At 44.8% G+C, this 144179-nt stretch overlaps 5 protein-coding genes and 1 non-coding gene across 6 annotated transcripts; 3 read left to right on the forward strand and 3 right to left on the reverse strand.

Moving 5' to 3' along the window:
* The first annotated feature begins 42476 nt into the window (after positions 1-42476).
* Positions 42477-46285, forward strand: LOC132386867 (zinc finger protein 239-like). Its single transcript, XM_059959222.1, has 2 exons — positions 42477-42529; positions 45150-46285. The coding sequence occupies exon 2, from the start codon at positions 45554-45556 to the stop codon at positions 46127-46129; it is 576 nt and encodes a 191-aa protein (XP_059815205.1). The 5' UTR covers positions 42477-42529; positions 45150-45553; the 3' UTR covers positions 46130-46285.
* A 16481-nt stretch (positions 46286-62766) lies between these two features.
* On the reverse strand, positions 62767-106265 carry LOC132386861 (oocyte zinc finger protein XlCOF6-like). The gene is made up of 2 exons (XM_059959204.1): positions 105402-106265; positions 62767-65184 (listed from the first exon to the last, which is right to left on the reverse strand). The coding sequence occupies exons 1-2, from the start codon at positions 106254-106256 to the stop codon at positions 63640-63642; spliced, it is 2400 nt and encodes a 799-aa protein (XP_059815187.1). The 5' UTR covers positions 106257-106265; the 3' UTR covers positions 62767-63639.
* On the forward strand, positions 86214-97791 carry LOC132386860 (gastrula zinc finger protein XlCGF26.1-like). Its single transcript, XM_059959203.1, has 2 exons — positions 86214-86260; positions 90940-97791. The coding sequence occupies exon 2, from the start codon at positions 91332-91334 to the stop codon at positions 92718-92720; it is 1389 nt and encodes a 462-aa protein (XP_059815186.1). The 5' UTR covers positions 86214-86260; positions 90940-91331; the 3' UTR covers positions 92721-97791.
* Positions 106261-112984, reverse strand: LOC132386855 (zinc finger protein 41-like). The gene is made up of 2 exons (XM_059959201.1): positions 112950-112984; positions 106261-106597 (listed from the first exon to the last, which is right to left on the reverse strand). Exons 1-2 carry the CDS (start codon positions 112967-112969, stop codon positions 106261-106263), a joined length of 357 nt encoding a protein of 118 aa, XP_059815184.1. The 5' UTR covers positions 112970-112984.
* A 6762-nt stretch (positions 112985-119746) lies between these two features.
* On the forward strand, positions 119747-119908 carry LOC132386872 (U1 spliceosomal RNA). The gene has a single exon (XR_009509695.1). It is a non-coding gene; the product is annotated as a U1 spliceosomal RNA (small nuclear RNA).
* A 7916-nt stretch (positions 119909-127824) lies between these two features.
* On the reverse strand, positions 127825-141750 carry LOC132386859 (zinc finger protein 585A-like). Its single transcript, XM_059959202.1, has 3 exons — positions 141603-141750; positions 138137-138303; positions 127825-130835 (listed from the first exon to the last, which is right to left on the reverse strand). Exon 3 carries the CDS (start codon positions 130438-130440, stop codon positions 128713-128715), a length of 1728 nt encoding a protein of 575 aa, XP_059815185.1. The 5' UTR covers positions 130441-130835; positions 138137-138303; positions 141603-141750; the 3' UTR covers positions 127825-128712.
* Positions 141751-144179: the final 2429 nt, after the last annotated feature.

Genomic DNA, 144179 nt, shown 5'->3' on the forward strand with positions numbered 1-144179 from the left:
GTGCCACTATTTCGTCCTTAATAATGGACTCAAGCATCTTCCCCACGACTGACGTTAGGCTAACAGGGCGATAGTTCTCCGTTTTCTCCTTCCCTCCCTTCTTGAAAAGTGGGACAACATTAGCCACTCTCCAATCTTCAGGAACTGATCCTGAATCTAAGGAACATTGAAAAATGATCACCAATGCATCCGCAATTTCCTGAGCCACCTCTTTTAGAACCCTCGGATGCAGACCATCTGGACCCGGGGATTTATTAGCCTTCAGTCCTACCAGTCTACTCATCACAGTTTCTTTCCTAATGTCAATCTGTCTCAATTCCTCTGATATCTTGTGACCCTGGCCGATCCATACATCTGGGAGATTGCTTGTGACCTCCCTGGTGAAGACAGATCTAAAGTACGCATTAAATTCAGTTGCCATTTCCCGGTTTCCCATAACAATTTCTCGCAATTCATTCTTCAAGGGGCCAACATTGTTCTTAACTATTTTCTTTCTCTTCACATAGCTAAAAAAGCTTTTGCTGTCCCCTTTTATATTCCTGGCTAGACTGAGCTCATACCTGATTTTTTCTCTTCGTATTGCTTTTTTAGTTAAGATCTGCTGTTCCTTAAAACTTTCCCAATCATCTGTATTCCCACTCATCTTAGCCCTGTCATACTTCTTTTTCTTTAATGCTACACAATGTCTGACTTTCTTTGTCAACCACTGTGGCCCCTTCCCACTCTTTGAACCCTTCTTTCTCATTGGAAGGAACTACAATTGCATCTTTTGTACTATGCCCAAGAATATCTGCCACTGCTGATCCACTGTTTTTCCTGCCAGGGCATCCGCCCATTTAAATTTGGCCAGCTGTTCCCTCATGGCTCCGTAGTCTCCTTTATTTAATTGCAACACTGACACCTCTGATCTGCCCCTATCCCTCTCAAATTGTAGATAAAAACTTATCATGTCATGATCACTACTTGCTAATGGCTCCTTTACTTCAAGATCACTTATCAATTCCTGTCCATTACACATCACCAAGTCCAAAATAGCCTCGTTCCTGGTTGGCTCAAGCACAAGCTGTTCCAAAAATACATCCCTTAGGCACTCCACAAACTCCCTATCCTGGGGTCCAGCACCTACCTGATTCTCCCAGTTCACCTGCATGTTGAAATCTCCCAGAACGACTTTACCTTTAGCTCATGCCAATGTTAACTCCCTAATCAACTTGTACCCAATATCCACGCTACTGTTTGCGGGCCTGTACACAACACCCATTAGGGTCTTTTTACCCTTACTGTTCCTCAGCTCAATCCACACAGACTCTACTTCCCCTGTTCCCAAGTCACCTCTTGCTAAGGACTGAATCTCATTCCTCACCAACAGGGCCACCCCACCCCCTCTTCCCATATTTCTGTCTCTACGATAGCACGTATACCCTGGTACACTCAATTCCCAGGCCTGATCCCCTTGCAGCCATGTCTCCGTTATCCCAACAATATCGTAGTTCCCCATTTTCATCTGAGCTTCAAGCTCATCTGTCTTATTTCTGACACTACGCGCATTCAAGTATAGAATTCTTAGCCCATTCCTCCTCTCTTTGCTTAAAACACTGTCTACTGTACCACACCCAGCTCCTTGAACTTCCATCGGGCAAATTGCACCCTGAGTTTTGATGACCTTCTCAAGATCACCCAAACCTTCTACACATTTAACCACATGCACCTTCTGCCCAACTCTCTGGATCTGGATCCCTGCCCCCTGCACATCTAGTTTAAACACCCCCCCCCCCGAGCAGCACTGGCAAATACTCCTGCAAGAATGTTAGTACCCCTCCGGTTCAGATGTAGACCATCCCTTCGAAACAGATCCCAATGTCCCTGGAACAAAGACCAATTATCCAAAAACCTGAACCCTTCCTTCCTGCACCATGCTCTCAGGCTCGGATTAATGTGCATAATCATTCTATTCTTCGCCTCACTCGCACGTGGCACAGGTAGCAGTCCCGAGATTGTCACCCTGGAGGTCCTGCCTTTCAGCTTCACTCCTAACTCCCTGAACTCTCTAAGCAGGACCCCCTCACTCACCTTACCTGCATCATTGGTCCCTACATGGACCACTACATCTGGGTTCATGTCCTCATTCTCAAGAATAGCCTGCACCCAATCTGAGATGTCCTGGACCCTGGCACCAGGGAGGCAACATACCATCCGAGACTCCCGATCTGCCCCACAAAATCTCCTATCAGCCCCCCTAACAATAGAGTCCCCTAAAACTATCGCTCTCTTCTCTTCCGTCCTCCCCTTTCTAGTTGAGGGTTCAACCTCTATGCCAGAGGCAGGACCACTACAACTCATTCCTGGTAGGTCATCCCCATCAACCGTATCCAGTACGGTATACTTATTGTTAATGGGAATGGCCGCAGGGGTGCTCTGCTCTCTCTGCCTGCTCCCCCTGCCTCTCTGGACCGTCACCCATCTGCCTACTTCTTGGTTTTTTGGTGTGACTACCCCCTGATAACTCCTATCTATCTCTGCCTCTGCCTCCCGAATTATCCGTAGTTCATCCAGCTCCTGCTCCAACTCCCTACCTCGGGCTGATAGGAGCTGCAGCTGGACGCACCTTTTGCAGGTGTGGTCATCAGGGACAACTGTGTTGACCCTGACCTCCCACATACTGCATACGGAGCACACCACTGTTCTGACTGTCTCCCCCATACCTGAACTGAATTAATAGAATAAGTCTAAAAAGCACCTGGCGACCTTACCTTCTTCCCCTCAGCGAGCAATCACACAAGCTTACCGAAGTCCCCTTACGCCGAAGCCCACTTAGACAAAGCCCAGGACTCTGCTTCCACGGACTCCGCTGCCCGCTCTGACAAGAAGTCCTGCCTTTTAAAGTGCGCGCTCGACGCTGACGTCACTCGCGCCTGCGCAGTTCCCCCTCCTCCACAGGTATTGACCAGGTCGGCTTAAATCCTACCTACACGGTCGAATTCTCTGATGTTCTGGGGAACATCCTGTCAGGATCCCGATATTTATCCACTTTTATATTCCTTAAAAGCGCCAGTACTTCCTTAATTGTCATAGTTTCCATAACTACCCGACTTGTTTTCATTACCTTATACAATTCAATATCCTTCTCCTTAGTGAATACCGAAGAGAATAAAATGTTCAAAATCTCCCCCATCTCTTTCAGCTCCACCCATAGCTGTCCACTCTGATTCTCTAAGGGAATCTGATTCTAAGGTCCACTCTGATTCTAGTGAGGGACCAATTTTATCCCTCACTATCCTTTTGCTATTAATATAACTGTAGAAAGACTTCGGATTTGTTTTCACCTTACTTGCCAAAGAAACATCTTCTTTTAGCTTTTCTAATTTATTTCTTAAGATTATTCTTACATTCATTATATTCCTCGAGCGCCTCATGTATTCCATGTTGCCGAAATTTATTGTAGATGTCTCACTTTTTCCTAACCAAGTTTTCAATATCCCTTGAAAACCATGGCCCTCCCAAACTTTTAACCATTCCTTTCAATCTAAAAGGGACATAAAGATTCTGTACTCTCAAAATTGCACATTCAAATAACCTCCATTTCTTTATTACATCCTTCCCATAAAACAAAGTGTCCCAATCCACTCCTTTTAAATCCTTACGCATCTCCTCAAAGGTAGCCTTTCTCCAATCAAAAATCTCAACCCTGGGTCCAGTCCTATCCTCCATAATTATATTGAAAATAATGGCTTTGTGATCACTGGACCCGAAGTGTTCCCCAAATCATACCTCCGTCACCTGACCTATTTCATTCCCTAACAGAAGATCCAACACTGCCCCTTCTCTAGTCGTTACCTGTATGTATTGCTGCAGAGAATTATCCTGTGCACATTTTACAAACGCCAAACCATCCATCCCTGTTACAGTATGGACCACCCAGTCTATGTGTGGAAAATTAAAATCTCCCACATCGCAACCTCGCGCTTATTACAGTTATCTGCTATTGACTTGCAAATTTGCTCCTCTAATTCTCGCACCCCATTAGGTGGTCTATAAAGCACCCGTATAGGTGTTACCACTCATTTCCCATTCCCCAATTCCACCCAAATAGCCTCCCTAGACGAGCCATCCAATCTATCCTGCCAGAACACTGCTGTAATATTTTCTCTGACAAGCAATGCAACACCTCCCCCTCTTGCCCCCCGATTGTATCACACCTGAAGCAACGAAATCCAGGAATATTTAGTTGCCAATCACAACCCTCCTGCAACCATGTTTCATTAATAGCTACATCATATTTCCAGTTATCAATCCATGCTCTAAGCTCATCCACCATCCTTACAATGCTACTAGCATCAAAGTAAATGCATTTAAGAAATACTCCACCTCTTCTACTCTGTTTATCTCTAACAGTACAAAGAACTTTACTGTCTTCTAACGTCGGTTGAAACACTCTGCTTCCCCTCCTCCCTCGTATCTAGTTGAAATCCAGAGGAGCCTCTTTAGCAAACCTTCCTGCAAGAATAATTGTCCATCTCCAGCTCAGATGTAAACCGTCCCGCCTGAACAGGTCCCACGTTCCCCGGAAAACTGCTCAATTGTCTATAAATCTGAAGCCTTCCCTCCAGCTCCATGTCTTCATCCACGTGTTGACCTGCGCTATCCTACTATTTCTAAACCCAGCTGCACGTGGCACTGGTAGCAATCCTGAGATTGCGATCCTGGAGGTCCTGTCCTTTAACTTGGCACCCAGCTCCCTAAACTCATCTTTCAGGACCTCCTCACTCTTCCTACCTACATGGACCACGACATCCGGTTGCTCACCCTCCCTCTTGAGAATACTGGGAACTCGATCAGAGATTTCGTGGACCCTGGCACCAGGGAGGCAACAGACCATTCGGGATTCTTTATCTCTTCCACAGAATCTCCTATCTGTCCGCCTAACTATCGAATCCCCTATCACTACTGCTCTCCTCTTTTCCCTCCTTCCCTTCTGAGCTGAGGGTCCAGTCTCGGTGCCAGAGTCGCAACCACTGCAACTTGTCCCTGGTAGGTCATCCCTACCAACAGTATCCAAAACGGTATACTTATTGTTGATGCGAATGGCCACAGGGATGCTTTGCTCTTCCTGTCTATTCCCCTTCCCTCTCCTGACAGTCACCCAGCTAACTGTCTCCTGACTCCTAGGCGTAACTATCTCTCTGAAACTCCTGTCTATTTCTGCCTCTGCCTCCCGAATGATCCGAAGTTCATCCAGGTCCTGCTCCAGTTCGCTAACACGGTTTGTCAGGAACTGCAGCTGGACGCACCTTTTGCTGGTCTAGTCATCAGGGACAACAGTGTTCGCCCTGACTTCCCACATACTGCAAACGGAGCACTCAACTGCTCTACACCTACTCTTAAACTAATTAGATTATTTAAATAGCTTATCCGGCCTTACCTCACCTGGAGTGAAGCTCGTACTCAGTCTCTGCTCGCTTTTTAAATTCCCTGCTGGTCTCAGAGGCCGACATTCACGCGATTGCGCAGTCGTGCCCCGTTCAACCTCGCCTCTGTCTGTTTCTCGCGGATACCTGAATGAGCCAAAGCCGTTCCACTCTGCTTTAGTCCACTCCGACGATTAACGCTACGACGATGGCCGTTGTATATGGCAGTCTTTCTTTTAAACCTTTGGCGCGCTACGTCAGGCGCCGGCGCAGTCTAACCTCTTTGGTCTGATCAGTTAAAATAAAGTTTCTCTCGAAGTTTCTTTTAACTCTTCCCTCTCCGCTTCTTGCTTCGATTTAAATGACCGTTGAAATCTCCCTCTCCTTTTTAAACCTTTGGCGCTCTACGTTACGTGCTTGCGCAATCTATCCAATCTACGTCCGGTTTCACCTATATACGCTGCCACACCGAGATCAACTATGGGTCCCTCTGGTGCCCCTTCCACCCGCTTTTTTCCCCTTTCTTCCATGGCCTTCTGTCTCTTACACTTATCAACCTCCTAGCTCTTTGCTCATCCCTCCCCATGCAAGTTTCACCTATCGCCGGGCGTTTCTCCATCCCCTCCCTCCTCCGCCCTTCACCTTTGAAACTTACTTCTCAGCGTTTGTTCTCCAGTCCCACCGAATGCTCTCGACCCGAAACGTTGACTGTACTTTCTCCATAGGTGCTGCCTTGTCTGCTGAGTTTCTCCAGCATTTTCTATGTGTTAGCCGATAATTTCAATTATTTTGCCTTCATCTCTTCTTTATGCCGCCTGCATTTTGTGTGTGTTTTTTTTTGTTGTCTTTTATTAGATTTTAAAAGCTTCCCAATCAACTAACTTCCCATTCAATTTTGCTACATTATACCGCGTTTCATTTTCTTTTATGCAGTCCCCTGCTACCTCCTAAGGGTTTTAGACCATAGACCATAAACTATAAGACAAAGAAGCAGAACTCGGCCATTCGACCCATCAAGTCTGCTCCGCCATTTTATCATGAACTGATCCAATCTCCCATTTAGTCCCATTCCCCCACCTTCTCACCTTAACCTTTGATGCCCTGACTACTCAGACACATATCAATCTCTCCCTTAAACACACCCAATGACCTGACCTCCACTGCCGCCCGTGGCAACAGATTCCACAGATTCACCACCCTCTGGCTAATTTTATTTCGCATCTCCGTTCTGAATCGGCACCCTGCAATCCTCAAGTCATGTCTTCTCTTACTAGACTCCCCCACCATGGGAAACAACTTTGCCACATCCACTTTGTCCATGCCTTTCGACATTCGAAATGATTCTAAGTGGTCCCCACTCATTCTTCTAAACTCCAAGGAGTACAGTCCAAGAGCGGTCAAACGTTCCTCATAGGTTAACCCGCTCATTCCCGGAATCATTCCAGTGAATCTTTCTGAACCCTCTCCAACGTCAGCACATCCTTTCTTAAATGAGGAGCCCAAAACTGCACACAGTATTCCAAGTGACGTCTTACCAGTGCCTTATAGAACCTCAACATCACATCCCTGCTCCTATACTCTATTCCTCTAGAAATGAATGCCAACGTTGCATTCGCCTTTTTCACCACCGACTCAACCTGGAGGTTAACCTTAAGGGTATCCTGCACGAGGACTCCCAGGTCCCGTTCCATCTCAGAACTTTGAATTCTCTCCCCATTTAAATAATAGTCTGCCCGTTTATTTCTACCAAAGTGCATAACTGTACGCTTTCCAACATTGTAATTCATTTGCCACTTCTTTGCCCATTCCCCCAATCTATCCAAGCCTCTCTGCAGACTCTCTGTTTCCTCAGCACTACCGGACCCTCCACCTATCTTGGTATCATCAGCAAACTTAGCCAAAAAGCTATCTATTACATAATCCAAATTGTTGATATACAACGTAAAAAGAAGCGGCCCCAACACGGACCCCTGTTGAACATCACTGGTAACCAGAATGGGATCCCTTTATTCCCACTCTCAGTTTGCTGCCAATCAAACAACGCTCTATCACGTATGTAACTTTCCCGTAATTCCATGGGCTCTTACCTTGTTTAGCAGCCTCATTTGCGGCACCTTGTCAATGGCCTTCTGAAAACCCAAATACAGAACATCCACTACATCTCCCTTGTCTAACCTACTTGTAATTTCCTCAAAAATTTGCACTAGGTTTGTCAGACAGGATTTTCTTTTAAGGAAACCATGCTGAGATCTGCCTATCTTGTCATATGTCTCCAGGTACTCCGTAACCTCGTCCTTGACAATCGACTCCAACAACTTCCCAACCACCGATGTCACATTTCACAGTGAACTCAAACATGTTATGATCACTGCCTCGTAAAGGTTCCTTTATTTCCACCTCTCTGATAACCTCTGATTCATTACAGAATACCCAATCTAGTATTTCCGATCCCCGAGTGAGCTCAACAACAAGCTGTTCTAAAAAGCCATCTCGGAGACATTCTACAAGTTATCTCCCTTGAGATCCAGTGCCGACCTGATTTTCCCAAAACACTCTATTGATAAAATCTCTTACAATTATCATAACACTGATATCATGATCTGATCTCACAGTGTATCAGGACTTAGTCAGGGGTTTGTGGGGTCTCACAGGCTCAGTACCGTACCATGTGAGTGTGGGGTCTCACAGTGTTTCAGGACCCTGTCAGTACGTGTGGAATATCACAATGTGTCAGGACCCTGTCAGGGGTGTGTTGGTCTCAGTGTGTCAGGACACTGTCAGGTGTGTGTGCGGATTCACAGTCTGCCAGGGTCCTGTCAGGGGTGTGTGGGGTCTCACAGTCTGTCAGGGGTGCGTGAGGATTCACTGTCTGTCAGGGTCCTGTCATGAGTGTTTGGGGTCTCACAGTCTGTCAGGGTCCTGTTAGGGGTGTGTGGGGTCTCACAGGCTCAGGACTGTGCCTCACAGCGTGTCAGGACCCTATCAGGATTGTATAGGGTCTTAAAGAGTGTGATGACACTGTCCTGGTTCTGTGAGATCTCACAGTGTGTCAGGACCCTGTCAGGTAGTGTGGGGCCAGACAGTGTTTCATGAACCCAGCAGGAGTGTGTAGGGTCTCACAGGTAGTGTGTTAGGACCCTAACATGGGGTCTTCCAGTGTGACTGGACCCTTTCGGGGTGTGTGGGTTCTCACAATGTGTCTGGACCCTGTGAGGGGTGTGTGGGATCTCAGAATATGTCAGGATCCTGTCAGAGGTATGTGGAGTCTCACAGTGTGTCGGGACCTTGTCAGCTATGTGTGGGGTTTCCATTTAATGTGTTCGGTTGTGATAGCGAGCGTAGGAAAAATATTGATTGTTGACTTATTTACTTTAGAGAATGTGACAGTGGTAGAAATGATGTTCTTCAATAGTCAGGAAGAGTACCTGTTACACCTTCAAAAATGGGTGTGGGAATTTCACTGTCATGTCTGCTTCCTCGTCGAACTACATGAGGAATAGTGACGAACAAGCTTGTAGCGATTTAACAATTCCATGGTGCTGGGAAACTGAGGGGTTTCATTGACCGCATGTGGACTGGAACAGCATAAACAGAGGTGACAGAGACGCGAGTATTTTGTAACCTTCCTGATTGGTCCATCTCTGGTCCCATATTTAAATTATCATCTTTGGGATTTGTTATTTTAAATGAGAGAGACTGAGCCAGGGCTCTGGCTGAGATTCCCTATATTTCTGTTAAGAACTTCGAATAATCAGATAAAACATGGGCTGATGCAATATTAGTAAGTTTTGTGATATTTGTCTATCCTACACTCTCTCCAGTGTTAAATGTGCAGTTGAGTGATCCAACTCAGTCTGAGATGACGGAGCCTTACAATCTCTTGAGCCCATGCACTGCCCCGGCCTCCGTTTTCACAGACATGATGGGCTTATGGATGTAGTGAGCTTCCCATCCAGACGGTCACAATTTAACTAATTGCAATATTACTTATAGATATTTTCAGTCCTCTGCACCTTCCTTGCCGCGATCCTACAACCCTTGGTTTCCCTGTCCTAATTCCCATCCCTCACTCTTCCACAGTGTCCATCACACAACAGCGGCAGACAGGAATATCAGCTTCTGTGGACTGAGCTGAGGAATATGTTCCCCCAGTCTCACCCTCTTTAACACTGTAGCAGTGTTTGCACTAGGGAGTGTAGATGTGAACACAGAGGGGTTCATCTGCTGCTTTGTGGTTGAACAGACCAGTTGGGATGTCACCTGCTTTTCTAATTAAAGTGACGCTATTATTACTATTCTGTGACTGGAACTTCAGTGGACGCCCAACTCTGAGAAAAGATGATCTGCGGGAACTGGGGGAGTTTGGAAAATGGTTCAGGATGAGTCTGTTCAGAAGGGGCAGTGGCTGGCAAGGGAAGGTTTTCACTATTTGCATTTCCATTCTCCAGATCGCCCCTTCTCCACTCAGACGCCGGTGGGGATCTGTAGTTGCAGGCCCCAGAGCGGTGTGACCACTTTCCTCAAACTCGCCAGCTCTCTGCCTCTTTCCACAAAATGTCCTTTGAAAACTCTCCCTCTCGCAAACATGTCTCTCTGTGTCTCACTGTGTTCTCTGTCACAGTGCCAATGTTTACATTGCCAGACCCACGTGGCTCAACAACTGAACCGCCCGACGCAAATTACAACCATTGGTGGACACATAGGCCAAGTTTCAATTTTATGAGCTCTGCTTCAGCCTCATCTGGGTCATTGCATACCGTTCCGATCGCTGCACTACCAGATGTCATACGGGGAGCGTTGAAACTGGACCCAAATGCAAGACGCAGACACTGAAGCACTAGGAACAGGGCGGGGCAAAACTAAAGGACGGGAAAGGTCGCAGACAGGGCTGGAGTAACAGGACTGGGACGAGGGACTGGAAACTATGAGCCTGGGGTGGACTCCGAGCTCAAGACTGGACACGAACCCATGACCTGGGCCTTGACTCGGGCTCGAACCGCCAAACCAGGTGAAGTCATGACAAGGCTTGGGTTCTAGGGGTTGAAGAGTTTTTGGAGACTTGGAGACTTGGGTTCCTGTATTTCATGAAGACGTGGAGATCTTGGAGGCTTGGGTATCTCGAGGCTAGAGTCTTGGGCTCTTGTAGCTCGGGCTGGAGGCTAGCCGAGGTTTTGGGCTCTTGGGGACTAGGTGAAGGGGTGACGAGGCTAGGGTACTTGGAGCTCACCTCCTGGCCGGATCGCTGGACCGTTGGGCACGACGCGACACTCCTGAGCAGGACGCGTAATATAATCCGACGGTGGCAAGGAACAGGAAAGGACAGAACCTACCGCAGGGTAACTGCAACTGGTCTGGCTTACCCGACGGAGGAAAAGTACAGGAAAGGACAGAACCAACCGCAGGATAACGGCAATCGGCCTTGCTTACACGACGGAGGGGAGGGACAGGAAAAGAGCTCGGTCTGGGGTGGCTCCATGACTCGAGGTGGCCGGTAACCCCGGCGGACTACGGAACCCCCAAATCCATAACTCAGAATGTACAATCCTTCAACCAATGGGTTGCGCCAAGCGGAGACCGACAAGACTGACAAGACGAACCCCCAACCACACTCAATCCCAGGGCCAATTATATTCCCAGCCAACACGATGAGCATCAGGTGCAAATGCTTGAGTCCAACCGAAACAAGGGGCAGTAGGAGGACCCAGAGTCTGGGCTACGCGGACCTGACCGTGAACCGGAATGCGGACTTCGAATCGGACCATGACACCAGAGCGATGTTGAGGCTTTGGAGAGGGAGTAGAAGAGGTTTACCAAGATGTTGCATGGTTCAAAGGTCATGCGCTATCATGAGAGGCTGGTTAAAATTAGTTTGTTTTCTCTGGTCACCGGAGACCGAGGGGAACTCTTACACAGGTTAACAACATTATGAGAGGCAGAAATAGAGTGGACAGAGAGAATCAGTCTCTTGGGTTTAAAATGTATATTACTCGAGGGCTTGCAATGAAGGAGAGAGGGGATTCAATTAAGGGGTAGATTCTTTTTTTTTGAGTCACAGTCGTTGATCCCTGGAATGCACTGCCTGGTAAGGTGGTGGAGACAAATTTTTAGAGTCTTCTAAGAGACGTTTGGACAGTCACATGGATGTAAGGAAGATGGAGGCAGATGGACATGCTGCAGGAAGGGGAGATTAGAGTTTGGGTCTGTTTGATTTATTTCATAGCTATTTCGGCACATAATTATTTGCTTATTCCTGTGTTATACTCTTCAATATTCAATGCACGTTCACTTACCTTTCAGCTCACTGAGAACCTTTTGTAAAAATTTAGCGGGAAATGGTTGGTGGGAAGAATCACAACCTGTTTGAATTTAAACAAATTGAGGAAATCATTTTTGTAAAATGTTAAAGTGTGCTGTGTTGCAATCCAAATTTAAATTAATATCTGATATTATCTCACCATACATCTGTATTTCCTTCAGTATTTTGTCCAACTTTGGGACACCAATCCGCATTTTCACAAAGGTTTCCCACATCACCCTCCGGGCGCGGGAGCCTTTCTCCATCACCAGGCTCAGTAGGAGTTTAGAATTGTCCGCCCGCTCTCCCTTACCAGCGAGATCAGAGATTTTCTGTGAAGAGTAACAGTGAACATATTGGGGACTGACAGATTCACTCAGAGAATGAGAAGTAAATGATGTGCTCTGTAACGGGATCACACTGAGCAGTCACCCGGACGGGTGCTGATCCTGTCTGGACATGGACTGTACATTCTGAGTGCAGAGCACACGGAGGGACAGTCACCGTGAACCTGGTCCACCAGTCAATGAGATCCTGGCTGGTCTGTGACCGCTTCTTGGCCACGGCTACAAAAGCATAAATAATTCCTCTCCCGATCTGACCGTGTAAAACAGAATCAGAAAATAACCATCACAGATGAAGAAAGAAGTCAGGAGTGTTTTTGTATCAGCGTGAACAGTCACAGAGAAGTTGCAGAAAAGATGATATGATTCATCCCCTCAGTCCGCCAGTGTCCAACATGACAGCGGATTACCGGCTGACACCTGATGCCTTTCCTTTGCCTTTTCCAGTGGAGGTTTATTCAGTGATTACACATTACAACATGGCAGTATTCCCCGATCCCCACTGTTTGCAGTTACAGATTGTAACACAATCATCTCCACCCGGAACAGAACATACTCGAGCTCCTGTGGCATCCAGTAATAACGCCCCGGTTCTCAGTGAATCCTGCAGTCACACTGCACAGTCTTCCCGAAATAAAAGTTTCTAATATATTTCATTTAAACTCCTTTACTGCAACCTCATACAATTATTACCTCCTCCTGTCGCTCTGTGGGGGTATTTACTACTCTTTCAGTCATTACTTCTGATTCACAGTTTTAAGAATTATATACATTTATTTGTGATTTTATTTATGTTTTATTATCCGATGAGTCAGAGTTCCGACGCCCATCAGTCCGGTGATGTGTGAAAATTCCAACCCATTCTCCCTCCCACTCACCCGATGTTCCTCTCCACTGAACTGATTCTCGGCCGTTAACGCCAGGCTCACTCCATGCACCCCTCCTTCCATCGCCTGCTCCAGCCTGTCCCGGTAGAAGTCCGTCAACTGCAACATCTGGGAATAATTCCAGTTTGCCAGGAGCTCGGTGATCGCTGAGCTCGGAACTGTGAAGGAAAATAAGGAGCATTAAAGAAATTACTCACCCCATATTGGGTAGCAACTTTCTCTCTGGAACCTAAAGAACAGCAAACATGGTCCAATATATATATATATATATATATAGGGACGGGTGGGGTGTGCAATACGGGCTTAGGCGGCACCGGGGTCTAGGAGAGGGTATAGAACCATATGAGAAAGGCTGCCCTTTCATGTCCCTGTGAATATACTTCTCTGTTTCGAAAGGACTCTGCTTATTGCTGAGAATATAGTAACTCATCACCATCACTCTCCTGGTACTGCCCATCACCACCGCTTTGCTCTGGGTTACTGTCAGCCTGCCTGGTCAACCCCTTCCACAGCAAATCTCTGGGATTTCTCACAAAATGCTGGAGGTGCTCAGCGTGTCAGGCAGCATCTACGGAGGAGAATAAACAATCAACATTTTGGGCCAAGGCCCTATATCGGACTGAAAATGAGGGGACGGAAATTCCAGCTTTTGCCACAGTATTTTCTATTCCTTGTGATCCTGATCCGAAACATCAATTGTTTATTCCTATAAATCAATGTAGCCTGACCTGCTGGGTTCTGCCAGTATTTTGCGTCTCTTTTTGTTGCGCAAAACTTTCAGCATCTGCAGAATGTCTTGTCTTCTGGAGTAACTCGCTATTTTAATGTGCATCACAATCTGTTAGAGGAGCAGGAGCAGACGGTAACTGTCCTCCTTCCACGTGTGACTGTGTTTCCCCCAGAGATGTCAACTCTCTCTCTCATCCCTCGGCTCAGTCCTCTCACAAATATTTCGTGAATTGCTGATATTGAATTAAACCTAGACACAAAGTCTAGGCAATATTTATAATTTAAAATATTTCGCCAACATACACGTGTCCTTACCCGATGCTGATGTCACTGGAGCGCTTCCCCTGTCTGCTTCTTTAGCCATTTTGAGGACAGGTGTGATCAGCTTTTGCTGCTCTGTAACAAAAGAAAAACACAAAACAGGATGGTCAAACATTAATTGGGGCGTAAAGGAGAACACTGTATGGTTTTTTAAAACGTAGGCAAACACTACCAAACACCTTCGTCCTGTCCACTGAAGACATGACGTGGTTGGATCCACCTGCGCCCATCCACTCACAGACACACAATGTCCATTTCCACTCTCTCCATGGATTGTACACTGTGCCAGGATTCTCCAGGGTATCTATTCGCTGTATTGCAGGAAATTGCCTTTTAGGAACCAATCTTATGTCCTGGACCGGGAGCGATGTGTCAATGGAATGGCAAGCCAGGTTGAGCAGACAGTGCCCAGTGATTTGGTCCTCCTACCACTGGTGGTGTTATGGTCAGTAATGGACAACAGTTACAGCAGTGTTCGTTGAAACATTTCTTTTGACCAATTGGATATTTATTCCTCTCGTCACTGAATATACAGATTTCTCAATCACACCTGATTCTCACCGTCTCCTTTCACTTTACTACCGCCTGGCATTGACACCTATGGCAAAAATAAAGTTTGAGTCTGTGCAGAAACACTCTGCATTCTGAACAATGCACTCTCAACCGTGGCATCGTAACATTTTGTCCAGAACCACTACACTTTCTCCAGCAGGATTTTAAGATCATTATTATCACCTAAACCCCGGTCAAGATTTCTTTGAACATTTGAACATTTACCTTGCTATTACTTTGCACTTTTTTAAACTCGCCATACATACAAATCAGCAAGTTGGCAAAACTCCTTTAACAAAAATAAAACGAAACTGCTGGAATTACTCAACAAGACAGATAGTATGTTAACATTTCAGGTGGAAAAACCTGTATCAAAGCTGATCCCTTGTATTGGAGTTATGTAAATGTTCTCCATCTGCATTGTATTCTGTGTTGCGTAATAATGACTTTTTTGCGTTTCTCAATCTTTTCCACAACACTCAGTGCCCTGCTATTCACTAAACCAGTGCCACCGTGGCCTGACTCTCCAAATGCACCATCTCTCATTTGTTCAAGTTGAAAACCATTCACCATTTTTCAGACCATTTTCATAACTAACCAAGATGTCTTTGAAATTCATTGAAACCTGTTGCACTATCAACCAGACACCCAAATTTATTATCAGACTTTCTAACCGTGCCATGTACATTCATATACAAACCAATGACATGATTAATGAATTACAGAGTTCTCGACACTGACCCGCACATCCCACTCGTCACTGGCCTCCATTCGCTAAAACCATCTTCAGTCATGACCCTCTGCATCCTGTAATTGAAGCTGGAGTGAATGCACCTCGCTAGCTCCCCGTGATTACCATGTGACCTAACCTTCCATATCAGCTGCCATGCAGGTTCTTATAACAAACTTCCCGACAGTTCAGATGAACAACATCACTGCCCTATTTCATCTATCCTCACAGTTAGCTCTTCAATAATCTCCAGAATACTTGTCAGATATGATATCCTTTTATGTGGTGCAGACGACAATTTTCCCACAACCAATGTCTAACCGCCCGAGACTTCAGCTTCACTGCACACTGAGGAAATTCCAATCCAGCTGTGAAATTACCAACTTGTACTAAATCCCGCATACTGCCAGTTCCATATCTTCAGAGTCACCAGCCCAATATTATCATCCATAATCAGACGCTCTGATGCCGGCGATTTGCTGTGGTGTGCCAGACATTTCTGATTCACAGACGAAGGTGGAACTGGAACTTAATGACCCTTTGCCGGGGCCAGGTCTCAGGCTGGTTCCCCGGTCTGTAGATCGTGAGAGGATACACTTCAGCATATATCCAGCAACTAAACTGAGCAGATTTGTTCATAATGTCATTGCCGTATGGGATCTTGCCCCGCACAGCTGTCTGCCACGTTTCTGTTCAGTGTAGCAGGAACAAATTGTAAACTGCTGGGTACTCAGTTTATCAGGTTACATCTGTGAAAGGAGAAACGGTGGAAGATCAAATATCTAAACAGGGACTGTTCAAGATGCTATCGATCTGCTCGGCTTTTCTAGTATTTTTGTCTTCTTACTTTAAATTTCCTGCAACTGCAGTTTTATTCACTCTCTTCATTTTAATGTACAGATGGTAAATGATTACAAAATATCAGAAACACGTTAAAATGTAAATGCTACCCACTCCAACCAATTTGTTAGTTCTGTTCATTCTGAGCCTGGTGTAATACATTCCATACAGTCACTGTTCACAGCACCCTTTCCTCCCAATATCATTCCGTTACATTTGCTCCCGAGGCCACTGTGTCTAGCCTGAGAAGCGGTGACAACAAAGCGACAAAAATGTGCAACTCCTCTTGCTGCAGCTCTGACGGACTGTTATCCTGGAAACGGAGGAAATGGCTCAACAAATTTAACCGATAAAGGAAATAACAAACTCAACACCAAATGCTATGAATTTCACTATGACAAGGATTAACAGTGCAGCCACTTTGTAACGAGGAAATTAAAAGTGTAGTAGCTGTTTCTTTTTTTCCCTGCCACTTGCTGTATTGAATTAAACCTCTGGTATTTCTAGTTATCAAAAAATAAACACACAGACACACACACACACACACACACACACACACACACACACACACACACACACACACACACACACATACACACACACACACACACACACACACACACACACGCAATCCTGGAAAAGGGGCAAAACAAAACTTCACAATGAAGACAAAGTTTCGAAGAAAGATTGCTGAAATATATCATTGCGGCAATGGGATACAGACTGGACGGAGGTTGAACAAGATGGGCAGGAGATGACCAGATGGAACCCCATGGGAGAAGGAATGAAATTCACTTTCTGATGGCCGTCCTGTAATACACAGGTACTGACTTTATAGTACACACTATTAGATAGCAGATTCCAATAAAACAAAACCTGAATAAACAATAAGAAATTTGGTATATGTCCTGTTCCACTCTGCACGCTTTATCAAAGCTCCGCAGAAAGTCTCCCACCCCGATAATTCACATCTTCATACGGCTACTGCTCTTCCTTTAACTGAATGAAATAGCGGAGAACTGTGGACACAGCTGAGTACATCATAGAAACCAACATCCCCTCCATGGACTCTGACTACACTTCCCACTGCCTCAGTAAATCAAACAACATAATGAAAGATCTAAACAACCATGAACATTCTCGGTTCTCATCACCACCCCTACCCCATCGTGTCAAAGATAATATAAAGCAGAAACATACCATCAGGCTCAAGGCCAGTTTCCGTTCTGCTGTTAGAAGCAAACTGAATATTCCCCAGTGTAATGAGATGGATCCTGACCTCACAGTCTAGCAAGATGTGACCTTGTATCACATATCAACCTGCTTCGCACTTTCTCTGAAACCAGAATTATTTGCTACACTCTGTCATTCTTTTAGATTATATCAACTGTATGTACTGTTGCAATGTATTGATCTGTGTGGATGGTACTGAAGACAGGATCTTCACTGTACCTCTGTAGATGTATAAAAACTGATTCCCCATTTGAATCGTGTGGGAATATTCGACAGCCCGGGTTGCTCCTTTGGAAATTCCGGAGGGAGTGTACACATTTCCGAGAAACCCAGATAAATGAAAAAGACGTAATTCTCGCATTAATAGGGTAATATATCAGGAAACATTAGCTGCATGTCGGCAAGTTGTAGCAATGGAAAGAAGATGGAAATAAACTTTCCAGTCCCCCGAGAGGACGTGAGAGATCTGGATCTCACTGTCCTGTCTGAACGGGGAAAGATGAAACTTCTCATTCACGTGGAGCAGTCTCCCGGGGGTGCGATTACTCTGTTTAACCCTCTCTGTCTGCAAGAACACAACGGGCCGAACGGCCGCTTCCAGTGTGATGGAAATATTTAAAACAATTATCGACCCCAGGCATCAATCCAGGTGAAGTTTGGATCCGGTACCGGGCCGGGTGATGGAGGTAAAGTTATCCAGGTACATCTTAATGGATGGGTTCAGTCTCGGCATCACCACCTCATCCCGCTCCCGGGACCAGAACACCAGGGGCTGAGCGGCGACTCATCTCAGTCTGTTCGGTGTGAAGGTCCCACAACCCGGACCCACCCGGACAGGTTGTGTCCAGGAAGGGGTCGAGGCCGCCAGTTCGAGGATGTTAACGGGACTCTCTGAACAATAGCAAGTCTTCTCCCTCGGGATCAGCCTCAATACTCACCGGTGGGAAATTGTCGGTGGCGTTCACCCCTAGTGACCGGCGTCAATATTCACTGATGCGACCTTGACCAATTTGTCCGACCCCTGGCTCCCCGCCGACGAACTGCTTCAACGCAGAAAGGAAATAAAACCACCGCCCATCCGGGGACTGTGAGAGCGGGGGCGGGGCGTCGGAAGCGAAATCCCGCAGATGCTGCAGACCTACGTTTGAAATGCCAGCGAGAAACTGGATCACGTGACGGGAGAAGGTTCTCCCATTTGAACCGGTGTCACACGGTGCCCTACCTACCTGCCACATTTTACACGTTATTTCACATTTACACCCGCTTGATATTTCCCACAGTCCCTTCGCCGTCCCCTTAGCTCCACCTTCCGGGTCTCAGAGTTACGGGTTTGGTTACCATCCGGTCCCATACACAATTCAGATTCAAAACGGAATTGTGTTAATTTCATTCAAATCACTTCTATATTTACAAACACAAATTTCTATTAACATTCCTACTGTACGTCACAGGACAGGAGAACAGAAACATCAAATGAGGAACAACAGGAAGTGACCATTCAGCCCCTCAAATCATCAACAAGATGGCGGCTGTCCCATCTCAGCCAAATGTTCCTGCACGATCATCATTTCCTCGATCCTTTCAGTCTCCACACATCTTCCTGCCTCTGTTTTATGCGAAATCGATCAACGACCTTCATCGTCCTCCCGAATCAATCTGGTGAATCTCTGAAAGAAATACTCTCTAACCTCTTTGTTGATCCTCTATGGAATTAGTATCTATCTTCTGAAGCCCCGTGTTGCCAAAACCGCTCAACTCCCAGCCCTGTCACTATTTCCACTTTCACACCTCCCCCTCACCTGGATCCACCTCTCACTCCCCAGCTCTTGCCCCATCCCCACCCCTCACCTCTTTTCTCTGACTATTTCCCGTCCACTCTCAGTCTAGAGGGAGGGTCTCGGCCCGAAATGTTGACCGTCCATTTCCCTCCACAGATGCTGCCCGACCCTCTGAGTTCCTCCGGCAGTTTGTTCTTTGGTCTGTATAACCCGTGTTAGTATGGGGAGCGGGATTTTACACCATATTCTAGGTACAATCTCAACAAAGCCGAAATAATTGCTACGGTAATTACCAGACTTAAACAGTAGAAAGCTTGCAAACGCCGGAAATCCAAAGCAACTCACACAGAATGCTGGAGGAATTCAGCACAACAAGCAGTATCTATGGAAAAGAGGAAACTGTCCACATTTTGGACCACGAGCAATTTTCATTACTGAGGAGGAGGGGTAGTGATCTGAATGAAAAGGTCGGGATGGAGAAAGAGGGGATGTGGAAGGTGATTGGTGAAGTCAAGTGATGAGCAGGTTAAGGGCTGGAGATGAAAGAATCTGAGAGTTGTCAGCAGGGGAAAGGGAAGGAGGAACCCGGGGAAATTACAGGCTGGTGAGGAGAAATGAAAGTTCTGTGGGGAATAGAGAAGTGGGGGGGGGGTGGATTTGTTTACAGGAAAGAACATCCAATATTCATACAATCAGGTTGGTGGGTACCCAGATGGAATATAAGTTGTTGCTCCTCCACCCTGAGGGCGGTCTCATTTTGGCACAAGAGGAGGTCATAAATCGAGACGTTAGAATGGGAATCACAATTAAAATTTTTGGCCACTGGGAAGTCTGCCTTGTGGCAGATAATGCAGAGATGCACGACAAAACGGTCTCCCAATTTATGGTGGATTTCAAGAATGTCAATGACGCCGCATCGGGAGCACACGACAAAATAGATGACCCCAGCAGATTCGCAGGTGAAGTTCTCCTGGAAGGACTGTTTTGTTTCTGAATGGAGTTGAGGGAGCAGGTGTACGGGTAGTTGTAGCACTTAGGCCACTTGCAGGGAGAAGTGGCTGGAGGGAGATAAGTGAGGAGGGATGAATGAACAATGGAGTTGCGGAGGAAGTGATCCCTGTTGAAAGAAGAGGTGGGTGGGCGCGGAAGATAAAAATATCTTTAGTCGTAAGATCTCTTTGGAGATGGCGGAAATTGCAGAGGCTAAAGGGGTGGTAGGTAAGGACAAGAGGGACTCTATCATTATTACGGTGGTAGGAAGATGGGGTGAGCACGGTGTACGGTAAATATGAGTGAGGACAGCATCAATAGTGGGGGGAGGACAGCCACATCCTGGGAACAGATGCAGCGGAAGCAATGAAACTGAGAAAAGGGTAGAGCATTTTACAAGTGATAGGTCGGGAAGAGGTATGGTCGAGCTTATCATGCAAATCAGTAATTTTATTAAAAGATGTTGGTTCACAACCTGGCTCCAGAGATGGAGAGATCAGGAAAGGGGACGGACGTGTCAGAGATGGATCAGCTTACACCAAATAGATCTTGGCAGGCTAGTGTAGACACTGCAGGAGCCCTGACAGACACGGATGTTGCTGGCATTTAAGAAACTGAGTTACAGGGGTAGATTGAAAATGTTAGAAATTGACTCCGTGACACAAGGGATTATGATGCTAGCAGACGTACCAAAAATTTTATGCCATAAACCCCTACCATTAACCGTGGCTTCTGTGGATCCCAGACTGCGAACCCCTGCCAGACGTATACAAACTATGATGTAGAGATATACAAACAAGGGTGAATGAATTTAGGCTTTTGCCACTCAGGTTGGGTGGGGTCATGGGTTTCAGGTAAAAAGTGAAATATTTTCGGGGAATCTGAGGAGGAACTACTTCACTCAGCTGGCACGAATGCGGATGCAAGTTCAATTGCAACATTTAAGAGAATTTTGTTTGGGTACCTGGTTGAGAGAGGTATTGAGGGCTATGATCTGGGTGCACGTGGATGGGTCTAGGCAGAGAATGGCACAGACTGGATGGGCTGACAGCCCTGTTTCGGTGCTGTAAGAGAATGAATTTAAATTGAACGTCCGACAGAAGTCCATTTCCCAAGAGAATTAAATAATTGTAACGTAATATTCTAAACAACCTGCAAATACAAGAAACACTCAAGAGACAAAGAGTATCTGCGGGGAGAGAGAAAAAAACAATTTTAATGCTTCAACTCCAACAATCTGTGTCGGAATGGCTTCAAACATTTCCTGATTTGATTTCAGGTCTCCAACAACTTGACTGTTTCTTTAATTTCCAGTTGCTCATTGAGTGAGTGGGATTTTCCAAACACAGTGAGGATACTGACACCGAGGGAGATAACCAACGATGCAATCACTGAACAGCTCATTCCAAGTACTCACTAGGTCTGTGTATTGAGATCACCTCGCAGGTCTCTCCGATCTCTCTGCTCTTTTGTATCTGTATACTTCGGCTTTGAATTTCCCAACCCTGGAGAAAAAACCCTTGGCATATTTGGATGGGCATCAAGGGCATTACAGACTAAGGAAAACTAGCTTTGTCTGTACCATTGACGTCCCCCTCCCTGACGCTCTAAACAGCGTTTCGAGGCACGCAACACGAGCAAGTCACGGAAGCTACCCCCTCCGAGGAGAGCAGCTACACATTTTAACAACAGCAGATAACCAGATAACAATCACAGCACGGAAACAGGCCCTCTCGGCCCTCCTAGTCCGTGCCGAACTCTTAATCTCACCTAGTCCCACCTACCCGCACTCAGCCCATAACCCTCCACTCCTTTCCTGTCCGTATACCTATCCAATTTTACTTTAAATGACAATACCGAACCTGCCTCTACCACTTCTACTGGAAGCTCGTTCCACACAGCTGCCACTCTCTGAGTAAAGAAATTCCCCCTCGTGTTACCTTTAAACATGCTCCCTAACGCTCAACTCATGCCTTCTTGTTTGAATCTCCCCTACTATCAATGTAAAAAACCCATCCTCGTCAACTCTATCTATCCCCCTCATAATTTAAATACCTCTATCAAGTCCCCCCTCAACCTTCTATGCTCCAAAGAATAAAGATGTAACTTGTTCAACATTTCCTTGTAACTTAGGTGCTGAAACCCCGGTAACATTCTTGTAAATCTTCCTGTACTCTGTCTATTTGTTGACATCTTTAAGATAATTCGGTGAACAGAACTGTACACAGTACTCCAAATTGGGCCTCACCTCTATTTTGTTGAGAGGACCGTGCAGAGATTCAACCCCGTAAGCCTGCCGGGCCAGAAAACATCCCAGTCCAAGTACTCCGGCAAAGCACACCTCAGCTCACTGACGACTTCACTCATCCAGGATTCAAATCAGCCAGCATCATCCCTGTACCAAAGTACTCTACACCTTCAGAACCGAACAAATACCGCCCGGTGGAACTGCCGCCAATCATCAGAAAGAGCGTGCCTCAAACCGGAAAACCTGGAGTAAGGATCGATTGATCCTTATCGATGTATATGGATCGATAAGGTCTGTGAACTGGAATGTGGACCTCACGGACCGGACCATGACACAAGGTACATCTGTGACAGGAGAAATGGCGGAAGACCCAGTTTCAGAACAGGGTCTGTCCGAGATGCTACAGATCTGCTGAATGCTTCCAGCGTTCTCTCTTTGTTACTTTAAATTTCCTGCAACAGCAGTTTTTTTTAAATTTATTTTAATGCGCAGATATAAACTGATTGGAGGTTTGAGGGTGGTGTTCTCTTATTCAAGAAAGGGAGCAGAGGTAGCCCAGGAAAGTATAGACCAGTGAGAATTACTTCAGTGATTGGTAAATTGATGGAGAAGCTATTGAGAGGCTGGATTTATGAACATTTGGAGAGGCATAATATGATTAAGAATAATCGGCGTGGGAAATCAAAGGCAGGTCGTGCCTGTCGAGACTCATTGAATTTTTTAAGGATGTGACTAAACACTTTGATGAAGGTAGAGCAGTACATGTATTGTATATGGATGTCAGCAAGGCATTTGATAAGGTACCCCATGCCAGGCTTACTGATGAAGAAAGGAGGCATGGGATCCAAGGAGACCGTGCTTTGCCGATCCAGCATTGACTTGTCCACAGACAGCAAAGCGTGGATGTAGACGGGTCGTATTCTGCATGGAGGACGGTGACCAGTGGTGTGCCTCAGTGATCCGTACTGGCACCTGTTCTCTTCGTAATCTTTATAAATGACGTGGATAAGGAAGAGGAGGCAAGTTTTAGTAAATTTGCTGAGGAAACCTAGTTTGGGGGTATTGTGGATAGTGTGGAGGACTGTGGAGGTTACAGCGGGACATCGGTAGGATGCAAAGCTGGGCGGAGAAGTTCAACCCAGATAAGTCAGATGTGTTTCATTTTGCTAGGTCAAATATGATGGCGGAGTATAGTATTAATGATAAGGGTTTTGACAGTGTAGAGGATCAGGGGGATCTTGGGATTACTCCATAGGACACTCGAAGCTGATGCGTAGGTTCAGAAGGCATACGGTGCATAGGGATTCATCAATCTTGGAATTAATTTTAGGCGCCGAGAGGTAATGTTACAGCTATATAAGACCCTGGTCAGACTCAGCTCGGAGTACTGTGCTCAATTCAGATCACCACTCTACACGAAGGAAGTGTGCAGAAGAGATTTACAATGATTTTTTCTGGATTGGGGAGCATGCCTTCTGACAATTGGTTGAGTGAACTTGGCCTTTTCTCCTTGGGGAGATAGAGGATGAGAAGTGACCTAATAGAGGTGTATAAGATGATGAGAGGCATTGATCGTGTGGATAGTCAGAAGTTTTTTCTTAGGGCTGAAATGGCTAGCACGAGAGGGCACAGTTCTAAGGTCCTTGAAAGTAGATAAAGAGGTGATGTCAAGGGTAGTTTTTTTTTTCATTTACGCACTCACGTGGACAGGGTTCCTGGTGACGGTGGTGGAGGTGGATGGAGTAGGATCTTTTAAGAGGCTCTTGGATAGGTACATGGAGCTTAGAAAAATAAAGGGCTACGGGTAAACATAGGAAATTTCGGAAGTAAGTAAATTTTTCGGAAAACATAGTTCCCGAAGAGTTTGTGTATTATGTTGCAGATTTTCAATGTTTCCATATTCTCAGTTCATTCCATACAGCCAATGCTCACAGCATCCTTCCCTCCCTCTATCATACTGTTGCCTTTGCTCCTGAGGCCACTGTCTCTACGCTGAGAGGAAGTGAACGCAGAGCGATGTAATTGTGCAACACCTCTTGCAGTTCTAGTGGTTTTTTACCATGGAAACGGAGGAAGTGGCTCAACAAAGGCAACTGAAAAGGGAAATAACAAACTCAACATCACATGCTATGAGTTACATTGTGACAAAGATTAACACGGCAGCTATTTTGAAATGATTAATCTAAACTTGTAAAGGCTGTTTTTAACCATGCCTCGTGCGAAATTGAATTAATCGTCTAGAAGTTCTGGCTAACAAAACATGATACCTACTCTAGTGATCAAAAATATATTGCTATAAATATACCAAATGACAGCCTCAACCGCCTTCGTTGCAACAAACTCCACAGGTCGGCCACTCTCTGGCTGACGAAGTGTCTCTCATTTCAGGTTTTAAGGGAAACTTCTTGATTCTGAGGCTGTCCTCTCAGATCACAGACACTCCTTCTGATGCAAACATCCTCTCCATGTCCACTGTCATCATGCTGTTCAGTATTCGGTAGTTTTTAATAAGATCCCGTCCACTTCTATACTTCTGAAATCCACGTGCAGGCCCAGAGTCATCAAATGCTTGTCATACATAAACCCGCTCATTCCTAAGATTACTCTTGTGAACCATGTGAGCAACAGTTGTACTGAACACATTTACCAGTATAACAGGGAAAGTGGTACCAGGATAATTCACAGGGGAAAACTGTAGTTTCTTTACTGTTCCACTAAGTATCACAAAACAAGCGCCTGTGCACAGGTTCATATCCAGAGGAACAAAGTTGTCGATTTGGGTTCTCAACCGTACGTCAGAATGGCTTCAACTATTTCCCTTTTTATTGATGATTTCCAGCATCTTGTGTTTCTATCTGTTTTCCACCGACGGAGAGACAGATAACATTGAGGGGGGATTTCCACACTCAGTTTGAACACCAAACTCACGGGTCTATTTCTACTGCAGTAAACACGGAACCGCCCATTTACTCACAGCCTCTATCTGTGAAGGATGGAATGGTAACTCATCCTCTCCTCAATATAGCAGTCATATTGTGTCTGAGCTTATAAAATAAATACTGGCTCAACACCTCATAAACATGCGCAGCTTGCTCCCCGGGTCCTTCGTACTTGGATCTAAAACTGTGATATCCCAGGCTAAACATAGAAATATAGAACATTACAGCAGAGAAACAGGCCTTTTGGCCCTTCTTGGCTGTGACGAAACACTTTTCTGCGTATTCCCACTCACCTGCAGCTGGGCCATATCCTAAACCCTTCTCATCCATATCCCTGTTCAAGTTTTTCTTAAATGTCAAGACTGAGCCCACATTCACCACTTCATCTGGCAGCTCATTCCAAACTCCCACCACTCTCTGCATGAAGAAGCCCCTCCTAATGTTCCCTTTAAACTTTTCCCCCTTCACCCTGAACACATGACCTCTGTTTTTCTCTCTCCGGGCCTCAGTGGAAAAAGCCTGCTCACATTCATTCTAGCTATACCCATCATAATTTTACATACCTCTATCAAATCACCCCTCATTCTTCTACGCTCCAGAGAATGGAGTCCTAACCTATTCAAACTTACTCTGCAACTCAGTTTCTCAAGTCCCGGCAACATCCTTGTAAACCTTCTCTGCACGCTTTCAAACTTATTCATATCCTTCCTGTAATTAGATGGCCAAAACTGCACAAGATACTCCAAATTCAGTTTCACCAATGCCTTATACAACCTCACCATTACATTGCAAATCTTATACTCAATACTTTGATTTATAAAGGCCAGTGTACCAAAAGCTTTCTTTACAACCTTATCTCCTTGTGAAGCCACTTTTAGGGAATTATGTATCTGTACTCCCAGATTCCTCTGTCCTACTGCACTCCTCTGTGTCCTAACATTTACCTTGTATATTCTACCTTGGTTTGACCTTCCGAAGTGCAAAACCTCACATTTGTCCGCATTAAAACCCATCTGCCATTGCTCAGCCCATTCTTCCAACTGCTCCAAATCCCTCTGCAAGCTTTGAAAACCTTCCTCAGTGTCCACTACACCCCCAATCTTTGTATCATCAGTAAATTTGCTGATCCATTTTAGCACATTATCTTCCAGGTCATTGACACAGATAGTAAATAAAAATGGACCCAGGACTGATCCCTTTGGCACACCACTAGTCACAGGCCTCCACTCAGAGTAGCAATCCTCCACTACCACTCATTGGCTTCTTTCATTGAGCCAATGTCTAATCCAATTTACTACCACCCAAGGTATACCTAGCGACTGAATCTTCCTAAATAACCTCTCATGCGGAACTTTGTCAAAGGCCTTACTGAAGTCCAAACTGTTCCCCTACGCATACTTCCATCACCTGCCATAACTCATTCCTAATAGGAGATCTAATATTGCATCCTACCAAGTTGGTACATCTATATGTTGATTTAGAAAGCTTTCCTGAACACATTTCACAAACTCTAACCCATCTAGACCTTTAAGAGTATAGGAGTCCCAAGCAATGTGTGGAAAGTTAAAATCCCCTGCAATCATAACTTTTTGGTTCCTGCAGTTGTCTGTTATCGCTCTGCAGATTTGCTCCTCCAATTCCCGCTGACTATTGGGTGGTCTATAATACAACCCTATTCATGTGGTCATGAATTTCTTGTTTCTCAGCTCCACCCATATGGCCCCAGTAGACAAACCCTCTAATCTGTCCTGCCGAAGCACTGCCGTAATATTTTCTCTGACTACCAAAGCCACTCCCCCCACCACCCTTCATCCATCAGCCTCTATCACGTCTGAAACATCGGAACCCTGGAACATTGAGCTGCCAGTCCTGCCCCTCCTGCAGCTAAGTTTCAGTAATGGCTATGATGTCATAATTCCACATGTCAATCATGGCCCTCAGCTCATCTGCCTTTCCCACAATACTCCTCGCTTTGAAATATACACACCTCAGAAGTGTATTACCAGCACACACAACTCTTTGTGACTCTGCATGAACTACCAACATCATTTATTTTTACCCCCGTTCCACTATCTACTCTAGCACTCTGGTTCCCATGCGCCTGCAAATCTAGTTTAAACCCTCCGCAATAACACTAGCAGACCTCCCTGCATGACAATTCTGTGCCGAACCTCTACTTCCTTTGGAAATTACCTGGGGTTACCCATAGCCCTCTATTTTCTAAGCCCCATTTCCCTATTCAAGTGTCTCTTCAAAGGCCCTATATTATCTGCCTACACCACTGTCGCCGGCAGCCCATTCCATGCACTCACCACTCTCTGCGTAAAAATATTACTCCTGATATCTCCTCTGTACTTACTTCCCAGCACCTTAAAGCTGTGTCCTCTCATGTTAGTGTCATACGGGGGCGATGGAAGCGGACCCAAATGCAAGACACAGATACTGAAATACTAGGAACTTCATTATGTTTATTAAGAGTTCTAGGGAAGCCTAGGAGAGAGGAAAACATGATAGCACGAAGTTAGACGAAGAGTGACAAACCGGAAACCTGAACTTGGACTTGGGACTAGAACTTGACAGGGAACTCAAGTCATCACTCGGGACTCATGTCTTGGCAGGGTCTTGGCTCGGACCTTTCTTGGTCTTGACTCGGACTAGAATTGGACTTGGCTGTTGAATTGTCCTGAAACTGAGCTCTCGACTTGGACTCGGACTTGGGTTGGACTTGACTCGGACTTAACTCGGACTAGACTCTGAATTGGCTGCCATAGAAGCATAGAACTATACAGCACCGAAACAGGCCTTTTGGCCCTACTTGGCTGTGCTGAACCATTTTTCTGCCTGGTCCCACTGACCTGCAGCTGGGCCATATCCCTCCATACACCTCTCATCCATGTACCTGTCCAAGTTTTTCTTAATTGTCAAAAGTGAGCCCGCATTCACCACTTCATCTGGCAGCTCATTCCGCACTCCCACCACTCTCTACGTGAAGAAGCCCCTCCTAATGTAACCTTTTAAACTGTTGCCCCTTCACCCTTAACCGATGGCCTGTTTCTTTTTCTCTCCTGGCCTCAATGGAAAAAGCCCGCTTGCATTCATTCTATCTATACACATCATAATTTTATATACCTCTATCAAATCACCCCTCATTCTCCTACGTTCCAGGGAATAAAGTCCTAACCTATTCAACCTTCCTCTGTAACTCCGTTTCTCAAGTCCCGCCAACATCCCTGTAAACCTTCTCTGCACTCTTTCAACCTTATTCATATCCTTCCTGTAATTAATTGGACTGCCGAATTGAACTTGGAACTTAGCTCTCGTTTTGGACTTGCAACTTGACTTTCGACTTCGACTTCGAAATTGATCCTCGAAATGGACTTGGAACTTGAATCTTGACTTAGATTAGGCTCAAACTTGACTTAGACACAGGACACGGAACACCGAGCCGGGGCTTCACCTTGGTCACTGGACATCGAGCCGGGACTCTTATTAGACACAGGACACAGAACACTGACGCGGGGCTCCTCCTTGGACAAAGGACATAGGGCTGGGACTCTTCTTAGACACAGGACACAGAACACTGAGCCGGGGCTCCTCCTTCGATAAAGGACATAGAGCCGGGACTCCTCTTAGACACAGGGCACAGAACACTGACCCGGGGCTCCTCATTGGACAAAGGACATAGGGCTGGGACTCTTTTCTTAGACACAGGGCACGGAACACTGACCCGGGGCTCCTCCTTGGACAAAGGACACAGGGCTGGGACTCTTTTCTTAGACACAGGGCACGGAACACTGAGCCGGGGTTCCTCCTTGGACAAAGGACACAGGGCTGGGACTCTTTTCTTAGACACAGGGCACGGAACACTGAGCCGGGGTTCCTCCTTGGACAAAGGACATAGGGCCGGGACTCTTCTTAGACACAGGACATGGATCACTGAAGACGTTTTTCCACTCAGGGTAGTGGAAAACGGCCGGACATACCCAGCGGAGGAGAGAACACAAAAGACAAAAATATAGACTGTTCTTTAACTTAACAAAAAAGATGATGCAAGTAACTACAAGCCCCCGACGCCGCCCAGGAACCACAGACAGCGGCTCCAGTCTCACTCTGGCGGGTTAACTTGACTGGAATTCTGACGCGGTTACTGACGAGGACGGTCCAGCAAGGAATCATTGGACCACACAGCAATTTATGTTGCCAGCTCGAAACGAGAATCAGGTGCCTCAATTAAGGCGCCCTACGGAACAAGGGAGAAAAGGAATAACGGGAATACGGAATCTGCGGACCGGACTGTGAAGCGGAATGCTGTCTTCACGGACCGGACCATGACAGTTATCTATTTCAGCTCTGACAAAATGCTTCTGACTATCCACGCGATCAACGTATCTTGTCATCATATGCACCTCTATCGGGTCATCTCTCATCCTCCGGTGCTCCAAGGAGAAAAGGCCGAGTTCACTCAAAAAATTCCCATTAGGGATGCTCCCCAATCCAGACAACATCCTTGTAAGTCCCCCCTGCACCCTTTCTAATATTTCCACGTCCTTCCTACAGTGAGGTGACCAGAACTGAGCATAGTACTCCAAGTGGGGTTTGACCAGTTTCCTATATAGCTGCAACGTTACCACTCGGTTCCGAAACTCAGTCCCACGGTTGTTGAAGGGCAATGCACCATATGTCTGCTCAACCACAGAGTCAAGCATTGAACAGCTGTTTAGCAGCTTTAAGTGTCCTATGGACTCGAACACCGAGATCCCTCTGAACCTCCACACTGCCAAGGGTCTTAAAATTAATTCGATATTTTGTCATAATATTTGCCCTACCCAAATGAACCACCTCACACTCATCTGGGTTGTACTCCACTTGTACTCCTCTGCCCAGATTTGCATCCTATCGATGTCCCGCTGAAACGTCTGACATCCCTCCACAAAATTCACAACACCTCCAACATTTGTGTCAGCAGCAAATTTACTAACGCAGCCTTCACTTCCTTATCCAGGTAATTTACAAAACCCACGAAGAGAAAGGATCCCAAAACAGATCATTGAGACACACCACTTGTCACGATCTTCCATGACGAATATGACCCACCAGCATTTTGCCTTCTGTAGGCAAGCCAATTTTTGGATCTACAAAGCAATATCTCCTTGGATCCCAAGCCTTACTTTCTCAATAAGCCTTGCATGGGATGCCTTATCAAATGCCTTGCTGAAATTCATACACACTAAACCTACTGTTCTACCTTCATCAACGCGTTTTGTCATATCGTCAAACAATTCAATTATGCAGGACGCCTTTGACAAAACAATGTTGACTATTCTTAATTATGTTATGCCCCTCCAATTATTCATAAATTCTGCCCCTCGGGATGTCTTCCAGCAACTTATCAACTACTGAGGTAAAACTCACTGGTTTACGTTTTCCTGGGCTATTCTACTCCCTTTCTTGAATAAGGGAACGACAGCCGCAACACTCCCATTCCCCGGAACCTCTCCCGTCCGCACTGATAATGCAAAGATTATCGCCAGAGGCCCAGCAATCTCCTTCCTCTCCTCCCACAATAGCCTTGGTACATCTCGTCCGGTCCCGGTGTCTTATCCAACGATGATTTTCAAAAGCTCCAGCACATCCTCTTTCTTAATAGCTATATGCTCAATCTTTTCAGTCAGCTGTAAGTCATCGTTACAATCGCCAAGATGCTTTTCTGCAGTAAATACTGAAGGAAAGTATTCATTAAATACCACTGCTATCTCTTCCGGTTCCAGACACATTTTCTTTCCGCTGTCACACTTGATAGGTCCTATTCTCTCATATCTTATGGTTTTGCTCTTCACATACTTTATTAATGCCTTAATCCTGCCGTGAAGGCCTTCTCATGTCCACTTCTGGCTCTCCTAATTTCATCCTTCAGCTCTTTCCTGCTAGCCGTATAATCGTTTGGATCTGTATCTTTACCAAGTTTTTGAACCTTTGGTACGCATTTCCTTTCTTCCTGACTAGATGTCCAACAGACTTTTTACACCACGGTTCCTGTACCCTACTATTCTTCCCTGTCTCACTGAAACGTACTTACGCAGAATCCAATGCAGATATCCCCATATTTGCCATATTTCTTCCGTACATTTCCCTGAGAGCACCTGTTCCCAATTTATGCTTCCATTTTTCCGCCTGGTAGACTAATATTTCCCCTTACTCCAGATAAATGCTGTCCTAACTTGTCCCTACCTATCCCTCTCCAATACTATGGTAAAGGAGATAGAATTGTGATCACTATTTCCAAAAAGGGCTCCCACTGAGAGTTCTGACACCTGACTAGGTTAATTTCTCAATAACAGATCAGGTACAGTCTCTCCTCTTGTAGGCTTATCTACAAATTATGTCAAGAAAACTTCCTGCACCCATCTAACAAACTCCACCCCATCTAATTCCCTCGCTCTAGGGAGTTACCAATCAATTATTGGGAAATTAAAATCTCCCACCACGACGACCCTATTATTATTAGCACTTTCCAGAATCTCCCTGTCTGCTCCTCGATATTCCTGTTACTATTAAGTGGCCGATAAAAACACACAGAGTGGAGTTATTGACCCCTTCCTGTTCCTAACGTCCAAGCACAGAGATTCAGTAGGCAATCCCTCCAAGGATATACGGTGTGTCGGAAAGATAGGTTAGTCAGTAGAGGGGATGGTGTGGCCTGTGTACAAGGATATACGGTGTGTCGGAAAGATAGGTTAGTCAGTAGAGGGGATGGTGTGGCCTGTGCAAAAGGATATACGGTGTGTCGGAAAGATAGGTTAGTCAGTAGAGGCGATGGTGTGGCCTGTGCATAAGGATATACGGTGTGTCGGAAAGATAGGTTAGTCAGTAGAGGGGATGGTGTGGCCTGTGTATCAGGATATACGGTGTGTCGGAAAGATAGGATAGTCAGTAGAGGGGATGGTGTGGCCTGTGCACAAAGATATACGGTGTGTCGGAAAGATAGGTTAGTCAGTAGAGGAGATGGTGTGGCCTGTGTATAAGGATATACAGTGTGTCGGAAAGATAGGTTAGTCAGTAGAGGGGATGGTGTGGCCTGTGTATAAGGATATACGGTGTGTCGGAAAGATAGGTTAGTCAGTAGAGGGGATGGTGTGGCCTGTGTACAAGGATATACGGTGTGTCGGAAAGATAGGTTGGTCAGTAGAGGGGATGGTGTGGCCTGTGTATAAGGATATACGGTGTGTCGGAAAGATAGGTTGGTCAGTAGAGGGGATGGTGTGGCCTGTGTATAAGGATATACGGTGTGTCGGAAAGATAGGTTAGTCAGTAGAGGGGATGGTGTGGCCTGTGTATAAGGATATATGGTGTGTCGGAAAGATAGGTTAGTCAATAGAGGGGATGGTGTGGCCTGTGTACAAGGATATACGGTGTGTCGGAAAGATAGGTTGGTCAGTAGAGGGGATGGTGTGGCCTGTGTATAAGGATATACGGTGTGTCGGAAAGATAGGTTAGTCAGTAGAGGGGATGGTGTGGCCTGTATATAAGGATATACGGTGTGTCGGAAAGATAGGTTAGTCAGTAGAGGGGATGGTGTGGCCTGTGTATAAGGATATACGGTGTGTCGGAAAGATAGGTTAGTCAGTAGAGGGGATGGTGTGGCCTGTATATAAGGATATACGGTGTGTCGGAAAGATAGGTTAGTCAGTAGAGGGGATGGTGTGGCCTGTGTATAAGGATATATGGTGTGTCGGAAAGATAGGTTAGTCAATAGAGGGGATGGTGTGGCCTGTGTACAAGGATATACGGTGTGTCGGAAAGATAGGTTGGTCAGTAGAGGGGATGGTGTGGCCTGTGTATAAGGATATACGGTGTGTCGGAAAGATAGGTTAGTCAGTAGAGGGGATGGTGTGGCCTGTATATAAGGATATACGGTGTGTCGGAAAGATAGGTTAGTCAGTAGAGGGGATGGTGTGGCCTGTGTATAAGGATATACGGTGTGTCGGAAAGATAGGTTAGTCAGTAGAGGGGATGGTGTGGCCTGTATATAAGGATATACGGTGTGTCGGAAAGATAGGTTAGTCAGTAGAGGGGATGGTGTGGCCTGTGTATAAGGATATATGGTGTGTCGGAAAGATAGGTTAGTCAATAGAGGGGATGGTGTGGCCTGTGTACAAGGATATACGGTGTGTCGGAAAGATAGGTTGGTCAGTAGAGGGGATGGTGTGGCCTGTGTATAAGGATATACGGTGTGTCGGAAAGATAGGTTAGTCAGTAGAGGGGATGGTGTGGCCTGTATATAAGGATATACCGTGTGTCGGAAAGATAGGTTAGTCAGTAGAGGGGATGGTGTGGCCTGTGTACAAGGATATACGGTGTGTCGGAAAGATAGGTTGGTCAGTAGAGGGGATGGTGTGGCCTGTGTATAAGGATATACGGTGTGTCGGAAAGATAGGTTAGTCAGTAGAGGGGATGGTGTGGCCTGTGTATAAGGATATACGGTGTGTCGGAAAGATAGGTTAGTCAGTAGAGGGGATGGTGTGGCCTGTGTGTAAGGATATACGGTGTGTCGGAAAGATAGGTTAGTCAGTAGAGGGGATGGTGTGGCCTGTGTATAAGGATATACGGTGTGTCGGAAAGATAGGTTAGTCAGTAGAGGGGATGGTGTGTCCTGTGTATAAGGATATACGGTGTGTCGGAAAGATAGGTTAGTCAGTAGACGGGATGGTGTGGCCTGTATATAAGGATATACGGTGTGTCGGAAAGATAGGTTAGTCAGTAGAGGGGATGGTGTGGCCTGTGTATAAGGATATACGGTGTGTCGGAAAGATAGGTTAGTCAGTAGAGGGGATGGTGTGGCCTGTGTATATGAAAACAATATTAAATCATGTGAAAAGTATGACATAGGATCGCAAGGAGTAGGGTCTTTATGTGTTGAGTTAAGAAATGGAATGATAAAAGGACCCTAATGGCAGTTTTATAAAGGCCTCGAAACAACAGTCGGAATGTGGATTAGAAATTAGAGCAGGAAATAGAAAACGCCTGTAGGAAGGGCAATGTTATGATAATAGTTGGGGATTTTTAACATGTAAGCCTGGAGAACATGCAAGGTAACCTCAGGGTAGCAGAAACACAGTGTAAAATTATAAAATAGAAAATGCTGGGAACTCAGTACATCAGGGTACATCCGTGAAGGAAAATGGTGGAAGACCCAGTTTCAGAACTGGGACTGTCCGAGATCCTGCCGATCTGCTGAATGTTTCCAGAATTCTCTATTTTTACTTCGAATTTACTGTAACAACTATTTTTGTTGATTCTTAATGCACAGATATTAACTGATCGGAAGTTGTGGATGTTGTTCCCTTATTCAAGAAACGGAGTAGAGATAGCCCAGGAAATTATACACCAATGAAATTTACATCAGTGATGGTAAATTCGTGGAGAAGATCCTGAGAGGCAGGATTTCTGAACATTTGGAGAGGCATAATATGATTCGGAATAATCGGCATGGGTATGTCAAAGGCGGGTCGTGCCTTACGAGCCTCATTGATTTTTAATGATGTCACTGAATACATTGATGAAGCTAGAGCAGTACATGGATTGTATATGGATTTCAGCAAGGCGTTTGATAAGGTACCCAATGCAAGTCTTATTGAGAAAGTAAAGTCGCAGCGGATCCAAGGAGACCTTGCTTTGTGGATCCAGAACTAGCTTGTCCACAGAAGGCAAAGAGTTGTTGTAGTCTGCACTGAGGTCGCTGACCAGTACTGTGCCTCAGGGATCTGGCACCCTTCCCTTAGCAATTTTTAGAGATGACCTAGATGAGGAAGTGGAGGGATGGGTTAGTAAATTTGCCGGTGACACTTATGTTGGGGCTATTGTGGATAGTGTGGAGGGCTGTCGAGGTTACAGCGGGACATCGATTAGATGTAAAACTGGGCTGAGAAGTGGCAGATGGAATTCAATCCAGAAAAGTGTGAGGTGGTTCATTTTGCTAGTTCATCTATGATGGTAGCATATAGTATTAATTGTCAGACTCTTGGCAGTGTGGAGGATCTAAGTGACCTTGAAGTCCGAGTACATAGGACACTCAAAGCTAATGCGTAGATTAACTGTGTGGTTCAGAAAGCATACGGTGCATTGGCCTTCATCAACAGAGGGACTGTGTTCAAGAGCTGAGTGCTAATGTTGCAGCTATATACGACCCAGGTCAGACACAACTTGGAGTATTGTGCTCGGTTCTGGTTACCTCACTACCCGAAGGATGCAGGAACTATAGAAATTGTGCAGAAGAGGTTTACAAGGATGTTTCCTGGATTTGGGAGCATGCCTTCTGCGAAAAGTTGAGTTAACTTGGCCTTTTCTCCTTGGAGCGACGTAGGATGAGAGGTGATCTGATAGACGTGTACAAGATGATATGAACATTGATCGTGTGGATCGTCAGGCGCTTTTTCCCTGGGCTGAAATGGCTAATACGAGAGGGCACAGTTTTAAAATCTCTGGAATTAGGTACCCGGGCGCTGTCAGTGGTATGTCTTCTCTTTTACCCAGACAGTGGTGTGTACGTGGACAGGACTGCCGCCGACGTTGGTGGAGGCGGATAGAGTAGGGTCTTTTAAGAGCATCTTGGATATGTACATGGATCGTTGAATAGTGGGGGGCTATGGGTCTACCTAGGAAATTTCTGAAGTAAGTACATGTTTCGCACAGCACAGTTGGCCGAAGGGCCTGTGTATTATGCTGCAGATTTTCTATATTTCTATATTCTCAGTTCATTCCATACAGCCAATGCTCACAGCACCCTTTACTCCCACTATCATTCTGTTGCGTTTGCTCCCGAGGATACTGTCTCTGCGCTGCATGGAAGTGAACACAGAGCGAGGAAATTATGTAACATTTCTTGCACTGCTAGTGGTTTGTTACCATGGAAAGGGAGGAAGTGGCTCAACAAAAGTAACTGAAAAAGAAATAACAAACTCACCATCACACGCTATGAGTTACATTGTGACAAAGGTTAACACGGCAGCCATTTTGAAATCATGTATCTAAAATTGTAAAGGCTGCTTTTAACCATGCCTTGTGTTGTATTGATTTAATCGTATAGTAGTTCTGGCTAATAAAACATGATTTCTACTCGTGATCAATAATATATTGCCATAAATATACCAAATGACAGCCTCGACCACAATCTGTTGCAACAAACTCCACATGTCGAACACTCTTTGGCTGAGGAAGTTTCTCTTATCTCAGATTTAAAGGGAAACTTCTTTATTTTGCGGCTGTCCTCTTAGATCACAGGCTCTCCTTTCGATGCAAACATCCTCTCCATGTCCACCGTCACCATGCTGTTCAGCATTCTGTGGGTTTAATTAAGATCCACCTCTATACTTCTGAAATCCATAGAGTACAGGCCCAGAGTCATCAAATGCTTGTCCAACATAAACCCTCTCATTCCTGAGATTATTCTTGTGAACCATGAGAGCAACAGTTGTACTGAACACATTTCCATGAACAACAGGGAAAGTGGTACCAGGATAATTCACAGGGGAAAACTGTGGTTTCTTTACGGTTCCACTAAGTATCACTAAACAAGCGACTGTGCACAGGTTCATTTCAAGAGGACAAAGTTCGCGATTTGGATTCAAAGCCGTTCCTCAGAATGGTGTCAACTATTTTCCGTTTTTGTGAAGATTTCCAACATCTTGAGATTCTGCCTGATTTCCCCCGACTGACAGGCAGGTGGCAGTGAGGGGCGATTTCCAACCACAGTTTGAACACCAGACTCACGGGTCTATTTCTGTTGCAAACACGGAACAGCCCATTTACTCACAGCCTCTCTCTGTGAGGGATGGGATGGTAACTCATCCACTCCTCAGTATAGCAGTTATTGCTTCCAACGGGACTCCAGAAACAAACATCTGAACCCAGTACAGAAATACTCGCTCACACATCATAACCACAGGCAGTTTGATCCCCGAGTCTATTGTACCTGGATCTAAACCTGCGATATCCCAGGATCCAACCACACAGAGTCACACAGCTGAATCTGTCACTCTCTGAACCTGGAATCCTCGTACGCAATCCCTACATCTCACAGTGCGTGGTTTAATCAGGGACTTCCCCAAAACCAAAGCCCAGCACCCCAAAAATTTTGATTCATTGTGAAAAGAGGAATATTCATCTTCCATCTGTGGAAGTACTGTCCTGGGTCAAATCCCAAATACTGACAGGTCTATATGCCCAGTGATGCCCAGGATTACAACTCAAACAGCAACTCGCCCAGGACTCCTTGTTGCCAGTAATATGCTGAGGTGTCTCGGCCATTCAGAGTTCAAGCACCAACACTCCGACATCAACCTGTGGCAGAACGGGAACCTGATGATCTTCTGACTGAGTCAGATGTTGGGCTGGAAAACCTGGGGCGGGGCAACTGCAGGCATGTTTCACATTTCACATTGTCTCCACCAGCTAAACTGAACACAATTTATCATTATCCTATTGTTAACTGAGATCATGCACAGCACTATTGACCAACGCATTTCCTGTAGGCTAACAGGAATAAAACAAGTTTAATATCAAATTGAAATTAAAGTGCCGGAAACTCGGTACATCAGATTGGATCTGTGGAAAGAAGAAACTGTAGAAGATCCAGTGTCGGAACTGGGACTGTCCAAGATGCTGCCCGATCTGCTGAACGGATATAGCATTTTCACTTTTCACTTTATACGATGCACAACTATAAACAGATTACAAGATACTTGTGATGGCCTGAACAAAGTTGCACAAATATAATGCCAATATTCATTAGTTTTCTCTTCAATCCAGTACAGGGATGAGCAGTTAATACACATAACATCCTCCCCATCCCGCTATCAATCCATTATTTCTGCTTCCAAGCCCCCTTCCGATAAAGATTAACACGGCGGACACTTGGTAAATTCGAAGCTAAAATCGTAATGGCTGTCTTTACACTACCATGTGCCTCATTTAATAAATCCTCTGGTAGACCCAGGTAACAAACACTGATTTCAGAAATAACTCAGTAAGGCAAAATACATCACAATGAAGACAACGGTAGAAGATAAATTGTTGATGTATAAATTGGTGGGATACAAGTGGACAGAGTATCGACAAGGTGGTTGATATATATCATTGAGGAGTTGGGACCCAGGCTGGACAGTGGATGATCAAGATATTTGATATATATCATTGAGATGGTGGGATGCAGGCTGGACAGAGACTGAACAAGATGGTTGATAAATATCATTGAGGTGATGGGATACAGACAGGACAGAGATTGAACAAGATGGTTGATACATACCATTGAAGTGGTGGGGTACAGGCTGGACAGAGTTTGAAAAAGATGGTTGATATATATCATTGAGGTGGTGGGATACAGGCTGGACAGAGGTAGAATAAGATAGTTGATATATATCATTCAGCTGGTGGGATACAGATTATCCTAGATGGGCAGGGAATTGAGTTGACTTTATTACTTACATCCTTTATATATCTGAGTAAAAATATTTACTTTTCCGTCTGAATATGCAATGTGCAATATCATAATTTATAATAAATAGTATGTACAAAAGTATAACATACAAATATTATTTTGCCAGCATGAATTAATCAGTCCGATGGCCTGGTGGAAGAAGCTGTTGGTCCTGGCTTTTATGCAGCGGTACCATTTCCCGGATGGTAGTAGCTGGGATAGTTTCTGGTTGGGGTGACTCTGGTCTCCAGTGGCTTGAGGTGAAATAGGCTCTGCTGTGCCTTTTTCTCCACGCAGCCGGTATGTACAGGCGACGTGAGATCTTCGGTGATGTATGAAGGAACTTAAATCTATACACCCTCTCAACTCAAGATCCATTGATATCAACTGGGGCTTCCCTCTGTCCGTTCCTCCTTCAGTCCACAACCAGCTCCTTTGCTTTTGCTACATTAAGGGAGAGTTTGTTTTATTGACACCAGTGTGTCAGGGTGAATGACTTCTTCCCTGTAGGTTGCCTTATTGTTATCTGAGATTAGGCCAATCAGTGTACTATCGTCAGTAAATCTGATTAGCTGTTTGGAGCTGTGGGTGGCAACACAGTCATGGGTGCACAGAGAGTAAAGGAGGGGTCTAAGGAGAAGACCCTGGAGGGTATGTGTGCTGAGGGTCAGAGAGAGAGCCCACACTTAAAACCTGCCGGCGATCTCACAGTAAGTCCAGATTCCAGCTACACAGGGCAGGGTGAAGGCCATGGAACTTATCCTTGTCGATACTGCACGCCTTCGTATGTCTACTCCTCTGCCCATGACTGCAAGGAACTGCAGAGAACATCAGAGAAACAAGCCTCCACTCCATGGACTCTTCCTACACTTCCCCTCCCTCGGAAAAGCAGGTCATGTACTCAAAGATCCTCACAACCTGGACATTCTTGCTGCAAAACCCGCTCCCCCATCGGAGAGAGATAAAAAGCCTTAAAGCGCGTAATACCCAGCTCAAGGACGACTTCCTGTCCGTGGTTATAAGCCAAATGAACGATAAAATGGAATCGGCCTCACAATGTAACTCGACGTGACCCTGCACCATATGTCCATCTGCACTGCACTTTCTCAGCAGTCATAATGCTTTGTTACAGTTATTATTTTGTCGTATATCAGCTCAATGTACTGTTGCAACGTATCGATCTGTGTGGATGGTATGTCAGGCAAGATTTTCACTGTATCTCGGTACATGATGAGAATAAACAAATTGCCCATTCTAATTGTGTGGAAATATTAGACAGACTGGGCTTCTGCTTTGGAACATCAAAAGGAAACTTAACTGAACTGTTGTCATTTCTGAGGAATGCAAATAAATAGAAAAGGTTTCAATCTCGCATTACGATCCGCGGTAACTGTGAACAGGTAACTGGGTCTCCCATATCAATATCTGAATCAGGTTTAATAGCACCGGCATATATCATGAAATTCCTTGCATTTGCGGTAGCAGTAGAACCTAATTCATAACAGTAGATTTTAACAATTATGAATTACAAAAATATACACATTAAATCGATAAATTATATAAGTAGTGCAAAAATAAAAATGAAAACTGTAATAAACTCTTTTAATTGTGTGGAAATTCTGGAGCAAAGCTTAACTAAAGTGTACACATTTATGAGGAGCTCAGGAAAAGATAAAATCCTAAATTCTCATTTGAATGGGCCACATATCCAGAAATATTGGCTGCACTTTGTCAGGTCGAAACAGTGGAATAGACTATAAGACCATCAAATATTGGAGCCTAAGTTGGCCATTCGGCCTATCGCGTCTGCTCCGCCGTTCAATCATGGGCTGATCCAATTCTTCCAGTCATCCCCACTCCCCTACCTTCACCCCGTAACCTTTGATGCCCTGGCTAATCAAGAACCTATCTATCTCAGCCTTAAATACACCGAATGACTTGGCTTCCACAGCCGCTCATGACAACAAATTCCACAGATTTACCACCCACTGACTAAAGTAATTTTTCCGCATTTCTGTTCTAAATGTACGTCCTTCAATTCTGAAATCAGGCCTTTTTGTCCTAGCATCCCCTACCACGGGAAATTAGCTTTGCCATATATAATCGGTTCAGGCCTTTTAGTATTCAGAATGTTTCTATGAGATCCCCATTATTCTCCTGAACTCGAGGGAATACAGCCCAAGAGCGGCCAGACATTCCTCATATGGTAAACCTTTCATTGCTGGAATCATTCTCGTGAATCTTCTCTGAACCCTCTCGAATGTCAGTATATCATTTCTAAAATAAGGATCACAAAACTGCACACAATAGTCTGTGTGATCTCACGAGTGCCTTATAGAGCCTCACCATCGCATCCCTGCTCTTATATTCTGTACCTCTAGAAATGAAAGCCAACATTGCATTTGCCTTCTTCACCACAGATCCATCCTGGAAGTTAACCTTTAGGGCATCCCGCACAAGGACTCCCAAGTCCATTTGCATTTCTGCATTTTGAATTCTCTTTCCATCTAAACAACAGTCTGTCCGTTTACTCCTTCCAGCAATTTGCCACTTCTTTGCCCATTCCCCTAAACTACCTAAATCTCTCTGCAGGCTCTCTGTTTCCTCAACACTACCCGCTCCTCCACCTATCTTGGTATCATTGGCAAATTTAGCCAAAAATCCATTTATGCCTTAGTCCAAAGCATCGACACGCATCGTAAATTTCTTTATTCAGCCTGTAGAGTCTCTACGCCTTCCAATCCTATGTCATCTCTTTCCAATGATTTAATATTATTTCTTGTACACATGGCCACGCCACCTGCTGTGCCCACTCACCTATCTTACTGGTACACCTTAAATCCTTGGACGTTCAGCTCCCAATGGCAGCCATTCTTTAGCCAAGTTTCACAGATGGTCACAGCGTCACGTTTGTCAATCAGGAGCTGAATTGCAAGATAGTCCATTTTATTCCTTATGCTGCGTGCATTCAAATACAATACTCTCAGTCCTGCATTTGTTGCTTTCTGTTTCAATTGCCCCACGACTCTATTGCCCTGTAACTCATGCCACTAGCTTTGATTAAACTTTACTCACAAGTTTGGGTCGATCATCAGCACGCAGTGCACAACGGATGTGTGACTGTCGTTTCGTATAATACATTGATGCAGATGTAAAAGATGATGAGAGGCATTGGTCGTGCGGATAGCCAGAGGCTTTTTCCCAGAGCTGGCGACAAAAGAAAGATCAGAAGCATTTGGAAACTGGTTGACCGAAAAAAAAGTGGTTAATTTCTGCAAAATACTGCTGGAAATCAACCGATCCGGCAGTAAATGTGGAGAGGAATAGACAAAGTTTAGACCAAGCCCGCTCCGCATGCCGAGTGTGTACTCCTCTGCTTAGTTGCTGCCTGAACTGCAGAGTTCCTCCAGCATTTTGTATGTGTGTGTCCCTGTATTTCCAGCAACTACAGAATCTCCTGTGTTTTACACCTGCGTTTTACTTTGGCATTAGATACACTTTGATATTGAGTATATTGTTTATGGGAGCCGCTTTCCGCGTTAAACCAACTGCTGATTTTTCTATATACACGAAAAAAATGAGGTATAGACGTTGAACCGGTGCTTGCAGAAATGTTTAATGGCACCGTGATTACCCATAAGGCGCTGCGTAAAAAATTTCCCCGGCGCCGAAGCACCGATGAAATGCGCAGGCGTCAGCGCTGATGACGTCTACGAGTATCACGCATGCGCGTAGTACACCGAAGGCCTTGAAAATTTCTGGTGTAGGTAAGAAAGTTTCTCTGTGTTTTTATCTTAAACACCGACTTCAGGACAATTCGTGTGAAATCCGGTCACCGTGACCCGCAATCCCGGGATAGTCCTGCTCTCGTCCCTCACTCTCAGTCCCACTATCTGTACACGGGCCCCGGGGAGCTTCCGGCTGATGAGGGAATGGGAACCGATGGATCTCTCAGACAGAGCTGAGCTCCAGCTATCTAAATGCAAGGATTAGGAACTCGGAGAAAGGGAACAAAATATTTTACATCACCAGTTGAGAAAATCGCCTTTGTTCTACGTCCAACCTCTAACAAGAGAAAATCTGCAGATGCTGGAATTCCAAGCAACACGCACAAAAAACTGGAGGAACTCAGCATTAGTACTCTTTTCCACAGATACTGCCTGGCCTGCTGAGTTCCTCCAGTATTTTGTGTTTGTTGCTTGTTCCCCTCTTGCTCTGGACTTTTCTACCGGTGAGAACATGTTTTGTCCCATTCTCTCTGGGTACATAATGATATCAAACACCTTTGACTTGGGCAACAAGTGGCTTTTACATCAAAAATATGCCAGACTCCAGTGAGACATACTACTGCCCTTCCCTTCATATACATTGGCATTGCATTCACTGAGTTCACCACTGTCAGTCATTGGGGGAGGGTTTAGGGGAATATTTTTGTAGAATATAGAAACTGGTGATACCTGTGTGCATTGTGGTGATGCAAAAGTTGCTGGAGAATTTGCAAGTGGGAAGAAGTGAAGTGATATTTGGAAATCTGAATTTTTAAAGTGTAATTTATCAAGCAAACCACATATGGACAATATGCAAATGCTTTGGTGAGAAAATCCTTCATTACCCATTCCAGGCCTGCTACATAGGTTGTGTGAGAGTGCAGATGAACTTGATCGAACCCAGAGGAGATCAAAGTTCCTGTCAACAGTGATTTGCCAGCTATGAAAATGAATACATCTCTATATAAAATTCACTGTGCACATCTTGTCACTGGATAAAAAAATGCACAGTATCTGCAGACTGATGATTACAAGTTAGAGGGGCTACTGGTGAGAAGGCGGGGAGATCTCCAGTGTCCCTGATGCCCTCACATACAAGGTGTGCATCCAGCTGCAGCTTGTAACCCTGCACTTCAATGAGCTGGAACATGAAATGGCTGAATTCCAGATCATCCAGGAGTTGGAGGTGTTGATAGATATAACATGCAGAAAGGTGAGTTACACCCAAGGTGCAGGACACAGGAAACTGGGTGAGAGTCAGGAAGGGGAATGAGGTTAAACAGGCATCGCAGAGTACTCTTGTGGCCATCCCCCACAACAGGAAGACTACTTTAGAAGCTGTTGTGGGAATTCCCTGGCAGAGGGCTAATAGAGGATTTGTTAGTTAGGGGAACAGATCAAGAAGTGACTAATATCCTAGTGGTAAGGCTTGCCAGAGGTAGTGGGGGGGCGGGGGGGGGGCGGTGGTTATGTGGTTAAAGTAAGTTGTAGGGGGAATGGGAGCCAGAATGACAGAACAGATAGTGGAGATGGTGAATTGAATTGAATTGAATTGACTTTATTATATACATCCTTCATATAGATGAGGAGTATAAATATTGACATTACATTACCATCTAAATGTGCAATGTGTAATTTAAATTGTTTTATAATAATTAGTTTGTATATAGCACAGTCAAGAAAGCATAGGAATCAATTAATCAGTCTGATGGCCTGGTGGAAGATGATGTCCTGCAGCCTGTTGGTCCTTTTGCTGTGGTGCTGTGTGCTGGATGGTAGCAGCAGGAACAGTTTGTGGTTGTGGTGAATTTGGTTCCCGATAACCTTTGTGCCCTTTTTATACAAATCCATACGCCTACCATCCCGGCTCCCATCCAAACTTCATTTAAATAGGGAAACTGAACTCATATTCGCCACTTGTCTTGGCATTTCATTCCACACTCTAACTGTCATTTAAGTAAGGACCTTTTCCATATGTTTCCGTTAAATTTTCACATTCCCCTCTTACGTATGACCTCTGGTTATTATCCCACCCAACCTCAGTGGAAAAAAGCTGCTTGCATTTACCGTATCTATACCCTCATAATCGTGTATACTTCTGACAATTTTCCAAAGCAATGTATAATTTCATTGTTTATGTTTAGAGCCTTTTTTACGTGTAGAGGATGATGAGGGACGTAGATCGTGTTCATAGCCAGAGGTTTGTTTTCCCAGGGCTGATATGTCTAACACGAGGGAGCAGAGTTTTAAGCTGCAAGGAAATAGGTACCGAGGGGATGTCAGGGGTAAGATTTTTACCCAGAGAGTGGTGGGTGCGTGGAATGCACTGCAGGCTATTTGACTGAGAGTGTTTCAGTTACTGTGGGGCCAGGAACCTATCAGCTCAGTGGGAACAGGGATAATACTCCAAACTGTGCCAGGCCAGAAATGCTCCATTCTTATAGAGAGAGGCATCTTATAGATACTAGCAGTGTGCCCAGTTACATGATGAGTTCACTCTCCAACATGTGTTGAACCTCACTGTAACAGTGTGATGTCAGTTCACAGCTTCACAACTCAAGTGATCCCATCTGAAATGTTGTCCTAGACCCACGGATGCATTTTGTTAATCTTTTTACAGGTTCCAAATGACAAGAAATTTCTCTACGGGAATCTAAAATGCACCACGCCAGTTTTGCTGTCTCTGTCCAGATATTTAGGAAGTGGAGCAAGGGATTCACTCGATCATCCTTCCTGCTCAGGCTGTGGGGAGGATTTCACTCTATCATCTGACCGACTGGCACGCCTGTCATTTTAAACAGGTGATTCCCCTTCATCTGCTCAGACTGTATGAATGGATTCAGATATTTCAGCTAAAGGGACATCAGCAAGTTCACACTGGGACAATGCCATTCACCTGATCTCTGTGTGAGAAGGGATTCAGTAGGTGTTCCCTCCTGTGAACAAACCTGTCAATTCACACTGGGGCAGAGGCCTTTCACCCGCTCAGACTGTGTGAAGGGATTCACTAAGTCATCCACCCTAATGGCTCACCAACGAGTTCACACTGGGGAGAGGCCGTTCACCTGCTCAGACTGTGGGAAAGGCTTCAGCTGCTCATCTAAACTGAAGGTACATCAGAGAATTCACACTGGGGAGCGGCCATTCACCTGCTCAGACTGTGGGAAGGGATTCACTCAGTCATCTGAACTGAAGGTACATCAGAGAGTTCACACTGGGGAGCGGCCGTTCACCTGCTCAGACTGTGGGAAGGGATTCACTCAGTCATCTAAATTGAAGGTACATCAGCAAGTGCACACTGGGGAGAGGCCATTCCCCTGCTCAGACTGTGGGAAGAGATTCACTCAGTCAGCCCACCTACGAGCACACAGGTCAGTTCACACTGGGGAGAGGCTGTTTACCTGTTCATACTGTGGGAAGGGATTCATTTTGTCGACTCAGCTACTGAGACACCAGTCAGCTCACACTGGGGAGAAGCCATACACCTGCTCAGTGTGTGGGAAGGGATTCACTCGGTCATCCGCCCTAATGGCACACCGGTCAGTACACTCTGGGGAGAAGCCATTCACCTGCTCAAGCCTGAATTATACCTCTGAGTAGGCACTATGGTGTAGCATATGCAGTAGCCCATGCATGTTGTCTACACAGTTGTGAGCATTTCTACTTGTGTGTTTGTGTGCCTGCGTTGCTCTGCCAAAACGCTAGTTGGTGTTGGGGTGCTATTCCACTGTGTTGAATTGACTCGAGTGGAGTTGGGAACGATGGCAACTACTGAGTTCATCTTGTTGGAGTTGGAGCTAATGGATGTTGAACAAGAGTTACTTTTATTGAAATTACTGCAGCGCAGAAAGAGAGAAATTTTTCCATTTCTTTGTGCAGTCCATGACGTCCAAGCCGCTCTTGTGGAAATTTCTTTCCACAAATTTGATGCCATTTTCAAGTCTTTATTGTGTGCCGGTGAAGAGTCGTGCAAATGTACATATTTTCTGACTTCCTCACTTACCCTCTCCTCAATTTGTTCCATTTTCCAACTTTGAAACAACAGGATATGCGTAGGAGGAAACTGGCTGCTGCCAAGTAGATCAATCACAGTTCTTGCTGTCTGTGTCACCACGATGCATAGTTACAGTTTTGGGAATGTGCACGTTAGGCTACATTAGGCAAAAGACTCTCTTGGAGGCGCTACATGGAGTCGCTTTCCGGCTTTGCTCTATTCATTTTAAATTTACTTACCACCCCTTTAATATCTTTTTCAAAGTGTTTATAACACTTTATATATTTGAATTTGAATTTTAATCGACTAAAATGGCTTACAGAGGAAGAAAGGCATTAGCTGAAGGCAAGGAAACTGCAATGGAAATGGGAAGAAAGCAGGTGTCTTTGAACAGCCTAAAAAGTTTCAACTTACTTTACAGGCTATCTCGATTCTTTTGGATGAAAAACTTGCTAAAACCTTGGAAGTATGGTTAAAGGAGAGTGAAGGTAGGTTGGCAACACTTGAAAAGAAGAACAAAAAACAGCAGCGAGAAATTTCATCGCTTGTAACTGCTTGAAACAGAGATCACAAATTGAATTCTTTGGAAAAGAAATGAACTTTGACCACTCATATATTGGAGCAGAATAAAGTCAAGATTATTGATTTGGAGAGTCGAAGCCACAGACTGAATTTGCGAATAATAGACACAGTGAGGACATTGAGAGCTGGGATCTTACTCATTTTTTTCTCAATTCTGAATGGAGGTCTTTGGCTCAGAGGTTTTTCTTCTCTTCCTGCGCTCGACCGCGCACATCGGGCGCTGAAACCAAAACCGTCGAAAGGGTTAAAACCGCGTCATGTAATTCTACGATGTCACAATGGGAATACTAAGGAGCTCTTCATTCCGATTGCTCGTCAGAAAGGAGTTACTGAGCATCAGCATCTTAAGTTTCATTTTGTTGAAGATTTTTGTCCTGAGGTTATGCAAGAAAGATTGCATTTTAAAATGGTGATGTCAGAATTATATCAGAGGAATCTTTGTCCAGCTTTGTTCTAAACATTTCACCTAAGGGTTGCTCTGCCCGACAAATCATTCAAATGCTTTAAATCCGTGAATGAAGCAAAACAATTTCTCGAAGATCTAAGCTTGAACGCAGATGTCTAATGTTTTGAAGATCAATATTTGAGCGTGGATGTCTATGAAATTTACGGTTCCTTTATGTCTGTGTATCTGGTTTATTAATTAACAACCAGCTTATAGATTTGGACACTTTAGAACTTTGCCCTTGGGTTGATTACAGTCGCACTGTGTTTTGACGTACGGACGTTTATTATGTTTCCACGTTAAAGTTCCTTTAATTTTTCCTTCATTGTTTTACTTTTTTATTTTTAGTTGTTTGCTTTTGAAAATCATTAAGACTTTGATTTGCTGATTATTTCCTTTTTCTTGAAATATTATTAAAATTGTATTTTGTGTCATTTTTAAGACCTTTCCTTTTAAAATGGTCTGCAATTGGCTGTTTTTTCTCTAACATCTGCTTGACATTCCTCTCGTAATGTTTTGACAATGGGTGGTTTGTTTCTTATTTTTTTTATTTTGAGAGATTTGCCCTCAAGGGAGACAAGGGTAGGGAGGTTCTTAGATAGTTGTTTGGCTGTCTATTGGCCAGGTTTTTGGTCTTTGTGGTTTGGGGTGGGGGGGGGGGGGGTAGGGCTATTTTTAGTCTAGTATTTTTTTCTTTTTGGCTGAACTGAAACTACAAAAATGTCTGTATTGTCGTAACTTCCGTTTCCTCTTTAAACTATTTTCCATCTTCCTGATTCGTGAGTTTCCTATGCAATATGGTTAACCCTTTACATACTACATTGTTTATTTAAGGAAAATGGATATTCCTAATTAATTTTGTCATTATTAATTTTGTTTCATGGAATACGAACGGTTTGAATCATCCAATTAAATGGAAGAATATTTTTTGAGTTTTTCATAGACTGAATGTTCAGATTATTTTTGCGCAGGAGACTCATCTGAGTAAGGAGGGTAATCAGCGCTTCCTTAGTTTTCGGAAAGGCCAACAGTTTCACTCTAACTCATCGACTAAGGTGAAAGGTGTTTCTTTTTTTTATAGACTCCTAGATTTCATTTGTTCACTATGATACAATTTCAGACCAATATGATAGACTTCTATTAAACACCGGTTAACTTTATGACAATAAATTAGTTTTGGTTAATATTTATGCACTAAATACTGACTATACTGAATTTAAGCACTTTTTTGCATTTCTTCTCAATTTATATGAATATATGGTAATAATGGGTGGAGATTTTAATTGATGTCTGAAACGTATGATGGATAAGTCTGTGCCTAATCAGGTACTTACAAACAAATCTGCTATTTTTATTAATTCCTTCTTAGTTGACTCTGGAATTTTAGAAATTAGGAGGTTTTTACATCCTAATGAAAAAGAGTTCTCTTTTTTCTCATGTATATCATAATTACTCTAGATTCCTTTACACCTTTATTGATTTTCGATTAGTTTCATTTGTCACTGCCTGTGAATATGATAACATTGCCATTTCCGATCATGCACCTTTGAAATGATCAGTTAAGTTAACTGATGTAACCTTTGGTACCAAACAATGGCGGTTCAACTCTATTTTACTTCAGGGCTTAAATTTTATTAATTTCATTAAAGAACAGATTGCTTTTTTCTTTTCAACTAACTCAACGGAAGAAATTTTAAGTGGGATATCACGCGATGCCTTTAAAACATATATCCGAGGGTAAATTATTTCACACTCTGCTGGATTGAAAAAAAAATAATTTCAAATTAATAATGAAATACGTACATTGGTTGATAAGATTAAAGAAATTGATAGAAATTATTCTATTGCTCCCCATTTGATGCTTTATAAAGAGAGAGTTGAACTTCAGATGCAACATCATTTGTTATTAACATCCCTGATTGAAAATCAGTTACTTTATATATTTGTTGATAAATTGGGTAAATTATTGGCTAACCAATTAAAAGCTGCTTTAGCGAAACTTCAGATTAATAGGGTTCTTAAACAGGATGGTACTTTGACGGTTGACCATGACGAAATTAACAAATTTTTTCAAGAATTTTATACCAATTTATACCAATCAGAATTTCCTGAGGATTCTATCATAATGCATGAATTTTTCAGGAAATTAAATATTCTGAAATTATCAGTTGATGAACATTTAGTATTAGACACACCCATTACTGAAGAGGAAATAAAGAAAGCAATTTATTCAATGAATTCTGGTAAAGCACCTGGTCCGGATGAGTATACAGCTGAATTTTTAAAATCTTTTTCCGGTTTACTTTCTCCCTGGTTAGGTAAAATTTTTAAAGATGCTTTATTTGTACATAAGTTACCACAAACATTTTATGAAGCATCAATTTATTTAATTCCCAAAAATGATAAATGATCTCACTGAATGTGCAACAGACAGAACTATATCTTTGTGAATGTTGTATCTAAAATCCTTTCTCAAATATTAGCAATTAGATTGGTGAAGATATTGCCGCAAATTGTCTCCGAGCATCAGACAGGATTTATTAAAAATCATTATACACATTTTAATGTTTGGAGGTTAATGAACATTGTATACATGACTTTATCTAAGACACCAGAATGTGTTATCTCGGTCGATGCCGAGACGGTGTTTGATACATTTGAATGGGAATATTTGTTTAAAATACTAGAGAAATTTACTTCTAGCCCAAAATTTATATCTTGGATACAATTGATATAACATATACCTTTGGCGTCTGTTTCACTAATAATCAGAGATCCCCTTTCTTTAGGCTTTTCCAAGGTACTAGACAAGGCTGTCCCTTACTATCAGATATTGGCCTGGAGCCCTTGGCAATTGCTATTCATGATTCATCCAATATATTTGGTGTTACTCATGGGAATGGGACGCGTAAAGTATCACAATATGCAGATAAGCTGTCGCTAGATATTTCTAATCCAGAGTAATCCATTCCTGCAGTAATAACACATCTTGCACAGTTTAGTAGTTTTTCTGCTTATAAACTGAATCTTAATAAAAGTGCTTTCCCCATTAAATAGGCAAGTCTCAATTTACAGACAGTGACCATTTAGATTGCTTGCTGATTATTTTATTTATTTGGGTGTTAAAATTACTAAGAAGCACAACGATTTATTTAAAGTTAATGTTTACCCTTAATTGATCAGGCTAAACAATTGTTTACTAAATGGTCCCCATTGTCCTTATCCTTGATTGGTTCCATTAATGCTATTAAGATGATTATTTTACCTAAATTTCAGTACCTATTTCAGGCAGTATCAATTTTTATCTCTAACATTTTTTTAATATTATTGATTCTAAAATTTCTGCATATGGATGGCAGAATAGAAATCCCAGGTTAAATTAGAAATAGTTACAGAAATCAAAAAAGGAAGGCGGCTTGGTTTTGCCGGATCATAGTTTTTATTATCGGGCAATTAATATTCGATATTTAATGTTTTGGACACAAGAGTTGGATGAACCTTGAGCGTGAGTCTCGACAGGAGTTTTCATTGGCTTCTATGTTAGGGGCTGTGGTTCCCTTTGCACTTACTAAATTTAATAAGCAAATGGTAATTACAATAATTAAGCATACAATAGGAATATGGTTTCAATTTTGGTACGTTTTTGGACCAAATAAATATATACTGTCAAGTTCTATTATATCTATTTTTTTTTCTTTCAACCATTTAAATTGATCAAGCTTTTCTTTTATTGCAAACAAAGGGAAAATTATGTTTTCGTGACTTATTTCTGGATGATTGTTTTATTTCTTTTGAACAACTTTCTAATATATATAATTCGCCTAGATCACACTTTTTCTGATATTTACAGATTAGAAACTTTTTGAATGTTATTTTACCTTCTGTTCCGATATCACATCAAATTGAAGTTACGGGGGAAAAAAGTTCAAATCCACATCAGAAGAGTTTATTATCATTTATTTATGATTTAATTATGAAAATACACTTGGATACTTCTGATAAAATTAAGAATGAGTGGAAAAGAGAACTTGGGATACCTTTACCTGTACAGAAATGGGAGAAAATTCTTGAACTAGAAAATACCTCTTCAGTGTGTGTCAGACATGCCTTCATGCAATTTAAGGTGGTTCATCGGGCTCATATGTCCAAGGATAAGTTTGCTCATTTTTACTGCCATTAAATCCTGTTTCTGATGGATGTAATTCCGAGGTAGCTTCCTTGACACATATGTTCTGGTCTTGTCCTCCTCTAAAAAAATATTGGAAGGATATTTTGAGATATTATCTCAGTAGTTCTGCGTATTGATTTACAACCACATCCTACTACCGCAATTTTTGGACGACCGGTGATGGACTCTAGTCATTTATCCTCGTCAGCTTGTCGTCTAATTGCATTTGTTACATTAACGGCCAGCAGATCTACTTTACTTAAATTGAAAGATTCCAATCTCCCTACTACATTTGAATGGTTTCCCCAAACCATAACATGCCTAAACGTGGAAAAAATTAGGAGTGGTACTGTGGATCCTTCGGTTGAATCTGAAGAGACTTTGAGGCCATTTATTCAATATTTTCATATGATGTAAGTTGACCCTTTCCGAATCTTGTGTAATAAGTTTTTGTTCTTGTATAGACGAGCGGAGTTAACGCCAAATAATTTCAGCCGTTGTAATATGACAGCCCAATTCTGTCTTTTTTTAAGTTTAGTGTTTTTTCTAGTTTACGATTTTTTTCTCCTTATATAATATTTCTTTCATGGTTAGTTGCTATGAGATTAGGAGGTTAAACTATATTTGTCATTTGAAATCTGTGCTTTTACGTGTCAACCGTTATTAATGTAATCCCGATCTCTTTGTATCGTTATATAATTGCTATGCTTATTAAATTTGAAACTTAATAAAAAGATTGAAAAAGAAAAGGAAACTGGCTGCTACTAAGTGGACCAATCACAGTTCTTGTCGTCTGCGTCGCTGTGATGCGTAGTTGCATTTTTAGGTATGTGCGCGTTAGGCTACGGCATACAGTACAGCCTAGGGTGCAGCGTCGGGTACGCGGCCAAGTAGAGCCTACGGCGTAGACTCGACGGAGAAGAATAATTCTGGCTTCAATGTGTGGGAAGGGATTCACTTTGTCATTTCAACTACAGAGACACAAGCGAGTTCACACTGGGTAGAGACTAATCACCTGTGCATTATCAGGAGATTTTCACAGCCAAATCAACCAAAAGTGCATCATTCAGTACACACTGTGGAGAGGTTGTTCATCTGCTGTGAATGAGGGAAGCTATTCACTCATTCATCTAACCTTACGTAACGATCGCTTCAGCTGGCAGTTTAATATACGGGGTGATAGCCCCACCCCCCCCCCCCCCCCAGCCCGAGCAAACTTAGGAAATCTCATTTGGGTGAATGCTGTGTGATGTTTCCCATGGTACAGATCAGTACCCCGAAGTAACAAACGATGCACAATATGCAATTAAACGATTGAGCTCTATAATACTTATTTTGACTATAGGGTTAGTAAAGAAACTGAAAAAAAGGAAAAAGGGCCCGCTCTCTCCATTCACGTCTTCTCATCTCTCGCCAGCAAAAAACCGTGAAAATCTCTCTTCCAGGCTCACAAGAAAGAATATTTCTGTCATTGCATAGCCCCACACTCGAAAACCCTATTTCCTCTAGTCTTACCCTAAACATTGCTGCTACAGAGAAACCATTACCTCAGCAGCGAAACATTACAGAGAGGCCGTTACTTTAGCAGTGAAACCTTACTGCGTGTTACACTTACCACACACTACCGGTTCACACTGGGAGAACGTTCAATGAGCTGCATGCTGAATATTTATTCATCAGCGTTGCTGAATGCAAATTCGAGAGTGAGTGTCGGTGCTGAACTCTGCAATTATTGCTGCTGCTCACCAGGTATGTGAGGAGTTTCTTCTGCTGCATAGTCACCTTTAATGGGACTAGACCTGTGACAAATAAATCAACTCTATATTAAACACTGTCTCCGGTACTTAGTGAATTTATAACACACCTAGTGTAGAGCAGAGAGTCAACTCAGGCCGCTGGACCTTGCCAGTGATTCTGTTCCACAGCAGATCTTTCAAATCCTCCCCTGTTGTTCACCTCTCACTGTCCCTGTGAATGAGTTCCAAACAGTCACCACTCTGTGGGTGAAAGGTTCCGCTTGAATTTCCTGCAGACTGAAGAAGTCGAGCTGACTGCAGTTCTGTCTGAGATGTTCCTCGCCCCTCAAATCTCTATGCATCACAAAGAGGAAGTAGAATTTTAAAGCTAAGGTGACAAAACCGTGGCTGTTAAGAAAAACCAAAGAGAGGGCATAGAGCAAAAATCACTAGTATGTTGAAGGATTGAGAAGATTTTAAAAACCAACAGAATGCAACTAAAATAATTAAGAAGGAAAAAATGGAACACTTCAGTGAGCTAGCCGGTAATATGAAAGAGGATACCAAATGTTTCTTCAGGTAATTCTAGTGTAAAAGAAAGGCAGAAGCGGATGTCGAACCACTGAAAAATTTTGATGGAGAGGTAGTAATGGGCTCGGTGTGCAAGGTCATGCCAGATGAACTGAATAAGTCTTGTACATCACTCCTCTCGAAGACACCGGCAGGAATACGGAAGTACCAGATGTCAGTGGTCAGAATGTGTAAAGTTACGTTACTCGGGAGAAGGTTCTTGGAAACTGATATGGGCTGAAGGTAAACAGGTCACCTGTACCATATGGTATACACCCCAGAGATCTGAAGGAGGTGGCTGAAGAGATGTGGAGGCATTAGCAGTGATTTTTCGAGGATCGTTAAGGAAATAAAATCCTAAGAAGTTTTTTTTTCCACCTTCACTACTCCCCCTCTCGCAGTTTCACCTATCACCGACCACTTACTCTACCCTTTTTCACCCCCGCAGTTCTTCCTCTGACGTCTCATGTTTTCCCCCCAGTCCTGATGAAGGGTGTCGGCCCGAAACGTCGACTGTTTACTATTTCCCATATATGCTGCCTGGCCTCCTAGGGTCCTCCAGCACTTTGTGTATGTGTTGCTTGGATTCCCAGCATCCACAGAACGTTGCAGTTGATACAGATAAGAGACAGATAGTTTGGAGCAAAGCTGCAGTCTGTAAAAGGTCTTCGATAGGTTTGGAGAACGGACAACGAAGTCGTGGATGAAATGTACGGAATTGTACAGTGTATGCAAATGTACGGTCATGTACAATTGTGGAAGGAATAAGGACGTAGAGAAAAAATAAATAAATGGGAGAAATTTCAAAAATCAGAAGTGCATAAATACTTGGGAATCCTTGAGCAGGAGTCCTTAAAGGTTTGCTTGCAGATTGAATCGATGAAGGATGACAACTGGAATGCTAGCATATAATAACAAGGGCGTGACACTGTAGCTTTAAAACGCATTGGTCAGATCGCTGTTGGTGAATTGTGAACTGTTTACCACCTGCGAAAACAGATGTGCTCGTATTGGAGCGGGTCCGGAGAACGTTCACGGGAATGCCGGGCCTTCCAGTTCACGGGAATGCCTTCTGCCGACTGCGTAGGATGACGAGTCTATCGGGACCCTGAGGACTTGCGGAAACTGTGTGGTGGTTTCTTTTCAACTTATAGTCTGTTAACATCTTTGGACTATTTTTACTGTACCCATGGTCTGTTTTTTTTTAATCAATTTGATGTTGTCTGCACTGTTGTAACTATACATTAGATATAACTATGTGTAACTATGTGGTTTTGTGTAGGTCTTGTAGCTTTAGTTTTTGGTTTGTTGGGTGGTAGAGTTGGTCTCTTGGTGTGTCTGGGTCGTCTTGTTTTGTCTGGTGGGTTTGGTTCTCCTTTCCGGGAAACGCGCTAAGAAGGTAGTGCGATATTAATACGCAGCCGCCTCTCTGGACTCTGGAATTGGGGATTACCAAATATTATGTAGATTTTCTGGTGTAGTCTGTTTTGTCGTGTGCTTTTTGTGATATCATTCTGGAGAGACTTTAGTAATGCAGCTCTGACGTCATTTCCGCCCGGAGAGGGCGGGCGCTAAGGATTAAATGCCAGCGCCGCGAGGTTTGAATAAACTAGTCTCAAAATGACTTACTGAATGCGTGTCGGTGTCTCTCGCTCTGTATGTAGTACATCGCTACATTGGTGACCCCGACGGTCCAAACGGAATTTGGACCAAAGATGACCGACTCTTCATCTATTCACGCAGTTTCCACTGAATCCAGCAACGCTGCGAATTATTGTTGGTCACTTAAGCGAAAAGCCTCGGATACTGAGTACAAATGAAAACCATTAACAAAATATTTTTAACTTAGTTGCACTATTGCAAAGCATCAGCACCATTATGCAATTAAATATAATATATTCAGTAAAAGTTAATTTGTCGTTTTTCCAAATTCCTACCTGATACAAGTAGTCTGAAATTATATTTGTGTTAATCGTCAAGCAGTCTATCATAAACAAAACAATTCTGAGGAAGCAACACTTTAAAAAAATGTTGTCCAGTGAGATGACAGGACAGTTAGTCTGAGCTCAGTGGTCAGGAATATGTCCGGGTGTATTAAGGGTGAGTGTTTTGGGTACTGTAATTGGGGAGGATGATGAAGTTGGACAAAGTCAGCAGGATTCCTTTACAGGAAATAGTGTCTGACAAATCTCTTGGAATATTTTGAGGAAATAACAGGCAAGATAGATAAAGCAGAGGCAGTGGATGTTGTTTGCTTGGATTTTCAGATGATCTTTAACAAGGTACCCCATGCAAGGCTGGTTCAGAGAGCAAGGAGACATGGGATCCAAGAGGACGTTGCTTTGTGGATCCAGAACTGGTTTGCCACAGAATGCAAAGAGTGGTTGTAGACGGGTCATATTCTGCATGGAGGTCGGTGACCAGTGGGGTGCCTCAGGGATCGGTTCTGGGACCCCTACTCTTTGTGATTTTTATAATTGACCTGAATGAGGAAGTGGAGGGATGGTTTATTAATTTTGCTAATGCCACAAATGTTGTGGGTGCTGTGGATCGTATGGAAGGATGATAGAGGTTACAGTGGGACATTGACAGGATGCAAAACTGGGCTGAGAAGTGGCAGATGGAGTTCAACCTAGATAAGTGTGAGGTTGTTCATTTTGGCAGAATACAGCATTAATGGTAAGACTCTTGACAGTGTGCAGAATCAAAGGGATCTTGGGGTTCCAGTCCATAGGACACTCAAAGCTGCAACACAAGTTGACTCCGTGGTTAAGAAGTCGTACGGCGCATTGGCCTTCATCCACCATTGGACTGAGTTTAAAAGTCGTGACTTACTGTTGCAGCTATATAGGACCCTGATCAGACGCATTTTGGAATATAGTGCGCAGTCCTCGTCGCCTCACTACAGGAAGGACGTGGAAGCCATAGAAATGTTGCTGAGGCGATTTACAACGATGTTGCCTGGATTGAGGAGAATTCCTTATGAGAAGAAGTTGAATGAACTCGGCCCTTTCTCCTTGGAGTGACGGTGGATGAGAGATGACCTGATAGAGGTGTACAAGATGATGAGAGGCATCGATCATGGGGTTTGTCAGAGGCTTTTCCCCAGGGCTGAAATGACTACACGAGAGGGCACAGTTTAAATGTGCTTGGAGGTAGGTACAGAGGAGATGTCAGGGGTAAGATTTTTACGCAGAGAGTGGTGAGTGTGTGGAATGGTCTGCCGGAGGTGGTGGTGGAGGCCGAAATGAGAGGGTCTTTTAAAAGACTCCTGGATAGGTATATGGAGCTCAGAAAAATAGAGGGCTATGAGTAAGCTTAGGTATTTCAAAGGTTTGGCACAGCTTTGTGGGACGAAGGGCCTATACTGTGCTGCAAGATTTTCATGTTTCTATGTTTCCAAGTTGCTGCATGTGAGGCTGCTTAACAAGATGACAGCTCATGGAATTACAGGAAAGATACGTGTTTGGATCGAAGATTGGCTGACTGACAAGGGAGAAAGCGTCAGAATAATATGGGCATTTCTGTTTTGCTGTCGGTATCTCATGGTGTTCTGTAGGGGTCAGTATTGAGACCGCATCTTTTCGTGTTAAATCTGAATGATATGGATAACGGAATTGATACCTTGGTGACGAACTTTGGAGTTGATACAAGGATACGTACGGGGCTTCGAGAGAAGTGGGAGTCTGCAGAAAGACTTCGATAGGTTTGGAGAACAGGCAACGAAGTGGCGGATGTAACACGGTGTATGCAAGGGAACGGTCATGTACAATTTGTAGAAGGAATAGGGGCGTAGAAAAAAAATGGGAGGAAATTCAAAAATCAGAAGAGCATAGGTACTTGGGAGTCCTTGAGCAGGAGTCCCTGTTGTTTTGCTTGCAGATTGTGTTGATTAAGGATGGCAACAGTAATGTTAGCATATAAGAGCAAGGATGTGACACTAGCTTTAAAACTCATTGGTCAGATCGCTCGGTGTATTGTGAGTTGTTTCCGACCTGTTATCTGAGAAAATGCTACTCTCGTATTGGGGCTGGTCCGGAGAAGTTTCACGAGGGTGATTCCAGGAATGAAATGGTTAAGTATGAGGAGCATTAGACGGCTTTGACCCTGTACTCGCTGGTCTGGAAGAAAGAGAGGGGATCTCATTGAAGACTATTAAATATTGAAAGGCCTCGACAGAGTGGCTGTGAAGAAGATGCACCCTGTACTGTGTGAATCTGGGACCAGAGGACAGCCCTCAATGTATAGGGCATCCACTGACAGCAGAGATGAGGAGGAATTTTAATCTTTAGAATTCATTCCCATGTAGATAGGGTGGTGAAGAGGGCTTTTGGAACGCTGGCCTTTATAAATCAAAGCATTGATTACAGAAGTTGGGATGTAATGCTAAAGTTGTACAAGGCATTGGTAAGGCCAAATTTGGAATATTGTGTGCAGTTCTGGTCACCGAATTATAGGAAAGATATCAATAAATTAGAGAGAGTGCAGAGACGATTTACTAGGATGTTACCTGGGTTTCAGCAATTAAGTTACAGAGAAAGGTTGAACAAGTTAGGTCTCTATTCATTGGAGCGTAGAAGGTTGAGGGGGGATTTGATCGAGGTATTTAAAATTTTGAGAGGGATAGATAGAGTTGACGTGAATAGGCTGTTTCCATTGAGAGTAGGGCAAATTCAAACTAGAGGACATGATTTGAGAGTTAGGTGGCAGAAGTTTAAGGGAAACACGAGGGGGTATTTCCTTACTCAGAGAGTGATAGCTGTGTTGAATGAGCTTCCTGTAGAAGTAGTAGAGGCCAGTTCAGTTGTGTCATTTAAGGTAAAATTGGATAGGTATATGGACAGGAAAGGAGTGGAGGGTTATGGGCTGAGTGTGGGTACGTGGGACTAGGTGAGATTAAGTGTTCGGCACGGACTAGGAGGGCCAAGATGGCCTGTTTCCGTGCTGTGATTGTTATATGGTTATATATGTGAACGGAGTAGCGGTCAAGTCATTGAGTGTATTTTAAATGGATGTTCAAAGATTATGGGGAGAAGGCAGGAGAATGGGGTTGAGAGAGATAATCAATTGGACACGAAGGAATGGCGGAGCAGACTTGATTGGCTGAGCGGCCTCTGTCCGATATCTCATGGCTCATGGTCTAAAGAAGAGGCCAGTGAGGTTTCATTAGGATTAGGGTATTCACGCCTGGATTATTGTATTCAGTTTTGGTCATTCTGCACAAAATGCTGGTGGAACACAGCAGGCCAGGCAATATGTAATGGGAGAAGCACTGTCGACTTTTCGGGCCGAGACCCTTCGTCACTGACAGTGCTTCTGACAGTGCCACCAGCATTTTGTGTGTGTTGTTTGAATTTCCAGCAGCTGCAGATTTCCTCCTGTTTGGTCATTCTGCTACAGGAGAGAGGACGTCATGCTGGAATGAGTGCAGGGGAGGTTTACGAGAATGGTGCCGGTACTCGAGGGACTGAGTTCTGGAGAGAGGTTAGACAGGTTGGGATTTCACACCTTGAATTGCAGGAGATTGAGGAGACCTTATGCAGGCGTTCCAAACCATGAGGGTACAGAAATGGGGTATATGCACAGTCCTTTTCCCCACCTTTGTGGAATCAACAACCAGAGGGCACTGGTTTAAGTTGAGAGAGGATTGACTTAATACGGATCCCAGAGGGAAATTATTAATCCACTCTCCCTTCCGGTTCATTGTTTAACTAACACGATGAGCGCACTCTCAGGTTAGAGGAGCAACACCTCATATTACATCCGGGTAGTTTACTCCTCAATGACATGAACATCGATATCTTTAACTTCTACCTCTACCTTTTTTTTTCATCAACCCACACGCCCGTCTCCTCCATCCTGTCTCCACTCTTCCCCACTGCGGATTGTCTCTCTCTCGTTCCGCTTTTACTTTTTCCCCCCATTATCCACTCTCCTATCCTATCAGATTCCTTTTTGTTCAACCCTTTGCATTTTCCACCTGCCAGCTCACAGCGTCTCACTTCATCTCCCACCTCCCCCACCCACTCACCTTCACTCTTATCAGGCTTCACCTATCACCTACCAGCTTGGACACTTTCCACTCCCCGCACCATCTTATTCCGGCTTCTCCGCACTTCCAGTCCCGATGAAGGGTCTCGGCAGGAAATCTCTGTTTTGCTTTATCCCCCTCTATAGAAGCTACCGGATCTCCTAACTTCCTCCAACATTTTGTGTCTGTTACTCTGCATCTCCAACATCTGCAGAATCTCATCGGGACAGAGTGCAGAAAGCAGAGACTACATCGGGTCTCACTAATGTCGAGGAGGCCACAACTGGAAAACTGGAAACAGTAGATGACCACAACAGTCCCGATGTTGAGAAGTTGCCTCATATAGAAGGACAGTTTGGAACCCTGACTCGTGATGAGGAGAGAGGTTATCGGCAGGTCTGGCACTTCATCCACTTGCAGTTGGCTTCCAGCCCCGACACCCCTCCTTATCGCTGTAAACCTCCCCCTTTTGTGGACAACACTGTCACTTGGTGGTAATTTGCCGCAATAACAGGACACACTGATTTGTGGACTCCATTGTCACCAGGTGGCGCTCTGCCGCAATAACGCTGAGAGACAGAAATGTGACGCTCAGCTGCTGAAATGTTTATTCAAGATTCAGGGTTGCTTAATTCCATTTTCAGCAGACACGTGTAAATGAGGTCGAAATAATTATTACTCCGGCTCCAGAGCAACACAACAACACAACAGTAACAACAGATTATATACCGTGCACGGATTGATTGTATGTTCATAAAGTGAACAAAAACGGGGTGGGTGAAGAAGGATACCTATGGTCCACACTGTCAGGGTGTTGAGTTCACCAGGAGACAAAGACTGCAGGGACGAGAGGTTTTCTGTTGACTAATACACTGTGTGTGGACCCCGCTGGCAATTCTGGTGTTGTGACCCGAATCGAGACAAACACCTCGCTGCCCACTCCACCAACAACACGGCACAGCCGGACACATAACAGGGGACTTTATCCACAACCCTGGATTGAGTGATGAAACCCGTCATTAATGTTGTTGTCCCTCCGAAATCATAAGGAACGCCCAATAAGGTGCTTTTAAATGTGAGCGCACCACCACAGGTGACGTCACGACGACCCCCCCCCCCCCGCTCCTGACACCGTGATCTGCCCTCACGTGCGCGGTGTCGTCCGCGTGCTGGTGAGCTCGGGCTTTATCAGTTTAACAGCTGGGAAATAATCACGTGACCACTCCCTCCCTCACCGCTGACAGCAGAGAATTCAGGAACTGCGCTATTCCCATTCGTGCAAAGCGATGTCAATCACTCATTACCATCCGTCGCAGAGGCGGACAAGCCGAGAGGGTGTTACCCCCACTCCAACCTCGAACTCCCCATCACAGCAGAGTAAATGTCCGCTTTCTGATTTATTTTAATTTCCCTCCGAGGGAAGTTGGGGCGTTTGTGAAGCGTCTCCTGCGGCCGGAGTCTGATGTATCGCCTCGAAGTAAGAGGAGACCGTTCGGCCCGTCGGTTTGATGCCGGTTCCGCGGGGAGGGAGAGGAGGGATTTTATTGATAGGAAAAAGATGGTGTGAGAGGGGCGGACAGGATGTTTGTCCCGGTGGAAATCTGTGGAACCGTCTGAGCACACGGTGGTGGCGAGCAGAGGGATTCACACATGGGGGCAAACACCGGCAAACTTTTGACATGCAAGTGGGGCCAATGATTCGGGAAACGTGACAATTATGCGTGTTTTGTTGAGATTGTACTTGGAATCCCACTCCCCATACTAACAGGGTTATATAGACCAAAGAACGAACTGTCGGAGGAACTCAGTGGGTCGGGCAGCATCTGTGTAGAGAAATGAACCGTTAACATTTCAGGCTGAGACCTTCCTTCTGGACTGAGAGTGGACAGAAATAGTCAGAAAAAAGAGGTGAGGGGTACGGATGGGGCAAGAGATGTGGAGTGAGAGTTGGATATATGCGAGGGAGGAGGTGGGAAGGTGGAAATAGTGACGGGGTGCAGGGTGAGTGGTTGAGGCAACACGGGGCAGAAGAAAATGGAAATTAATTCCACAGAGGATTAACAAAGAGGTTAGAGAATGTTTGTTATAGAGAGTGCAATGAAGATTCACCAGACTGATCCCTGGAGTGGTGGGGTCATCATATGAAGAAAGATCAAATGTGATACCCCTTTCATTTAGAGAATTGAGGACTGAGAGGTGAACATTGAAATGCACAACATCATTACCGATTGAACCAGGGATCCCAGTCTCTGCAAAAGGGAGTGGATGCCTAGATTATATTAAAAAAAAACTCATGTATTTTTTTTTAACGTTACCTGCTCTCCCAGTTTTACACTTACCCTGGTCCTTCACACACCCTTACACCTTAAGATTCAGCCCAGTAGCAACAGTCAGCAATTCATTCATTTTGGCTTTTACTAATGCCTCAGGGGTTGGCGTTTCCAGAAATTTATCAGTATCCATTGCTGCTGATTTCCACACACAAATAAATCAAAAGGGATTTCCCCAATCAAATCGATAATAAATCGATCAATAGACCCCAAATTTGGTCCTATCCCAGACGCAGGCCCCAAATTTGTTATGAACCTTAATGCTTTAGAAACGAGCCAGCAGCAATAGACTACACCTGGAGTCTGGTTTTGATGTTAAAACCACTATCTTTAATAGAATCTACTTAAAAAAAATTGCAAATTAAACAAGATAAACAGAAGTTAACAGTGTTATGTGTATAGACGTGTGTAAATATAACTCCCAAACTATTGAGCTCAGGGGAAACAAGGCTTGGAGTCTTGAGATGGTAAAGTGCGAAAGTTCAGTTCATCCACAGAATAGATGATAAGAGATATTTGTAATCCAGGGTAAATATCAAGAGAAGGCAATTATGTCAAATTCCACAGGTTCCATGGTGGTAAAATGAGAGGACAGTTGCTGTATACTTTATCTGTCATCATTCCAAATCCACATATGAATTATTACCGAAAGTGACTTGTCACAAGGGGTATTGTCTTCAAATGAATTACCACACCACATCTAGGCAAGGGTTAAGACGTCAGTGGTCTTCACAGGATACCTCAAAACAGATCCACTGATATGGATCAAACAGGGTCACAACCACACATTCGAAGTATGGTGAATTGATAATTAACCTACCATTGTGGGCATAGGAAAGTTCTAAAGAGCGACCCTGTGGTGAACTACATATACCTGACTGGACACGTCCCCCCCCCCCCCTTGCTGACTGCTCCTATGTCCTCCCACAGACCCCTGTATAAAGGAGATTGGAGGCACGGCTCCTTGATCTCTTGCTGTTCTGCTGCTGAGAGTGTTCAATTTTTCAGCTAATAAAAGCCCATATCTCGCCTCAGGTCTCCGAGAGTTATTGATGGCGCATCAGACCCTTGGCCGCTGGTTCCTGGATTTTGATCCTTCCGTTTTTCCTCCTTCTGACTCTGAGTGTCTGTGTCATCGGTTAAAACTAAACAAGCTGCGAGCGATGTAAATAAGCTGTAAGTCAGACTGATTCACCTTCTTAATCTCTGTCTCTCTCTTCAAATGACAGTCCACAGCAAATGAAACCTAGGGATTCATAACAATGGCCACTCCCCATTGTGAACTTGCTGATGTCTCTGCAGGGTGGAAGAGCGAGTGAATCTCTTCCCACATACTGAGCAGGGGAATGGCCTCTCCCCAGTGTGAACTCGCTGGTGATTCTGTAGGGTGGATGAATGAGTGAATCTCTTCCCACATTCTGAGCAAGTGAACGGCTTCTTCCCAGTGTGAATTCGATGATGACTCTGTAGGTCAGATGACCGAGTGAATCTCTTCCCACAGACTGAGCAGGTGAATGGCTTCTCCCCAGTGTGAACTCGCTGGTGTCTCTGTAGGGTGGATGAATGTGTGAATCTCTTTCCACAGACTGAGCAGGGGAATGGTCTCTCATCAGTATGAACTCGCTGATGACTCAGTAGTTGGGATGACTGTGCAAATCCCTTCCCACATTCTGAACAGGTGAACGGCTTCTCCCCAGTGTGAACTCGCTGATGACTCTGTAGGTTGGATGGATCAGTGAATCCCTTCCCACAGACTGAGCAGGTGAACGGCTTCTCCCTAGTGTGAACTCGCTGATGACTCAGTAGTTGGGATAACTGAGTAAATCCCTTCCCACATTCTGAACAGGTGAACGGCTTCTCCCCAGTGTGAACTCGCAGATGACTCTGTACTTGGGATGACTGAGTGAATCTCTTCCCACAGACTGAGCAGGTGAATGGCTTCTCCCCAGTGTGAACTCGCTGATGATTCTGTAGGGTGGATGAATGAGAGAATCTCTTCCCACAGACTGAGCAGGTGAACGGCCTCTCCCCAGTGTGAACTTGCTGATGACTCTGTAGGTTGGATGACCGAGTGAATCCTTTCCCACAGACTGAGCAGGTGAAAGGCTTCTGCCCAGTGTGAACGCGCTGGTGACTATGCAGGGTGGATGAAGCAGTAAATCCTTTCCCACATTCTGAGCAGGTGAACGGCTTCTCCCCAGTGTGAACTCGCTGATGTACCAGTAGGGTGGATGACTCACTGAATCCTTTCCCACATTCTGAGCAGGTAAATGGTTTCTCCCCAGTGTGAACTCTCTGGTGTCTCCGTAGGTTGGATAAATGAGTGAACCCTTTCCCACATTCTGAGCAGGTGAACGGCTTCTCCCCAGTGTGAACTCGCTGGTGACTCTGCAGGTTGGATAACTCAGTGAATTCTTTCCCACACTCTGAGCAGATGAACGGCTTCTCCCCAGTGTGAACTCGCTGGTGACTCTGCAGGTTGGATAAATCAGTGAATTCTTTCCCACACTCTGAGCAGGTGAACGGCTTCTCCCCAGTGTGAACTCGATGATGTCTCTGTAGGTTGGATGGATCAGTGAATCTCTTCCCACAGACTGAGCAGGTGAAAGGCCTCTCCCCAGTGTGAACTCGCTCGTGACTCTGTAGGTGGGATAACCGAGTAAATCCCTTCCCACAGACAGAGCAGGTGAACGGCTTCTCCCCAGTGTGAACTCGCTGATGTACCAGTAGGGTGGATGACTCAGTGAATCTCTTCCCACAGACTGAGCAGATGTATGGCTTCTCCCCAGTATGAACTCGCTGGTGTTTCCATAGGGTGGAAGAGTGAGTGAATCTCTTATCACAGACTGAGCAGGTGAACGGCCGCTCCCTGGTGTGAACTCGCTGGTGAGCCATTAGGTCAAATGACTGAGTGAATCCTATCCCAGAAATTCAGCAGATGACCAGCCTCTGCCCAGTGTGGTGTGAACTGACTGGTGTGTCCACAGATGGGAAGACCAACTGAATCCTTTCTCACACACAGAACAGATGAATGGCCTTGCCCAGTGTGAACTTGTACCTTCCAATTGAGATAACTGAGTGAATCCATTCCCACTTTCTGAGCAAGTGAATGGCCTTTTTCCTGTGTAAAATGACGGGCTTGCCAGTTGGTCAAATGACCAAGTTAATCCCTCCCCACAGTGTGAGTAGGAAGGATGGTCGATTGAATCCCTTGCTCCACTTATTAAATATCTAGACAGAGTCAACAAAACTGGTGTGCCATGTTTGAGCTTCCTGGAGACAAATTTCTTCTCATTTTTAACCTGTAAAAAGATATACAGAATCCATCAATGGGTTTAGGACAACATTACAGATGAGATTACTTGAGTTGCCAAGCTTTGATCTGGTATCACACTGTTACAGTGAGGTTAATCCCAAGTTAGACAGATAAATACTGGCAGACCACAGTATGTGCGCTTGCAATACTGTGCGTCAGACAGAGTGGTCAGCAACACTGGGGCTCCACAGGGGACTGTCCTGTCTCCCTTTGTCTTCATCATCTATACCTCAGACTTCAACTACACCACAGAGTCTTGCCATCTTCAGAAGTTTTCTGATGACTCTACCATCGTTGGATGCATCAGCAATGGAGATGAGGCTGAGTACAGGGCTACAGTGGGAAAACTGTCACATGGTGTGAGCAGAATCATCTGCAGCTTAATGTGAAAAAGACTAAGGAGCTGGTGGTGGACCTGAGGGGGGTTAAGGCACCAGATACCCCTGTTTCCATCCAAAGGGTCACTGTGAACATGGTGGAGGATTAAAAGTACCTGGGGATACGAATTGACAATAAACTGGACTGGTCAAAGAACTCTGAGGCTGTCTACAAGAATGGTCAAAGCCGTCTCTATTTCCTGAGGAGACTGAGGTCCTTTAACATCTGCCAGATGATGCTGAGGATGTTCTACAAGTCTACGGTGGCCAGTGCTATCATGTTTGCTGTTGTGTGCTGGGGCAGTAGACTGAGGGAAGCAGACAGCAACAGAATCAACAAACTCACTCATAAGGCCAGTGATGTTGTGGGGGTGGAACTCGACTCTCTGACGGTGGTGTCTGAAAAGTTGATGCTGTCCAAGTTGCATGCCATCTTGGAAAATGTCTCCCATCCATTCTATAATGTACTGGTTAGGCACAGGAGTACATTCAGACAGAGACTCATTCCACTGAGATGCAACACTGAGTGTCACAGGAAGTCATTCCAGCCTGTGGCCGTCATACTTTACAACTCCTCCTTCAGAATGTCAGACACTCTGAGCCAATAGGCTGGTCCTGGACTTATTTCCACTTTGCATAACTTATTATCATTTAATTATTTTTGGTTTTATTTTGCTATATTTCTACTCTATTCTTGGTTGGTGCAACTGTAACAAAATCCAAATTCCCTCGGGATCAATAAAGTATGTCTGTCTGTCTGAAATCTTCTCCTGACTGGGCAGTGTGCTGGTATCTGGAATGACCATCAATTCTCTGATGCTCTTCCTGTCTCTATAAGAATGGGGCATTTTTGCCATCTCCAGTTTATACCCTGGCTCAGTTTGACTCTCTCCATTGGTATTACTCCCTGTTCCTGCTGAGCTGCATGGGTGCCTGGCCCCACAGTAACTGAAACAGTCTCACACAAATAGCCTCTTGACGTGCAGCTGGGATTTTCTTTTATGTATTATTAACTTAATGTGCCACAGTTTTAACGCCATATAAAAATTCCTGCTGAAATGACTGGTTGGTCCGCACAGCTGTTAAAAGGGGTTAGAGTGAATTTTTGTATTATTTCAGGTTGTTGTCACAGTCATAGCAAATTTCAACACAGAAACAGGCCCTTTGGGCCATCTAGTTTGTGCTGAACTATTTAAACTGCCCACTCCCAATCCAGGTACCTACACGAACCTCTTAAATGTTAAAATCAAGCTCGCATGCACCACTTGTGCTAGCTGCTCATTCCACATCCGGAAGACCGTCTGTGTGAAGAAGTTCCCCTCATGCTTCCCTTAACGTTACATGTTTCATCCTTAACCCATGGCCTCTTGTTGTCTCAGTGGAGAAAGCCAGCTTGCATTTACGCTATCTATGCCCCTCTACCACAATCAAATCTCCCCTCAATCTTCTACATTCCAGAGAATAAGGTCCTGACCTGTTCAATCTTTCCTTATAATCCAAGCCCTCCAGACCTGGCAACATCCTTGTGAAATTTCTCTGAACTCTCTGAAACTCTTTTACATCTTTCCTGTAGGTAGGTGACCAAAACTGCACACAATAATCCAAATTAGGCCTCACCAATGTCTTCTACAAGTCAACATAACATCCATCTATTGTCAGTATTTGGTTCATCAAAGCCAATGGGCTGAAATCTTTTTTTCCGTCTCTATCTAACCGTGATAACACTTTCAGTGAATTAAGGACTTGTATTCCCAGGTCCCTTTCTTCTACAACACTCCTCTGTGCCCGACCAGTCACTCTGAAAGACCTCCCTTGGTAGGTCAGACCAAAGTTCAACAACTCACACTTGTCTGCATTAAATTCCATTTTCCATTTCTCAATCCATTTTCCCAGTGGGTCCAGATAACACTGCAAGCCATGATAGTCCTCCTCGCTGACCACTACACCACCAATCTTCGTTTCATCTACAGATCTGCTAATACAGTTAAACACACTATCCTCTAGAATACTGATATAGATGACAAACAGCAACAGATCCAGCACTGATCCCTGTGGCACACCACTAATCAGAGGCCTCCAGTCAGAGAGGCAACCATCTGCTACCACACTCTGGCTTCTGCCAAAGTCAGTGTCTCATCCAATTTACTATCTCATCTTGAATGCTGATTGACTGAACCTTCTTGACCAACCTCCCATATGAGACTTTGTCAAGTGTCTTGCTAAAGTCCATGTAGACAACATCCACTGCCTTGCCTTCATCCACTTCCCTGATAACTTCCTCGAGAGACTCTATAAGATTAGTTAGAAATGACCTGCCATGCACATAGCCATGCTGTCTATCCTTAATCAGTCCACATCTATCCAAATACTTGTCCGGGTCCAGCACATAACGTCACTACTGATGTCAAGCTCATCAATGTACAATTTCCTAGTTTATTTTTAGAGCCTTTCTCAAACAGTGTCCTCCAATCCTCCAATACCTCACCTGCCACTGAGGATTATTTAAATATCTCTGCTTGTGCCCTGACAGTTTCTGCACTTGTCCTCCGCAGAGTCCCAGAGTCCCAGATTTATCCACACTAATTTGCCTTAAGAAGTTGTTGCTGCTTTGCCTCACTTCTATAGACTCTGTGTCCATCTCCAGTGTAAATACGGATGCAAAAATAATCTCCCCCATCTACTTTGTCTCCTCATATGGATTACCATTCTGATGCAGAGGATTAATTTTTTCCCTTGCAATCTATTTGCTCTAAACATATCTGCAGAATCCCTGAGGATTCTCCTTCACCTTCTCTGCCCAGGCAAGCTCATGCCTCCTTTTATTTTTTTCATATGTGTTCACTTGAATTTCCTGTATTTCATAAGTACCCCATTTGTTCCTATCTGCCTGTACCTGGTATGCACCTCCTTTTTATTGATCTGGGAGAGGAAAGCCAAAGGGGTGACAGAGCTGCATGGAGGGAGGTGGGGGTAAGGGGGGCTAAACTAAACTTGCAGGGGGAATGGGAGCCTGAATAATAGAACAGATAGTGGAGGGGTGATGGAGACAGTTGGTGTTCAGTCCTCCGACAAAGTCAGGAATGAAAAAGTTGAGCATGGTGCAGTGAATATGCTGAGCCCTGTATATTTCAATACAAGGAGCAGCGCAGGAAAGGTGGATGTGTTCAGGGCTTGAATTAAGATACTAGGATCTGGCAACTGTGGACTGGGACAGGCTGCTTTATGGCAAAGGTGTGTTTGGTAAATGGGAGTCTTTCAAAGCCAAATTTTTAAAGTACAAAGGGGGAATTTGCTTCTCAGAATAAAAAGTGAAGATAAAAAACTGTAGGGAACCTTGGATTTCAAGAGATATTGAGACCCTGGTGAAGCATAAAATGAAGTTGTATAACAGGGATAGGCAGGATAAGAAATGCAAGAGAACACATAAGAAATAAATCCAGATGGCATGAGATTGTCCTGCAGAAATGATGAATGATAATCCACAGGGATTCTCCAGATAGATCAAGAGCAAAAGGATTGTAAGGCACAAAGCTGGTCCTCTGGAAGACCGGAATGGTGATCCACTTGTGGAACGAAAGCACATGGGGGAGATCTTAAATAATTTTTCATCTATGTTTACTCAGGAGATGGAGAAAGGCTCGATGGGAGTGTGGAAAACTGGCATTAAAATCATGGACCCTGCACAGATTAAAGAAAAAAAGTGATTTCGCTGTTCAACCTAGAACATAGAAATCTACAGCATGTTCTGGAGTATTGTGTGCAGTTTTGGTCTCCAAATTTGCGGAAGGATATTCTTGCTATGGAGGGAGTGCAGCGCAGGTTCACAAGATTAATCCCTGGAATGGTGGGACTGTCATATGTTGACAGATTGGAGCCACTGGGCTTGTATACACTTGAATTTTGAAGGATGAGAGTGGATCTGATTGAAACTTATAAGATTATTAAGGGATTGGACACACTGGAGGCAGTAAGAAAGTTCCCGCTGATGGGTGAGTCCAGAACTTGAGGCCACAGTTTAAGAATAAGGGGTAGGCCATTTAGAACAGAGATGCCTAAACTTTTTCACCCAGAGAGTGGTGGATATGTGGAATGCTCTGCCCCAGAAGGCAGTGGAGGCCAAGTCTCTGAATGCATTTAAGAGAGAGTTAGATAGACATCTTATAGTGGGGTGAAGGGATATGGAGAGAGGGCAGGAATGGGTTACTGAAAGTGTATGATCAGCCATGATCACAGTGAATGGCAGTGCTGGATAGCAGGTCTGAAAGGCCTACTACTGCACCTACTATCTATTGTCTATTGTTCCAGGCCATTCAGCCCACAATGTTGTGCCAACCATGTAACTTACTATAGAAACTGCGTAGAATTTCCGAAGTGCATAGACTTCTATTTTTCTAAGCACCATATTCCTATCTAAGAGGCTGTTAAAAGACCCTATTTTATCTGCATTGACCACCGCTGCTGGCAGTGCATTACACAGACCCACCACTTTCTGTGCAAAAAAAAAATAACCCTGACATCCCTTCGGTATCTATTTTCAAGTACCTTAAAACTATGCCCCCTCATGTTAGCCATTTCAACCCTGAGAATAAACCTCTGGCTATCCACACGATCAATGCCCCTCATCATCTTATACACCTAAAAAATGCACTAAACAGAGACAAGGAAATTATCCATTGCATTGAGGAATTGTTCAAAGTATCGAAGTTAGTTTTTTTTTACACAGAGATTGGTGAGCAGCCCTGGTGGACGCAGAAGTGAAAGGGTCTTTTAAGGGACTCCTGGATGGATACCTGGAGCTTAGAAAATTAGAGGGCCTTGGCGAAGGTAAGGATATGTTAGGGACAGCTTTGTGGGCCAAAAGGCCTGTATTGTGCTGTAGGTTTTCTATGTTCCTGTGTAGAAAAAATATAAGGGCATAGAACAGGTAAATTCAAGCAGGCTTTTTCAACTGATGTTAAGTGTGATGACAACCAGAAGTGATGGGTTAAGTGGGGAGGTGAAATTTATGGGGAATATGTGTAAAACCTCTTCATTGAATTGGCCGTGAGAGTGTGGAAAAGAAGCCAGCACGAGTGGTGAACATGAGCTCAATTTTACCACTTAAGAAAAGTTTGGATGGGAGCCTGGATGGTAGGGGTATGGAGGCCGATGGTTCCAGTGCAGGTAGTTGCATTAGAAAGCTTTAATGTTCTTTTGGCATTGACAAAATGGGATAAATAGCCTGTTCCTGTACTGAACTTCTCCACATTTCTATAACAGAGAAGCTGGCCAAACTTGTTTGGAAGGGAAAAGGTAGGATTGACAATGGAGCAGCAATGGCTGGAGTTTCCGGGAGCAATTCGGGAACTGAGTGATCGATACATCCCAAAGAAGTGGAAGCATTGAAACGGCAGGAGGACACAACCGTGGCTGGAATAAGAAGACAAAGCCAACAGAAACACCTAAGAGAGGGCAAACAAAAGAGCAAAAACTATTAGGAAGCTTTAGAAACAAAGTTTCTAAAACAAAAAGTCAGATGAGCTCAGGGCATGGCATTATGATACTGTAGCCATTAATGATTCTTGGTAGCACCCAGCAGTCTGAGACATTTAGAGGAACAAAATACCCGGGACCTCAATATCTCTTGAAAACCACGGTTCCCTGCACCAGTTACCTTACAACTTTTATTTTGGCAGGCATATACAAACTCTATACCCTCACTTCTGAAGAACTCCCACTTGCAAGTACTGCTTTTCGAGAAAAACAGCCAGTCCCAATCCACACTTGTTAGATCTTTCTGATACCATCAGAATTGACCTTCCTCCAATTTAGAATCTCAGCTCATCATCCAGCCCGCTTTTTTTCTTCCATATTTACTTGGACTCTTATGTTGTTACGATCGCTAGATATGAAGTGTTTACATACACTAATTTCAGTCACTAACAATGGATCATTTCCTAACAGCTTATTGCACACTTCTACATCGGGAATTCTACATCCTGATTAAGGGCACATTTGACAAACTCTACCCCATTTATAGACAATAGACAATAGGTGCAGAAGTAGACCATTCGGCCCCTCGAGTCTGCACCGCCATTCTGAGACCATGGCTGATCATTCACTATCAATACCAAGTCCCTGCCTTGTCCCCATATCCCTTGATTCCCCTATCCATCAGATATCTATCTAGCTCCTTCTTGAAAGCATCCAGAGAATTGGCCTCCACCGTCTCCCAAGGTAGTGCATTCCACACCTCCACAACTCTCTGGGAGAAGAAGCTCTTCCTCAACTCTGTTTTAAATAACTGACCTCTTATTCTCAATCCATGCCCTCTGGTACTGGACTCTCCCAACATCTGGAACAAATTTCCTGCCTCAATCCTATCAAATCCTTTAATTATCTTAAATGGTTCAATCAGATCCCCTCTCAATCTCCTCAATTCCAGCGTGTACAAGCCCAATCTCTCCAATCTCTCTGCGTAAGACAGCCCTGCCATCCCAGGAATCAACCTAGTGAATCTACGCTGCACTTCCTCAACTGCCAGAATGTCCTTCCTTAAACCTGGAGACCAAAACTGTACACAATATTCTAGGTGTGGTCTCACCAGGGCCCTGTACAAATGCAAAAGGACATCCTTGTTCTTGTATTCAATTCCCCTTGTAACAAAGGCCAACATTCCATTTGGTCCTTATATATATAAAAAGTTAAAATCTCTTACTATATCAACCTTTGTTTCTTAGCATAGCCTGCAATCTCTGCAAAGTTTGCTCTTCTAAATCTCTCAGAGTGTTGGGTGCAACCAAGTCCCAATAATGGCTACAATATCACAATTCCCTGTCCTGAGCTGATCGGGCGTTCCTACAATGCTTCTTGCATTGTGATATACACAGCTCATCACCGTCATCGCACCATGCTCAACCTTTTGTCTGCTGACTTTATCTGAGTTTTGAACAACGTTTGTCTGGGTGTCAAGAAAACAACCTCTCCCTCAATGTCACAAAAACAAGGGAACTGGTTGTGGACTACAAAAGGAATGGAGACAGGCTAACCCCTATTGATATCAATGGATCTGGGGTTGAGAACATATGGACATTTGACTTTCCTCTGCCAGGTAATCCCCCCAACAGTTTACAAAGTGGTCTACCTGTTGTTGTATGAGATGACCCCAAGAGTACTCTGTGACGGCTATTTAACCTCATTCCCCTTCCTGACTCTCACCCAGTTTACTGTGTCCTGCACCTTGGGTGTAACTCACCTCTATTGATGATATAACTATCACCCCCTCCAACTCCTAGATGATCCAGAATTCATCCATTTCCAGCTTCAGCTCCTTAAAATGCAGGGTTACAGGCTGCAGCTGGATGCACGTCTTGTAGGTGATGGTATCAGGGACACTGGAGGTCTCCCCGCCTTCCCACCAATGTACCGTCTAATTTGTAATGACCGGTGTGCTGAAACACCTTGCGCTGTGCAATTTTTACCCACTGACAACAAGACGTGCACACTGAATTTTAAATAGGGAGGTACTTCTTTTAACAGCTAGCAACTCACTGTCGATAAAAACTTTGATCTCCTCTGGGTTTGATCGAGTTCATCTGCACTCTCACACAAACTATGTAACAGGCCTGTTGTGGGTTATGAAGGATTTTCTCACTAGAACTTTTGCAAACCATCCACATGTGATTTGCTTGCTAAATGATACTTTCAAAGGTCAGATTTCCAAATATCACTCCCCACTTGCAAATTCTCCAGCAAATTTTGCATCGCCACAATACTGCAACACCAGTTTCCGTATTGTACATAAGTATTTCCCCTGAACCCTCCCCCAAGTGACAGATGGTGTTGAACTCAGTGATGGCAATGCCGATGAATATGAAGGGAAGGGCAGTAGTCTGCCTCATTGGAGTCTGGCACATTTGTGATGTGAAAACTGCTTGTTGCACAGGGCAAAGGTGTTTGATATCATTATGTACCCAGGGAGAATGGGACAAAACATGTTCTCACCGGTAGAAAAGGGCAGAACGAGAGGAGGTAGCTCAAGCAAAACACACAAAATGCTGGAGGAGCTCAGCAGGCCAGGCAGCATCTATGGAAAAGAGTACTAATGCTGAGTTCCTCCTGCATTTTGTGTGTGTTGCTTGGATTTCCAGCATCTGCAGATTTTCTCTTGTTTGTAATCGGAGATAAAACAAAGGTGATTTTCTCAACTGGAGATGTAAAAGATTTTGCTCCCTTTCTCCGAGTTCCCAATCCTTGCATTTAGATAGCTGGAGCTCAGCTCTGTCTGAGAGATCCATCGGTTCCCATTCCCTCAGCGGCCGGAAGCTCCCCGGGGCCCGTGTACGGATCGTGGGGCTGAGAGAGAGGGAAGAGAGCAGGACTGTCCCAGGATTGCGGACTATGATGTCCGGAGTTCACAGCAAATGTCCCTCAGTCGGTGTTTAAGATAGCAGCCCGGAAAATCATTCTTACCTTTACCGATCCGGAGCGCCTTTGTATACGGCGCGCATGCGTGCTATTCGGTGACGTCATCAATCTTGATGCCTGCGCATTTGATCGTTGCTTCAGAGGCAGCGAAATTTTAAACCCAGGGTTGTATGGGTAATCGCGGTGCCATTAAACATTCCTGCTAGTACCGGTTTCATGTCCACACCGCAGGGTTTTTTCTGTGTAGAAAACTCAGTAACTGTTTTAACGTAGAAAGCAGCTCCCAAAAACAATATACTCAATATCAACAGGCATTCCATTTACCTAATGCCTCTTGGACAACCCTCTTTCAAAGGCGGATATAAAACACAAGAGATTCTGCAGTTGCTAGAAACACACACACACACACACACACACACACACACACACACAAAATGCTGGAGGAACTGTGCAGTTCAGGTAGCAACTAAGCAGAGAAGTACACAGTCTAGGCAAGCTGAAGGGGCTCGGACTAAACGTTTTCTATTTATTCCTCTCTACATTTGCTGCCGGATCTGTTGATTTCGTCCAGTATTTTGCAGAAATTAACCAGTTTTTTTTTCAATCAAGCAGTTTCCAAATGTGTCTGATCTTTCATTTGTAGCCACATCCTGCAGGTTCGGTTTGTCTTCTTCCTCCTCCTTGTAAACTCCAGGCCCCATCTCTTTCTGCAGCCCCAAATCCCTGACTGGCAACTTGGTTTCTGACTCTGCTCCATTCACTCGCTAGTCTGCTGTCAGACTTCAGAGGTGCATTGTAACAACCCAGCAGTTCGAAGCAAAGACCTTTGAAAATTATGAGAGTGACCTAAAACATTGAAAAGAGCGGGGAAGAAGGAGTTTAACCAACTTCGTCCGGAGCCCTGAACAACGTCACAACCACAGTGAGCTCATCGTCTTGTTCAGCCCGGAGAAAATCATGCAGGAAATTCATGCAGGTGTATAAGATGATGAGAGGCATTGGTCGTGTGGATAGTCAGAGGCTTTTTCCCAGGGCAGAAACGGCTAACATGAGGGGGAATAGGTTTAAGCTGCTTGGAAGTAGGTACAGAGGAGATGTCAGAGCTAAGATTTTTAAACAACAGTGGTGATTGTGTATGAAATGCACTGCCAGCGACGGTGGTAGAGTCGGATAAAATAGGATCTTTTAAGAGACTCTTAGATAGGTACATGGGGCTTAGGAAAATAGAGGGCTATGCGGTAGGGTAATTCTAAGCAGTTTAGAGACTAATTTACATGGTCGGCACAACATTGTGGGCCAAAAGGACTGTAATATGTTGTAGATTTCTGTGATTCTATGGAATTCAAGGGGAATTTCCTATCCCACGGAGTGGTGACTAGTTGCAACCTGTCATCTCAGGGAGAGCAAGAGGGGAACGGCAGGGATAGATTTTCATAAACTGATACGGAACAGAAACATGGGCTGAAACCAGATGGGCCGAGTGCCCTTTCTAGTGTACATAGTGAGTGTAGTGGAGACTGTAAGTACCTGACACACGGGATTTGATACAAAACTGATTTATCTTTCACAGATCCACAATATTAAACACCAGTCTGGTTTAAGGAGTCAGCAGAACAGACTCCTCCAATGCTCAGTGGCCAGGGTTCAGTCCTGGGTGCGATGAGCAGCCGCAAGAACGGCAGAATCTGATAGTAACAGTCCCTCATGAACCTGCAGCTGCCTTCAGTTACTGTGATGGTTAAACATTTAACACGGAGCTGATTTGAACTTTCTCCCTGATGTGAAGTTGCTGCTGTTGCAGCAGCTGGGATGATAGAGTGAAACTCTTTGCTCACTCCGGACAGAAATGTGGCCTCTATTTATTGTGAACACACCGGAGCATCACAAGGTGGGTTAACTGAATGAGTCTCTTCACACACACGGAGCAGGTGAACGGCCGCTTCCCAGTGCGAAGCTGTTGGTGTATCTGCGATGTCCCACTGAATCCCTTCCAAAATGAGAGCCAGTGAATGACGTCACATTGCTACAACGTCATGGCGATGTATCCAATCAGATCACGGAGATGGACACGTGCATGTCAGTGGATGAAGGACAACATTTCATTTTTCAAAATGATCCTGAGGCGAGCGGGGTAATTTAGTGAAGGTTTATAGTCTCTGTTATATTACTCTTGCCATGACTTTTCTTTCATACTTAAAACGTTCATTTAATGCCCCGGGCAAATAATCTTCGACCGGCCTTATCATCTTCAAAGATCATCATACCTAACCGGCGATATTGGCGAATTATGGTAACCTTTGTTTGGAAGTCATGAAAAGCAATGGTCACAGGTCGAGGTTTCTGTTGAGAAGAGGAGTTAATCACCGGGGCTCGGTGTACCCGGTCTATTCCAGGCGGAGTCTCCAAAACGTCAAAAAACAAACGAGCGAACAGCTTTGGAAAACATTCTGAAGGTCGATTGTCTTCGACCAACTCAGGAAGACCCAAGATTCGTATATTGTTCCTCCTTGATCTGCAGTGGCGGGTTCCAATCTGCTAATTAAATTTGTTGACTACACTGCATTGATCGCCCGAATCCCAAATAACGAGGCAGCCTACAGAGAAGAAGTCATCACCCCGACACAGTGGTGTCAAGAAAACAACCTCTCCCTCATTGTGACAAAAACAAAGGAGCTGGTTGTGGATTACAGGAGGAATGGAGACTGGGATCAAATTCAACATTTCCCAGTCTGTTATTGACACAAAATACACATTTTAATATTGATCATGACACAATGTATTTTATATAACGTTATACATTTAGATATTATAATTAGTAAAAAAAATAAAGATCTCTACAAAGCGAATACATTTCCTTTAATGGTCTCCAGGAAACAACAATTTTCCTGATGGAATCCACTTACTTTTTCTTTAATCGGTCGTATTCATGCTGTGAAAATGATTTTACCTAGATTTTTATATGTTTTCCAAAATATACCTATCTTTTTAACTAAAAAAAATTCGATCAAATTGACTCACTTATTTCTTCCTTTATTTGGAACAATAAATTAATTAGTATCATTTACAAAAGTTTGAAAAAGATGGTGGACTTGCACTTCCTAATTTAAGACAATTATTGGGCTGTGAACATTCGAGAATCCTGTTTTTGGTTCTTCATTAAAATAGTTTTGGAAATCTTTTATTTCTACAAGTTCTAAAGCTCTGAAAATTAATTTACAACCTAATAGATTGACTGTTCTATTTGGAATAGCTCCACATCATATTCAGTTTATTTCATCTTCAGATCAACATGTAATTGCATTTGTTACTCTACTGACAAGAAGGACTATTTTATTATGGAAATGTAGCGGTGTGCTACACGCAGCGCTAATATTACGACACGGAGTTGGTAACTGCAGTCGAAGGAAAAAACTTTATTCGAAATCTTCAGCCTCACTTTTAAGCCTCCCTCAACCTGCCCCCCGTGGCGCAGAGGCTCCAGAGCTCTGTGCCCGCAAACCCCCGAAGGCTATCTAATTGTGAGTCGGTTCGGATGCGCCAGGAAATGGGTCGCCACATAACCCCCCCCCCCCCCCCCGCAGAACCGGCGATACACCCCCCAATGTCCACAGTCTGGGCCAGAACCTGCTTGGGAGGTCGGCCTCTGCGCAGAGGTGCCGGAAACTCGGCCGGTTGCGCCAGGTCCACATGGGCCGGTTTGAGGCGGTCCACCGTGAAAACCTCCTCTTTCCACCCAACGTCCAGCACGAACGTGGACCCGTTGTTCCGGAGCACCATAAACGGCCCCTCGTATGGCCGCTGCAGTGGTGGCCGATGCCCGCCACTTCGTACAAACACAAACGTACAGTTCTGTAGGTCTTTGGGTATGCAGGTCGGGTGCCGCCCGTGCTGTGAAGTGGGTATGGGGGCCAGGTTACCGAGCTTCTCGCGTAGTCTGCCCAGGACTGCTGCGGGATCTTCCTCTTGCCCCCTTGGGGCTGGTAGGAACTCCCCGGGGGCGACCAGGGGCGCGCCGTATACCAACTCGGCCGACGAGGCGTGCAGGTAATCCTTGGGCGCTGTGCGGATGCCGAGTAGGACCCAGGGAAGCTCGTCCGCCCAGTTGGCTCCTCGCAGGCGGGCCATGAGGGCCGATTTCAGGTGACGGTGGAAACGCTCCACTAGCCCGTTCGACTGTGGGTGGTAGGCAGTGGTGTGGTGCAGCTGAGTCCCCAAAAGGCTGGCCATAGCTGACCACAGGCTGGAGGTGAACTGGGCGCCTCTGTCAGAGGTAATGTGGGCCGGTACACCAAAGCGAGATATCCAGGTGGTGATCAGGGCTCGAGCGCAAGATTTGGAGGTGGTGTCAGTGAGCGGGACCGCCTCTGGCCATCTTGTGAACCGGTCCACGATAGTCAGGAGGTGCCGCGCTCCGCGCGACACTGGCAGGGGGCCCACGATATCCACATGAATGTGGTCGAAACGCCGGTGGGCGCGATGGAACTGCTGCGGTGGGGCTTTGGTGTGTCGCTCCACCTTGGCCATCTGGCAGTGCATGCACGTTCTGGCCCATTCACTGACCTGCTTGCTTGCGGAGTCAGTGCCAAACGAACCTGCTGGAAAACATCCGGACACTTGTCCGGATGGAGGGATGCGCCAAGTTATGAATGGAGTCGAAAACACGGCGCCGCCAGGCCGTCGGGACGACGGGACGGAGCTGGCCGGTGGCGACGTCACAGAGTAGGGTCCTCTCACCCGGGCCCACGGGGAGGTCCTGGAGCTGCAAACCGGAGACTGCGGTTCTGTAACTCGGAATCTCCTCGTCTGCCTGCTGTGCCTCTGCCAGCGCCTCAAAGTCTACCCCTTGGGAAAGGGCATAAACGGTAGGGCGAGAGAGCGCATCCGCCACGACATTGTCCTTACCCGAGACGTGCCGGACATCCGTCGTGTATTCAGAGATGTAGGACAGGTGGCGTTGCTGGCGGGACGACCAGGGGTCGGACGCTTTCGTAAACGCAAAGGTAAGCGGTTTGTGGTCCGTGAACGCGGTGAATGGCCGACCTTCTAGGAAGTACCTGAAATGCCGGATTGCCAGGTAGTGCGCCAACAGTTCCCGGTCGAAAGCACTGTACTTGAGCTCGGGTGGCCGCAGGTGTTTGCTGAAAAACGCCAGGGGTTGCCAGCGACCTGCGATGAGTTGCTCCAGCACCCCACCGACTGCCGTGTCTGATGCGTCCACTGTGAGGGCGGTAGGGGCGTCCATTCTGGGATGTACTAGCATTGCGGCGTCCGCCAAAGTTTCCTTCGTTTGAACGAAAGCGGCGGCGGACTCCTCGTCCCAGGTAATGTCCTTGCTCGGACCCGACATCAGGGCGAACAGGGGGCGCATGATCCGGGCAGCTGAAGGAAGGAAGCGGTGGTAGAAATTGACCATACCTACGAATTCCTGAAGGACTTTGATCGTGGTGGGTCGCGGGAAGTGGCGGACCGCATCTACCTTAGCCGGCAGAGGGGTTGCCCCGTCTTTAGTGATCCTGTGGCCCAGGAAGTCAATGGTATCGAGTCCGAACTGGCATTTGGCGGGGTTGATTGTAAGACCGTACTCACTCAGTTGGGCGCAGAGTTGACGGAGTTGGGACAGATGCTCCTGACGACTGCTGCTGGCTATGAGGATGTCGTCCAAATAGATGAACGCGAAGTCCAGGTCCCGTCCCACCGCGTCCATTAACCGCTGGAACGTCTGTGCGGCATTCTTCAGGCCGAACGGCATGCGGAGGAACTCGAAAAGGCCAAACGGGGTGATGAGAGCCGTTTTGGGGACGTCGTCAGGATGCATCGGGATTTGATGGTACCCTCGGACGAGGTCTACCTTGGAGAAGATCCGTGCGCCGTGCAGGTTTGCTGCAAAGTCCTGAATGTGCGGCACAGGGTAGCGGTCCGGTGTGGTAGCCTCGTTCAGCCTGCGGTAGTCGCCGCACGGTCTCCAGCCCCCCGTCGCTTTGGGCACCATGTGCAGGGGGGAGGCCCATGGGCTGTCGGACCGCCGGATGATCCCCAATTCCTCCATTCTCTGGAACTCCTCCTTCGCCAGTCGGAGCTTGTCCGGGGGAAGCCGCCGAGCACGGGCATGGAGGGGTGGTCCCTGGGTCGGGATGTGGTGCTGTACGCCGTGCCTGGGCATGGCTGCTGTGAACTGCGGTGCCAGAACCGATGGGAACTCCGCTAGGACCCTGGTGAAGTCGTTGTCGGACAGCGTGATGGAGCCGAGGTGAGGGGCTGGCAACTGGGCTGCACCCAGGGAGAACGTCTGAAAGGTCTCGGCGTGTACCAGTCTCTTCCTGGGCAGGTCGACCAGTAGGCTGTGAGCCCTCAAAAAATCCGCACCCAGAAGCGGTTGGGCTACGGCGGCCAGTGTAAAGTCCCACGTGAACTGGCTGGAGCCGAACTGTAGCTGCACCTGACGGGTGCCATAGGTCCTTACTGTGCTGCCGTTCACGGCCCTCAGGGGGGCACCCGGTGCCCTGCTGCGTGTGTCGTAACTCGTCGGAGGTAAAACGCTGATCTCGGCACCAGTATCGACCAAAAACCGGCGTCCCGATCTTCTATCCCACACGTACAGGAGGCTATCCCGATGGCCAGCCGCCGTAGCCATCAGCGGCGGCTGGCCCTGGCGTTTCCCGGGAACTTGCAGGGCGGGCGACAACGGCGGGCTTCTGCGCTGTACCGCTGGTGGTAGAAGCACCAGTGTTCACTGGGCCGGGGGTTGGCGGGCTCTGCGGCCGGGCCTGGACTGGTCTGCTGCTGGGAGCGTGGCTGGGAGATCCGTGCGATGGACGCCCCGCTCACCTTTTTGGCGTTCCACAGCAAGTCCGCCCGGGCTGCTACCTTCCGGGGGTCACTGAAATCCGCGTCGGACAGCAGCAGGCGTATGTCCTCGGGCAGCTGCTCCAGGAATGCCTGCTCAAACATGAGGCAGGATGTGTGTCCGTCGGCGAGAGACAACATCTCATTCATTAAAGCCGATGGAGGTCTGTCGCCCAAGCCATCCAGGTGCAGTAAACGGGAGAGTCCGAAAGTGCTGAGGAGCAGGGCTTTGAATTCCGTGTAGTTGCCGTCTGCCGGGGGCGACTGTACGAACTCCGCGACCTGGGCCGCTATGTCCTGGTCGAGGGAACTCACCACGTAGTAGTAGCGGGTGTCTTCTGAGGTGATCTGGCGAACGTGGAATTGGCCTTCGGCTTGCTGGAACCATAGGTTCGGTCGCTGTGTCCAGAAACCCCGCAGTTTCAACGAAACCGCATGAACAGAGGCGGCGTCGGTCATTTCTGGTCCAAAAATCGTTTGTCCAAAAAATTGTAGCGGTGTACTACCAGCAGCGCTAAAATTACAACACGGAGTCGGTAACTGCAGTCGAAGGAAAAAACTTTATTCGAAATCCTCAGCCTCACTTTTAAGCCTCCCTCAACCTGCCCCCCGTGGCGCAGAGGCTCCAAAGCTCTGTGCTCGCAAACCCCCGTAGGCTATCTAATTGTGAGCCGGTTCGGATGTGCTAGGAAATGGGTCGCCACAGTACGGTCATATTCTGCATGGAGGTCGGTGACTTGTAGTTTATTACTAGTGGACTAGTGGATGACTCCCATCCACTCCATAATGTACTGGTTAGGCACAGGATTACATTCAGCCAGAGACTCATTCCACCGAGATGCAACAAAAGAGCGTCATAGGAAGTCATTCCTGCCTGTGGCCTTCACGCTTAACAACTCCTCTCTCGGAGTGTCAGATACTCTGAGCCAATAGGCTGGTCCTGGACTTATTTCCACTTGGCATAATTTACTTATTATTATTTAATTATGGTTTTATATTGCTATATTGCTACACTATTCTTGGTTGCTGTGACTGTAACAAAACCCAATTTCCCTCTGGATCAATAAAGTGTATCTATCTGTATGTCTGGTGTGCCTCAGGGATCTGTTCTGGGACCTCTACTCTTCATGATTTTTATAAATGACCCGGATGAGGAAGTGGAGGGATGTGTTAGTAAGTAGGCTGATGACACAAAGGTTGGGGGTGTAGTTGATAGTGTGGAGGGCTGTCAGGGGTTACAACAGGACATTGATAAGATGCAAAACTGGACTGAGAAGTGGCAAATGGAGTTCAACCAGGATAAGTGTGATGTGGTTCATTTTGTTATGTCAAATATGATGGCAGATTATTGTATTAATGGTAAGACTCTTGGCAGGATAGAGGATCCGCGGGATCTTGTGGTCCGAGTCCATAGGACACTCAAAGCTGTTATGCAGGTTAAAAAGGCAGAACGTGCATTGGCTTTCATCAACCGTGCGATTGAGTTTAAGAGCCGAGAGGTAATGTTGCAGCTATATAGGACCCTGGTCAGAGTCCAGTTGGAGTACTGTGCTCATTTCTGGTTGCCTCAATACAGGAAAGATGTGGAAACCATTGAAAGGGTGCAGAGGAGATTTACAAGGATGTTGCCTGGATTGGGGAACGTGCCTTAAGAGAATAGGTTGAGTAAATTCGGTCTTTTCTTTGGAGCGATGCAGGACGAGAGGTGACCTGATAGAGGTCTATAAGGTGATGAGAGGCATTGATCGTGTGGATAGTCAGAGGCTTTTTCCCAGGGCTGAAATGGCTAACATGAGAGGGAAAGTTGTTTTTACACAGAGAGTGGTGAGTGTGTGGAATGGGCTGCCGGGGGAGGCGTTGGAGGCGGAACCGATAGCGTGTTTTAAGAGACTCCTGGACAGGTACATGGAGCTTAGAAAACTAGAGGGCTATGGGTAACCCTAGGTAATTTCTAAGTTAAGGGCATGTTCGGCACAGCATTGTGGGCTGAGGTGCCTGAATTGTGCTGTCCGGTTTCTATGAACATGCATTTTGTGTCAATAACTGATTTGGAAATGTTGTATTTGGTCTCTTAGCCAAATAGTGGACACAGTTTGTGAACAACTGGGTTCCAAGTATTGCTCCCTACAACACCCACTGGGACATCGTACAGACCCAGGAAGGGTCTTTAAACAGACCGACTACCGGAAAACACGAAAGCCACTCGGCCCCTCCAAACCGTCCTGTCATTCAATGTCCTTGGACTGGTCCATTCGCCCCCCTCTTTGCTCGGACCATTGTCCCCACCTACAGATCAATAGACTGCCGGTTTGACCCCCAATGTGGTGAATCCCTCTGTTCGCCACCATTCCATCTTTCCAATAAAATGCACCCCCTTCCTTCCCCTACTGGGATCATTCCCTCCGTCCCCGGGGAGTCAGCAACAAGCCGATTCGCCAAGTGTTCTCCTCCTACCTCTCGGCGATACATCGGACTCCGGCAGCAGGGGACGCTTCAGAAGAAATCAAAAAGCGGGACATTTACTTTGAGGTTTATCCCGCCGAGGAGGTGGGGGAGACGATCTCTCGGCTGTTTCGCCTGTACTATTGGGTGTAACGAGTAATTGACATCGCTTCGCACCAATGGAGATAACACAGCGCCTGAATCCTCTGTTCCTCTCGGGGCCATAATTATAACTGTTGCTCGACAGATCCCACTGAATAAAGTTGAAATTTCAAAGTTTAAGTCGGAAAAGGGAGAGACTAATGGCGGACAGAAATCGACTGTGTCTTACATGTCAGTGAGCGGGAGGCGGAGTCCTGTGTTAAATGTTTAAGCATCACGGTGATTGAAGGCAGCTGCAGGTTCATGAGGGACTGTTACTGTCAGATTCTGTAGTTCTTGCGGCTGCTCATCGCACCCAGGACTGAACCCTGGTCACTGAGCATTGGAGGAGTCTGTTCTGCTGATGTTAGCCTTAAGCTAGACTGGTGTTTAATATTGTGGATCTGTGACAGATAAATCAATTTGTATCAACTCCCGTGTCTCAGGTACTCACGATGCAAACTAGGGAGGCCACTCGGCCCATCTGGTCCCTGCCCGTATTTCTGTTCCATATGAGTACATCAAAATCTACCCGGGCCGTTCCCCTCTCATCTCCCTGAGATGACAGGTTGCCAACCATGTAACCTACTCTAGAAAATCTTAGAATTACCCTACTGCATAGCCACCTATTTTCCTAAGCTCCATGTACCTATCTAAGAGTCTCTTAAAAGACTCTATTGTATCCGCTTCTACCACCATCGCTGGCAATGCATTCCACACACACACACACCACTCTTTGCTTTAAAACCTTAGCTCTGACATCTCCTCTGTACCTACTTCCAAGCAGCTTAAACCTATTCCCCCTCGTGTTAGCCGTTTCAGCCCTGGGTAAAAGCCTCTGACTATCCACACGACCAATGCCTCTCATCATCTTATACACCTGCATGAATTCCCTGCATGATTTTCTCCGGGCTGAACAAGACGATGAGCTCATTGTGGTTGTGACGTTGTTCAGGGCTCCGGACGAAGCTCGGGAAACAATGCTTAAAGGCTTAATATGTTAAAGTAGAAAAGGTCAGTAATCCACAGAATAAGTGAGTGGGAGAAGAGAGTTGTAAATCCACACGAAAATGTAAAGAGAAGGCAATTACGAAGTATTCCACACACATTCCACGCTGGGTAAACGAAACAACAGTCGCCGAAGATCTTATCCGTCGATTAGTTCCGAAATCCACTTAGAAATATCACCAGGTGACAGTCACAGGAATATCGTCTTCAAGTGGTTAGCACAGAACACCCCGATTCCAGGTAAGGACCAACAAAAGTGATACCACGGGTACTCCAGCAAATCCACACATATGGATTATACGAAGTGACACTCAAACATCTGTTGTGCACTGCGTGCTGATGATCAACCCAATCTTTTGTGCATGGAAGAGCTCCAACAGTTTGTCCCTCTCTCTCTCTCTCTCTCTCACTCTTTCTCAGTCTGAAGCAGTCTGAGTCTCAGTCCCGCCTCATTCAGGCACTTCAGGTGACTCCCACAGTAAGCAAACCTGCGGTCTCGCAAAACAATGCGCCTCCAAAGACTGACAGCAGCCTCCTTCTCTCTCTCTCTCCCCCTCCCTCTACCCCTCTTTCGCACTTAAAGCGACACTCACAGTAAGCGAACCTGCGGTCTCGCAACACAATGCACCTCTAAAGTCTGACAGCAGACTAGCGAGTAAACCTTCGATGGAGCAGAGTCAGAAACCAAAGAGTTGCCAGCCTGAGCCAGGGCTTTGGGGCTCCAGAGAGAGTTGGGTCCCGAGTTTACGAGGAGGAGGAATCAGATCAGCAGGATATGGCTACAAAAGAAAGATCAGAAACATTTGGAAACTGGTTGCCCGGAAAAAAGGGGGTTAATTTCTGCAAAATACTAGTGGAAATCAACAGATGAGGCAGAAAATGTGAAGAGGAATAAATAGACAAGGTTTAGGCCGAGCCCCTTCAGCATGCCTGGACTGTGTACTCCTCTGCTTAGCTGCAGCCTGAACTCCAGAGTTCCTCCAGCATTTTGTGTGTGTGCGTCTCTGTATTTCCAAAAACTGCAGAATCTCCTGTGTTTTATAACTGCATTTTACTTTGGCATTAGATACATGTTGATATTGAGTATGGTGTTTATGGGAGCCACTTTCTGCGTTAAAACAGCTGCTGATTTTTCTACACACAGGAAAAAAAAATGAGGTATGGACAATGAACCGGTGGTTGCAGAAATGTTTAATGGCACCGTAATCTCCCATAATGCAGTGCGTTTAAAATTTCGCCGGCCCTGAAGCACAGATGAAATGCGCAGGCGTCAGGCTGATGACGTCCCCGAGTATCACGCATGCGCACAGGACCCTGAAGGCCTTGAAAATGTCGGCTGCAGGTAAGAGTGATTCTCCGTGTTTTTGTCTTAAACACCGACTTTGGGACATTTCCGGTGAAATCCGGAAACCGTGACCAGCAATTCCGGGACAGTCCTGCCCTCTTCCCTCTCTCTCAGCCCCACGATCCGTACACGGGCCCCGGGGAGCTCCCGGCTGATGAGGGAATGGGAACCGATGGATCTCTCAGACAGAGCTGAGCTCCAGCTATCTAAATGCAAGGATTAGGAACTCGGAGAAAGGGAACAAAATCTTTTACATCACCAGTTGAGAAAATCACCTTTGTTCTACCTCCAATCACAAAGAAGAGGAAATCTGCAGATGCTGGAAATCCAAGCAACACACGCAAAATGCCGGCAGAACTCAGCATTAGTACTCCTTTCCATAGATGCTGCCTGGCCTGCTGAGCTCCTCCAGCATTTTGTGTGTGTTGCTTGTTCCACCTCCTTTTGTTCTGGACTTTTCTACCCGTGACGACATGTTTTGTACCATTCTCTCTGGGTACATAATGATATCAAAAACCTTTGCCCTGGGCAACAAGTAACTTTCACATCAGAAATGTGCCAGACTCCAGTGAGACAGACTACTGCCCTTCCCTTCATATTCATTGGCATTGCCATCACCGAGTTCATCACCGTCAGTCATCTGGAGAGGGCTCAGGGGAAATATTTATGTACAACACAGAAACTGGTGTTACCTGTGTGTATTGTGGTGATGCAAACGTTGCTGGAGAATTTGCAAATGGGGAGAAGTGGAGTGAAATTTGGAAATCTGACTTTTTAAAGCGTCATTTAGCAAGCAAGTCACATATGGACAGTGTGCAAAAGCTCTGCCGAGAAAATCCTTCATAACCCACTATAGGCCTGCTACATAGGTTGTGTGAGAGTGTAGATGAACTCGATCAAACCCAGAGGAGATCAATGTTTTTATCGACAGTGATTTGCTAGCTGTGAAAATGAATACCTCTCTATATAAAATTCACTGTGCACATGTTGTCACTGGGTAATAGAATGCACAGTACATGATTTATGTGCACACTTGTCATTACAAATTAGAGGGGACATTGGTGGGAAGGTGGTGAGACCTCCAGTGTCCCTGATGCCCTCACCTGCAAGATGTGCCTCCAGCTGCAGCTTGTAACCCTGCACGTTAAGGAGTTGGAACTGGAAATGGATGAATTCCAGATCATCCAGGAGTTGGAGGGGGTGATAGCTATGACAGGATGAGAGGTGAGTTACATACAAGGTACAGGACACAGGGAACTGGGTGAGAGTCAGGGAAATGAGGTTAAATAGATATCATAGAGTACTCTTGTGGCCATCCCACACAACAGGTGGAACACTTTAGGAAGTATTGGGGGGGGATTACCTGACAGAGGAAAGTCAAAGGAGTGATAGGGGATTCATTAGTTAGGGGAACAGAACAGGAAGGGGACTAATATCCTAGTGGTAAGGCTGCGAGAGAAAGTGTGGTGGAGGGGGGTGCTGATGTGGTTAAAATGATTTGTAGGGGGAATGGGAGCCAGAATGCCAGGACAGATAATGGAGAGGGTGATTTGAATTGAATTGAATTTCTTACATAGATATACTTGAGGAGTCGAAGTCTTTACGTTACATCTCCATCTAAATCTGCAATGTGTAATTTATAGTAATTTATAATAAATAGTTTGTGCATAGAACAGTCAGTATAACATAGATATGCAATTGTATTCGGATGAATTAATCAGTCTGATGACCTGGTAGAAGATGATGTCCTGGAGCCTGTTGGTCCTTTCGCTGTGGTACCATTTCCTGGATGGTAGCAGCAAGAACAGTTTGTGGTTGTGGTGAATTGGGTCCCCAATATCTTTTGGGCCCTTTTTCCACACCTGTCCCTGTAAGTGTCCTGAATAGTGAGAAGTTCACATCTACAGATAAACTGGGCTATCCGCACCACTCTCTGCAGGTTCCTGAGATTAAGGGAAATACAGTTCCCATACCAGGCAGTGATGCAGCCAGTCAGGATGCACTCAATTGTGTCCCTGTAGAAAGTCCTCAGGATTTCGGGCCCCATCCCCAACTTTTTCAACCATCTGAGGTGAAAGAGGTGCTGCTGTGCTCTTTTCACAGCACAGCCGGTTTGTACAGACAATGTGAGATGCTTGGTGATGTCTATGCCGAGGATCTTAACATTGTTCACCCTCTCAGTCCCAGATCCTTTGATGTCAACAGGGTTTAGCCTGTCTCCATTCCTCCTGCTGCTTTGTTTTTGTGACAGTGAGGGAGAGTTTGTTTTCTTGACACCAGTCAAATGTTGTTCAGACCTCAGACAGTGTCAGCAATCAAATGGTTGAGCATGGTGCGATGAATGTGCTGAGCTGTGTTTATCACAATACAAGAAGCATCGTAGGAAAGCCCAATGAGCTCAGGACAGGGAATTATGATATTGTGGCCATTATAGGGGCTTGTTTACACACAACAGTCTGAAGGATTTAGAGATATTTGTAGAGAGATTGCAGACCATGCCAAGAAACAAAGGTTGTTCCAGTAAGTGATTTTAACTTTCCATATATTGACTGGGACTCCCATACTGTAAAAAGATTAGATGGGGTAAAGTTTGTCAAATGTGTCCTTAATCAGTAAGTAGAATTCCCGACGTAGAAGTGTGCAACAAGCTGTTAGGAAATGATCCAGGGTGGTGACAGAATTTGTGATCATAATGCCATGAGATTCAAAGTAAATATGGAAAAAACAGAGGTCTGGACCACGGGTTGGGATTCTAAATTGCAGAAAGGTCGATTTTGAAGGTATCAGAAAGGATCTGACAAGTGTGGTTTGGGACAGGCTGTCTCCTGGCAAAGGAGTACCTGTAAGTGGGAAGCCTTCAGATGTGAATTTTTGAGGATGCAGAGTTTGTATGTGCCTGCCAATATGAAAGTTGAAAGGTAACTGGTCCAGGGAACCTTGCTTTTGAAGAGAAATTGAAGCCTCGTATATTTTGTTCCTCTAAATGTGTCAGACTGTTGGGTGCTACCGAGACCCATTAATGACTACAAGTCATGATTCCACGCACTGAGCTCATCTGACTTTATTTATTGACTTCTTTTGGTTTCTCAAAGCTTCCGAATAGTTTTTGTTGTTTGTTTGCCCTCTCTTTGACATTTATGTTAGCTTTGGCTTCTCGTTTAACCACGGTTGTGTCCTCCTGTCTTTCTAATGCTTCCACTTCTGTGGAATCACTCAGCTCCCGAATTGCTCCAGAAATTCCAGTCACTGCTGCTCAATTGTAACTTCTACCTTTTACCTTCCAAACAAGCTTGTACAACTTCTCTGTCATAGAAACATGTAGAAGTTGCATACAGAAACAGGCTCTTTGGCCCATCTAGTCAATGCCAAAAAAAACATTTAATCTTGCTGTGCAATCTGGACCAGCTGGGAAAATGGTTTGAGAAATGGAAAATGGAATTTAACACAGACCAGTGTGAGTTGTTGCACTTTGGTTTGACCTACCAAGGGAGGTCTTTCACAGTGACTGGTCGGGCACGGAGGAGTGTTGTAGAAGAAAGGGACCTCTTGTAGAAGAAAGTCCTTAATTCACTGAAAGTGGTATCACAGTTAGATAGAGATGGAAGGAAAGATCTTAGCCCATTGCCCTTCATGAAGCAAAGTACTGACAACAATAAATGGATATTATGTTGACTTGTAAAAGACATTGGTGAGCCCTAATTTAGAGTATTGTTTGCAGTTTTGGTCACCTGCCTACAGGAAAAATGTACAAGCGGTTCAGAGAAAATTCACGAGGATTTTGCCAGGTCTGGAGGACTTGGGTTATAAGGAAAGATTGACAGGTCAGGACTTTATTCCTTGGAACGTAGAAGATTGAGGGGATATTTGATTGTGATAGAGGGGCATAGATAGTGTAAATGCAAGCTGGCTTTTACCACTGAGATTGGGTGGGACCACAACCAGAGTCCGTGGGTTAAGGGTTTTAAGGTGAAATTTTAAGGGGAACATGAGTGGAAGCTTCTTCACACAGACAGTCATCCGGGTGTGGAATGAGCAGCCAGCACAAGTGGTGCATGCGAGTTCAATTTCAACATTTAAGATGTTCTTGTAGGTACCTGGATGTTAGCAGTATGGAAGTGGAGAGTTTAAATAGTTCAGCACAAACTAGATGGCCCAAAGGGCCTGTTTCTATGTTGTAATTTTCTATGACTGTTAAAATAATACAACAAAATCACTCTAAGTCCTTTCAACAGCTGTGGACCAACCATTCATCTCAACAGGAATTTTCTACATGGCGTTAAAGCTGTGGCAGTTTAAGTTAATCATTCGTAAAAGAAAATCCCAGCTGCACATCTAGAAAGACGGTTTGTGTGAGACTGTTTCAGTTACTGTGGGGCCAGGAACCCATGCAGCTCAGCAGGAGCAGGGAATAATACCAATGGTGAGAGTTCAACTCAGCCAAGGTACAAATTGGAGATGGCAGAAAGCCCCATTCTTATTGAGACAGAAGATTATCAGGGAATTGATGGCCATTCCAGATACCAGCACTCTGCCCAGTCAGGAGATGATTTCTCTCTCCAGCTTAGGTTGAACCTCACTGTAACAGTGTGATACCTGATCAGACTTTGGCAACTCAAGTAATCTCATCTGAGATGTTGTCCTACACCAACTGACGGATTTTGTAAATCTTTTTACAGGTTAAAAACGAGAAGGAATTTGTCTCCAGGAATCTCAATCATGGCACGCCAGTTTTGTTGACTCTTTCTAGGTATTTTAGAAGTGGAGCAGGGGATTCAATTGACCATCCTTCCTGCTCAGACTGTGGGGAGGAATTCACTCGGTCATTTGACCAACTGGCACGCCCATCATTTTACACAGGAGAACGGCCGTTCACCTGCTCAGACAGTGGAAATGGATTCACTCGGTTATCACAATTGAAGGTACATCAGCAAGTTCATACTGGGCAAGGCCATTTTCCTGTTCTGTGTGTGAGAAAGGATTCAGTCAGTCATCCCAGTCAGTTCACAATAGGCAGAGGCTGCTCCTCTGCTGAATTTACGAGGACCGATTCACTCGGTCATCTGACCTAATGGCTCACCAGCGAGTTCACACCAGGGAGCGGCCATTCACCTGTTTGGACTGTAGGAAGGGATTCACTTGCTCATATAAACTGAAAGTTCATCATCGAGTTCACACTGGTGAGAAACCATTCACCTGCTCAGTCTGTGAAAAGAGATTCAGTCACTCTTCCACACTACGGAGACACCAGCGAGTTCACACTGGGGAGAAGCCATTCACCTGCTCAGTCTGTGGGAAGAGATTCTCTGAGTCATCTGCCCTACTGGTACATCAGCGAGTTCACACCGGGGAGAAGCCGTTCATCTGCTCAGACTGTGGGAAGAGATTCACCGAGTCATCTGGCCTACTGGTACATCAGCGTGTTCACACTGGGGAGAAGCCATTTACCTGCTCAGACTGTGGGAAGAGATTCACTCAGTCATCCACCCTACAGAGTCATCTGCGAGTTCACACTGGAGAGAGGCCGTTCTCCTGCTCAGAGTGTGGGAAGGGATTCATTCGGTCATCCCAACTACTGGCACACCAGCGCGTGCACACTGGGGAGTGGCCTTTCACCTGCTCAGAATGTGGGAAAGGATTCACTGAGTCATCCACCCTACAGAGACATCAGCGAGTTCACACTGGGGAGAAGCCGTTCACCTGCTCAGTCTGTGGGAAGAGATTCACTCATTCATCCACCATACAGAGACACCAGTCAGTTCACACTGGGGAGAGGCCGTTCACCTGCTCAGACTGTGGGAAGGGATGCACTAAATCATCTATACTGAAAGTACATCAGCGAGTTCATGCTGGAGAGAGGCGGTTCACCTGTTCAGAATGTGGGAAGGGATTCACTCAGTTACACCATCTACAGAGGCACCAGCGAGTTCACACTGGGGAGAAGCCATTCACCTGCTCGGAATGTGGGAAGAGATTCACTGATTCATCCATCCTACAGAGACACCAGCGAGTTCACACTGGAGAGAAGCCGTTCACTTGCTCAGTCTGTGGGAAGAGATTCACTCGGTTATCCACCCTACGGAATCATCAGCGAATTCATACTGGGGAGAAGCCATTCACCTGCTCGGAATGTGGGAAAGGATTCACTGATTCATCCAACCTACAGAAACATCAGCGAATTCACACTGGGGAGAAGCCGTTCACCTGCTCAGAATGTGAGAAGAGATTCACTGATTCATCCACCCTACAGAAGCATCAGCGAGTTCACACTGGGGAGAAGCCGTTCACATGCTCAGTCTGTGGGAAGGGATTCACTCGGTCATCCACCCTACAGAGTCATCAGCGAGTTCACACTGGGGAGAAGCCGTTCACTTGCTCAGAATGTGGGAAAGGATTCACCCAGTCATCCCGACTACTGGCACACCTGTCAGTTCACGATGGGGAGTGGCCGTTGTTATGAATCTCTAGGTTTCATTTGTTGTGGACTATCATTTCAAGAGAGAGAGAGAGAGAGAGATTAGGAAGGTGAATCAGTCTGACTTGCTACTTGTTTACATCACTCGCAGCTTGTTTAGTTTTAACCGAGGACACAGACACTCAGAGTCAGACAGAGACGAAGGAGGAAAAATGGAAGGATTGAAACCAGGGAACTAGTGGCCAAGAGTCACTGTTTGGATTTTCCTATGCCCACAAGTGTGAGCTAATTATCAATTCCGTCATCTCGTTTGATCCATAGGAGTGGATCGGATTTGGGGTATCCTGTGAAGACCACTGAATGTGTTAACCCTTGCCTGGGCATGGTGTGGTAATTCACTTGAACAGGATACCCCTTGTGACAAGTCACTTTCGGTGATAATTCATATGTGGATTTGGAATGATGACAGATCAAATCTACAGTGACTGTTCCCCCATTTTACCTCCATGGAACCTGTGGAATTCGATAAAATTTCCTTCTCTCGACATTTACCCTGGATTACAAATATGTCTCTCTCATCACCTATTCTGTGGTTGAACTGAACTTACATACTTTAGTATCTCAAGACTCCAAGTCTTGTTTCCCCCGAGCTCAATAGTTTGGGAGTTATATTTACACGCATATATACACATAACACTGTTAACTTCTGTTCATCGTGCTTAAGTTACCAGATTACAAGGAGATTCTAATAAGGATAGTTTTAACATCAAAAACAGACTCAGGTGTAGTGGGGCCTGTGTCCAGGATATGAACAGATTTGGGGGCGTATTGATTAATTATCGATTTCATTGGGGAAATCCCTTTTGATTTATTTGTGGGTGGAAAATCAGCAGCAATGGATGTTGATAGATATCTGGAAGTGCCAACCTCTGAGGCATTAGATGACGCCAGAAGGATTGGGTTGTTGAGTATTGCTAAAAGGTTAAAAATTGCTAAGGTGAAATTTATGATCAGGTGGGCACAGATGCAGAGGATAACAGCTGAACATTATGTATCTGACAATGTGTTTAAAATGGAGGTGTTGGAGGTGTTTCCTGAAAGTAAACCTCGTGAGCTTGAGCTCCCGTATAAATGACAAAAATTAAAGATGGAGGCTGCAGAAAGGCAGAGGCCATTTAAAGCTAGAGAGGCAGAAAAATAGAGAGAAGAGGCAGTAAAACAGTGGGAGGACGCAGAAAGACAGAGGCTGTTCGAGCTGGAAAAGATAGAGAGATTACAGCAAAGGGGTCTAGTGTTACACTCTGGTGATAAGTTTGAGGCCAGTTGGGAAGTTAAATTGCTGCCTCCATTTGACAAGGCAAAGGTTGATAAACACTTCCAGTATTTTGAGAAGGTTGCTCAGAGTTTAAAGTGGTCAAAAGAGGGTTGTCCTATTCTCTTACATAGTGCAATTAAGGGGGAGGCTCAGCAAGCCTATTCTGCTTTGACAATTGATGAAGCAGCTGATTATAGAACATAGAACAGCACATCACAGTACAGGCCCTTCAGCCCACAATGTTGTGCTGACCTTTAATCCCTGCCCCCCATATATCCTCCACCCACTTAAATTCCTCCATATATCTGTCTAGTAGTCTCTAGTGTATCTGCCTCCACCACTGACTCAGGCAGTGCATTCCGCACACCAACCACTCTCTGAGTTAGAAAAAAAACCTTCCTCTAATATACCCCTTGAACTCCGCACCCCTTACCTTAATGCCATGTCCTCTTGTATTGAGCAGTGGTACCCTAGGGAAGAGGCACTGGCTGCCCACTCTATCTATGCCTCTTAATATCTTGTATACCCCTATCATGTCTCCTGTTATCCTCCTTCTCTTCAACGAGTAAAGCCCTAGCTCCCTTAATCTCTGATCATAATGCATGCAGTCTAAACCAGACATTATCCTGGTATATCTCCCCTGTACCCTTTCCAATGCTTCCATATCTTTCTGATAGTGAGGTGACCAGAATTGGATACAGTACTCCAAGTGTGGCCTAACCAGAGTTTTATAGAGCAGCATCATTACATCGCGACTCTTAAACTCTATCCCTCAACTTATGAAAGCTAACACTCCATAAGCTTTCTTAACTACCCTACCTACACGTGAGGCAACTTTCTGGGATCTGGGGACATAAACCCCCAGATCCCTCTGCTCCTCCACAGTACCAAGTGTCCTGCCATTTACTTTGTACTCTGTCTTGGAGTTTCACCTTCCAAATTGCACCACCTCACACTTCTCCAGGTTGTACTCCATCTGCCACTTTTCAGCCCATTCCTGGATCCTATCAATGTCTGTCTGCAATCTTTGTCAATCCTCTACACTATCCACAACACCACCAACCTTTGTGTCATCTGCAACCTTGTCAACCCTCCCTTCTACCCCCATATCCAGGTCGTTAATAAAAATCACGAAAAGTAAGGGTCCCAGTACCGATTTATGTGGGACACCACAAGTTACAACCCTCAAATCCAAAATGTACTCACTCCACCATGACTGTCTGCTTTCTGTAGGTAAGCCAATTCTGAATCCACCTGGCCAAATATCCCTTCTGACTTTCTGAATAAGCTTACCGTGGGGAACCTTATCACATAGTGAAACAGGCTGTGCTCAAAGCTTACAAGATGGTCTCAGAATCATACTGCAAATGTTTAGAAATTTGAGGAAATCTGTGAACCAGACTTATATGGAATTTGCTTATGAGAAGTTTGTGTGTTTTGACCGCTGGTGCACATGTAAAAATGTGAATGATGATTTTAACAGCTTGAAAGAGTTGGTTTTAATTGAAGAATTCAAAAGCTGAGTGTCTGATGACCTAAAGACATATTTAGATGAAAAGGATGCTGCCACTTTGCAGGAGTCTGCTAGATTAGCAGATGAGTTTGTTTTAACTTATAAGGTTAAGTTTACCCAGAATAAGAGCTTCCAAAAGAGTAGCAGGGATAACCAGGGTAAACCAGAAATTGAAGCTGGGACCAGTGACAAGAGTAAGGATGAAGGGAAGCAGTTGAAGGAGAAATATTCTGGTCTCACTTGTTACTATTGTAAGAAATCTGGTCATATGATGGCTAATTGTTCTGTCCTGAAGAAGAAAAAGGAAAAGGAGGCAGTCCCAAATGCCTGTGTTCAGTATGTTGAAGCACCTATAAACCCATAGGGTTCTGAACATTCTGTTGAGGCTCAATTAAGGACTGAGAGGTCTGACCGAGATAAGAAGGGATTCGATCATTTTATGTCAGATGGGTTTGTATTAGCAAAGGAAGGGTCAACCCCAGTACCAGTGAAAATTCTTCGAGATACTGGGGCTTCTCAGTCACTTATATTAGACAGTGTTCTAATGTTTGGTGATGAGACTGACACTGGAGAGGAGAGATAAATCTAATTAAAGGCATTGGGGTCGGTATCGTTTCTGTACCATTGCACAAGGTAACTTTACAGTCAGGGTTGGTTTCGGGACCTGTTAAGATTGGATTATGCTCCAGTTTACCGGTGGAAGATGTAACTTTGCTGTTAGGGAATGACCTGGCAAATGTTAAAGTTGTTCCTGCAGTGCAGTTCACAACTAAGTCAGCCACTGACGACCCACAAATGGATTTTAACATTCATCATTCCTGCGCAGTAACTAGAAGTATGGCTAAAAAGTCTGCCGATGCAGACAGTTCTGTGCAGCATGATTCTGATACCCATGATGGCCAAAATCGGGATTCAGGTTATGACGACTTGTCAGGGACTTCTCTGCCTTCATTTTTTCAACAGGATTCAGGTAGTAAGTCTGATGAGAAAGACTTATTCCTGTCTAGGAAGGAGTTTATTGCAGAAGAGAACCAAGACCCTGAGAGTGAAGTTTTGAAAGAAACAGCTGTCTCAGATGATGAGATTAAGAAAGTGCCAGTAGGATATTATCTCGAGGATGGAGTGTTAATGAGGAAGTGGAGGCCACCTGCTATACCAGCAAGTGAGGAATGGGCAATTGTTCATCAAGTTGTAGTTCCTAAAGTTTATAGGGCTGAAATTTTAACTTTGGCCCGTAGTATGCCCTTTGGTCGACATTTTGGAGTGAATAAAACTGTAAACAGGATTATGAAATACTTCTACATGCCTAATTTTGGGAAATACGTTGTGACCTTTTGCAGAACCTGTCACACTTGTCATGTCGGTGTCGGTTTGATAGAAGGCCCACCGTGGTCTATACCTGCATTCGGTGAACCCTTTTCTAAAGTTATCGTGGATTGAGTTTGCCCGTTGCCAAATACTAAAGCTGGCCATCAGTATTTTCTAACTATTATGAGTACTGCATCCAGATTCCCAGAGGCAATACCTCTCAGAAATATTAAAGTTAAAACTCTGGTGAAGGCTGTTACCAAATTTTTTTACTTGATTTGGTTTGCCTAAAGAAATCCAGTCTGATCAAGGAAGTAATTTTACAACTGGATTATTCCAGCAGGTAGTTTATGAACTGGGAGCTAAACAAATTACATCATCCGCATTCCATCATGGGTTCCAGAAAGATTTCACTCTACCCTCAAAACAATGACAAAGACATAATGTGTTCCACACAGTTTCTCTCTCTCTCACACTGTGCCTTGTAAAGGCTTGAAAAAGACATAATCGGACGCACGCACATACACGCCAAAAAAAGACACTGTGTTGAAAATGTAAAAGACTGGGATGAAGGAATGCTTTTGTTGGCAGTAAGAGAGTTGATATCGGAATCACTGGGCTTTAGTCCATTTGAACTTGTATTTCGTCACAGAGTGAAGTGACCTTTGCCCTTGTTAAAGAGACAGTGGGTTGATGGGGACATACATGTTAACTTGTTAGACTATGTTTTGAAGTTCAAAAATAAACTACACCAGGCCTGTACTCTAGCGAGACAAAACTTAAAGATTTCTCAAAACAAAATGAAGTGTTGGTTTGATAAGCGGGCTTGCGTAATAAAATACCAGGTGGGGGATAAGGTTCTTGCCTATTTCCAATGTTGACGAATCCACCTCAGGCGAAATTCAACAGACTGTATGAAATAGTCTCTCAAATTAACGATGTGAATTATGTTATTAAAACACCCGACCGACGTAAACTAACACAGGTGTTACACATAAATATGATAAAGCCTTTTTTTTGACAGGCAGGCACAGTCTGTGAGTGTTGTTGTCAAATCACATGAATCTGGCAACACTGAGAATGAAACAATTGACACGTCTGAGACTTTTCGCAAGCCAAACGTGGTCCCAGTTAGGCTAATGAACTGGGTTGTTCTAGAAAACATTGATAACAAGTTGGCTCATCTGCAGCCAAAGCAAGAACAACAGCTGAAGGAATTAATTCTGAAGTTTAAATATTTATTTCCCGATGTTCCCAAGCAAACCACGGTCTCAGTACATGACGCAGATATTGGTCAAGCCAAACTGATTAAACAACACCCATATCGCATGAACATAGTAAAGTGTAAATTGGCTGAGCAATCGTTGCAGGTGGGGAAACAGATTCGGTAGGTCTCAAAGGCAAGGACTTCGGACACAGTCTTGGTAGTAAAGTACTTTATTTACAGAAGGCAGGTGTGGGAAAATGGCAACTGAAGCAACATGCACATGTGCACAATTTACAGCAGTCATGGGGAAAGTCGGATCAGCAATAAAACACACACGGACAATTACTAATGAACGTGGGAAAGTCGCCTGGGGACAAAGTACACGCGCACCCACAACCAAAGCAAAATTCAATACGATACTCTCCACCCCTTGTCTCTGGGCAGGCTCGGCTCTATGATATTAGGGATAGTAATCAATGCTCCCAACAGTATTCAATACACAGCTCACCAACAGTTCCTCCAGCTCCGTTCCACGGTTCTCAGCCTGGGGTGAAGCAGGGTGGTCCCTCGGAGTTGGCAAAGGGAAAGGGTCCAGCACACCTGACACCCTTTATAGTGCAGCAGGACTAGAGGGTCCCGCCCTGGTAATTCACAGTGGGGGCAATGGCTGGGTGCCAGCAGAGTTAAGCCGATTACAAAGGCCAATTGCTCGAGGCCAAGTACAAGGAAGGCTAATTAAAGGGACCAATAGTGAGGTGTGCATTGATGGGCGAGGAGGGGTGAAACTTTGATTGGCAGGTGGCGTGCCTTCCGACCAGGTAGTGGGCTGTTCCGTCACGTGACAGTCACGACCCCTCCAATATAGTCTACCCCTCGGATCCACGCCAAAATCAGTGAGACCGACATCCCACAGCCTGGAGATGAGAGAGACGGAGGGTGAAGGACACAGAGAGACAGGAGACGGTACAAATCCCCAGTGTTTATCAGTAACACAATTACTGATCACATTAATGTTCAGTGTCAAACACCCAGTGACTATAAACACAATCTCCCACAGTCTGGTACTTACTCCAGTTTCTGTATTTTACACTCCTGAATCTCCCAATTCATTACATGTAACAGAGTGAGAAGTAAAGTAATATATCTTAATGGAAGTCTTACACTTAACTATTTCTGAAGAAAGGCAGACGTGCTCTGAATAGTTTGACCAGCACAGCACAATATACACACAGAATTATAACAAAATTGAGTGCAATCGATCAGTGAGTGACAGTTGCCCACCACCCAAACGGCCACCAGTTTCCCCATGAGGTGTCGTGTTGGAGGAGCTGGTCCCTCGAGATTTTAGCCACCGAGTCCCGAATGTGAGCAGCCCAGTGGGTGATGTTGCTCCACACGTCAGGGGTAAACGTGCAGTACCCCTTACCAATGACTGCAGAGGTCCCACCATCAGCCGCCAATAGGTAATCCGGGGCCAGTCGATTCTGCAGGGCGACTATCCTGTCGGCCGCCAGCTCTGCCGCCGTTCGGGTGAGGGCATCTTCGGTGTGTGGCAGTGCCACTGCCGTTCCGTCAGCCGGCGTCTCGAGCACACTGGTCATCCGGATCACGTCACGGGACAGCCGGGCCGTGTCCTATCTGGGAGAGGCTGTCATCCAGAACCTCTCCTCCTCCGTGATGGCCCTCTTGTCCCGTAGCTGCTATGTGCCGGGGGCTCACCCAGATCACCCCGCCCCTCAGGGCATACACGTTGATGAAATGCAGAGGTTCACCATCCAGGCGCACAGCCAGATGGAGCAGGCGGCCGGGCACGACATCCTGAGCTTTTACCATTTCCGGCCGGAAGGTCAAGGCCAACAGTATCACCACCCCGCTAGAGTTGGAGCTAAGGTGACTCATGTAGACCCCGCCCCGCCACTCTAGAAGCCAAGAAGACTCATCCCCTGGGGTGGTATGGATTCCCTACAGGTCATTCACCGCATATCTCCCATGCCTGAGGACTGCGAGATTGTTTTATCTGCGGTGAGAACCCCTGCTCTCATTAAACTTTAGACTAGCAACAGTGAGCTTCATGTTGGGAGTACACTAGGCCTCAGCAACAATACCCTTCCCAGTGAGAGCGGAGGGGCCCTCAACCACACTATCCCGAGAAAAAAGCAAGAATGCTGTTTGCTTTCAGGCCCGAGTGGTGCCAACGCCACCCTGTGACCCACCGTCTCCCGAAGGAGCGAGGCTGCTTCCCACTCTGATGTCCCTTACCAGGTCATCCAGGAAGGATTTCAGCTGTCGCCTGTCATTCCCCGACACAGTATTCCTCTTCCCCTTCCCCTTCCGTCCGAGGGTGACTCGCAGGGACTTCACCAGCCTCGGCATGCTAGGCCAGCGAAGCGAGGCTAGTTTAGGCCGATGCTTTGCACCCACGGAGGAGTGAATGAACTCTCTGATCTCCTCCACAGGTATCAATGGGGATTTCTCAGGACGGGTGAGGATGTCCATTGTCTCGCTATCAAATGAATCCACCTCCAACCCCTCACTGCAGTCAGATCCCCCATCTTCCTCCTCATGTGTTCTAATAGGTGGCTGGACTTGTGACCCACACTGCGCAGCGGGTACGTCACTCAAACCTTCCCGCTCCACCGTCGCATCAGTCTTATCCACAGTTACGACGATGGAGGGATAATCGGTGGCAGACTTCTTAGAGTGTTTGGACTTCTTATTCGCTTTCTTTCTCAGTGGTCAAAACACCCTTTCTCCCCAACAAGTCCTCCATAGCCTCCGCGCACTTTTCCAGGGTAGTTCCAGTTCGCAAAATACATTGCACCCCGCGTTCAACTTTCACCGACCGAAACAGGGCGTTGTCCGAGGCTGGAGAGGCAGCCGCCTTTGCATAACTTCCCGAAGGCCTGCGACTCCCTGTAGACCGGTCCGTCATATTGCTGGTGTGTCTGAATCGAGAATGATACGGTGGTGGTGCTGCTGATAAAGACCTGGAGCGAGTTGAGTAACTGGCCGGAAAAGTTTGTACTCGACGGTACCTTGCTGGCTCAGTGCCAGAAATTCCAACGCCAGGAAAGGCTCCGTTAGTCCCGCAGAACGTCGAGACGTCTCAAACGATGTTTCGGCTCCCACACCGAACGAGAATCCCGACGACAGAGATGGAAGGAGGTTGTCCCGATGTCAGTGGGGGAACGACAGCGTTTGTCTCCGGTTTTTGGAGAGACCCGGCTTCCTGGCTAGATGCCAGCGGCCACAGCAGGGAGCTACGCAGTTCGCAGCCGTCAACAACCCCGTCCAAACTGGCAGAAAAACTCCAAACGAAGCTTCCACACTAAACCAGCCGCTCACGTAGAGACGGTTCAAACCAATTTCCAAGTAAATCACGACCTTAATAAAGCAGTTTTTCCTCGATTTCTCCCAGCGCAATTAGAAGAGATCCACTCTGTGTCTGACCCCGGGTGTGTGTGATGGGACGGTGTGGAGGGAGATTCATTCTGTGTCTGACCCCGGGATTGTGTGATGGGACGGTGTGGAGGGAGATTCACTCTGTGTCTGACCCCGGGAGTGTGTGATGGGACGGTGTGTAGGGAGATTCACTCTTTGTGTGACCCCGGGAGTGTGTGATGGAACAGTGTGGAGGGAGATTCACTCTGTATCTGACCCCAGGAGTGTGTGATGGGACAGTGTGGAGGGAAATTCACTCTGTGTCTTACCCCAGGATTGTGTGATGGGACTGTGTGGAGGGAGATTCACTCTGTGCCTGACCCCGGGAGCGTGTGGAGGGAGAATCACTCTGTGTTTAACGCCAGTATTCCATACCCCATCCCTCTCGTACTCCGGACCTCCGTGGAATCACGGCTGATATTACAGTCGAGTTTAACTGTCTGCGGGGGCAGGAGGGGATCAGTCAGCCACGATGTGGGTTGGGTTGAGCTGTGATCCTGGGCACCCAGACTCTGTCAGTCCGACCTCCCTCAGCCTGGACCTGAGACCCTACTGTGTCAGTGTGAGGAGCTCCGACCCTCTGTTGCAGTGCACGGGGTGCGGGGGCAACAGAAGCCTCAAATAAAACTCAAATAAGTCCGGCACCAGGACTGAAAATTACAGCGGTTTATTGATTTCATCATGACAAATGTAAATTAAACAATGTGTGAGCTTCTGACGTGCAGGAATAAATAAGTTGCCTCCGATTCACTCACAGTCACACACAATTAACTGACCGGCGACAACGAGTCAGCGGTTGAATAATCAGTCCCGTTTCTCACCGTCACTCCGCATCGGGGAGCCGATGATTATAAAATCACACTTCAGGGCCGTGACCGAGATCGCTGCAGATCCAACGTCACTGCTGAGGGATCTGTGAATTTAACATCATTATATCGGCCAAACCGCCGAATGCACCGTCCTCTGCAAAGGGGGCAAAAAGCTTCTCTCCGGAAAAATGCAAACCCCGGGACACTGGTGTCCCAGACTGAGGTACGCCCTGCACCCCTACCACCCCCCCCCCCCCACCTCCCGGGGTCTTCGCGTCCGTGTAATTCCCCGAGGTCCCAGGTGGGGGGAATCTCGAACCTGCACATCAGGTGAATGCAAACCCCGGGACACTGGTGTCCCAGACTGAGGTACGCCTTGCACACCTCCCCGCCCCCCGGGGTCTTCGCGTCCGTGTAATTCCCCGAGGTCCCAGGTGGGGGAATCTCGAACCTGCACATCAGGTAAATGCAAACCCCGGGACACTGGTGTCCCAGAGTGAGGTACGCCCTGCACACCTACCACCCCCCACCCCCCACCCCCGGGCTCTTCGCGTCCGTGTAATTCCCCGAGGTCCCAGGTGGTGGAATCTCGAACCTGCACATCAGGTAAATGCAGCATCCCTGGACAGGAGGCGGAAATGCTGGCTACTAGATTGGAGAATGTATTGCCTTAAAGTATCTCTGTCGATCAGACCAGATTTATTAAAAACCGCTATTTGTCCTTTAATATTAGGAGATTGATGAATATTGTTTATACTCCCTCATCTAGAATTCCAGAATGAGTCAACTCATTGGGTGCCGAGAATGCATTCGATAGAGTTGAACGGCCATACTTAATTACCACGCTTGAGAAATTTAATTTTATTTCCTAATTTATATCTTGGGTTAAATTGATATATTATGCCCCTACGGCTTCGGTACTTACCAATAATATAAGATCTCCTTTTTCTCGGTTATTTCGCGGTACTAGGCAAGGTTATCCTCTTAGCCCATTGCTATTTGACATGGCCCTGGAATCTTTAGCTATTGCTATTCGTGACTCTCCTTCTATATTTGGCGTTTCCCGCGGGAATGTGGTACACAAGTTAACGTTATATGCGGATGATTAGTTATTATATATTTCGAATCCTGACAAATCCAGTCCTGGTTTTATATCCTGCTCGCTCAGTTTAGAAACTTTTCTGGTTACAAACTGAATCTTAATAAGAGTGAACATTTCCCTTTAAAATTGTCAGTTCCAATCTTTTGTCATTTAGCATTTAGATTAGTTACGGATTATTTTACTTACCTCGGTGTTAAAATTACTAAAAAAAAAACACAAGGATTTATTTAATGTTAATCTTTTACCTTTAATTGATCAGGTCAAACAATTGCTTACTAGCTGGTCCTTATTGTCTATGTCATTGATTGGCCAAATTAATGCAAAAAAAAAGATTATTTTACCTAAGATTTTATATCTTTTCCCAGCAGTACCAATCATTATACTTAAATCCTTTTTTGATACTATTGACTCTAAAAGTTCATCTAAAAAATGGCAGAACAAAAATCCTAGGCTAAGTAAAAAATATTTGCAGAAATCCAAAAAGAATGGTGGCTTGGCAGTGCCAAATTTAAGATTTTATTACTGGGCAATTAATATTCAATACTTAATATTCTGTACATAAGAAGTGGATTTGAATGTTGGTCTTCATTGGGTTAATCTTGAACGCAATTCGGCACAAGGATTTTCATTGGCTTCCATCTTAGGGAGCTCACTTCCCTTGGTTCTCTCTAAATTGAATAAACAAATGGTAAACCAGATAATTAAACATACATTCTGAATATGGTTTCAGTTTCAGTTTCGTAAATTCCTTGGCTTGAATAAATTTATATTATCAAATCCTATTATATCTAATTATTTCTTTTAACCCTCTGTCATGGATCAAACCTTTATGGCTTGGAAAATGAAGGGTATAATATTTTTTCGTGATTTAATTTTGGATAACTGTTTCATGTCTTTTGAACAGTAGTCTAATAAATATAATTTGCCGATATCTAAAAAATATTGGATTTGGGCAAATTATATTTATGATTATGAAAATACAGCCAGATATATCTGATAAAATTAAAAATGAATGGGGGAAGGACATTCAACTCTCTGTACCTACAAAGAAATGGGGAATTTTTTTTTACAATTAATTAGGTTTTCTTCTATTTGTGCCAAACAGATGTTGATTCAATTTAAAGTAGTATATAGGGCATATATATCTGAGGATAAGTTAGCCCAATTTTATTCTTATATAAATAAGATCTGGGATAGATGTTATTCTGAGGTAGCTTCTCTAACTCATAAGTTTTGGCCTTGCTCTGTATTGGAACAATTATGAAAAAATATTGTTGATATATTCTCTACAATGTTACACGTAGATTTACAACCTCATCCTATTATTGCAACTTTTGGATTGATTTGTCCTCTGCAGCTTGGCGGATGATTGCATTTGCTATCTTAATGGCTAGAAGACCTATTTTATTGAAATGGAAAGAGACAAATCCTCCAATTACAGCGCAATGGTTTTCTCAAACAATATCTTGTTTAAATTTAGAAAAAAAAATAGAAGTGGTACATTTGACCCCTCGGTTAAATTTGAAGAAACTTGGAGGCCTTTTATTCAACACTTCCATAGAATGTCATTTGATTTCTTCTGATTCCTTTACTTTATCCATTGATTTGAGTAGAGGAGCAGAGTTGACGACATTAATGATTTTATTTGACATAATTGACTAGACCAGCTTAGTTTAGTTTCGTTTCATTTTGGTTCAGTTTAGTTTTTGTTTGATTTCAATTTGTGTTTTTTTTTTCCTTTTTTTCTATTTTGGTTATATTAGGGGTTTGGGAAGTCAATTATATTGGTGCTATTTATATATTTTTTAACATATGTTAATTGCCAACAATGTAATCCCACTCCCTTTGTACTACTAAGAACATTATGAATTGCTTTTGAAAAACTTAATAAAAAGATTGACAAAGAAAGAAAACTAAACAAGCTGCAAGTCAGACTGATATGCCTTATAATCAATCCCTCTCACTTAAAATGACAGTCCACAACAAACAAAACTTAGGGATTCATAACAACGGCTCCTCCCCATTGTGAACTGACTGGTGTGCCAGTAGTTTGGATGACTGAGTGTATCCTTTCCCACATTCTGAGCAGATGAATGGCTTCTCCCCAGTGTGAACTCGGTGATGACTCTGTAGGGTGGATGACCGAGTGAATCCCTTCCCACAGACTGAGCAAGTGAATGGCCTCTCCCCAGTGTGAACTCGCTGATGAATCTGTAAGCTGGATAAATGAGTGAGTCTCTTCCCACAGACCAAGCAGGTGAATGGCTTCTCTCCACTGTGGACTCGCTGATGTATCTGCAGGTGGGATAAATAAATGAATCTCTTCCCACAGACTGAGCAGGTGGATGGCTTCTCCCCAGTGTGAACTCGCTCAAGTCTCTGCAGATGAGATGACTGAGTGAATCTCTTCCCACAGACTGAGCAGGTGAACGGCTTCTCCCCAGTGTGAACTCGCTGATGACTCTGTAGGTTGGATAACTGAGTGAATCCCTTCCCACAGTCTGAGCAGGTGAATGGCCTCTCCCCAGTGTGAACCTGCAGGTGTTCAAGTAGGTAGAATGACCGAGTGAATCGTTTCCCACATTCTGAGCAGGTGAACGGCTTCTTCCCAGTGTGAACTCGCTGATGACTCTGAAGGTGGGATGACTGAGTGAATCGTTTCCCACATTCTGAGCAGGTGAACGGCTTCTCCCCGGTATGAACTCGCTGATGTTTCTGTCGGCTGGATGAGTCAATGAATCTCTTCCCACAGACTGCGCAGGGGAACGGCTTCTCCCCAGTGTGAACTCGCTGGTGTTTCCATAGGGTTGAAGAGTTACTGAATCTCTTCTCACAGATGGAGCAGGTGAACAGCCGCTCCTTGGTGTGAACTCGCTGGTGAGCCATTAGGTCAGATGACCGAGTGAATACTTTCCCATAAATTCAGCAGATGAACAACATCTGCTCGGTGTGGTGTGAACTGACTGGTGTGTCCACAGGTGGGAAAACCAACTGAATTCTTTATTACACACAAAACAGGAAAATGGCCTTGTCCAGTGTGAACTTGCTGATGTACCTTCAGTTGAGATGACTGAGTGAATCCATTCCCACTGTCTGAGCAGGTGAATGTCCTTTCTCCTGTGTAAAATGACAGGTTTGCTATTTGGGCAAATAACCAAGTGAATTCCTCCCCACAGTCTGAGCAGGAAGGATGGTCGATTGTATCCCTTGCTCCACTTCTAAAATATCTAGACAGAAAGACCAAAACTTGTTTGTGATTCCCGGAGACAAATTCCTTCTCATTTTTAACCTGTGAAAAGATTTACAAAATCCATCAATGGGTGTAGGACAACATTTCAGATGAGATTACTTGAGTTGTCAAGGTTTGATCTGGTATCACACTGTTACAATGAGGTTGAAGCAAAGTTGGACAGAGAAATCATCTTCTGACTGGGCAGAGTGCTGGTATCTGGAATGACCCTGATGCTCTTCCTGTCTCTATAAGAATGGGGCATTTCTACCATCTCCAATCTGTACCTTGGCTCAGTTTGACTCTCTTCATTGGTATTATTCCCTGTTCCTGCTGAGCTGCATGGGTGCCTGGCCGCACAGTAACTGAAACACTCTCACTCTTTTATGTATTATTATCTTAAAGTGCCACAATTTTTAATGCCATATATTCACCTGCTGAGGTGAATTGTTGTTCCGCAGCTGTTAAAAGGACAGTGAATTTTTGTAATATTTCAGGTTCTTGTAGAAAAGTACAACACAGAAACAGGTCCTTTGGGCCATCTGGTTTGTGCTGAACTATTTAAATTGCCCACTCCCATACCTCTACCATCCAGGTACCTATACGAACCTCTTAAATGTTGAGATCGAGCTCGCATGCACCACTTGTGCTGGCTACTCATTCCACACCCAGGCAACTGTCTGTGTGAAGAAGTTTCCCTCGTGTTCCCCTTAACATTTCACCTTTCACCTTAACCCCTGGCCACTTGTTGTAGTCCCACCCCCATCTCAGTGGAGAAAGGCAGCTTGCATTAACTCTATCAATGCCTCTCTATCACAATCAAATCTCCCTCAATCTTCTACATTCCAACGAATAATGTCCTGACCCATTCAATCTTTCCTTATAACTCAAGTCCTCCAGACATGGCAACATCCTTGTGAATTTTCTCTAAAATCTCTGAACCTCTTTTAAATCTTTCCTGTAGGTAGGTGACCAAAACTGCACACAATACTCCAAATTAGGCCTCACCAATGTCTTCTACAAGTGAACATAAAATCCATCTATTGTCACTATTTGGTTCGTGAAGTCCAATGGGCTAAAATATTTTTTCCGTCACTATCTAACTGTCATACCACTTTCCATGAATTAATGACTTGTATTCCTAGGTCCCTTTCCTCTACAACACTCCTCCGTGCCCGACCAGTCACTGTGAAAGACCTCCCTTGGTAGGTCAGACCAAAGTGCAACAACTCACACTGGTCTGCATTAAATTCCATTTTCCATTTCTAAAACCATTTTCCCAGTGGGTTCAGATTGCACTGCAAGCCATGATAGTCTTCCTTGCTGTCCATTACACCACCAGTCTTGGTGTCATCCACAAATTTGCTGATCCAGTTAACCACACTATCATCCAGATTACTGAGATAGATGACAAACAACAACAGATCCAGCACTGATCCCTGTGGCTCACCACTAGTCACATGCCCCCAGTCAGAAAGGCAACCATCAGCTACCACACTCTGGCTTCTCCCAAAGACAGAGTCTCATCCAATTTACTATCTCATCTTGAATGCTGAGTGACTAAACCTTCTTGACCAACTTCTCATATGAGACTTTGTCAAGTGCCTTGCTAAAGTCCATGTAGACAACATCCACTGCCTTGTCTTCAACCACTTTCCTGATAACTTCCTCGAGAGACTCTATAAGATTGGTTAGACATGACCTACTATGCTCAAAGCCATGCTGCCTATCCTTGATCAGTCCACATCTATCCAAATACTTATATATCCGGTTCCTGCACATATGTTACAATGACTTTTCCACTACTGTTGTCAAGCTCACCAATATAAAATTTCCTAGCTTAATTTTAGAGTCTTTCTTGAACAGCTGAACAACATTGGCGTCCTCCAATCCTCCAGTACCTCAGCTGTCACTAAGGATGAGTTAAATATCTGTGCTTGGACCCCGACAATTTCTGCACTTGTCTTCCGCAGGTTCCTAGTGATCAACTTGCCAAGCCCTGGGGATTTATCCATGCTAATTTGCCTTAAGACAGCAAAAACCTCCACCTCTGTAATCTGTACAGGGTCCATGAAGTTGATGCTGCTTTGCCTCACTTCTACAGACTCTGTGTCCATCTCCTGAGTCAATACGGATGCTAAACTACTATTTAAAACCTCCCCCATCTATTTTGTCTCCCGTATAGATTACCATTCTGATCGTCCAGAGTGGGCTTGTTTCTGTTCTGACCTTCTCCATGTTTCTGTGACAGAGAAGCTGGCCACACTTGACTGGAAGGGGAATCTGGTAGGAATGACGATGGAGCAGCAATGGCTGGAGTTTCTGGGAGCAACTCGGGAGCTGAGTGATAGACACATCCCAAAGAAGTGGAAGCATTGGAAAGGCAGGAGGACACAACCGTGGCTGAAATGAGAAGCCAAAGCCAACATAAACTCCAAAGAGAGGGAAAACAAAAGAGCAGAAACTATTGGGAAGCTTTTAGAAACCAAGAGAAGACAATTGAAAACATTGTCGGATGAGCTCACGGTGTGGAATGATGATATTGTAGCACCCAACAGTCTGAGGCATAGAGAGGAACAAAATACCCTTGGCCTCGATATCTCTTGAAAACCAAGGTTCCCTGTACCAGTTATCTTTCAACTTTCAGTTTTGCAGGCACGTACAAACTCTTCATCATCAAAATTTCACTTCTGAAGTGCTCCCACTCACCAACTAATTATGCTAATTATCATAAATTATCAAATTAGTAAAATTATAAATTAGCAAATTATCATAATTTGCCACGAAACAGCCTGTTCCAATCCACACTTGTCAGATCTTTTCTGACACCTTCAAAGTTGACCTTTCTCCAATTTAGAATCTCCACCCATGGTCCAGACCTCTCTTTTTCCATATTTACTTTCAATCTCTTGGCATTATGATAACTAATTTCTGTCAACAGCCCCGGATCATTTCCTAACAGCTTATTGCATACTTCTACATTGGGAATTCTACTTCCCAATTAAGGACACATTTGACTAGTCTTTTTACGGATGGGAGTCTCAGACAATATATGGAAAATTAAAATCACTTAACATATCACCCTTTGTTTGTTAGCATGGTCTGTGATCACTGGAGAAAGATTTGTTCCTCTGTATCCCTCAGACTGTTGGCTGGAACCATGTCCCAGCAATGGCTACAATATCATAATACATGGTCCATACATGCTGGTTGTGTGGTGGAAAAAAACACAACAGTGTCTCTTTCACCTCAGAGCATTGAGAAGTTTGAAATGGGGACCTAAATCCTAAGAACTTTCTGCAGGGTCACAATTAAGAGCATTGTGACTGGCTGTGTCACTGCCTGGTATGGGGACTGTACTTCCCTATATCGCAGGACTCTGCAGAGAGTGGTGCAGAGAGCCCAGCGCGTCTGTAGATGTGAACTGCTCACTATTCAGGGCTGTAAAGAGGACCTGAAGGGTCATTGTGGATCCCAGTCAACCCAACCACTAACTGCTCCAGCTGCTACCATCTGGGAAATGGTACCGCAGCATAAAAGCCAGGACCAACAGGCTCTGGGACAGCTTCTTCCACCAAGCCATCAGACTGATTAATTCATGCTGATACAACTGTATTTCTATGTTATGTTGACTGTCCTGCTGTACATAATGTTTATTATAAATTACCATAAATTGCATATTGCACATTTAGACAGACACATAATGTAAATATTTCTACTCCTCATATATATGAAGGATATAAGTAATAAAGACAATTCAATTCAATTCTGCACCTCCATTATCTGTTCTGTCATTCTGGCTCCCACCCTGCCTGCAACTTTAGTTTAACTCCCCCACTAGCACTTGCAAGCCTTACCACTGGGATATTAGTCCCCTTCTAGTTATGTTCCCCTAACTATTGAACCCCCTAACACACCTTTGACTTCCCTCTGCCAGATAATCCCTCCCCCAACAGTTTCTAAAGTGGCCCACCTGTTGTTCTGTGGGATGGCCTCAAGAGTACTCTGTGATGGCTATTTAACCTCATTCCACTTCCTGACTCTCACCCAGTTTCCTGTGTCCTGCATCTCGGTGTAACACACCTCTCTTTCTGTCATATTTTTCACCTTCTCCGACTCCCGGCTGATCCAGAATTTATCCATTTCAAGTTCCAACTCCTCAAAGTGCAGGGTTACAAGCTGTAGCTGGATGCACATCTTGTAGGTGAGGGCATCAGGGACACTGGAGGTCTCCCCACCTTCCCACCAATGTCCCCTCCAATTTGTAATCACCAGTGTGCACAAAATCCTTGTGCTGTGCAAATTTTTGCCCAGTGACAACAATATGTGCACAGTGAATTTTATATAGAGAGGTGTTCATTTCTACAGCTATCAAGTCACTGTCAACAAGCACTTTGATCTCCTCTGGGTTTCACTGACTTCATCCGCACTCTCACACAACCAATGTAACAGGCCTGTAGCAGTACTGAAGGATTTTCTCGCCAGTGCTTTTGCACACCATATATACATTGGCAGGCAATAGTTTGGGCACCCCAGTCAAAATTTCTGTTATTCTGAATAGTTAACTGAGAGGAAGATGAACTGATCTCCAAAAGTCATAAAGTTAAAGATGAAACATTATTTTCAAAATTTTATGCAAGATTGGTGAATTATTTTTGTTTTTAAAATTTCAGAGTGGAAAAAATATGAAAGGAACACCATGCAAAAGTTTGGGAACCCCAAGAGATTTGAGATTTGTCAAATAACCTTTAGCAATGTCTCAGACCTTAATCAGCTTGTCAGGGCTATGGCTTGTTCACAAACTTCGTTAGGAAAAGCCAGGTGTTGCAACTTTCAAAGCTTAAGAAGTACCCTGACTTCACAAACCTTGTCCCAACAATCGTAGCCATGGGCTCCTCTAAACCCCTGCCTAGCACTCTGAAAATTAAAATACATGATGCCCACAAAGAAGGAGAAGACTATAAGAAGATAGCAAAGTTTTTTCAGGAAGCCATTTCCTCAATTCGTAATGTACTTAAGAAATGGCAGTTAACAGTAACTGTGGAGGTCCAAAAGACCAAGAAATCCTTCTGAGAGAACTGCTCGTAGGACTGCTAGAAAGGGAAATCAAAACCCCCATTTGTCTGCAAAAGACCTTCAGGAATATTTAGCAGACTCTGGAGTGGTGGTGCACTGTTCTACTACTCAATGACACCTGCACAAATATGACATTCATGGAAGAGTCATCAGAAGAAAACCTTTCCTGCATCTTCACCACAAAATACAGCGTCAGTAATTTGCAAAGGAACATCTAAACAAGCCTTTTGCATTTTGCAAACAAGTCCCGATGAAGTTAAAAAAGAACTTTTTGGCCACAATGAGCAAAGGTATGTTTGGAGAAAAAGGTTTTATTTTGAAACTGTAAATGATGGATTTAAGAGAGTAATCTTGCTTAAAATATTAAAGAATGTGTCATCTTTAACTTTATGCCTTTTGGAAATCAGGTCATTGTTTTACTCGCTTAGCTATTTACAGGAATAGAAATTTTGACCAGGGGGGCCCAGACTTTTGCATGTCACTGTATGCAATTTTCTTCCTAAATGATGCTTTAAAAAGTCGGACATCCAAATATCACTCCACTTCCAAACACTTACAAATTATCCAGCAACTTTTGCATCACCACAATACACACAGGTACAACCAGTTTCTGTATTTTACATAAATATTTCTCCTGAACCCTCCCTCAAGAGACGGACGGTGATGAACTCGGTGATGACAATGCCAATGAATATGAAGGGAAGGACAGTAGCCTGTCTCATTGGAGTCTGGCACATTTGTGATGTGAAAGCTGCTTGTTTCCCAGGGCACAGTTGTTTGATATCATTATGTACCCAGAGAGAATGGGTAAAAACATATCCTCACGGGTAGAAAACTCCACAACAAGAGCAGGCAGAACAAGCAACACACACAAAATGCTGGAGGAACTCAGCAGGCCGGGCAGCATCTATGGGAAAGAGTACTAATGCTGAGTTCCTCCGGCATTCTGTGTGTGTTGCTTGGATTTACAGCAGCTGCAGATTTTCTCTTGCTGCGGTTGGAGATAGAGCAAAGGTGATTTTCTCAGCAGCTGATAGAAAGATTTTGTTCTCTTTTTCCGAATTCCTAATCCTTGCATTCAGATAGCTGGAGCTCAGCTCTGTCTGTGAGATCTATCTGCTCCCATTCCCTGATTAGCCGGAAGCTCCCCGGGGTCCGTGTACGGATCGTGGGGCTGAGAGAGAGGAAAAAGACCTGCCTGTGCCGAGTTTGCGGGCCACAGTCTCCAGTTCTCACAGCAATTGTCACTCAATTAAAGTCGAAAAAGTCCTTACCTTTTCGCTCCTCCCGACATTTTGTATACGGCGCGCATGCGTAGTTATCGGACACGGCAGCAACCCTGCGCCTGCGCATTTGATCGGTGCTTCAAACGACAGCGAAATTTTAAATGCGCGGCTTCATGGGTAATCATGGTGCCATTAAAAATTTCTGCCAGCACCTGTTCCATGTCCATATCTCAGGTATTTTTTGTGTGTAGAAAACTCTGCGACTTTCTTAACGCAGAAAACCGCTCCCATAAACGATACACTCAATATCAACAGGCATTTCGTGTATCTCATACCAAAGTCCAATCCTCTTACAAATGCAGATCTGAAACAAAAGAGATTCTGCATTTGCTGGAAATACAAAGACGCACACAAAATGCTGAAGGAGCTCTGCAGTTCAGGCAGCAACTAAGCAGAGGAGTAGGGGCTAAAGGGGCTCGGATTAAATGCTGCCCATTTATTCCTCTCCACATTTGCTGCCTGATCTGCTGATAACCTGCGAAGTTTTGTAGAAATTAACCATTTTGTTTTTCAATTAACCAGTTTCCAAATGTTTCTTATCTTTCATTCATAGCCACATCCTGCTGGTCTGGCTCCTCTTCCTCCTCCTGCTCGTAACCTCCAGACCCCATCTCCTTCCAGAGCCCCTGAGCCATGATTGGAGCTGGCAAATCTTTGGTTTCTGACTCTGCTCCATCGAAGGTTCACTCCCTAGTCTGCTGTCAGGCTTAAGAGGTGCATTGTAACAACCCAGCTGTCTGAAGCACAGTCCTCTGAAATTGGTGAAAATGACACAAAATTTGAAAAGAGCAGGGAAAAGGGAGTTTAACCACCTTAGTCCAGAGCCCTGGGGAAGGTCAAATACTCAGCGATTTCATCGAGATATTTAGCCTGGGAAAAATCATGCAGGAAATTCATGCAGGTGTATAAGGTGATGAGAGGCATTGATTGTGTGAAAAGTCAGAGGCTTTTTTCCCCCAGGGCTGAGATGGCTAACACGTGGAGGGCATAGTTACGTACACAACGCTGGAAGAACTCATCAGGTCAGGCAGTATCCGTGAGAAAGGTGTAGCCAACGTTTCGGGCCGAGACCCTTCATCGGGAATGGGGGGGGGGGGAAGAGAGGGCCGAAGCCCAGTAATAGAGATGAGGAGGGGGAAGGGCTAGAGGTACCAGTGGAAAACCAATCAGAGGAAAGATAAAGGGGGAGGGGATAAGCATGAAAAGGGGGGATGGCATAGCTAAGGTGCTTGGAAGTAGTTCAAGGGAGATGTCAGTGATATATTTTTTATACAGATAACGGAGGGTGTGTGGACTGCACTACCAGCGACGGCGGTAGAGACGGGTACAATAGAGTCTTTTAAGAGACTCTTAGAGAGGTACATGGAGCTTAGGAAAATGGAGGGTTCTGTGGTAGGGTAATTCCAGGCATTTTCTAGAGTAGGTTTCATGGTCGGAACAGCATTGTGGGCCGAAGTGCCTGTAATTTGCTGCAGATTTCTCTGATTCTAAGAAACTCAAGGGAAATCTCTTCTCCCACGGAGCGGTGCAAAGTTGCAACAGGGAGAGTGAGAGATAAATTTTAAAATACTGATATGGAACAGAAAACTGGGCAGGGAGCAGATGGACCGAGTGGCCTCTCTAGTGTACATTGTGAGTTTGGCAGTGACAATAAGTACCTGCGACACGGGATTTGATACAGAACTGATTTATCTTTCACAGATCCACAATATTAAACACCAGTCTAGTTTAAGGCTAACATCAGCAGAACAGACTCCTCCAATGCTCAGTGACCAGGGTTCAGTCCTGGGTGCGATGAGCAGCCGCAAGAACTGCACAATCTGACAGCAACAGTCCCTCATGAACCTGCAGCTGCCTTCAGTCACCGTGATGGTTAAACATTTAACACGGAGCTGATTTGAACTTCCTCCCTGATGTGAAGTTGCTGGTGTTGCCGCAGCTGGGATGATTGAGTGAAACTCTTTTCTCACTCCGGACAGAAATGTGGCCTCTATTTACACGGATGCGGCCCAGCCTGCTGAGTTCCTCCAGCGTCTTGTACGTGTTGCTTTCCCCACAGCACCTGCAGTCTACTTTGTGTCCATGCTCTGGTGAACTGAGAGATACAGCAGATCTAACGTGCTGTTGTGTTTGTGATTCCCACACACAAATCCTTTTAATTTTCTACACTGTTAAAGGCTTACAAAGCACGTCAGTGGGTGAAGGACAACATTTCAACTGAAATTATTTTAGTCTCCATGGTGCCTTCTGATTAAAACACTGTCACAGCTCAAAACAATTTAGAGGAACAAGATTTCATCTTCTAACTGGCCACAGTTCCGGCATCAGGCACAATATCAAACTCTCTGCTTCCCTCTCTGTATCAAAATGGATCACATCTCCCCTTCATCAGTCTGTGATTTGGCTCAGTTTGTCTGTCTCCTTCGCTTTCTGAGCATGCGCCACACCCCTACTGAGATCACAATTTATTTACACGGCTGTGACTAGAGACTTTCTGATTATTATGTCCCTCCCGGCATTTGACGGTGGTAAACTCAGAGTCAGCAATGGTATTGACCCTCAGTAGTAGGTGATTAGGCTTTTTCGTTGGAGATGATAAACTGCCGGTAGTGTGTGTCTGGATGAGTGGGTCGTTTTCAGACTGGAAGGAGTTAGCGTTTGGAGTTCCCCAGAGATCAGTCCCTGACCACAGTTGTTCACAGTTTAATGTCCTGGCTGAGGCAGCGAGATGTGAGATGTCCCAGTCTGCTGGTGACGCAGAAAGAGTGGAGTTGGGGGAGGGGAGGCTATTCACATGCAATTTCGTAGCTTTGCAATCTGTTCATAATGCACTGTGGGGCTGCAGTGGCGGGTTCCAATCTGCTAATTAATCAATGTTGACTACACTACTTCGATCGGCCGAATCCCAAACAATAACGAAACAGCCTACAGAGAAGAAGTCTTCACCAGACACAGTGGTGTCAAGAAAAGAACCTCATTGTGACAAACAAAGGAGCTGGTTGTGGATTACAGGAGGAATGGAGACAGGGAGCAAATTCAACATTTATAAGTCTGTTATTGACACAAAATGCACATTTTAATATTGATCATGACAGTGTATTTAAATATTGTTAATGACATAAAACATATTTTTATAGATTGTTACGGACAGAGAATCGTATAATTTGTGTTCCGTGTGTTATCTGAATGTACTTACTTGCCTGTGATGCTGTCACAAGTACTGTGATGCGGTACCTGTACCTTCCCGTACTTGTGCACTTGGCAATAAATTCAACAGGACCTGAGAAATCTCAGTGAGATTTGATTAGTGATGATCACCTTGGCAGCTCGGTAGGTCGAATGTATGAGACAATACACTGTTAAATGCAAAACTCTGAACAGTGTTGATGATCAGAGGGATTTGAGACTCCAAGTTCATCGCTCCCTGAAAGAGACTGCACAGATTTATCAGGTGGTTCAGAAGGCAAATGGCGTGGTTGTCTTTATTAGTTGAAGCACTGAGTTCAAAAGTCGGGAAGTTGTGTTGCGGCTGTTACGAGCCTGCGGTCGGACTGTGACTGTTTCTTTAAGAGCGCCGGCGTGAGGAGGCGGTCCTATGACGTCAGTCACAGGCTGACAGCGCTGACTGTGGACTGAACCATAAGAGAGAGAGAGAGAGAGCGATCTGCAGACAGGCAGTCGACCAATCTAAAGAGAGAGAGGGAGACTGGTAAAGCTGATTTCTTCAGTTAGTCGCAGCTGAGGCTTGGAACTCTCCTGTGCCCACAAGAGTGGGTTGATCATCGGTACACGGAACCACAACGAATGTGTGTGGCTGTCACTTCGTGTAATCCATAGGAGCGGGGTTTGGAATATCTTGTATTAATCCTTGCCTGGGTATGTTGTGTGGTAACCCCTGGAAGACGGTATTCCTGTGACAGGTCACTTTCGCTGATAACTCGGATGTGGACGGATTCAGCGGATATGAACTTCGACGGAGTTATTTTGAAGTAACGGCATTTTCTCTACGTTTCACCCTGGATTACAAATATCTCTCCCCCATCATTTTTTCCGTGGATTACTGAATTTTCCTGCTTTACCATCTCAAGACTCTAAGCTTTGTTCCCTCGGTCTCGATAGTCGGGGAGTTATAATTACGCGTATATACACATAACACTGTTAACTTTCCTTTATTTCGTGAAATTACAATTTTGTAAGTAGATACTAATAAAGAGAGTGATTTTAACATCAAAACCAGACTCCAGTGTGAACTCTATTGCTGCTGGTTCGTTTCTAAAACGTTTCAGTTCGTAACAGTTTTATAAAACTAGTTAGACCAGGTCTGGAGTGTTTCATACAGTTCTGGTCGCCCCCATTCTCGGAAGGATGTCAGGGCTTTGGAGAGGGCGCAGAAGAGGTTTACCAGGACACTGCCTGGATTAGAGGGCATGAGCTATAACGAGAGGCTGGACAAACGTGTGTTGTTTTCTCCAGAGCGGAGCAGGCTGGGGTGAGACTGGATGGGCGTTTATAAGATTACGAGAGGAATAGATAGAGTGGACAGACGATATTTTTTTCCTGGGAGTTGAAATGTCTAACACATTTAAGTTGGAAGCAGTTGTGAGCGGCAAATTTGCTTCTTTCCACAGAGTAGTGGGTAACAGGAGTCACTGCCAGCGGTGGGAGACCAAACCGGTCACGTGATCCCGGTTCCTGTTCACGTTTTTCCGCAGATCTGCAGCATCTGCGGGTCACTGCTCTCCGTGTCCGTGTAGCTTCATCTTTCCCCGTTCAGACAAGGCAGTGAGATCCGGATCTGTCACGTCCTCTCATTGTGGTGGAGAATATGTTTTTTTCTGCAATTTTCTCAGCATGTTTCATTCCACTGTTTTTATCTGCTGAAGTGCGGCCGATGTTTCTGGGTGTCTGACCCATTTATGTGAGGATTTGGCCTTTTCTATTTCTTTGAGCTTCTCATAAATGTGTACAGTTCAGTTGAGCTTCACTCCACTACTTCCAAAGCAACAACCCGGTCAGTCAAACAGTCGGCACAATTAAAATAGTTTATTACATCTTTTTTTCATTTTGTACTATTTATATAATTTAACTGTAATATTTATATTCTTATATTAAATCAGAATTGTTAAAATCCATCGTTATGAATTAGGTTCTACTGCTGCCGCAGGGACAACACATTTCATGACACATGCCGGTGTTATTAAACCTGATTCTGATATTAATATGGGAGACGCAACACCGGGCACCTGATCCCAGTTACCGCAGATCGTAATGAGAGATTGAAGCCTTTTCTATTCATTTGCATTCCACAGAAGTGACAACAGTTCAGTTTCCTTCTGAGGTTCCAAAACAGAAGCTCAGTCTGTCTAATATCTCCACACAATTAAAATGGGGAATTGGTTTATTCTCATCAGGTACTGAACTTCCAGTGAAAATCTTGCCTGACGTATCATCCACACAGATCGATACATTACAACAGTACATTAAACTGATATACGACAAACCAATGAACTGTAGCAAATCATTCTGGCTGCAGAGAAAGTGCAGTGCAGATAGACATATGGTGCAGGGTCACGTCGAGTTACATTGTGAGGTCGAGTCCATTTTATCATTCATTTGGCTTGTAACCACAGACAGGAAGCCGTCCTTGAGCTTGTCATTACTAAGAACTGCAGCTCTTCTGTTTTCTCACTTTCTCGCGGCACTAGACAGGGATGTCCATTAAGCCCTTTATTACTTAATTTTGTATTGGAGCCTTTAGCTATAACACTATGTGAAGCTAAAAGTATTAATGGTGTCTCTATGAATGGAACCATACATAAGATTTCTCTTTATGCAGATGATCTTTTGGTTTTTATTTCAAATCTTGTGGAATCAATTCCTAATCTTTTGGAAACACTTAAAAGTTTTCAGTAAATTTTCAGAATATAAACTTAACTTGAATAAAAGCGAATTGTTTCCATTAAATGTCCCTGTTAGTACATATGATGATATTCCTTTTAGAATTGTTAATACATTTAGAAATTTAGGTATTATAATTACTAAGAAATATAAAGATCTCTATGAAGCGAATGTCGTTCCTTTAATGGACTCCATGAAACAACTTTTGATTTTTATATATTTTCCAAAATATACCTATCTTTTTAACTAAAAAAAAGTCGACCAAATTGACTCTCTTATTTCTTCCTTTATTTGGAACAATGAGAGACCAAGAATTAATAAGTATCATTTACAAAAAATGTTTTTGGTTATATTGGCTTGATAAGAACCAAAAAACATTCTGGGTTAATTCGGAATTTAAAGCTCTTAAACAATTTTATTTAACTTCAATTCTAGGAGCTCCATCACCTTTACAGCTCTCTAAAATTCCAAATTTAAATCTTTACCCGGTTATTAAACAATCCCCACGGATTTGGGTTCAGTTCCGTATTTTTTTAAATGTTAAACAATTTAAGATGTATAGTTTTTATATCGAAACTTTTCATTTAAACCTTCAACAACTGACCCCATTTTTCTCTTATGGAAAAGTAAAGGGATCCATTCTTTTACAGATTTATTTGGTGATGGTCGGTTGATGACCTTTGAAGAGTTAATTAACAAATTTTCTCTCGCTCATACACATTCTTTGCAATATTTTCAGCTTAGACATTTTTTACAACCATGTTTACCTAAGTTTCCATATTTACAAGAACCTGATTTGTTGGAAACCATTTTGAAATTGAATCCCTTAGTGAATGGTTCCATTAGCAGAATTTATAATTTATTTTTGTTACAAGAAGAAAACCTATATACTTACGGCAGGGAGCCGTCGGTGATCAGGAGGGCCGAGGTTCCAGGACGAAGCTATCCCATTGAACTCCGGGTGAGCTGACGCCTGCGATATCCCCAAATGCGGGATACTCGACTGCACAATTTGTGGTAGTGGGGAACTGCGTTCGCGCTCTCCCCTGAAAAAAAAAGAAAAAAAGAAGAAAACCTATCACTAAAGATTAAACGAGATTGGGAGAGAGAATTTAATATGACCTTTGTTAATGACGATTGGCTTCGAGTTTTGAAAAACGTAAATTCTTCTTCTCTTTGTGCCAACCATTGTTTAATTCAATTTAAAATCGTTCACCGTTATTATTTAGCAAAGGAGAGACTATCTAATGTATTTCCTAGTACAGAGAAATGCTGTGATAGATGTATAAATGAAGTATCTACTTTGTCACATATGTTCTGGTCATGTTTTACATTAAAATCGTTTTGGAAATCTTTATTTTCTCCAATTTCTAAAGCTCTGGAAATAAATGTATAACCTAATAGATTGACTGTTCCTTTTGGAATAGTTCCACATCATATTCAGGGTATTTCATCTTCAGATCAACATGTAATTGCATTTGTTACACTACTGACAAGAAGTGCTATTGTATTAAATTGGAAAGGTATTTCTTCCCCGACATTAATTGAATGTTTTTCTCAAGGAATACTATATCTTAGCTTGGAAACAATTCGAAGTAGAACTTCTGATCCTCGATTCGATCTTGAGAGAAGATGGGGATCTTTTGCCAAATATTATCATTTAATTCGAATTTCTTTATATAGTTTCCTTCCAATTTTATTTTTTCATAAATGTGAAATGGCGGTTGATGATTTAATTTATATTTAGATGATGGTCAAACGTCTTGCTCAGGGGTTTGATTTGCTATGAGTGATGAACAGACCTGATGGACAATGGGGTACAGAGTTAACAACCCCCTCCTGAGAACCATAAACTATTACTGTTGCTATGCTGACCATGAGAAAGAGAGACGGAAAAACATGTAAGAACATCGGCGACATATAAGGGAGAGGGGGAAATTGCTGATTAACCGTGTTGTGACTCCTTTTTGAATTATTTACTGTTTCGCTGCAAGGACAATAGTTTGCTCATAAACGTTCCTCAGTGGACTGAAGGAGTGGCCTTATTTGATGGACACGGTCATTCAGAATTGATGGATAGCTGAGTCCCCGTGAGTAGGCATAAAAAGACAGGTCTTAAGAGACACCCTTCAGACACACCAGTTGGACACTGACTGAGTATTGGATCCCACATGAAAGGTGGGGGCTTCTGAGACCGAACCAGGAGATTCGTCAGAAAAGCTCACAGTGTAAAATCAGAGCCGGTGGGGACTTGTGTCTGTGTTCACTCATGCCAGAGTGACGAGTCACCCACAGAAGAACGGTCTAGCTGAAGGACGGAGAGGTCATAACTGAATGACCACAAAGATACGACGAATTAAGAAAGCAAAGGAAGGTTTGCATGACTGTAGCTGTTACATCTCTCTCTCTCTCTCTCTCTCTCTCTCTCTCTCTCTCTCTCTCTCTCTCTCTCTCTCTCTCCAAAGATTACAATACAACCACCATAACTACATCAGCACTTATGAACTGAACTGAACTTGGTACTTTTCTATGACAATTTACTTACCCTTAGACATCGATAGAGCTTCTTTATTATTGACTATTATTATTCCTACACTTTTAGGTTTATTACTACTAACTTGTTTTATATATATATTTGCATTATTGATATGGTTTTGCTTATTTTTTTATTAATAAACACCTTTAGTTTGGTACCACCAGACTCCAACGAATTCTTCTTTCTCTGCTGGTTAGACACCCAGTTACAGGGTACATAACAGATTCCTAATGGATTTTTTCCCTTTTTTTGTAGTTAATGTTTTGTTTTCGGAATTAGATGGTTTTTTCCCCCTCCTATATATATATATATAGAATTTCCATTTTTATATTTTACGATCAGTTTTTTCCAGCTTTCTTAATTGTATAAATATTAATCTATTGAAGTTTGGTATCATTTTATAGCTGTATAAGATTGTACCAATAAAAAGATTCTAAGAATGAAAAAATGAATATGACAGAACAATAACTGTAACAAAGCATTATGACTGCAGAGAAAGCGCAGTGCATATAGACATATGGTGCAGGGTCACGTCGAGTTACATTGTGAGGCCGAGTCCATTTTATCATTCATTTGGATTATGACCACAGACAGGAAGCCGTCCTTGAGCCGGGTAGTTCGCGCTTTAAGGCTTTTGTATCTCTTCCCCGATGGGGGAGCGGGTTTGCAGCAAGAATGCCCAGGTTGTGAGGGTCCTTGAGTACATGGCCTGCTTTTCCGAGGCAGGGGAAGTGTAGGAAGAGTCCATGGAGTGGAGGCTTTTTTCTCTGATGTTCTCTGCTCTCCAAAGTTCTCTGCAGTTCCTTGCAGTCATGGGCAGAGCAGTAGCCATACGAAGGCGTGAAGTATCGACAAGAAGCTCAGAGACCTCGGCCTTCACCCTGCCTTGTGTAGCTGGATTCTGTCAGATCGCCGGCAGGTAGTAAGAGTGGGCTCCCTCACCTCTGTCTCTCGGACCCTCAGCACCCATACCCCACAGGGGTGTCTCCTTTCCCCCTCCTTTACTCTCTGTGCACCCATGACTTCTGTTGCCACCCACAGCTCCAATCTGCTAATTAAATTTGCTGACGAAACTACACTGATTGGCCTAATCTCAAATAATAACGAGGCAGCCTACAGAGAAGAAGTCATCACCCCGACACAGTGGTGTCAAGAAAACAACCTCTCTCCCTCATTGTGACAAAAACAAAGGAGCTGGTTGTGGATTACAGGAGGAATGGAGACAGGGACCAAACTCAACATTTCCAAATCTGTTATTGAGAGAAAATACATATTTTAATATTGATCATAACGCAATGTATTACTGTTAATGACATAACACATATTTATAGATTGTTACTGACTGAGAATCGTATAATTTGTGTTCCGTGTGTTATCTGAATGTACTTGCCTGTGATGCTGCCACAAGTCAGTGTTTCTCTGTCCCTGTACCTTCCCGTACTTGTGCACTTGGCAATAAATTCAAAAGGACCTGAGAAATGTCAGTGAGATTTGATTAGTGATGATCATCTTGGCAGCTCGGTAGGTCGTATGTATGCGACAGTACACTGTTAAATGCAAAACCCTGAACAGTGTTGATGATCAGAGGGATCTTAGACTCCAAGTTCATCGCTCCCTGAAAGAGACTGCACAGATTGATCGGGTGGTTAAGAAGGCAAATGGCATGGTTGTCTTTATTAGTTGAAGCATTGAGGTGAAAAGTCGGGAAGTTGTGTTGCAGCTGTTATGAGCCTGCGGTCGTACTGTGACTGTTTCTTTAAGAGCGCCGGTGTGAGGAGGCGGGACTATGACGTCAGTCACAGGCTGACAGCGCTGACTGTGGACTGAACCATAAGAGAGAGAGCGATCTGCAGAAGGATGTCGTGGCTTTGGAGAGGGCGCAGAAGAGTATGACCAGGACACTGCCTGGATTAGAGGGCATGAGCTATAACGAGAGGCTGGACAAACTTGTGTTGTTTTCTCCAGAGCGGCGCAGGCTGGGGTGAGACTGGATGGACGTTTATAAGATTACGAGAGGATTAGATAGAGTGGACAGACGATATATTTTTCCTGGTAGTTGAAATGTCTAACACATTTAAGGTGAGAGGAGATGTGAGCAGCAAGTTTGCTTCTTTTCACAGAGTAGTGGGGAGCTGGAGATCTGTCTGGGAGTGGGAGACAAAACCGGTCACGTGATCCCGATTCCTGATCAAGTTTTTCTGCCGATCTGCAGCATCTGCGGGTCACTGCTCTACGTGTCCGTGTAGCTTCATCTTTCACCCGTTCAGACAAGGCAGTGAGATCCGGATCGGTCACGTCGTCCCGTTGTGGTGGACAATATGTTTTTTTCTCGGCACTATTTGTGTACATGGCCTGCTTTTCCGAGGGAGTGGAAGTGTAGGAAGAGTCCATGGAGTGGAGGCTTGTTTCTCTGATGTTCTCTGCTCTCCAAAGTTGTCTGCAGTTGCTTGCAGTCATGGGCAGAGCAGTAGCCATACAAAGGCGTGAAGTATCGACAAGGAGCTCAGAGACCTCGGCTTTCACCCTGCCTTGTGTAGCTGGATCCTGGACTTCCTGTCAGATCACCGGCAGGTGGTAAGAGTGGACATCCTCACCTCTGTCTCTCTGACCCTCAGGACACATAACCCACAGGAATGTCTCATTGGCCCCCTCTTTACTTTCTGTGCACCCATGACTTGTGTTGCCACACTCAGCTCCAATCTGCTGACAGCAGTACATTGATTGGCCTAATCTCAAATAATAACTTTCAATCAAATTCCTCCTGTCATGGCTCGGTCCAAACAAACTAATCTCCTTCTTCAGGAGATTAGTCAGAGGAAGAGCGATAGCAGCGAAGTTCTTACAGAAGTTACGATAATATGCATCCTTTCCCAGAAAACTTCTAAGAGCCTTCTTAGCAGTCAGAATAGGAACTTGAGAAATTGCCTGGTCTTTTGCCCGAACAGGAGCCAACTTGCTTTGTCCTACAACATAGCCAAGACAGGTCACAGTGGCATGGCCAAATTCACTCATAGCTAAGTTAACTGTAAGGCTGGCCTGTGAAAACCTGTCAAACAGTTTTTCTACTGCAGAGATATGCTCTTCCCAGGTGTCACTCCCTGTGACTAAGTCATCAATATAGGCATCTGTGTGTTCTAATCCTCGAATTACAAAATCAATCATTCCCTGGAATGTTCCTGGAGCATTTTTCCTTCCAAAAGGCAAAACATTGTATTCATACAACCCAGATGGTGTCGCAAATGCAGAAATTTCTCTACCTCTGTCCATCAATGGAACACACCAATATACTTTCAACAGATCAATCTTTGTAAGAAATTATCTATTCCAACCTTATCGATGCAATCATCTACCCTTGGGATAGGATAGGCATCTGTTTTTGTTACTGAATTTACCTTCCTATAATCAGTGCAAAATCTAACTCTACCGTCAGGTTTGGGCACAATAACGCAGGGTGATCTCCAATCTGATGCTGAAGGACTAATAATACTATTTTTCAGCATATATTCAATTCCTTGCTCAGCCAATTTACACTTTTCTACGTTCATGCAATATGGGTGTTTAATCGGTTTGGCTTGACCAATATCTACATCCTATACTGCAACCGTGGTTTGCTTGGGAACATCGGGAAATCAATCTTCAGAATTAATTCCTTCAGCTGTTGTTGTTGCTTTGCTGCAGCTGAGCCAACTTGTTATGAATGTTTTCTGGAACAACTGAGTTCATTAGCCTAACTGGGACCACGTTTGTCTTGTGAAAATTCCCAGACGAGTCGATTGTTTCATTCTCAGGGTTACCAGATCCATATGTTTTGACAACAACACTCACAGATGGTGCCTGCTTGTCAAAATAAGGCTTTATCATATCTATGTGTACTACCTGTGTTAGTTTACGTCGGTCGGGTGTTTTAATAACATAATTCACATCATTAATTTGAGAGACTATTTCATACGGTCTATTGAATTTCGCCTGAATGCAGGTATAAACCACAGTGGGGCCATAGTTTACCCACAGCTTGACAAATGTGACAGGTTCTGCAAAAGGTCACAACATCTTTCCTCAAATTAGGCCAGTAGAATTATTTCATAATCCTGTTTGCAGTTTTATTCACTCCAAAATGTTGATCTAAGGGCATACTGTGGGCCACAATAAAACTTCAGTCCTATAAACTTTAGGAACAACAACTTAGTGAACAATTGTCTATTCCTCACTCGCTGGAATAGCAGGAGGCCCTCACATCCTCATTAACACTCCGTCCTTGAGATAATACCCTCCTGGCACTTTCTTAATCTCATCATCTGACAGAGTTGTTTCTTTTAAAGCTTCAGTCTAAGGTTCTCAGTTCTGTTCTGCTATAAACTCCTTCCTAGGCTGGCATAAATCTTCCTCATCAGACTTACTACCTGAATCCTGTTGAAACAATGAAAACAGAAAAGTCCCTGACAAGTCATCATAACCTGAATCCCGATTTTGGCTATCATGGGCATCAGAATCATGCTGCACAGAACCATCTGCGTCAGCAGACATTTTAGCCATACTGCGAGTTCCTGCGCAGGAAGGATAAATGTTAAAATCCATCTGTGGGTCGTCAGTGGTCGGCTTAGTTGTCAATTGCACTGCAGAAACAACTTTACCATCTGCCAGGTCATTCCCTAACAGCAAAGTAACATCTTCCATCGGTAAACTGGAGCACAATCCGATCTCAACAGGTCCCGAAACCAACCCTGACTGTAAAGTTACCTTGAGCAACGGCACAGAAACCACACCGTTCCCAATGCCTTTAATAAGATTTACCTCACTAGTGTCAGACTCATCACCAAACTTTAGAACGCTGTCTAATATAAGTGACTTAGAAGCCCCAGTAACTCGAAGAATTTTCACTGGTAGCAGGGTTGACCCTTCCTTTACTAATACAAACCCATCAGACATAAAATGATCGAACACCTTCTTAACTCGGTCAGACCTCTCAGTCCGTAACTGAGCCTCAACAGAATGTTCAGAACCCTGTGGGTTTATAGGTGCTTCAACATACTGATCACAGGCATTCGGGACTGACTCCTTTTACTTTTCCTATCTGAGCTTCAACAGAATGTTCAGAACCCTGTGGGTTTAAAGGTGCTTCAACATACTGAACACAGGCATTTGGGACTGCCTCCTTTTCCCTTTTCTTCCCCAGGAAGGAACAATTAGCCATCAAATGACCAGCTTTCTTACAATAGTAACAAGGAAGACCAGAATATGTCTCCTTCAACTGTTTCCCTTCATCATTACTCTTTTCACTAGTTCCAGCTTTAATTTCTGGTTTGCCCTGGTTATCCCTGCTACTCTTTTGGAAGCTCGTACTCTGGGTGAATTTGACCTTGTGGGTTAAAGCAAACATCTACTAATCCGGCAGACTCCTGCAAAGTGGCAGCATCCTTTTCATCTGAATACGCTGTATGTCATCAGGGACGCAGCCTTAGAATTAATCAATTAAAACCAACTCTTTCAAGCTGTTAAAATAATCATTTATATTTTTACATGTGCACCAGCGGGTAATACACACAAACTTCTCATAAGCAAATTCCATATACGTCCGGTTCCCAGATTTCCTCAAATTTCTGAACTTCTGCCTGTATTATTCTGGGACCAACTCGTAAGCTTTGAGCACAGCCTGTTTCACTATGTCATAATCAGCTGCTTCATCAACTATCAAAGCAGAATAGGTTTGCTGAGCCTTCCCCTTAATTACACGTTGGAAGAGAATAGGCCAACCCTCTTTTGACCACTTTAAATTCTGAGCAACCTTCTCAAAATGCTGCAAGTATTTATCAACATTTGCCTTGTCAAATGGAGGTACCAATTTAACTTCCCAACTGGCCTCAAACTTATCACTAGAGTCTAACGCTAGACCCCTTTGCTGCAATCTCTCTATCTTTTCCAGCTCGAACAGCCTCTGTCTTTCTGCTTCCTCCCTCTGTTTTTCTGCCTCTCCAGCCTTAAATTGCCTCTGCCTTTCCGCAGCCTCCATCTTTAATTTTTCTCACTTGTACTGGAGCTCACGATGTTTACTTTCAGGAAATACCTCCAACTCCTCCACTTTAAACACACCCTCAGATACATAATGTTCAGCTATTATCCTCTGCATCTGTGCCCTCCTCATTGTCAATTTCTCCTTAGAAAGTTTTAACCTTCTAGCAAGACTCAACAACTCAATCGTTCTGGCGTCCTCCAATGCCTCAGAGGTTGGCGCTTCCACAAGCCTATCAGCATCCGCTGCTGATTTTCCACACGCAAATAAATCAAAAGGGATTTCCCCAAGTAAATCGATAATAAATCAATCAAAACGCCCCAAATTTGTTCATATTTCGGACGCAGGCCCCAATTTTATTAGGAACCATAAAACTTTAGAAACAAACCAGCAGCAATAGAGTTCACACTGGAGTCTGTTTTTTTATGTAAAAACCACTCTCTTTATTAGTATGTACTTATTATATAGAAACTTGAGCAAGATAAACAAAAGTTCACAGAGTAATGTGTATATATGTGTGTAAATGTAACTCCCAAACTATTGAGATTAGGGGAATCGAGACTGGGAGTCCTGAGATGGTAAAGTATGAAAGTTCAGTTCATTCACGGAATAGGTGATGTGAGAGAGATGTTTGTAATCCAGGCTAAATGTCGAGAGAAGGCAATTATGTTCCACAGGTTCCACGGTGGTAAAGCGAGAGAACAGTTGCTGTAGATTTTATCCGTCGTTCCAAATCCACATACAAATTATCTTCGAAAATGACTTATCAAAAGGGGTACTGTCTTCAAGTGAATTACCACAACACACCCAGGCAAGGGTTAACACATCAGTGGTCTTCACAGGATATCCCAATCAGATCCACTCCTATGGATCAAACGAGGTGACAACCCCACATTCGATGTACATTATGTTGAATCAATAATTAACCCACCCTTGTGGGCATAGGAAAGTCACAAATAGTGACCCTTGGCCACTAGTTCCTTTGTGTTGACTGTTCCATTTCTCCTCCTTCGTTTCTGTCTGGCTCTGAGTGTCTGTGTCCTCGGTTAATATTAAACAAGCTGCGAGTCAGTCTCAGTCTCTCTCTCTCTCTCTCTCTCTCTCTCTCTCTCTCTCTCTCTCTCTCTCTCTCTCTCTCTCTCTCTCTCTCTCTCTCTCTCTCTCTCTCTCCTCTCTTCTCTCTCTCTCTCATATAAAATAACAGTCCACAGCAAACGATACCTAGGGATACTTAACAACATCCACTCCCCATTGTGAACTGACTGATGTGCCAGTAGTTGGGATGACTGAATGTATCCGTTCGCACATTCTTAGCAGCTGAACGGCCTCTCCCCTGTGTGAACTCGCTGATGACTATGAAGGCTGGATGACTGAATGAATCCCTTCCCACATTCCGAGCAGGTGAATGGCCTCTCCCCAGTGTGAACTCGCTGATGTCTCTGTAAGTGGGACGTCTGAGTGAATCTCTTCCCACATTCTGAGCAGGTGAACGGCTTCTCCCCAGTGTGAACACGTTGATGATTCTGTAGGTGGGATGACTCCCTGAATCTCTTCCCACATTCTGAGCAGGTGAATGGCCTCAACCCAGTGTGAACTCGCTGATGTCTCTGTAGGCTGGATGACTGAGTGAATCCCTTCCCACAGTCCGAGCAAGTGAATGGCTTCTCCCCAGTGTGAACTCGCTGATGTCTCTGCAGGTGGGATGACTGAGTGAATTCCTTCCAACATTCTGAGCAGGTGAACGGCTTCTCCCCAGTGTGAACTCGCTGATGACTCTGTAGGTGAGATGACTCAGTGAATCTCTTCCCACATTCTGAGCAGGTGAACGGCTTCTCCCCAGTGTGAACTCGCTGATGTACCAGTAAGTTGAATGACTTAGAGAATCTCTTACCACAGACGGAGCAGGTGAAGGGCTTATCCCTAGTGTGAATTCGCTGATGTCTCTGTAGGTGGGATGACTGAGTGAATCTCTTCCCACATTCTGAGCAGGTGAATGGCTTCTCCCCAGTGTGAACTCGCTGATGACTCTGTAGGCGGGATGACTCAGTGAATCTCTTCCCACAGACTGAGCAGGTGAATGGCTTCTCCCCAGTGTGAACTCGCTGATGATTCTGTAGGCGGGATGACTCAGTGAATCTCTTCCCACAGAATGAGCAGGTGAACGGCTTCTCACCAGTGTGAGCTCGATGATGTACCAGTAAGTTGGATGACTTACTGAATCTCTTCCCACAGACGGAGCAGGTGAATGGCTTCTCGCCTGTGTGAACTCGCTGATGTGTCTGCAGGTTACATGACAGAGTGAATCTCTTCCCACATTCTGAGCAGGTGAACGGCCTCTCTCCAGTGTGAACACGCTGATGAATCTTTAGGGTGGATGACCGATTGAATCCCTTCCCACAGACGGAGCAGGTGAACGGCTTCTCCCCAGTGTGAACTCGCTGGTGTCTCTGTAGATGGGATGTGTGAGTGAATCCCTTTCCACATTCTGAGCAGGTGAATGACCTCTCCCCAGTGTGAACTCGCTGGTGTCTCTGTAAATGGGATGTGTGAGTGAATCCCTTCCCACATTCTGAGCAGGTGAACGGCTTCTCCCCAGTGTGAACTCGCTGATGAAGCCGTAGGTTGGATGACTGAGTGAATCTCTTCCCACAGACTGAGCAGGTGAACGGCTTCTCCCCAGTGTGAACTCGTTGATGACTCTGCAGTTTGTATGAAAGAGTGAATCTCTTCCCACAGTCTGAGCAGATGAACGGCCTCTCTCCGGAGTGAACTCGCTGATGTCTCTGTAGGTTGGATGACTGAGTGAATCTCTTCCCACAAGTCGAGCAGGTGAATGGCCTCTCCCCAGTGTGAACTCGCTGATGACTCACTAGGGTGGATGAGTGAGTGAATCCCTTCCCACAGTCCGAGCAGGTGAACGGCTTCTCCCCAGTGTGAACTCGCTGATGACTTTCTAGTTTGGATGACTGAGTGAATCCCTTCCCACAGACTGAGCAGATGAACGGCTTCTCCCCAGTGTGAACTCGCTGGAGCGCCATTAGGTGAGATGACCGAGTAAATCCTTCCCCAAAAATTCAGCAGATGACCATCCTCTGCCCAATGGAAACTGACTGGTGTGTCCACAGGTGGAATGACCGACTGAATCCCTTCTCACACACAGAGCAGTTGAATGTCCTTTCCCAGTGTGAAATTGCTGATGTAGCTTCAATTGAGGTGACCGAGTGAATCCATTCCCATTGAGTGAGCAGGTGAACGGTCTTTCTCCTGTCGAAAATGACGGGCGTGCCAGTTGGTCAGATGACCTAGTTGATCCCTCCCCTCAGTCTGAGCAGGAAGGACGGTCGACTCCACTGTATAAATATCTGGATAGAGACAGCAAAACTGGCGTATCGTGTTTGAGATTCCTGGAGACAAATTCCTTTTCGTTTTTAACCTGTAAAAAGATTTACAAAATCAATCAATGGGCGTAGGAAAACATTTCATATGAGATCACTTCAGTTGCCAAGGTGTGATCTGACATCACACTGTTACATTGAGGTTCAACCCAAGTTGGACAGAGAAATCATCTCCTGACTGGGCACAGTGCTGGTATCTGGAATGACCATCAGACTGTCTGATGTCCTTCCTTTCTCTATAAGAATGGGGCATTTCTGCCATCTCCAATTCGTGACGTGGCTCAGTTTGACTCTCTCCATGGGTATTATCCCCATTTCCCACTGAGCTGCATGGGTTCCTGGCGCCACAGTAACTGAAACACTCTCCCGGAATTAGACTTTGTTGACATGCAGCTGGGATTTTCTTTTACCTGCTGTCAATTTAAAGTTCCAACAGTTTTAAAGCTTTCTGAAGATTTCCTGTCCGGATGAATGGTTGGTCTGCACAGCTGATAAAATGAACTATATGAATAATAGTATTATTTCATGTTCTTGTCACAGAATCAAGAAAGGTACAACACAGAAACAGGCCCTTTGTTCCATCTAGTTTGTGTTGTTCTATTTAAGCAGTCTGTTCCCATACCCCGACCATCCAGGAACCAATACAATCCTCTTATATGTTGAAGTTGAGCACGCATGCACCAGTTAGGTTGTCTGCTCATTCCACACCTGGATGATCGTCTGTTTCAAGAAGTATCCCCTCATGTTCACCTTAATGTTTCACCTTTCACCCTTAATCCATGGCCTCTGGTTGTATTTCCCCCCAATATCAGTGGGAAAACCCATTTTTGAAAAGTGAAAAAGCTTCCATTTACCCCATGTATAACTCTCATAATTTTGGTACAGCTTCATCAAATCTTCTCTCAATTCTTCTACATTGCAAGTAATAAAGTCCTGTCCTGTTCAATGTTTCCTAATAACCCAAGTCTTCTAGACCTGGCAACATCCTTGTGAATTTTCTCTGAACTCTTTCAACCGCTTTTATATCTTTCATGTAGGTTCGTGAACAAAACTACACACAATACTCTAAAATGGGCCTCACCAGTATCTTCGACAAGTCAAGAAAACATCCGTTTATTGTTTTCATTACTTTGGTTCATGAAGACCAATGGGCTGATTTTTTTCCCCATCACTATCTAACTATGATACCAGTTTCAGTGAATTAAGTACATATATTCCCAGGTCCCTTTCTTCTACAAAACTCCTCCGTGCCTGACCAGTCACCGTGAGAGACCTCCATTGGTAGATAATACCAAAGTGCAACACCTCACACTTGTCTGCATTAAATACATTTTTCCATTTCTTAACCCATTTTCCCAGCGGGTCCAGATCGCACTGCAAGCCATGATAGTCTTCCTCACTGTCCACTACACCACCAGTCTTGGTGCGATCTACAAATCTGCTGATCCGGTTAAACACACCATTATCCAGATTTTTGATATAGATGACAAACAACATCAGATCCAGCACTGATCCCTATGGCTCACCACTAGTCCCTGGCCTCCGGTCAGTGAGGCAACCATCTGCTACCACACTCTGGCTTCTCCCAAAGACAGTGTCTCATCCAATTTACTATCTCGTCTTGAATGCTGAGTGACTGAACAGCTGAACAACATTGGCGTCCTCCAATCCTCCAGTATCTCACCTGCCACTAAGGATGATTTAACATTCTGTGGTAAGGCCCCAATAATTTCTGCACTTGTCTTCCGCAGGGTCCCATGGAACAACTTGTCAGGCCCTGGGGATTGATCCACACTAATTTGCCTCAAACCCCTCCACCTCTGTAATCTGTACAGGGTCCATGAAGTTGATGCAGCTTTGCCTCAATTCTACAGACTCCGTGTCCATCTCCTGATTAAATACGGATGCAGAAAAAAATCTTCCACATCTATTTTGTCTCCTCATATGGATTACCATTCAGATCTTCCAGAGGAATAATTTTTCCCTTGCAATCTTTTTGCTCATAACATATCTGCAGAATGCATGAGGATTCTTCTTCACCTTGTCTGCTTAGGCAACTTCATGTCTTCTTTTGTTTCGTTCATAAGAGTTCACTTCAACTTCATGTAATTCATAAGTGCCCCATTTATTCCTCTCTGCCTGTAAATGGTCTGAACATCCTTTTTATTGATCAGGGAGAGGAAAGCCAAAGCGGTGATAGAGTTGCATGCTGGGAGGTGGGGGTAGGTGGGAGTAAAGTAAAGGTGCAGGGGCAATGGGAGTCTGACTAACAGAACAGAGAGTGGACAGGTTGTGGAGGCAGTTGTTGTTCAGTCCTCAGACAAAGTCAGGAATGAAAACGTTGAGCATGGTGCAGTGAATATGCTGAGCCCTGAATATTTCAATACAAGGAGCAGCGTAGGAAAGGCGGATGTGTTCAGGGCATGGATCAACACCTGGAATCAACACTAGGACCTGGCAACTGTGGACTGTGACATGCTGCTTTATGGCAAAAGTAAATGCTTGTTAAATGGGAGGCCTTCAAAGTGAAATCTTGAAAGTACAAAGCGGGTATGCGCTTGTCAGAATAAAAGGTAAAATAGAAACTGTAGGGAAACTTGGATTTCAAGAGATATTTAGATCCTGGTGAAGCACAAAGTGAATGGAGTTGCATAACAGGGATAGGCAGGCAGTTTCTTATGGAGCATAGGAAAAGCAAGAGAACACATAAGAAGTAAATCAGGATGTCTAAAATGTGTGGGAGTCCCACACATTGATTGGGGCTTCAATACTGTTAAAGGTCTAGATGGGTTAGAGATTGTGAAATGTGTTCAGAAAAGCTTTCTAAATGAATATATAGATATACCAACTAGGGAGGATGTAATATTAGATCTCCTATTTGGAAATGAGCTAGGGGAGGTGACGGAAGTGTGCGTAGGGGAACACTTTGTTTCCATTGTTCATAACGTCATTAGTTTCAACTTGATCATGGACAAAGATAGATCTGGTCCTCGGGATGAAGTTATAAACTGGAAAAAAGCCAGATTTGAAGAAATGAGAAAGGATCTAAAACGCGTAGATTGGGACAAGTTGTTCTCTGGCACGAATGTGATTGGTAAGTGGGAGGCCTTCAACGAAGAAATTTTGAGAGTGCAGATTTTTTTTTGTTCTTGTTAGGGGTAAAGGCAATACGAATAACTATAAGGAACCTTGGTTCTCGAGGAATATTGGAACTCTGATAAAGATAAAGACATATATGTATAACATGTATAGGCAACAGGGAGGAAATAAGATGCTTGAGGAGTATAAAAAGAGTAAGAAAATATTTGAGAAAGAAATCAGGAGGGTTAAAAGAAGACATGAGATTGCTTTGGCAGTCAGGGTGAAGGATAATCCTAAGAGCTTCTACAGGTATGTTAAGAGCAAAGGGATAGATAAATCCCCTGGACCTGACAGGGTATTCACTCGGACTTTGAAGGAGACTGGTGTTGAAATTGCAGGGGCCCTGAGTGAAATACTTATAATGTCGATATCCACCGGTCAGGTGCCGGAGGATAGCTCTTGTATTTCCGTTGTTTAAAAGTGGGTCAAAAAGTAAGCCGGGAAATTATAGGCCGGTAAGTTTGACATCTGTAGTAGGTACATTATTGGAAGGGGTACTAGGAGATAGGGTGATAGACAGGGACTTAACAGGAAAGTGGATGAAGGGAAGGCAGTGGATGTTGTATACACGGACTTCAGTAAGGCTTCTGACAAGGTCCCGCATGGGAGGTTAGATAGGTTGATTCAGTCGCTAGGTATACATGGAGAGGTAGTAAATTGGATTAGACATTGGTTCAATGGAAGAAGCCAGAGAGTGGTAGTGGAGGATTGCTACGCTGAATGGAGGCCTGTGACTAGTGGTGTGCCACAGGGATCAGTGCTGGGTCCATTGTTCTTTGTCATCTATATCAATGATCTGGATGCTAATGTGGCATTAGCAAATTGGCTGATGATACAAAGATTGGAGGTGCAGTTGACAGTGAGGAAGGCTTTCAAAGCTTGCAGAGGGTTGCAGGAATGGGCTGCAAAAATGGCAGATGGAGTTTAATGCGGACAAGTGTGAGGTATTGTACTTCGGAAGGTCAAACCAAGGTAGAACATACAAGGTAAATGGTCGGACAATGAGGAGTGCAGTAGAGCAAAGGGATCGGGAAGTACAGATTCATAATTCCCTAAAAGTTGCGTCACAAGTAGATAGTGTTGTAAAGAGAGCTTCTGGTACTTTGGGCTTTATGAATCAAAGTGTTGAGCATAAGAGTTGGAATGTAATGTTGAGGTTATTTAAGACATTGGTGAGACAGAAATTGTGAGACAGAAATTGGTGAGACAGATTGTGTGCAGTTTTGGTCACCTAATTACAGGAAGGATATAAATAAGATTGAAAGAGTGAAGAGAACGTTTACAAGGATATTGCCGGGACTTGAGAAACTGAGTTACAGAGCAAGGTTGAATAGGTTAAGACTTTATTCCCTGGAGCGTAGGAGAATGAGGGGTGATCTGATAGAGGTGTATAAAATTATGGTGGGTATAGATAGACTGAATGCAAGCAGGCCTTTTCCACTGACGCCAGGGGAGAAAGACAAAGAGAGGTTATGGTTAAAGGGTGAACGGGGAAAAGTTTAAAGGGAACATGGCGGGGGGCTTCTTCACACAGAGACTGTTGGGAGTGTGGAAAGAGCTGCCAGATGAAGTGGTGAATGCAGGTTCACTTTTAACAGTTAAGAAAAACTTGGACAGGTATATGGATGACAGGGGTATGGAGGGATATGGTCCAGTTGCAGGTCCGTGGGACTAGGCAGAAAAATGATTTGGCACAGCCAAGAAAGGCCAAAAGGCCTGTTTCTGCGCTGTAGTGTCCTTTGGTTCTACGGATCTAGCCCGCCAGGAGTATCTTATAAAGAACTTATCGTTTCCAACTCCATCAGCACCATCGACAGCCCATTCCACGCACACCATTTGCGTAAAAGAAACTACCCCTGACATCTCCTCTGTACCTACTTACAAGCTCCTTAAAACTATGCCCTCTCGTGCTATCCATTTCAGCCCTGCGAAAAAGCCTCTGACTATCCACACGATCAATGCCTCTCATTATCTTGTATATCTCTATCAGGTCACCTCTCCTCCCAGGTCGCTCCAAGGAGAAAAGACGGAGTTCACTCAACTAATTCTCATAACGCCTGCTCTTCAAATCCTGGCATCAGCCTTGTAAATCTCCTCTGCACCATTTCTATGGTTTCCACATCCTTCTTGTAGTGAGGCGACCAGAATTGAAAACAAGGCTCCGTGGGGTCTGACCAGGGTCCTATATAGCTGCAACATTACCTCTCAGCTCTTAAACTCAATCCCATGACTGATGAAGGCCCATGCACTGAACGCCTTCTTGAATATAGAGTCTACCTGCGTAACTGCTCTGAGTGCCTTATGGACTCGGACCCCAGGATCCTGCTGATCCTCATATACAAAGACCATTACTGATGATCTGGAACCCAGAAAGATCCCAGTTACAAACGGCACTTGGCATTTCAGTATTGTTGATGTACGTACAGTATGGGATGAGGTGGAGAGCGCTAGGTGTGACGAGAGGGAGGGAGAGAGAGGCAGAGAGGGAGGGAGGGGGGAGAGGGCTGGGGTCAGAGAGAGTGAGAGAGAGCGAAGTGGGGACAGCTTAGGATGAGCGGTGCATTTAGAGGGTGAGAGAGAGAGGAAGACAGTGTGGGATACGGGTGCCAACAGGGAGATTGCATGGGAGAGCAAGGGGAGAGGGTAAGACTGGAAGAGAGATTGAGAGGGAGAGGGTTAGAAATGGAGGAGCTTACAGAGAGGCAGAGGTGAGAGAGACGAGTTTGAGTGAGGTGACAGGGTGCATGAGAGAGGAGGACATGGAGAGGGGAAGACAGAGGGTGACTGAGATTGGGAGTGGGATAGCAGGTGATAGGGGTAGGGACAGGGATTGTGGGATGGGAGAGAGAATGGAAGAGTAAGATGAACAGATGGACAGAGGGGAGAGAGTGTGAGAAATGAAAAGAGGCATGAGAGAGTGAAGAGATGAAGAGAGACGAGAGAGGAGTACGATTTGTTAATAGAGGAGTAGAGGCAGTGGTGAGAGTAGAAAGCGAGGAAAGTGGTGATAGAGAGTGGGAGACTAGTCGAATAGGGTGTAACAGAGGGGTAGAGAAGGGGGGAGAGGGAGAAAGGCGATGAGGAAGCAAGGATGATTGAGAGGGGTGATGATAAGGAAGGGGTGAGGGAGAGGCGAGATGGTGACGGCGAGAGGGAGAATGAAGTAAGGGCTGGGGTAGAGGGCCGGATAATGAAGAGGGACTGGGAGGAGGGAGTGATGAGGGAGCCAGTGTATGTAGCCTGGAGTGAGGGGGAAAGGCGAACAGATGGTGTGCCTGATTAGAATTGTTTGACTATCTTTTTATTCAGTCCTGACTTGCGCGATCGTAAATCATGTATGTTCACAAGTCACCGAACAAATCCACCGTGAGATTACGTTTCCACGCCGGGAGTTTGACCACGTACAGTTCGGGTCTCCATTTCTGACAGCGGGGAGTTTGACCACGTACGGTTCGGGTCTTCATTTCCGACAGCGGGGAGTTTGACCACATACGGTTCCGGTCTCCATTTCGGACATCGGGGAGTTTGACCGCATACTGTTCGGGTCTCCATTTCGGACAGTGGGGAGTTTGACCGCATAAGGGGACCTACTGCAGGTCACAGCAGCATGTCAACCGCAGCTAATGCCGGGGTGTTTCCGTTTCAGATGACGTGAGGAAGGAGTTGATCTCGGGTTTGTGTCAGTCGAGGGCTGGTTGCAGTGGGAAAGGGCCGGACCAAGCCGGACAGCAAACAGATAATTGGTAGGAAGCAGAGGGTGAGAGGCTGTTTCTTGAACTCCATTTCCGAGCTTAGTAACGTTCCCTGGGGTTACGCCCATTGTTACTTGTCATCTAGGTCAATAACTTGGTTAAGAAAGTACAGGGTATGGGTGGAGAGTTTGCAGCAAGTTCAAACAATTACTCTTTTTGAAAGACAGTCAGCGTAAATACTCCCCTATCTTTCCCTCTCCCCACTCAGAACTGATCTAAAGCTACTTCAGGAGAGGCAAGATCTTGAACTGAGTAAACTCTGTGAGTGAGATGGACTGGTTTTCAATGGCTGTGCTGCTCGGAGCTTATTACCAGGAGTGATTTTGACTGGGTCTGACAGAGACATAACTGGTTCTTCTGGGCACATTCAGTCTCACTCCAACTATTTCCTACCTTCCTTTGTACAGGCATGTAACGTCTAAAGTGTTTGAGTAAATGACACTCACCAAACTTTCTCCTGACTGAATCCTGGAATCTCCGATTCGGAAGAGTCCTCTCCAGTTGATGCTCTCAGTCCTCGGGCTGGTTCACTTGTTGCTGTTCCCTCGTCTTCAGTCGTGGTTTGTTTCCAGTTGGGGTTCTTCTTCAAATAAATCTCTCACCGCAGGTCTAACTTTAGCATAAAAGATAATGAAGCACATTATCAATAAAAAAGGAGGACCAAGCTTGTCTACTAAATGTTACTAAGAACAAAACTGACTGATATTTAAATTTTGAAGGCAGATATAATGATCTCAGTGAACAACCTTTTATTGACCCTCACACATCACAAAATGATATGGGATAAGAAGGAGCCATCATTCAGTCATGGTAAAACATAAGATACAGGAACACAATTAGGTGATTCCATCCAACTGTTCTGCCCCACCACTCAACCATGGCTGAGAATTATTCCAACAGCATATTCCTGACTTCCTTCTGTAACCCTGACGTGACTTAGCAATCATGAATATATTAATCTATGTCATAAATACACTCAATGGCAGCCTCAACCTACCCCTGCGGCAACAAATTCTACAGATCAGACAGCTTTTGGCCATTGTTGTTCTTATCTCAGTTTTAAACGGAAGCATTTTTATTCTGAGATTGTGCTGTAAGATTACAGACTCTCCGTCTGAAGGAAACATCCTCTCCATGTCCACTGTATCCAGTCTTTTCAGCATTCGGCAGGTTTACTTAACAATATATTGCCCCCACCACCCCCACCGTCACTCTGAAATTCATTGAGAACCATCAAATGCTCCTCATACATAAAGCCGATCATTCCTGAGATTATTTTTGTAATCCTTCTTAGCAATAACCGTACTGAACACATTTCCAGGAAAAACAGACAAATAGGTACCAGGATAATTTACAAGGAAAAGTTCTGCTTTCATCACTGTTCTACTATCACCGAACGAGTCATTTCCATTTGCTTGATTTCCACCGAGTGACAGACAGGTGACAGTGAGGGGGGGGGGGGGGGGGTGGTTTCCAAACACAGTTTGGACACCAAAGCTCACGAGTCTATTTCTACTGTTGTAAAGACGGATCAGCACATTTACTCATAGCCTCTCCCTGTGAGGATGGACTGGTAACCCATCTTCTCCTCAGTAGCAGTCTTTGCTTCCAATGGAACTCCAGGAAAAAAAAACCCCAATAGATCCCAGACCAGGAATACTCTCTCAACACCTCATAAGACCAAGCAGCTCGATCTCCGGGTCCTTTTTACCTGGATCAAAAACTGTGATATCCAGTTCCCAACCTCACAGGGTCAAACAGCTGAACCTCGCCCCCCCCCCCCTCCCCACATCTCACATTGGGTAGTGAAATCCCTGATTTCCCCACAACCAATGTCCAGCTGCTCGAAATTTCAGCTTTATTGCAGTAGGATGGCCATCCAGCTCCATCTGTAGAAGCACTAACCAAAGTCAGAGCCAAAACACCGACAGGTCCATATGCCTGGAATGCCGATCACAGGATTATAGCCCAAGCACCAACTCTCCCAGTACACTTTGCTGCCAGTAAAATGCTGCAGTGTGTCAGCCAGTCACAGTTCAATTACCAGCAACTCCACACTAATGCATTCCAGAAAACAAAGAACGATTCTGGAAATGACTCAACGAGGCCAAAGGTACAAAAGAACACTTCACAATGAAGACAACTGTTGCAGGAAAAATTGCTGATGGATAATATTGAGGTGTGGGATACAGGGTGGACAGAAGTTGACTGAGATGGTTGATGTATATCACTGAAGCGGGCGGGGGGTGGGGGTTAGGAGACTGGACAGAGGTTGAACGAGATGGGCCGGGATGAGCAGATGGAACCAGGTTGGAGAAGGGATCAAGGACAATCACTGATGGTCCTCCAGTAACACACAGATACTGAATTAATAGTATATACTACTGCATAAAAGATTCTAAAATGACAAAGTTAGAGCAACCAATAAGAATTTTGCCATATATACTTTGATGCTCACCTATTTTTACATCAACACACCATAGAAGTTTTTTTTGAAGAAGTTACGAGGAACGTTGACGAGGGTAAGGCAGTGGATGTAGTCTATATGGACTTCAGCAAGGCCTTTTGACAAAGTTCCACATGGAAGGTTAGTTAAGAAGGTTCAGTCGTTAGGTATTAATGCTGGAGTAATAAAATGGATTGAACAGTGGCTAGATGGGAGATGCCAGAGTGTAGTGGTGGATAATTGTTTATCGGGATGGAGGCCAGTGACTAGCGGTGTGCCTCAGGGATCTCTTTTGGGCCCAATGTTGTTTGTAATATACATAAATGATCTGGATGATGGGGTGGGAAATTGGATTAGTAAGTATGCCGATGATACTAAGGTAGGAGGTGTTGTGGATAATGAGGTGGGTTTTCAAAGCTTGCAGGGAGATTTATGCCGGTTAGAAGAATGGTCTGAACGTTGGCAGATGGAGTATAATGCTGAGAAATGTGAGGTTCTACATTTTGGCAGGAATAATCCAAATAGAACATACAGGGTAAATGGTAGGGCATTGAGGAATGCAGTGGAACAGAGATCTAGGAATAACAGTTCATAGTTCCCTGAAGATGGAGTCTCATGTAGATAGGGTGGGGAAGAAGGCTTTTGGAATGCTGCCCTTTATAAATCAGAGCATTGAGTACAGAAGTTGGGATGTAATGTTAAAATTGTACAAGGCATTGCTAAGGCCAAATTTGGAATATTGTGTACTGTTCTGGTCACCGAATTATAGGAAAGATATCAATAAATTAGAGAGAGTGCAGGGACGATTTACTAGGATGTTACCTGGGTTTCAGCACTTGTTACAGAGAAAGGTTGAACAGGTTAGGTCTCTATTCATTGGAGCGTAGAAGGTTGAGGGGGGATTTGATCGAGGTATTTAAAATTTTGAGAGGGATAGAGAGAGTTGACGTGAATAGGCTGTTTCCATTGAGAGTAGGGGAGATTCAAACGAGAGCACATGATTTGAGAGTTAGGGGGCAAAAGTTGAAGGGAAACACGAGTGGTTATTTCTTTACTCAGAGAGTGAAGAATGAGTTTCCTGTAGAAGCAGTAGAGGCCAGTTCAGTTGTGTCATTTAAGGTAAAATTGGATAGGTATATGGACAGGAAAGGAGTGGATGGTTATGGGCTGAGTGCAGGAAGGTGGGATTAGGTGAGATTAAGAGTTCGGCACGGACTAGGAGAGCTGAGATGGCCTGTTTCCGTGCTGTGATTATTATATGGTTATAGAAAATTCCCCATCCAGATACTTCACGCCTTTGAACGGTAACAGCTCCGCCCGTGACTGTGAGGAACCGCGGAGACCTTTGGATACAGATCAGCACATCACAGAAACCATCCACCCCCCTAGACTTCACAGTCGCTCGGTAAAGCAGGCAATGAAATCAAAGATGCCCACAACATGGGACGTTCTCCTTTCTCACCCACCCCAGTCCGGGAGAAGACACAACAGCCAAAAATCTCCAGGTCAAATGCAAGGAGCCTCAGGAAGCGAGGCGAGTTGGGGGAAGTTAACGGGACTCAGGGGCCAACATCAGATTTCCCCAGCACAATAAGAAGGAAGTATCACCACCCATCCGGGAACTTTCAACACACCACGTGATCTTGCATCACAAAGCAAGATCTGCGGCACCCAGCCTCACGTGAGCTGTTGGCGGAAGTTCCATTTCAATTTTACGAAAATAGACAGCCTGGGCTCCTGGTTTGGATCATTCAATGTAGATTAAGTGAAGTCGACACATTATTGACGAGGCCATATAACTGGGTACTAAATGAATTATTGGCTTTCAGTTCGGTGCTCACGACCAACATCAGATCTCCTCGCTCGGGATCGGTCTCAATACTACCGATGGGAAAGTGATATCTCTGGCCTGCAGGTAGTGATCCCGAACCCGGCTCCTCGACCCAGGAGTCGAGGGACCTTTCCCTATACCGCAGACTGATCGCTTCAGCACTGAGCGGAACCGAAAACACAGTCACCCGGAGACAGTTAGCATGCGCGCAGTGATTGTTGCATCATACGGAGGGCGGGGCCTCGGAAACAGACGCATTTCAGGGAGTGATGAACATGGACTCCAAAATCCTTCTGATCATCGACACTGTTCAGGGTTTTGCATTTAAGGGTATCTCTTTGCATTTAACAGTGTATACTGTCTCTCTGAATTCGACCGAACAAGCTGCCGAGATGATCATCACTTATCAAATCTAACAGAATTCGCTCAGGTCTCTCAGGTATTACCAAGTGCACAAGAACGGGAAGGTACTGGAACAGAGAAGGACTGACTTGTAGCAGCAACACAAGCATGTTCACTCAGATAACACACAGAAAATAAATTATACTATTCTGTCAGTAAGAATATAGAAATGTTTTATGTTATTAATAATATATAAAATACATTGTGTCATGATCAATATACAAATGTACATTTTGTGTCAGTAACAGACTTGGAAATGTTGAATTTGGTTCCTCAGTCAAATAGTTGACTCAGTTTGGGAACAACTGGGCTCCTAGCTCCGGCCCTTGCAACACCCACAGGGACATTCCTCAGTGAACAAATCTGCAATTGTCCCTCACACGTAATAAAACCTGATATGGAAAGGGTCATCGTTCAGTCATGGGAAGACACAAGACAGAGGAACAGAATGAGGAATTTCGGTCCATCGAGTCTGCTCCACCATTCAGCCATGCCTGATATTTATTTCAACACCATATCCCCACCTATTCCATTTCGTAACGTTTAAGCTAAAATTGTAATGGCTGCCTTTACCCTTCCTTGTGCTGCATTCAATAAATTATCTGGTATTTCCTGGTAACAAAAAACTATTTCAGAAATAATTCAGTAAGGCAAAATACTTCACAATGAAGACAACGGCAGGAGAAAGATTGTTGATGAATAATCATTGGTGAGATACAGACTGGACAGAAGTTCAACAAGATGGTTGATATATATCATTGAGGTGATGGGATACAGGCTGGACAGAGGTTGAACAAGACGGTTGATATATATCACTGAGTTGGTGGGACAGAGGCTGGACAGAGGTTGACCCAGATCGGCAGGGGATGAGCAGATGGAGCCAGATGGGAGAATGGGATCAAGGGCGATCTCTGATGTTCCTCCCGCAATACACAAATCCTGAAATAATAGTACACACTAGTAGATAACAGATTCCAATATAACAAAGCCAGAACAAACAATAATAATTTTAGTATGTGCCCTTTTCTACTCTACGCACTTTATCAATGCTCCGCAGGAAGTCTCCCATCCTGATCCTTCACATCTTCATACGGCTACTCTCTCTTCCTTTAAATGAATGAAATAGCGAGAACTGTGGGCACAGATGAGTACATCATAGAATCCAATCTCCCCTCCATCGACACAGTCAACACTTCCCACTGCCTCAATAAAGCAGCCTATGCTTTAGTGTGATAGAGTCAGAGATGTTCCTGCCAACACGAACTGACTGTGGTCTCTCTGTCAAGAAATCCAGAAGCCAGCGACACGTGGCAGTGTTAAGGGCAAGCAGCGACAGTTTCTCCACTAGTCTCTGCGGGATGATGGTATTGAACGCTGAACTGAAATCAATGTACCGGATTCTGGCATAAGTGTCCAAGTGAGAGAGAACTGTGTGCAGTGTGGTGGATATTGCGTCCTCCGTAGAGCGATTTTGACGATAAGCAGACTGTAGAGGATCCAGAGATGAGGGGAGGCCGGCTGTGATTTGAGGCTTGACAAGCCGTTCGAAACATTTCATCACAATGTGGGTCAGGCCAACGGGACGGTCATCATTCAGACAGGCTACAACTGATTTCTTTGCCACAGGGTTGATTGTGGAGGTCTTGAAGCATCCGGGGACAATGGCTTGACTAAGGGAGATGTTGAAAATGTCGGACAGGACATCTGCTAATACATCAGCACATTCCTTGAGCACACGTTCTCTCATCGCTGGATCCTGTACAGACTACTTATCGTCCCAACCGCTCTACGGAGGACGCAATATCCACCA

This window comes from Hypanus sabinus, unplaced genomic scaffold, assembly GCF_030144855.1.
Source record: "Hypanus sabinus isolate sHypSab1 unplaced genomic scaffold, sHypSab1.hap1 scaffold_135, whole genome shotgun sequence".
Classification (NCBI taxonomy): domain Eukaryota; kingdom Metazoa; phylum Chordata; class Chondrichthyes; order Myliobatiformes; family Dasyatidae; genus Hypanus; species Hypanus sabinus.

Coding starts and splice junctions, on each gene's coding strand:
- LOC132386867 (XM_059959222.1), top strand. CDS start 45,554: ATGGCTCACCAACGAGTTCACACTGGGGAGAGGCCGTTCACCTGCTCA.
- LOC132386860 (XM_059959203.1), top strand. CDS start 91,332: ATGGCTCACCAGCGAGTTCACACCAGGGAGCGGCCATTCACCTGTTTG.
- LOC132386861 (XM_059959204.1), bottom strand. CDS start 106,256: ATGGCTCACCAGCGAGTTCACACCAAGGAGCGGCTGTTCACCTGCTCC. Junction 65,185..105,401: donor AACTACTGGCACACCAGTCA/GTTCACAATGGG, acceptor TGGAAACACCAG/CGAGTTCATACTGGGGAGAA.
- LOC132386855 (XM_059959201.1), bottom strand. CDS start 112,969: ATGTCGGGAGGAGCGAAAAG. Junction 106,598..112,949: donor ATGTCGGGAGGAGCGAAAAG/GTAAGGACTTTT, acceptor CTTTCTGTCTAG/ATATTTTAGAAGTGGAGCAA.
- LOC132386859 (XM_059959202.1), bottom strand. CDS start 130,440: ATGGCGCTCCAGCGAGTTCACACTGGGGAGAAGCCGTTCATCTGCTCA.